This window comes from Strix uralensis, chromosome 1 (assembly GCF_047716275.1).
Source record: "Strix uralensis isolate ZFMK-TIS-50842 chromosome 1, bStrUra1, whole genome shotgun sequence".
Lineage (NCBI taxonomy): Eukaryota > Metazoa > Chordata > Aves > Strigiformes > Strigidae > Strix > Strix uralensis.
In genome coordinates, this window is record NC_133972.1 from 140,293,082 (window position 1) to 140,437,260 (window position 144,179).

Genomic DNA, 144,179 nt, shown 5'->3' on the forward strand with positions numbered 1-144,179 from the left:
TATACCTGTTAAAAAAAACCTGGCATAATCTAGTTTTATTCATAGACTAGAATGTCTTTGACAAGGAATTTGACATCCTATGCAAATTTCAAGACATTTGCAAGCTATGTTTGGTGTCTGATCTCTGTGTTTCTCCTTCTAAATGTATTCTTTCTTAAAGATAACTGGCACTGAAATACAAAGGAAGGGAGGGAGGAAGGAAGGGAGGAAGGAAGGAAGGAAGGAAGGAAGGAAGGAAGGAAGGAAGGAAGGAAGGAAGGAAGGAAGGAAGGAAGGAAGGAAGGAAGGAAGGAAGGAAGGAAGGAAGGAAGGAAGGAAGGAAGGAAGGAAGGAAGGAAGGAAGGAAGGAAGGAAAGGAGGGAGGGAGGGAGGGAGAGAGGGAGGAAGGAAGGAAGGAAGGAAGGAAAGGAGGGAGGGAGGGAGGGAGAGAGGGAGAAAGGAAGGAAGGAAGGAAGGAAGGAAGGAAGGAAGGAAGGAAGGAAGGAAGGAAGGAAGAAAGAAAGAAAGAAAGAAAGAAAGAAAGAAAGAAAGAAAGAAAGAAAGAAAGAAAGAAAGAAAGAAAGAAAGAAAGAAAAGAAAGAAAAGGAGAGAGAGAGAACAGAAAACCCATCAAGTTTCTTTTTTTAAAACTTATATGAGCGACACCCTAAATGTATTAGTACATCAAATGACTATTAGCACAGATTTCATTGTGTCTACCAGGTGTTAAGTTTTCATTTAAATGTGTCTTGATCTTCTTAGCTTCTAGTGCTTATTGTTATTAAGCTATTGCCAGTCTGCTCAGAAAACCAGTAGTACCAATACCAGTGTGAAATTCCATCACTTCATATTAAGTAGTATGAACTTCAAAGACTACCTCTGATCATTTTGATGCTAATTATTTTAAACAACCTGCACAAAATAAATACCCAGCTTAATCTATTTAAATTTAATTATAAAAGACAGCAAGATCTGTTTTTGATTTTGACTCAGAGGACCCCTGAGAGTGAAAGAAAAAACCCTTAAAACCACAAAACCAAAATAAATCTGGGCCCAACTATCTCACAGAAAATAGATAGGTACCAAAAAAAAGCATGTTTATCTGAAGTAGCTTTGCTTTTAACATTTCTTCTAGTTTTAGAAGTTCTTAACAGTGATGCACTCTTTAGACATTATATATCAAATGGAAATCTTTCCCTTTAGCAAAGCTTTTCCCTGCAGAGCAGAAAGGGATTTAAGATGGAAGATGCTGATTTTTTTTTTTTTTTAAGCCGATGCTCAGAGTTTCCACAGGACCCCATGGGATTTGAGTGCTCTTAGCTCCTGGCAAAAAGTGCCACTACTGTGTGGATGTAAGTTTCAGCTCCGCAACTTTGCTCACTTGACTGTTTTAAAAACAAAAGAGCTATACCAGCTTTCCCCATGATACCCTGGAAGTAGTAGTTGCAGTACCAAAAGGCAGTTTTCCTCACAACAAGAATCTGTTTAATTTTGTCCCTTCCATCTTGTGATTAGTTTTCACAGGAAGACCTCCAACAAAGGGTACATTAGATCTTGATAGTAGAGTGGTTCTACTTGTCAGATTTTTAAAGCTGTGTGCAATTCCTTATCTTTAATTTTTTAATTTTTTTTAACAGAAAATGATTGAATATTGGAACATTTATTTACTTACAGAAATCACGGGTAACTAAACAGCAGTTATCAGTAAGGCATTCAGAATCTGTATGTTCTGAGAAGTGCTTCTCAGATATTGCTGTGTCTGTAAGCTGCTGGATGTTGGGTTTTCCTTGTGCTGTTATCTCATGAAAATCTGTGCTTTGCAATATATTTCTCCCTTGAGGGTCTCTTCTGAGTTCTTTACTGTGTCCTTTTACTTTCAGTTTTCTTTCCTCTCAGTCTGTTTGGTGTGACTGCCTCCTGCTTTCTTTCCTTCTTGCTTTCTTTCCATCTTGATGTTTTTCATTCTGTCTAGAGAGATATATGCAGTTTGACAGATCCTTCCTCAAAGCCAAATTTACATCTTCCAACAGGTTTTTGCTTAGTTTTGAATCCCTGACTCCGATCACTTTCTGATCTCATACAATGAAACTGGCCAAAGTGTCTGATCTGTAATCAAGGATGACTCATTTAAGAGCACTTGGAAAAATTTCCTCAGTTTCTCCCAAGTCTCATAAGTGTAATGAAATCTAAACCATTCAGGTGCTATATTTTCTTTGGAATAAAATATTAATCAGACTTCTGACTGGCAACTATATAATTTATTTTCTTAACGCGGTTGGTTGTATACTTTTAAAGGCACGTTCCTGCCTTATTCAGGTGAGATCTTCCCTAAACCCAGAGGTTTGCACACAGATGTGAAATCCAAATTCTTATCCGAATCTGAATTTCCAAGAAACAATCCCAATGGATATTAGATCTCTATGAATTTTTGGTTACTTCATGTATCTTGTTGTTCTGTTTCACACTTCCTAAATTATCTGTCCTGTTTTCTGTCTTCAGAGTACTTACTCTTCTCTAAATCTAACTGATGATACTAGGGGCATGTTTAATTCTGTAACAGAAAAGATTGACGTTAACTACATATTTGGAGGGTGGAAGAAGGCTGGTGACCATGTGTCAGAACCAGGTTTCCTGGCTCAATCTCTCTCTGTCCCAGACCCACAGAGTCTGCTCCTTGCTTCCAAGCTTTTCAAGAAAGGACACTTTCTATTTTTACATCGCATTACTACTAGTCATGAAAATCTTTTCCATTATTCCATTATTCAAAGGAAATATCTATTGATCGGAGGCTACTTAAGCTATGGAAGTTCTGCTGGGGAATATCCAGTTTGGTGACAGTGAGTCATGCAATTACTGAAGGAAACACTGCCATATTTTGTAACAAACCATGAAGTTCTTTTGTGAAATCAACACTAATAACATTACCATGATATTGCTTGTCTGCTCTAGAAAAGGAGCCAAAATGCTGGGGTTTGGAGAGGACTCCAACCAAACAGAGGAGGTCTAAGTGAGCCATTCTTATACACCCAGGAGAACTGAACTTCCACAGAAATTGTGATTACCAGACTTGAAATAGGGACAGAAATGGTCTCCTCAGGATGTATTTACCTGTTAAGAAAAATGTCTTAAATACCCCTTCTCACACAAGACATTTCTGCCATTAACATTAGCAGACATTTCTCCCTGACCTTGGGGGTCAGTATTGCGCTCATTCAGTCATCAACAGCAGGTTCTGGAAGTAGAAGATGCTTTTGGGCATGTCTCTGTCTCCCTCTACCTTTTCCCACCAGTGCTGTTCAGCTCTTCTCACAAGGGTGGGGCTTATGGCTCCAACCTGGCCCGCCAGACCTGACCTGTCACCCTTCCAGGGTATCCTCTGTCTGAAGCACCCTCTCCAGAGGAGAAGGTGAGCACCTCCTTTTCCCTTCTTTGCAAGTGTCTATGCCTTTGAGTGGCACAGACATCCTCTGTATATTTAACTAACACTAGAAAGCAGGTTTATTGACCCTCTCATAATATTTATTATCTTTACTCATGTTCTGAAACTTGGGAAATAATGATTTTCCATAAAATCTCAGCTTTTTATCCACAAAGAAAAGAGCATCTCTAGGCCACATGGTTCTAAAGGGTCAAAATGAATTAATGAGTCTGACTCATGATATTCTTATAATTTTTGGTTAGGTTGGGATTTTTGGGATTATTTGGATTATTTTCACAACTAGCCAAAAAAAAGCAAACCTCACTCTATCAACAATAAAAGATTTCAGGTAATAATGTCAGTCCCAAACTGTAGAAAACACCAAAGCCCTTACAAATCAAACCCTCACACACAGTATTAACTTAAAAATTGACTATAGATGTTTTTTTCCTCTCAGCTCCTTTTGAGCATTCAGAGGGGTTTTTTTCTGATGTTTTATTGCAGCAGCTTCTAAAATATCTCAAAATGAAGATTTAGATTCTTGATGGACACTTGGCTCCATGAGTTGTGACTGCATTAAAAAAAAAAAAAAAAAAAAAAAGGCATATTTGGAGCTTCATAATAAAATACTGAAGCACCAGCAACACTGAAAATAGTGTTTGTGCCCTTTTTGCAACTGGTGTGTCAAGGCATTATTGACTGGGAGATCTGCTGAAACACAGAATTCTGGCTAGTTTTAGGTCATATCTAAGGCTAAGGGAGACCTCAGACTTGATTAGAAACAGGGCATAGCAATGTTTTACACGTCCTTGTAAAGTGATTCTCCAGTATATGTAGAGCCAAGATAAGATTCTTATCTTCTTTTCTGAAGAAGCATGTAAAAGTACTTCTGTACCTGCTTCACAACCTTCTTCACAAAAAGTGGCAGGTTCAGTTACAGCCAGGCCTTGAGAAGTTTCAGCGCATCTGTTTATTATACATGTTTAGTGATACTCTTTTCCTTATTGTAAACATTGTAGTGTAGTACTACAGAACAGATATTATTATGACATAATTCATAATTTGTATGAATTTTTAATAAGAAGTGATAAAAATAATAATCGATAGTAAACCAGATGTGTTATGACTAATTTTTAGGAATTAAAAATCGTCCTGCAATATGCAGATTTGCCAGAAGAGGGAGTACTCTACCTATGGACTCACAGTGTTTCAGCAGCCTCCTTTTTAAAAACCTTCCTATTTAACAACTGAGGAAGGAATGAGACTTCTCTTTCTTTTAGAAATCTGGCTTTTGTCACAGTTTCCTTTGTGTCTAAGAGCAGGAGCACAGAAGGAAAAGAAGCAGGAAATATTTATGCAGGTGAAGAAAACAATTTGTGAAGTAATCTTCAATTACATCCTGGAGAAGAAAAGTTTGCTGTGGCTGAAGTCTTGAAGAGCAGGAGGCCTGGCAGTGAAAGCTGAAATTAGTGGTAGCAGAGCCTTCATGGTTCTCTGTAGACAATTCTCTAACTGTTTTACAATCAATTTTGTAAGGTTATGGTAAACATAACAAAAGGGCATCTTGTTTGGGCAAGTATCTTCCACAAACTTCTTGTGTGGAGTAGAAAAACTGTCCTCATATGAATAAAGGCGTCACCATTTTAAAATTAAAGGGCAGGAGGGAAATCATGGGCATTTGAATGTGTTTCACAATATACGTGGGCTTTAAATACAAAAACATTTTAAATTTATTCGGTGTGAGATACAGACTCTGTCCTCAAACAAACAGCACTCTTCACTCGAAGACGAAATGTGTAAAAATAATAATGTAAACATAACCTGAAATCCTTTAAATATTTCTCCTTATTTGATTTTCTTGATGTTGTGAGTGATATTTGTATTTTACTGTTATAGAATATTTCTCTTTTATATGAAGAGCCTCTCAAACACACATACAAGCACATTGCCTTGAGTGACCCCCCCATCAGGTTAATATGCACAATTTTTCCACTTGTATCAAGCAAAATTCTTCCAACACTAGTCTGAAGGGTTTCATTAAGAACATTTATTGGCAGCCTAAATTATTAGTACACTTTAAAAAAGTCTTCTTTGCAGCATTAAGAATATGTCCATGTATTTATATTTTAACATTTATTTATTGATGGCTTTCCTAATGATGGACGAACTGCAATTCTTACTCATGTGAGTAGCACTCTGGAACTTTTGCTGTAAATGGCATAATTCATATGAGTAAATGCTGCCTTTTAGAGCCCTAAATGCTTTAGTAAGGTCCCAGTCTTGGCAAAGTTTACCCAGGAAAATAGCCATTACTCAGCACAGGGAATACTTTGAAAATTGAGTGTTCAGAATTTTATCCTCAAGTGGATCTGAATTAATCTTAATCAGTGCAGATGAGATAGTGGATACTTTCATAAGATAAGACCTCTGAGGTGTTGAACTATCCCTTGTAATCCCTGGGAGCTGAAGGAATTCAGCACTATTGAGAATTAGCCTTGCATTTGGAAATATTTACATATCAGATGCATTGATGCTATTAACCAGAAGTGAAAATAGATATTTTGTTGCACTGGAGAGCTGTCCCCATGGAAAAAAAAAAAAATATCCTAAGATCCAAAACAGGATAGCCATAATTTTCTTCTCCCTCATTCTACAGCCTTAGCTCAGGCTGCCACCTCAACGGCTAATTGATTTACACCTTGCAAGAAGGGTCAAGACTGTGCTAAGTGCTCAGCATGCACTGTTGCCTCCTGCCATCAGACAAACCTGCGACAGGAGGAGTTGTAGCTTCTGCCAAGTAGAAATATAGCACTGGGTGCACACCCTTCACAAGCTCTTCCTGTGCTTTTTCTGGATGCAGCAACACCAGAATATGGAGAAGGTAAAGTTAGGAACCAGAAAATGGAGTGCTAAACCAGATAATGATGGGTGAATAAAAGGTAAAGAATGCTGAGCCAAAAAAGGGAGGTACAGACCAAATAGTGTTAGTTAATGAATTAATTTGGAAATGTGTTATATGTGCTGTAGGACAGTGACTGACATTTGGAAAAAGACACTACAAAAGGGTAAATAACCTTTTCCCCTTCAGCGCACTTTGAGCTGACAAGTGTTAAAAAGAGAGGGTACCATTTGCTTCTTACTCCCTCTTCTCTTAGAAGATTTGTTATCCCCGGGAAATGCTCTCCACACCAATCCTTTTTTTTAACTTAAAAATCTAATCATGGAGATATAACTTGGGAGAGCTGATTGCTACCTGTAGCCCTTCTACATAATTTGCTTGCAAGGTTCCCGATCATTTTCTCATACTATATTATTTATTTACTTATATTAAATATTTTAAAATATATTTTATATTATAAATATATTAAGATATATTTCATAATATGTCCCTTCCAATTTGAGATATTATATGATTCTATGAATATACAAATTTATTTTACTGTTTATTTAATAAAATCAGCCATCATTTTAGAAAGGTATGTTCCTGGCTGGTCCCGGCACACCTTTTCAGGAAGTATCTGTTTGCCAACTACTTACCTTAAAGATCAGAAAGACCTTGTGATAGACTTGGAGGAATAAGGTGACCCAAAGGAATTAACAAAAGATAAGGAATGTGTAATCTCTCTTTGAACTCAGCGGGACAGGTTCAGGCAGACATAGGAAAGAGGCCCTTCTCTGGCAAGAATTACACTCACAAGCACCTTGGCTCTGATTCAGCTGGGTACTTATACACAGGTCTGACTAGAGATACCCCACAAAAGTCTCCTCCTAAAATTAGGTAAACACCTAAATTCTTTGACAAGCCAGCACATTGAGTGTTGATATTTGCCATAAAAGCCTGTATAACCAAGCCAAATACAACAGCATTCAGACATGGCATCGAAGGCAGGTTAAAATTAAGCTGTAACTGCACTCATGTAGATAAGATACCTTTTTGTCAGCCCAACTTGAATGAAAGTCTGTTATTATCCTTTCCCATTGCAATTCAGGTGGCTGGGACAAAGACTGCCACAGGAATCAGATCCACCAAGGGAATGGGCTAGGTGTCTTCTTTTTCCAATATGAAAAGCACAAGAAATAAAAATCATCAAACACTTTGAAATATTGTACAACTTTTATATAAATTAAAGGTATACATAGATCATAAAATCGTAAAATATCTCAAGTTGGAAGAAACCCACAAGGATAATAGATGAGGAGGTCTGTCTTCTGTTAGGACAAGAAAAAAAATTTTTTGGGTCCATGTGGTTTCCTATGTTTTCCATGTTTTCTTCTTGGCCCTGTGAGTTACATTACAGTGGCCCACAGACAGAACATGACATTGCTACCTGGGGACCAAGGACTGAGTACATATTTTAAGTACTCAAACTGTTCAAACTTGTGATATGTGGGCTGTTTGGGTTGTGTGGAAATGTATGTGCATGTGCATGCATGTGATTGTGCAAAGTCCTCTCTGCTATTATCTATCCATGGTCAAGAAGAACAATTTCTTTAGGATGCTACTTAGTGTTTATATAGCCTTGGGCATGTGGCAACCAGAACAGTAGAATATTCTTTCACAATATACACAGACACACAGATAAATTCATTCCTTACTACAATTTTGAATTAAAAAAACCCTACAGCAGCACCTGGGAAATCTGCACAACAACTTGCTAACTGAACTATTTCCATGCTTAATATACTTCCTTTATGGGTCTTAGTCCAATATCTTTCACATACACATTTTTCTATAAGGAGAGAAAAAGCTCACTGCTTTGAAGGAAAGATGTCCATGTATTGTCCACAGCTACACTTTGAGGCACTTGCTATAATTATTCTTTCTCTTCAAAACAGTGCTATTGTCCTCAGCCCCACAACAGTTGATCAACAGATAACTAATCATCCAAATTTCCACAATATATATACAGACAGACCTTCTGTTCTGACAGAATTTCAGTGATGACAGGATTAGCTGGTAGCTTTCACAGAACGCAATGAAGGTCAGTGATAGTTTTGCCCTTTGATTAGATAATGTCGATCTTATCTTAAAAAGAGCTGAAAGAGACCTCCAGGCTGATATACTACAAAAACCCGGAATAATGCAAGGTCATATAATTCCTGTTATAAATTGCTGAAACTCTGACTTCAAATGTTTAGGCTTTGCCCCTAGATCTTTTACTAATAACCTACTTGATAGTCTTATGTTTGTGGTTAAAAACCTTCTTCCAACTTCCAGACTCAATACTGTCATAGATAATTTATGACTTTGTCTTGTTTTACCACTGTCCTTTAGTTTAAACAGCTGTATTATCTTCCTGGTGTTGAATGAGAAAACACCTTCAAGACATTTTTATAGAGAATATCTCAACCGTTGATTTGTTAAAAAAATCCAGTTGCTGTCACTTGTTATATAAAAGACTTTTATTCTTGTGATCTTCCTAGCAGACTTTCTGTGCCTCTGTCCCATTCTGAATCCTTCCCTGGACATGGACAGCTACTGTTATACATGGAGCCCTACCAATGATTCGTATAAAGGCACTATTATTTCATTCCCTCTTAGTGGATATATCTTTCCTTGCCTTTTTCACAGACACATCACATCATCCAGGTTTCCTGTGACTGACCAGCATACACAAGTTTTCCTCCTCCTCTGTCATTCTCAACGGATGAGCTCCCAAGTTTATAGCGGAGATTCTTGTTATTAGTCTCTAAGTGCATGACCTTGCACTTTGCACTCTTGAATTCCTTCCCATTTCTATTACTTGGGTCCTCAAGGTCATTCAGCTTCTGTGCTAATCCCTTCCTTACCCAGCTCAAATACTAGTTTCCCATAAAGCACACTGTAAAACAGCAGGCTGTCCTAAAGTTTGATTATACTTTGGTTGAAGTCCTATTTGTTTCTGTGCTCTCATTTCCCATTAACCATCCCATCTTTGCCCTTATGTTCAGTATAATTACTCTCACCAAGAAGAAAAGCAAAATATTAATCTGTTCTGGGACTATATTTTGATTATCTTTAAACTGTACCTAGTCATCACAGCATGACATAGTGATTTTTTATTCCTTGACCTCTTTTCCCACACAGATACAGGTCTGGTAAATCTGCTATTGGTTTTAACTTTTTTTTTTTTTCTTTAAAGATACAGCCTAGTTCAGCTTTCAAAAATCCTCAATTTGTCTCAGTATATCTTGATTTTCTAGCCAGAGATCTCTTTACCAACCCCTCTGCTGTATGATTAATCCTAACATGCCCCACTCAGGCTTCAAGACCCGTCTTCAATTATTTGCTTACCTGCAAGCTCCAGACAGTTTTCACACAGGCAAACACAAGACTTCTAGTGCTTCTCACCAGTTTCCTTTGTTTGTCAGTTCAGCAGAGTCCCTCATTGACACAAGTCATGAGCAGCATTCATGATTGCTATGTTTAGACAGACCTTCCTGACAGTCATGAGACTCCATGTGAAGCACAAAGGGTGTTGAGATACATTTGTAGGGTGGCTTCCCATAAGACCTTGCTCTAACAATAGTTTTGGGATTTGCAGATGTAAGATTGCAGGAACAACAGAACCAGAGCAAGGGAAAAATACTGCCAGAGAAGCTCTGGAAAACACTGGTCAGGGCAACTTCAGTGAAGTTGCAGAGCTGCAAGGGAAAAACAGGCTACTGAATCACAAATGAAAGTCCTTTGCATTACACAGGGAAAGGCATTTAAGACAGTGTGCAATACAGACTTCTGTTATTCCTATTGTCTCCAGTTTTATCTGTTGTGTGAGTACTTTCAGAGTACTCATTTTATTGTTAAAACTTATTATTATATAACTATTTCAGTGTTTTTTCCCTGACTTCTTCTATTTCTAGATGGGGAAGATACAATACTTTCAAAAAATGTGCTGCTCTTGTTGTTAGTAACATAAGGACACGTTTTCATCATGCTGTCTCTTGTCTTACTCTTCAGTACTTCTTTTTCTATTGCTGCATCTCCATTCATCTGATCTTCGTCCAGCTGTGCACTAAACCTATGTGTGAATTTACACAAGTTTCTTCCAAACGTATCCTACGTCTCTGAAAGATCTTTTTATCACTAGTTCCATTCTTGGTACTAGAAGGCCCATTCTGGAAGTACTCAGATAGACAAGATTTCCTGTTCAATGAATACCTCCCACTTGTTCACCATTCCAACACCTTTCCTTACACAGAATCACAGAATAGCTGAGGTTGGATGGGACCACTGGAGGCCACCTGATCCAACCCCCCTGCTCAAGCAGGGCCACCTAGAGCCATTTGCCCATGACCGTGTCCACATGGCTTTTGAATATCTCCAATAAGCAAAACTCTAAAACCTATGCCAGTGCTCAGTCACCCTCACAGTGAAAAAGAGATTCCTGATGTTGTTTCAGCATGTGCCCATTGCCTCCAGTCCTGTCACGGGCACCACCAAAAAGAGCCTGGGTCCACCTTCTTTACACCCTCTCATCAGATATTTATACGCACTGATAAGATTCCCCCTGAGCCTTCTCTTCTCCAGGCTGAACAGTCCCACTCTCTCAGCCTTTCCTTATAGGAGAGATGCTCCAGTCCCTTAATGATCTTAGTGGCTCTTCACTGGACTCTCTGCAGTATGTCCATGTCTCTCTTGTATTGGGGAGCCCAGAACTGGGCACAGCACTCCAGGTGTGGCCTCACCAGTGCTGAGTAGAGAGGCAAGATCACCTCCCTCCACCTGCTGGCAACACTCCTCCTAGTGCAGCCCAGGATACCATTAGTATTTTTTGCTGCAAGGGCACATTGCTGGCTCGTGTATTCATCATATTATGTACTTGTCCCTAAAATTATCTGTTATTCCTGATGCATTCCTATAAATTATTTGGAATACTTTCTGAATTTTCTCAGTTGCATTCATTATTGCTTTTATAACATTCCCACTCTTTTTTTTTTTTTCCCTTTTAAATTATCTCCTCAGTGTCTATGTAATAACTATATTCCTGTCCATCTTCTTTTCTTTTCCCCAATGGATGTTTCCTCTTGCTGAATAACTTTTCTTGACGTGTGTACCACTGGTTTTGTAATTCCAGCCAAATTTTGTTAAATTAAAAAAAAAAAAATTCCTTTTTGAAACTTCAGTAGTTCTGCATTAATGCTCTTTCCACAGTTCTTAAAATCAGCATTTTAAATTTAATAGAATGACTAGGAGTCCAGCATCATCCACATTTATTTTCAATGGGTGACTCAGACAAGGTATTAGGTCTACAATGTCTTATGAATTAATTTGACTATGCTAAAAGAAGCAACAATATCTTTACTTCCTAAATATTTTCTTTGCCAGCTATTGTTTCCCAGATGGTCTTAGTCATTTTAATCCCTCATGATACATGCTTTGCTTTCTCCCAGTTTTTATTTTATGTTTTTTCAACACTATGTGTTCCCTCTTTTACCTTAATCACAACTGTTAAGCTTTCAGCATCCAAAACAGTAGTCTATCATATGACAAAGCACCAATTAAGTAATATTTGAATTGCCACATCAGATCAAACCAATGGTCTATTTCTTCCAATGTCTTTTTTTTTGAATTGAGAGAATACCAAACTTTTGAGGAAAAAAAAAAAAAGTTCAAAAATCCCCACAATGGCTTGCAATAGCTTGTTACTGAAAAGTTTTTCCCAGTGCAGGAAGTTAGGGATGGATAATGTCTTGAAGCATGAGGGTATGCATCTTTTTGTAATACATATATTTCATTGAGTCAAATTGCAGACATTCTTAACAGGTATAAAAATGCTGAATCCTTAAAGCCCTGCTCTGCTCTGTAACACATTGTGCCAGGGAGCTTCACAGCTCAGTGTGCAGATTGTGTGTCCCAAAGTATCATACACATACCACTGGGGACTGTGAGGCAAGAGACTACTGTCTGCAGCGCGTTTGCAGTCAGCCTGTGCGCTCTGACAAGTGGTTATATAGGGCTCTGGTGAGCCAGGAGAAATTCCTACATGCTTGGCTTTTGTCAGTGGTGCCAAAGTATGCCTGTAAATACATTATTATTATTATTATTATTTTTAAATGTAATTTTAAAAAAAAAATTCCTATGCCTTTTCATTGTAAAATAATTCATACGCATTTAAGCAATCTCCTCCTAAAATATTGATTACTGTAAATGCTTGTATTGTCAGATCTTGTTCTTTCATATAAAAATCATTCCAAGTCTGTGGTCATTTGAATTGCCTTCTGATGGATCTTTTCAATACCAGTGACCAAAAGTAACACACTATTATAGGTAAATAGTAAAGTTATAATACTAAATTGCAGCATTACCTGTTGATACACATTTGTAATGTATCTTGTTTATTATTTTGTACATTATGGCAAAATGAGATGTTATTTTCAGTTTTTGTCAAAGAAAATTTGTTAGTCACAGAATTTTAGACATTCTGTAGTCAGGTCCAATTAGATAGGAGAGAAATATTAATTATGGGAGAAATTGTGAGATTTAATACAGACAAGTAAAGTGTTCATAGATTATGTAGTTTGGATTCTCTGCTACAAGCTCATGAGTCACACCAAAAGCTCAGGGACAATCTTTCCCAATGCAAGACAAGTCCTAAGGTGCTGCTTCTGGATACATTAACTATCTCCATTCAGGCATGATTTATTTAAGAACTTTTCCAGATACCATATGGTCCTCTGTGGAAGACAAGTTGGAAACACTGTCTGTAAATCTAGTAACTTTTCTCAGGGAAAACAGTGAAAATGACTCAGGTGCTAAATTTATACCTATGGGTTTTGCTACACATTAACAGGCTACTCCACAGAAGGAAGGGTCTGATGAGGACCCTGAGAATGAAAGGGATATATGTATACCTTTTAACATAAAAATAGAATGGCTATTTCACTTTATCTATGTGATCTAATCAGCTATTGCCAGTGAGTATTTGGGCTGCTATGCAGTACCTGTGAAATTATCCATAAATTTCAAAAGTTCACAGTGGAAGTGCATTATTATTGGTTTGTATTCATGTTGAGCATCTGCTTAAAATGTTTGCTATCCATTTAATCAGGAAGCAAACCTCCCTCCTGATCTGTGAATTACTCACTGGTCAAATGCCAAATCACCATCAAGAGCCAACAGTAAATAATGTACATGATTAGCTTTTAGCATTTCAGGGAGTGGGTTTTGATCTCAAACAGAGAATACCATATGCCTCATTGCCTCGTTGTATGATTCCTGGAGTGCTTTCCAGAAATTAGCATTGCATTATATTTTTATGACACAATTACTTTCTCTACTTTTTCTCCTACATTTTGGGTATCTAAATACTGCATAACATGCAGAACATAAAGAACAGGGAGATATATCTACTTCGTTATTGCATCTCTGTAAATAGCCAGCACAGGTACTTTAGGAGGAACATAAGAGCAAGGCAGCCATATATACTTCTAGATATAATTTCCCATTTTTTGGCATTCTGTGGCTTATGGACTTCCTCAGGTATAAGAGATATAATTGTGCTTGATATATTTTGATATTTTTTTCCTCTGTGAATTTGTCAGCTCACTTTTTGAGCCCATAACAACTCTTGTCATCTAAACTGTCACATGATGGTGAGTTTCATAATGTAAGTATGACCCATGTTAATAGATATCTCCTTTTGGTTTGGTTTTGGGTTTTTTGAACTTTCCAGTGTTATGAGAGAGCTGCTGAGTGCTCACAGATATCAATGAGTTTATTTGCAGAAGTGCAAAAGGCACTTTTCTGAAGGCCTAAGAAATCATGAAAAGCAGAAGGGAAAAGCCTGAACTGCTGCATGTTGAGTAAAAGTTGAGTCAAGTAGAAATTCCAGGATCATGTAGAAATGATGGTTGGACTTGCAAGACATTGTATATTTTCTGAGGCTCTGTGGAAGATTTATTTTCAGGTTTGGAGGCTCCACATTTTCACCATGTGACAGATGACTCAATCAGAGCTCAAAGGAAAAAGCAAATGGAAACAACTCTAGTCATTCAGTAGATGACTGGTATACAATTAAGGGATGTATACAACTATGAAGGCTTCATGCTAGATATGTGTTATTTTAAATGCATGTTACAGATCCTTGTTTTTTTCTGGAAATTAGTAAGATATCTGACTATTTGTCCAGATACTGTAACTGCTGCTGGCTATAAAGGTCTGGTATTTTGTTTGTTGTTTGCTTTTTTTCTTTTCCTGCCTGGAGTCTGCCACTATCCTCTGACTATAAATAAACTATCTATATATGCATAAATTCTGGCTGTGTAGACACTTTAAAGTTTGAGAAAAAATCTATATAAAATCAGAGAGAAATATTTCTTTATGAACGTAAGAAAATATTAAAAATTAATAAAAAGAAATTTGTTTAAGAAATACCAGTAAATCTATTGTTTGATAGTTCTGTTAAAGGAACATTGAAAGTATTTTCAAAACTGATTTAATTTTGTATTTGTACTTGCAGTTTTATTAAGAAATTAATAAATAGAAATATTATTTTGGTGCAATGCATTTTCCCCTTGCAAAATCACAAAAGGTTGAACTGTGCTTTGTGTTTTATCAGTGACAAATGCTGATGTGAACAAGTAAAATGCAATAGCTGTACATGTATTTTTACTTCAGTGCCCTCTATATTCCCATTATACCCACACAACAGCTCTTAAAATATAGGTTAAATGCCTTGTAAATTAGCAGATTAAGTAACCAAAACACCAAAATAATATAGGAAACTGTTCTTAACAAGAAATAATTGTTATAACCACAAATTAAACCAACAAAATAACAGAAATAAGGATCAAAACTTTTACCAAGCTAGTAGGATCTTTATCAAACGCCCTTTGCTTTTTCCCTTGCTCAGGAGTTCTCTACATGGATATATATACACTAGAGAGGGAAAGAAGGCAGAAGACTCTTGTTTGTTTACTAGTATTCATGATGACTATAGAACATGGTTAGGGCATGAGAAAAAGTTACACTGAAAAATCAGTGGCTGTGCTTAAAGATGTGGCTTATATCACCTTCTTGAAAAACATACCATGCTGTGTTAATGGACAAAATAATGAACAACACTGACTACAACCGTTCGTGCAGAGCACTGTAACCTACTGCAAGGTGCAAGGGAGAAAAAAGTGAGAAAAGGGCAGTCATATGCAAATTGGTACTATTTACCAGTACCCACACATCCTAACACAAACTTGAAAACATTCTGAAACTTTAAGCAAAACTAGGAAATTCACAAATGCTGCAGTAGACAGAAAGAGAGGCTGAGGAAAGGCTCTTAAGCAACTGCAAGATTTTATGTATGAGAAACACTTATCTTTCTCATGCTTGTCTTCTGCAATGTCTGTACTGCATCGGACTCTGTACTGCCAATTCCTCTGTCATGCTCCACAATACCACATCCCAGTGTGGCTGCCTGGCTGGCTCTGTCATCTACCACTAATCCCACCCAAGAGACAGTGCCTCAGTACAAGAGACGATTTATTGCTACATCATGCGTGACATTATACACAGCCAAGGGACTTGGGGGACCCTGTGTTCACCTGATTGTACTGATACACAACCCAGCATGTGCAGTCTTATACATAGGGCCTCCGGGAAAGTGAGAGCACTACAGTATCAATAAGTAAAGTGCAGCTGCTTCTCAGATAGAGCAATTAAATGCAACATGTCTTCTCAATATTCACTTTTCTACATCAGTTTTTGAGCTGAAGCCAGTAAATTAAAAGGGTTGTCTTCTAATGCCATATGCCATAAAATGTCATATCATCACAGTATTTTAGCCTCTGACATATCACTGCTACCTCCTGTGGAACCCTGGTGAAAATGTGCTCATGCTTATATTTAACACCCCTAGCATGTGAAAAGTCTATTTTTTCAGTGTAGGCAGCTTCTTGTATGTAGTTCCTTATTTTATGAATGCTAGTTTTGTGGTTGTGCCACTGCGGGGCTGTGGCTGCAGTGGTGATTACTGTTTGTCTTCACTGCCCAGTGTGTCTTTTTTACCACTTATACAAGCAGCCTGATGTTGTGGTGGGGATAGCAGCCAAAGGCTAGCATGTAAAATCCAATATACAGAAGGCAATTCTGTGCAACTGCTTCTTAACATATTAACCTATAATTAGTCAAGAGCCAGTAAGCTATACAGAAGAGGAGAAGCTTGAAATGAAGCATTGAGTCAGATGGAAAGGGTAGTTCATAGCTCAAATAACCTCTCTGAAGAAGTTCACCTTTCCTTTCATGCCAGCATTGAAATCTTTTGTTTTGCAAATCATTTCCTCTTGTATACTCATTCACTTGCATACCTTAACAACACTCAGCATATTTTACTGGTGTGAGCTACTTTTATACTTCACTCTACAGACTGTTTTGGTTTGGATTACAACTGTAAAGCTGCTGATGATACTTGAGCTCAATCTCTGGGTGGCAAAAGTGTGTACATCTCTTCCACACATAGGTTGCAGCCTCTCTGAAAGCAAAATTATTTGCAAATTATCTTGTGTGTGATCTTTCCTTTCAGACTGATGTGCCAGCAAGTCATTGAGAACCTGGCAGCCATTGGAACCAGAGCGTATCACAGTATCAGTACATATCAGTACATATCAGTAGATATCAGTAGCTATGCAACAGGTATCAGACTGCTAAAATTTCCTATAACCTTGATCTAGGCAATATGATTCAAGTCAAAAAAAAGTAACAATCCTTTACGTGTACACTTCTGCATTATGGCGTTGTAAAGAATTAGAAGCTAAGTCTTTGTCAATACTGGAAGAAACTATGTTGCTCGAATTTCTCACTGCATACAGGAAGCTATCAGGAAACTGAAGGAAGTATGTGGAATGAGGTGCTTTTGCATTTTATTTGTTAAATATTTTCTGAAAGAAACTGTAGATGTTACAATCTACGGTTGATTATAATGGTAGGACCAAAAGTGCTAGAAATTACACTGGTAATGTAAAGAAGATGAGGAAACAAGACAAAGTACAAGAAATGCTGTCATTCACTTTAAACCATTACTGGATGAAGACAAATTTAGAAGAAATGTAGCAGTCAGGGCAAAATGTGGATGAAGGTTTTCAGGTAACTTAAGTTTGGAGGTATCACCAGGAAACTGCTCCATGGGAATGTGGCTAAAACAAGAGCTACAGTTAAAGTGTCTTTGTGAATACTTCATTTAATGAGATCTGGCTATTTGCAGAGACATAAAGAGGAGGTTATTTGCACTGCCTAACTTCAGACACTTAAACTAAGAGTCTGAGCTCCTGTATAGTCAATGTAGGCTTCTTTAGAGGGCTCACCAAGATGAGGAGGTTAACTTTGGTGTTCAAAGACATGTTCATAATGGACACCTTTGTCATAACTAATGAAATAGGGACATAATTCTTACTTAGCTACCTATCTCAAGTGTTCCCAGTTAGAAGTTGTGAATAATCTCTTTCAGATGCTGCCACATTAATAGTACATTGGCTCATGAAGCAGAAGCCACATGCCAGGTGTGACCATTTGACATGATGTTAGCAATGTGTGTTCTGAAATTGACACTTCAATTTGCATAATTAACAAATGGATTATTTGTTTTATTACTGATAACTAAGTCTAAATGAGGTTATTGAAATAAATTGACTCTGCTTTGTAAGGAGAGCGAAAACCATGCTTCCCCAATGAAAACATTAATAAGTAATGAAAGGACAGAATAAGATTTAATTAAAAAGTCATATAAAAGAAGACAGAAAGGCAGAATAAAAAGGCAGAGAAGTAGCACTAGCTAATAAATGCAAATGAGGTGTCTTATTCAGCACTCCAGGAAGGAACAGTGACAGAGACAAGAGTGTTTATCTTATTTTAAGCTACAAAGAATTATCAACTAGAGTATAGCCCTGACCTGGAGAAAACTATTCTTCTTGTAGGTATGAAAAAAAAGATGATGATGTAAAATCAGAGTTCTGTGTTAGATTGCTTAAAAACCGGCAAATTATAAATCCAGATTTTATTAATAGCTTTCTGATAACTAAAATTAATTCTCAAAAAACAAGTATCTCTCTGAAACTATAGCTGCATAGATCTAAGGTAGTAGTAGATTAAGTAAGGAGGATTATCTCTTTAATGAAATATTATTACAGATTTTCTTTTAATAGGGGAAAAAAAGCAAGGTGCATTGAAATCAGAGTTTCCTTACTAGGAGATCTTGGCTCACAAATAATGTCATTTAATGCATTATGGGTTGTTTACACCTGTGCCACATTAACATTTCTTTTAGTGGATTTAAAGGCTTACCAAAGAATTTCATTTCTATCCATCTTTTTAGAGCTTAGTAACAAATCTATGGATTTTCTTCAAAGACAAATCATCTTTGAAATGGTTATAATTAAATGGCACACCTGGAACTCAAAGCAGTAGAAATATTATTAACAAGCATACCAGCTTGTTACTATCTGTGTAAGATCACTGAAGATGCTTTCATAGAATGAACAGAAAACATCTGAAAAAAACCAAGGCAGACCACATTTTTCAGGTCCTCACAGAAATCTGAAATGGTACTTGCTGTTGTTCTTCACTCAGTGATATTCCATAGTATGTCTAATAACAAAAATCAAGAATATCAAAGACAGGATCTGTAGCCAAGTGAAAGACTGAAGAGATGGGTCTCAATCAAGGAGGCAAAGAGGACTGACATGACATCAGAAAGTGATTGCACTTGAGAGACTCAGTATTTTCTGTCAGGAAGCTCTATATCATCCCTACATGCTATGCAGCTTCTACTTCTGTTTTATTAACTATTTTGTGGCAGTGATATTAAATTGATATTGTACTGCATTGCATCTTGAAGCATAAAGATAAAAGTAGACATTTGAAAAAAGAAAATACAGGCACTTGCCATTTAACAATCAAACTTTTTGTAAAAATCTCATCTGTGTAACTGGACACAGATGTCTTCTGTCTTTGCTATATTTGGCATTTATAGCTGGAGAAGACATTTTTTCCTGAGTTTCATTCAATGGTATTAGCCTGAACTATCATATCAGGCTGGTGGAGTAAAAGGGAAAGACAGTGGAGAGAAGGTGATAAAATAAAGGCAAGGAAAGTGAAAACAATTGCAGACTGAAACAAATGTCTGCCCTGTTCCAAGAATGAAAGGAGAAGGACACTGAGCATAAGAAAGAAGAGTTCAGGTTCAAAAAAAAAAAAAAAAAAAAGGAAAAAAAAAAAGAAAAAGCTGTGAAATGAAGGAGACTGAGAAAATTCATTCTGGCAGGCAACAAATGGCTGAAACAATGATGTGGTGAGCGAATATTTTTAAAGGGCTAACTGGAGAAAAATATGGAATTGGATAAAAGATGGTTGTAAATGCATAAAGTATAGGGTACAGTATTGAATACTGCACAAACAAATTCCAATTCATTCCAGTTAAATTTAGTGGATTCCTTCTATTCCTTGTAGATGGTATGTAACTGTTCATGAGTTATTTATGCAAGCCCTCTGGAAATGCTTCAAAATGTATCAGTTCTGGTTAGACAATTTTTTAGGCTCTATCAAGAATACATGGTTGTTCACGAGATCTGAACTGCCAGCTGGCCTTCTTGAGGGTTTCCCAGGACAAATGGACACTTTCCACTTTGACAGGAGATGTGTGCAGCTTACCTTGGCTTGTGGTACCAAAAGGACCTTGAGATTAGTGAAAACATTGAATCACCAGAGGTCCAAAGTCCATTTTGAAGAGTATCTGCAGTCCAAGAAAGAATAAAGGCTTCCCAAACAGGTTTGGAGGTAGCATCTTATATGGAAGGGAAGGCTGAGAGTAGGCATGGAGATAATTCTAAGAACTGACAAAGGCACTGTACTGAAAGCATCAGCCTGGCAAGGTATGGAAGCTGGATAAACAGTTGGATATGGGCAAAATGCAACAAATATTTTCACTTGGATGTTTTAAACCACTCTTCTACACATGGAAATATATACATTATAATTAAATAGTCTTATAAGAAATCTTTAAAATTAGAGGAACTTTTACCTTTAGTTTCCTTACATCTATAGACATTACCGATGTCAAACCATCTTTCTTGCACTTAACGCTGTTTCCTTTATGTGCCTTTGTCCCTTACACTGTCTTAAATGTTGGAAGAAACTGCTTTCCTAGCATTTTTTAAGGAAACATGCTATTTATTATACATCTGGAAATAATGCATTATATAGCTCCCTCAGAGCATTTTTTTCTAATGTATGTTTTGGGAACCTTAGAAATCTCAGTTATTTTTATCATGATTAGTTAAGTATAGATGTGAGTTTTGCTGACAGGTCATTTTTCAAAACCTTATCATATGTCAGTGAATGGGTGGTCCTGATGTCAGGAAGTGATTGTGAAGGGGAAACCTGGCTGAGGGGAGAAGGCGCATAGAGTTAAAATTTGCCCAGTGTCAGGTGGGTCACCACATTAATGCTGTGTGGTTTTTTATTATGATAATATTATTTTGAGTATGCGATATGCTATCATTCATACATAGTAATTCAGTTGTAATTTCATGTGATATGAAATATTTAGGCGAAAAATGCCACAATACATAAAAAATGTCATCCACAAGTTTTCACCAAAACCACAAGGATCAGGTTTCACATTCTTCCCCAAAAACTTTTATCCTCTAAAAATTTTCTGAGAAGTATTTATCCCAGGCGTAAGCACCTTTTAATAAAACTACTATGCACCCTGACAACTTTGCACATAAGTGGCAGTGTTTTACCATTTTACTGTTTTTCAAAGTGCTATGGTGAGATTTAAACAGAAAAAATACTCTACACTTACCAGATCTATTACAGGATATATTACAGCTCCCCAAATATTCAAATATTATAACGTTACCTTCTTAATGCTAGACCAGAGACTAGAAATTATGTGCTATTCCAATATGGTGCTGACAAGCAATAGCAGAGAACACAAGCACAGCAGTATCATGATCTGCTAACTGCAAAGGACATACAGACTATCAGCTTATCCTCTTTCTAGCCGTGCACTCACATGTGGGGAAGTTACAGGTCTAGTTCATTGGTGATAATGGAAGCAGACAGAGATACCTTTCCCATGTAGCACAAGTGTCAAGCTCACTGACCATACCAGATACATGTCTCAATTGCAAAATCATACCGTGCCAGCCACAGACTGCTTGGCATCCTCTTTGATGTGTGCCAAAAACCCTGAGGAAGCCTTCTAATTCCCTGTCCTCCGCAAGATCCAGACTGTGATTCCAGCAGCCCTACTGCATTTTGAACATTTCACACCTCCTCTGTAGTCAGTGTATTTCTTGCATGGTACAAACTAATTAAAATGAAGCCACATCAAATTTCTTTTCCAAAGGAAGCAAACTTTGAGTAAACGCTGTTGCTTCCACTTGGCTGCACTGAATTTTACAGCATCCTCAGGAGGACCAGTCGCAAAAGACCATATGGTTCACAAAGTTTATCCTCAGATTGGTCAGATACTATGCAAAGATGCCAAGATCCCAAAGCTCTCATCCACATGAGGAAAAACCTGTCCTTTTTCCCCTTTTTTTCAAGGCAAGAAGAGCTGTGGTGTGAAAATATTGCAGTCCATACCCTCTGTAACTGTCTTGTTTGCATATATAAATATTGCTTCTTTAAGAAAAACAGACACTGGCACCAGTGTAAGAATGTATGTTTTAATATTTGCGCACATACAGATATCAGTCTGTTTAGAGCGAGAAGGCTGAAGAACAGGCACACACAACTGGCACAAAAGGGAAGCTGACCTTTCAGTATTTACCCTGGTGGTGTTTTCAATGGCACCTACCCGGCTGACGTTGGCGATGCCGTTTTGGAAAGTGCTAATAGATTTTGCAAATCTGAAAGCTTCTTTGCAGAGCGTTTACTATACTGCTTGCTTGAACTTCCTTTCTTGGGGCCCCACATTCTATAAGCCATTAATTATGTTTTATAACATAAGCATTCAGAGAACAGGTCAGTGTTTTGATGTGTATAACCTGCACTCCTTTAAAGGTGCTGTTCCTTCAAATCCTCACATACCCTCCGGTAGCTGTAGCTGTGTGGCTTTGCCATCCACTGCAGCTACAGCTGTGGATGCAACATATTCCCCAGTCCTTGGCAGTGCTGCTTTGTTTTAACTGTGGGTCAGAGGAAATAGAGAGTTGGGATGACTGGATGCAGAACAGCAGAGTATGGAAGACTGATGGAATGGGAGATTCCTAGGAAAAAGGAGTTCTCTAATAAACAACCCTTTATATTTTTCAGCCACCTGTATACCCATGCCCATACTGCTGCCAAATGTAGGATTTTTTAATGCATAATCCATGCTACACAAGCAAAAAGGTGATAAATAAATTGTATATCTACTTAGAAATACGTGTCCAGTTATTCTGAGATGTGAGGTAGGAATTTAAGGGAATTGTAAAGAGATTGTTCCCAAGGAAGAATCGGAGGTCCTGATATGAGGCAGGTAGGTAAATGCAATAACAAAGTTGAAAAGGCAGAAAATAAAGGGTATGTCTTGCTGTGAGAGAGAGGGAGTATGGGGTCTGGTTGCTTGTTGGTGGAAGGACACAGCACAAGTGTGGTGGAAGGTGGGAAGCATGGGATTGGGACAGAAGGAAGTAGAGAGGACAATTTGGTGCTTGGCTGAGCTCATTCAATCAACATTTGACACTGTGAAGTTTAAAGAAGAAATGAGGAAAGAATGGTTCTTCCTGCACTGCCTGCAGTGCAGGCCCAGAGCTGGGAGCTGCTGCTGGTGGTGAGGGTGGGAACCCGTCCACATTACTGCATCTTTGCAACAGTCTTACGCTTGTACAATCACATCTGTCTCTCCTTGATACAACCAAATGTGCCACATGGATCAATTCCCAAACCCATCATTGCCTCAAAAAAGATACTGCGTCACAGACCTTTTCCTGATATTGGAAAATAATTTACCCAGTGTGAGGAATGAGTATTTAGAGGTGCTAACAGTCAAGGCTATGCACTGAATTGTAAATGACTGGCAAATAAGCTATTAATTAAAATAGAAATTGATTCCATCTTGTGGGATTTAAGGAGAAATAAGATTCTCACAAGGCCTCTTCTGAGTGCTCTTTTAGTACAGCTAAAGGCAGTATTTTAATTTTCAAATAATCCAACCCTATAATTAAAGTTACATTTTTGCCACAAATTTTAAAATATTAATGAAACTTGAATAAGTCTGGCTGAAGTGCTCCGGGGCAAAATATAGAAATCTGCTAATGAGCACCTTCTTCAAAGATCTACTTATGAAAGAGCCATATTCCAACTGACAAAGTTCATTGCTTTCATTGTCCTTTGTAATTCTAATTAAATCTTCCTTATGAATCAATTTTTAAACCATTCCTTCCTTTCATGTTCTTGTGGAATAATATATTTTAGTACATTCATCTGGAAATTTACAGGAAATATAGTAATAATAAAAATTAATAATCTTAACAACTTTGTTTTAAATATTGTGTTGATTTTTACCATCTAGAATGAGTTGCTATTGAAAAATGAGGTGATATGTAGGATGACATAAATTAATTCTTAATAAGTGGATCATAACTGTCCATGCTGGTATAATTTATAAAGACCCTGTTTTGCACAGCAGGGTATGGGTAATTTATATAGAAGAAAAAAGAATTACTAACAACCTATAATAGAAGAATTAGCATGCTTAGTCATGTCAACATAAAATCGGAATTGAGTATTCTTACTGATCCTTGAACAGTACTGTTTCAGAGTGTCACAGTTGTGCTATAGGGATGTGGGTAAAGGTAATTTCACCTGACCTTTAGGCTGTGGTATCATGAGACACTAAAGGATTCCTGGCACCAACTCTGAACTGTGACAGCTAAATGATACAATTTTCCTGTCTGACCTATACATCTGTACTAGTTCAGATTTGTCCAGGAGGAAAAAAAAAAAAAGTGGGTTAACTGTACAAGAAGTTATTCTGTGTTATCTAAAACTGTCCTGTGCTCTAGATGTACTAGCTGTACCACAGTCATGATCTCCAGTACCTCCCTTGGTTTCTGGTGTTCCTGGGGGCTTCTGCTCCTCGAATTCCTTAAAAGCATCAATCCTTTCTCCAGGGGAATGCTACCTGTGATCAGTGGAATTATGATGCCTCTGTCTGATTTTGCTCACATTAAAAAGACATGTGATTCAGCCAAGGCAAAGCCTGAGACTTATAAATCATTCTGTATTTCACTGCGGGATCTGATATCAAACATCTGTACCTAGGCAGAAGTGCTGGATATAGCAGATCTCTAGAAGAAAAGTTGCTGCCAAGGAGCCACTTACTAGGGTGGCATGGATGGTGTGAGATGTTACAGATACTGATGTAGATGGTTCTGTATTGGCACCTGAACATGTTTCTCAGATGAAGATGCTCTACTGGTGTCGCTGTCAGACTTTGTTGTTCTCTTCCAGTCGTAAGAAGCTTGGCATAAGTAAGACCTGTTATTCTCCTCCACCTCTCATCCTCAGCATGGCACACAGCTTTTAAGAACCAGGATGATGAGGGAAGCTGAAGCTGAGTCCAAGATGGGGGCATGATCATGGCAGAGGCTGTCCCAGGATGAAATGGATTTCTTAGAACTAGATTGGTGCAGACCAGTCAAAACATCTGAAGTCCTCTGACTATGCTGCAGGGAACTGTGAGTAAAGAAGAAGAGCAGCCTGTGTAGAAGCAGTTCCATAGGTCCTTTTCATAACTGCTTGATTTAAAAACCAAACAAATACTTACCTCACAGGGACAAACCAGACCCAAGCATTTCTGTCAGCAGGAAAGTCAAACATTTGTGCCTTGCACCATTTCTAGCTCTGGGGTCAGGGCAGTGCTACTTCCTATACTTCTCATCCACATAACCAGACATGGGTCTCTCCCAGCTCACTTACAAGAGCTCTGAACCTGCAGGATTTGGAGCACTGCATCACTATTAGTTCAAGGTACCTCACAGCACTGGTCATACCAGTGCTATGTAACTCACAGCAGTTCTCAGCTGCTGCTTTTCTCAGAGATGGGACCTCTAGTTTTGCAGGGTGATAGTGGTGCTGAAATTTGATGATTTTGCTTGAAGTTACAGTTTGTCACCACCTCCCTTATTGCAACTGTGAAGGATAAAGCAGGCAAACATTACTAGGACATCAAGTCTGACATCAACGCGTCTCTACCTTTCAGTAAGCAAAATGCATATTTCACATACAGTTATACAATAAGGTCAGTCTGGAATTTACTGGCAATACTGGGATCCAAATTTGGTGGCTTCTAGATACCCACAGTATCTTCTTCACTGTCAGTGGGACTCCTAGTTTGTTCAGTGTCCAAAGTAGCTCAGCACAGATGTCTGTATAATTTTTCCCACCCAGTAATGATTTCTTCATTTTTGTAGAGTGATGTATTGCCACAGGTCATTAGTCTTCTTATGTATTCAAACATTTTCAATAGGAGGTAGAGATGAGATTCTGCAGACATCATCACTTGTGGAACATGTGAGGTTGATACTTGCAGACTGCATGTGCTACAACTGTGCACAGTTTTTGCTGCACAGGTCATGCTGGAAACCTACGAAGTCTACAAAACTCTCACCATCAAAATAATGACTGATCCATCCCTGTGGGCCTGGTGATATAGCAGGTGACCAGCATGGCCTCGGTAACCTGCAGCACGTAAGCATGTAGGTCTGGAGGGAAAAAGATTGCCAATATGCCAGAGGTTTCTTCAGGAGACAGAAGTAGGCTCTGCTCCCCCCACTGTGGCTAAGTTTGGCTGTAGGTTAGGGGCATGGAACCCTTGGTACCTATTATGCTAAAACAGCACAGGGGTTGGAGGATTAGGGGTAGGGATGGTGGGGTTCCATGCTGGTATCACACCCAGGTACTGTCATGACCTCCATGCTCCAGGGAAAGATGGGGCAGTGTGAAGATAGACGCCCACTGGAAAGAGTTGTCATCCCTCTGTGTCTTTTACAGAGCCCCAGCCTCCCCAAAGAGGACAAGTCTCTCCCTGGCAGAAAAGATAAATGCCTGGTAGCCACTGGGTCAGTGCCTCAGTGGTTTGTGAGGTGCTGATGACACAGTGGTGAGGGAACCTCCCCAGCTAACAGCTCCACAACTGGAGGAACAACAGAGGAGTTGCTCCCTGAAGCTCTCTGTGCCTCTGTAGCCAGCTCTACCTTCTGGGCCATCACTGGGCCATAGCCACAGGCCCACAGGTTACTTTCTCAGGTGTTTCGAGACTTTTCCCACCTTAGTGAGGAATGTGCTAGGCCCATGATTTAAACTTGTTGGTTTTGTCCCTCTTCCCAAGATAACTGTCTCAGGGATCTGGACTGAGGGTCACATGGCAATATATAAAGGAAAAGGATCAGAAGGCAGGGGAAGGAAGGAAATGGTGTACCACCTGGAAATTACCCTTTTTCCATGCCAGACACATGATTTCCTCTAGTTTGCTGTTCAAGGACCCTGTGTGGCTTTGTCATCTCCAGTCTGCTTTACTGGGTGTAATGGGAAGGGTGTAGGTAGTTGATTCTGCACCTGCATGGGTTCTTTGCATAGTGTTACAAAGGAAGGGTGATATTCAGCTGAAGTGAGTCAACAGCAATGATGTAGTCAGTGCTATCCACTGCCTGTGGCACCGGAGCTCCTCCTTGCTACACCAAAGGCCTGTCCCTCCTGAGGTACTCCCACAGCCAGCAGGAATAGCACCAAGTTGCTCTTGCAGACAGTTCACCAGGTAGAGGGATCTCTCCGTGACAAAGAAGGGTGGCAAAGAATGTTTCTATTCCTCTCAGTCACACTGTGTGCTGCCACTGGCATTTGGATGCCGTTTTGCTGGCAAAGGGAGAGCATGTGGTAGAAGGCAAAGTATTCGCACCCCAGTGGGAAAGGGCTGGGGTGGGGAACTAGCCTAGTGAGGCTAGAAAAGGGAAGGAGAAGGGCAGCACAGGGAAGGGAGAAGTGGAAAGGCAGAAGCGGGGTAAAGAATACTTATAACCATAGAGACTCAAAGGGCATGGTGATACTATACACTGAGATTTCCTTCTTCACTGCTGTCAGAGTGTTATTCCCCGATACCAAGAGGACCATCTTCTTATCCATCTTAAAGAATTACCGCCACAGCTGAGAGACCAATCCTCTCCTCAGTGTCTGTGTGGATCTCAGGTTGGGGCAAGACAACATCATCAATGAGGGTAACAATTTGCCTTAAACCGCCCCTCGCCCAAACAAACAAAAACCATCTACCTAGATACTCAGGAGGAGCAAAGGAGAAAGGTGAGGCAAGGAAGGGTCAGGACAGAAGCCAACAGGAAGGACTTTTCTCAGTCCCTTCCCTTTTGTTGGGGGGTAAACTGAGGAGTCTAGGTGTAGTGGGAGATATCATTCCTGTCAGTAGTGACAGTGGTCAGACAGTAATTGTTTGATTCTCATCCTCAGCCCCCAGTGAGGCAGTAGGGATTTCCAAGTCTGTGCTGCTGCGGCCAGCAGATCCTGCCATGAACACAGGCAGTGTGGCAGGGCTTGTCCTTCTGCCCTGGCTGGCCTCTGCTGTGCTGCAGCTCAGTCTGCAAAGAGAACAGACTACAGAAAGAGGTCAGCTCACGTACGCTCCCTGCGCAGCCTCCTCTATTGCTGGCATTGGGCATTGGGCTAGATGGACCATTGGTCTGACCCAGCAGGGCACTCCTTATGTCCTTCATTTATTCTTACTATTCAGAGGTTTCCTATGCTTAGATTTAAATGTTCAGAGGAAAAAAAATGTTTCTAACTACCTAAAATTCATAGCATCTCTGTGATACTCTTTCTGTGTCAGCCAACTCAGACAAGAAATCAGGATGCCTGTGGAGATGGAATTTATTCCTTGGGGGGAAAAAAAACACAAAATCAAACAAACCAAAAAAATCTTGAGCATTTTCATTGGAAAGGTCTTGGTCCAGGGACATACTTCTCCATAAATTCTGATTTTCAAACATTTTTCTCCCCTTTTTATTTTGACTCCTTGCTGTAATTCGTATGTTGATAAAGATGCTACTTTGACAGTGATACTGAAAAAATACTGATATTCCTACTTCACTTTAGAAAGGCTGATATGGCTAAGTCAAACCATTTCTTTTCCAGAGAGTAAACAAGGAATTAATGACTCTCACAGGGTCAGACTGGACAGGACTGCACCATTACAATTAAACTGTTAAGCCACTGCAATGTTAAATGCTCTGTTGTAACTGACAGGAAGGGATTCAAACTTTGGTTTGCTCCCTTGTACATGCAGCTCAAGTGATTCATACATATAAGCTTATAAATAAATTGTCAACCATATTTCATATAAAAAGCATAAGAAAAATACATGCAGTTTACTACTAGGTTTTGTTCAAAACTTATTATGACAAAATCCACCTATCTTGGAGTAAAAGTTGGTTTTGCGAAAATGCTCTAATTCTGTCTCTGCAGCAACACTGAGCACAAGAGCAACATTTAATTCAGTTAATTTTATGGGACAAATAGCTGGAGACAATAAAAACCACCAACAAAGTTCTCAGTCCTATTCCAAATCAATCAGCAGCAAAGGGACTTAGAACAAAGTGTTTCTGCGCTTAAGGCTTGAATTTGTTGGAGCTGTCTGGGTATATGTGTTCAGGCAGAAAAAAACAGCATGCTCATAAGTCCCCTATCCCCCACAAACAAAAAAAAGATAGAAGCATATGGTTGTGAGCTTGAGAGTGAGCAGAAACAAGAGACTAAATCAACAAGAATATATATGATATCATATACCTGCCCCAAGTAGTACTTTATTTCAAATACATTAAATGTAAATATCAGTTTTCAGTGTGATTTTATTTTACCAAGAATGCCCTCATCACTGGGTTGCAAAAGCCTTACTACGCATCTTTCTGGCTCAAAGTATACTTGATTATTTTGTGAAATAGAAGTGACAGAGAGAATGCCATCCTGACTCACTGTAATGTACAGCTTGGGGGACTTAATCAAGGACAAGCAGGCTCAAACCCTTTTAGAGAGGGGTGGAAATGGAAACTTACTCTTTCAGATGCTGACAGATTATCTCTTGTGGTACTGCATATAAGAAAAGGGAGTATGTATTGTCTGCTGTTATATTATATTTTATGAACAGCCATATTGAAATAACAATTATATGTGCTAATATCTAAATGTCAGAGACTATTTCTGTGAGGGTCCAACTGTTCTTCATTTCAGGAGTTTTTTTGTTTGGTAAACAAAATACTTTTTGATCTTTATACACTTAAGGGGCAAAGGGAGCAAATTAACCAGTTTTATAATAAACAACAGTTCAGAAATCAGAACAATTTCCTGTATCTTTCCTTTAAAATGTATCTTCAAAGTAATTTAAACCATGACATTTTTCTTTTTAATGGTAATCTGCTTTCCATTCACCCTGGTTCCCCAGTGACCTGCAGCTCTGACACTTCTCCATTGGTTAAAATCTTTCCTGGATTTCATATTAGTTACAGAATGTTGATAACTTCTGTTCATTGTTGATCTTGGACAAAATTAAACTAAAAAAATGAACTGTTTTTAATCTCAATTAGAAGCAAAGTAGAAGTTCCCCTTAGTAGAAATAATTGCTTCCAATCACTGTAAATACACAAGAATGACTTATTCAAAATAATATTATGATAATAAAACTATAATTCTGTCCTCATGCAACCATTGTTTTCTAATTTTTAAAGGAAACTTTTAAAACTTGTACCATAAAAGTAAAATCTTCATGCCATCTATTCATAACTTACATATAAAAAGTTATGTTCAACTAATTGTTCTAGAAATCATTGCATGACTTTATTTAATGTATTTCATGCATCCTTATGAAACTAATTTATGTTTGACTATTTACTTTTACAGACCTTTGTGGTTACTTTTTCAGTCACTTGTGTGAAATATCTGGTGAAGACGGTGCAGAAAAACATTTCTGCCAATTTTAGTCTTCATCATAGTGGTGGATTTTACATGATAATAGGTATGGCTCCTTTTTCCAAAGGCCATAAACAGTGGAGTGTTATGAGTATCTTTGTTAAGTCCTGTTTTTTAAGCATTTTCAAGCTTCATGGGAAACCATGATTTTTGTAAACTCTGCTGGTGAAATACCAAAAGCAGTGGATATAAAATTTTCTCTGTGGTGCTACAATGTCTGAAGACCAACACTCAAATGAACAGCATGTTGCACAAGCTGCACTACAGAATGCATAGTGCTGCCTGTTAATAAAAGAAAATGCTTGGAAATGCTACCTGGTACATGTAAAGTGTCCAGGCACTTGGATGATGATATGGGATCTTTATTCATCTTTTTACTCTGGTAAATCTAGCCATAGGAAAGCTATGTCCCATTGCTTTTTTGTTGAGTTCTGTCTCTGAATTGCCAATACAACTGTGCTCCTCGAGAATAAAACAGTTCATGAGGTCCTCAAAAATGGATGTGGCCAAGACATTTTCAGCTGAAGGAATCCATCTATCAAAAGATCTTGCAACACTGAAACAATTTTGTTTTGGATAAAGGTTTCCCACCACACCCAGAACAGCACAAATACCAATACCCATCATCTCTTTGCTTCATTTGTTGTCCTTGCCAGAAACCATTTGTGACAGGTCTGTAAATCTGAACAGGCAGAATATCAAAAAACTGCAGAGGCAGTTTGGGCAAAAGCTTAAAGCAAGGCTTTGAACACAGTTCCTCCATTTAGCCACCAACTTGCAGATGAATATATTTACCTTTTCTAGCTCTATGTATACTTAATTGTAAAATTGAACAGATTAAACAAGAGCCACCAAAAGCAAAATCAAATCAGACCACTCAGCAACATGGTGGGCATATTAGGTCTCAGCAAAGGAGCATTCAAGAGCCTGCTCCCCATCAGGAAGAGATTAAATTTGAATCACTGACATTGGTGATGAGGGGTGATGTCAGTGACTCATCAGTGATGAGTGGTGTCCCTCAGGGGTCTGTTTTGGGACCAATACTGTTTAATATCTTCATCAGTGACATAGACAGTGGGATCGAGTGCACCCTCAGCAAGTTTGCAGGTGACACCAAGTTGAATGGTGCAGCTGACACTCCTGAGGGATGGGATGCCATCCAGAGGGACCTGGACAAGCTCCAGAAGTGGGCCCATGTGAACATCATGAGGTTCAACAAGACCAAGTGCAAGGTCCTGCACTTGGGTTGTGGCAGCTCCCCATATCAATACAGGATGGGGGTGAAGGAATTGAGAGCAGCCCTAAGGAGAAGGACTTGGGGATACTGGTGGATGAAAAGCTGGACATGAGCTGGCAATGTGTGTTCACAGTCCAGAGAGCTAACAGTATCCTGAGCTGAATCAAAAGATCCTTTCCCACAGTGGCCAGCAGGTGAAGGGAGGTGATTCTCCTGCTCTACTCCACTCTCATAAGACCCCACCTGTAGTACTCGTCCAGCTCTGAGGCCCCCAACATAAGAAAGACATGCACCTGTTGGAGTGGGTCCAGAGGAGGGCCATAAAGATTATCAGAGGGATGGAACACCTCTCCTATGAGGAAAGGCTGAGACAGTTGGGGTTCTTCAGCCTGGAGAAGAGAAGGCTCTGGGGAGACCTTATTGTGGCCTTTCAGTACTTAAAGGGGGCTTATAAGAAAGATGGGGACAAACTTCTTAGTAGGGCCTGTTGCAGTAGGACAAGGGGTAATGGTTTTAAATTAAAAGATGGTAGATTCAAATTAGATATTAGGAAGAAATGTTTTAAAAACATGGCAACAGGTTGCCCAGAGTGGTGGTAGATGCCCCATCCCCGGCAACACTCAAGGTCAGGTTGGATGGGGCTCTGAACAACCTGATCTAGCTGAAGATGTCCCTGCTCATTGCAGGGAGGAATCTGACTAGATGACCTTTAAAGGTCCCTTCCAACCCAAACTGTTCTATGATTCTATGATTGAAACACCACCTTACAGAAATGTCTCCTGAAAAACAACCAGGCAACAACTAAACACTGTTTTTGTGGGTCTAATTTTTTTTGGGGAAAAAAAAAAAAAAAAAGGCATTTAGGCACCAAACTCCTGTAGTGAATCAGACTTTTTATTACTACTTTTTGGTTAATGCAGTGCTGTGATCTTGTAATATTAAGTAGCAAACCAGAAGGTATATTAACTAAAGATGTTTAAAATCAACAGAAAGATGGCCTGGATTTTTCTTCTTCCTTCTGTTTTCAATTAAAAGCCCAACTCTTACAATTTAGCAGATTTTCTAAATATGTGTTTATATGTATTAGTGTCTTTCTCTCTGTCTTTCTTAGTTGGTGGTGTTACTCTTTCTTAACCCAGTTATCCATACTTGGGGGCCCTGTGTATTATTTCTATTAGGAAAACAAATTGATGATGAAGTAAAACATCTTTCATTCAGGCCCTTGTTTATTTACAATGACTGCTGGAATTCTGTCTCCTCAAACCCAGGAAGACTCAAACAGCAGAAGATACTCTTTCCCTCAAACTTTAAATCATTATTTAGGCTAAAAATCTTCCTTTCTTGGATTTTCTCAGTGCTATATTCTCAGTGCTTGTCCAGCCATGTACCTGGTGACCCCTTACTGATTTCTTTCAAGTGTATTTTTTTGTTGCAATTGTTGTTGTTGTTGCTGCTACAGCTATTCAGAAAACAGTTACCGAATCTGTCTGTCTGCATATGCCCTGGCTGCATGTGCCTTTGGGAAGGCAGGATAGTTTTAGTTTCAGTAGATGTAATGGTGCTTAACTGTTTATTATAACAATTTTAAATTATGGATGGCAGTTATATCCTCAGTGTCAGAGGTTTAAAACAATCCAGAATAACAAAAAAGGAGAAAAGGGTCTCTCTCAAGCTGATTAAGACAACAGATCCAGGCAATTATGTTTAATTATATACTCAAAATTAGTGGATAGGTCAAAATATCATTTGTCAAAGTCACAACACATTTACGTGGTTAAATCATACAGCCATAAACCAGATACAAAGGGCACAGTCACAGACTGTAAAGGGTTTATTCACTTGCTTATAAATTAATTGATAAACAAAAAAAATCAATTTCAGTGAGGCTTATCTCTTTTTGTATTAGTATTTATTTTATTGAATCTAAAACCTGCTTTACAGTATAATAAGGTCTTCAGTCTGACAAAGACCAAGTATGATCAAGTGTTTTCTAAAAAGTATGATCAATAGTCAAAATGAAAGATGGAAGGTGATGTTTGATCTATATTCTATTTGAAACCCAGCAGACATCCAGTGCTGACAGAAAGGGGCAGCTACTGTGCTTTCCAATGATTGATGGGAACCCCATAAATATGTTCATTCCTTTAGAATTTTTCAGTTTCTTGTATGCAGCCATTAATGTAAACCTTTTCTGATGCTTTCTAATGAAATAGTACTTGTGCCTGTACAAAGAATAATTGGCTTGGTATGACACATATTCTTTCTTAGGTGATGATGGTGAAGCTGTGCCCCGATGGTATAGAGTCTACGTCTTGGCCTCCAGAAGTCTAAAGAGGATGTAAGTCCATCTAGCAAGAAAAATGGGATACGAGTATTACAGAAAATCCAGACTTAACGTGTAGACTGTATCAAGTTCTTCTAATTTTTCAGCTCCCTCCCCTCTCTTCAAACTCTTTGGATGACCAGAGTATAAGTAAGGCTCATTCTTCATATCATAAATGACAGATGTTAAGGCATCCTGGTGTATAAACCCTGAAAAAACTTGCATCTAGATTGTGTATCCAGCTGCACAGTAGCATTTTACCTCACACAGTTTTGCTAGGAAAAAAGTTTAGTGCCTGATACTTGGGTGCAGAAGTCCACTCGCCAGCATTGCAAAGAAAAAGTCAGAAAGATCAACGAATATACAGCATTACAATTGTTGCATATGGCAGTGCGTAAGTGACCGACTACCTATAGCATCCTGCAAGACAGGTTAGTTTCAAAGTCTTTTAGGGAGATTATAACTAAAATTGAGCGAGTACAATAAGAACCAGTGTGTTACTTGCACAGCATTGTTTCTCTTGGGTCCATGAAATTTGGAAGCATTTATGCAGCCGGTTGGAAGCCAGCTGGATTCCGATGAATTTTAACCTCAGCCTCTCAGTTTCTGAATATGAAAACACAGAAAAGCTTTGCAAGCTGGTACAGCAGTCCTGTGAAGACTGGAAGCTGGTCAATCCTGCTGTTAGGAAAATGTACAAAATTATACTAAATAAATGAAGCATTGTCCCGATCGGCCTGCATAGAATATTCGGGCTAGAAGGCTTTGATAAAAGTACAACGAAAAAGTACCTATCTGATGCCTAGTCTTGCCGGAAACAGAAATAAGAGGCTACAAGCTTTTGAATTCTACTTCGTCCCGCGGCCGGTCTGAATCCACAATCAAATTCCTGTTCTGAAACCCCCGGCCATATTCACACGCTCTGGACTTTTGCGGAGTCCCTGTGTGAACACCCCGCTTTTTCTCTCCGCCGTGTCTCAGCGGGCACAGGCCGGCTGAGCATCCTCCTGCCAGCTCCCAGCGGGTGGAGGCGGCAGGGGACGGGGCCCCCCTCGACATTTTCCGGGCGATGGCTTTTGCCGGACCGGGGCCAGCAGCTGGCCGGAGCCTGAGGGAGGTCCGGGCCAACCCTTGCTGCCCGCGGGACTCGAGGCACCGCCCGGGGAGCTGCTGCGGGCTCCGCCGCCCCCGGCCCTTCCCGCGCCCGCCCGGGCGAGGACGGGCGCTGCGGGCGCGGGGGCTGGGCCGGGGCCGGGGGCGGGCGCGGTGCCCGGAGCGCGGCGCGTCCCGCCCCGCGGGGTGCCGGGGAGGGGTGGCCGCCGCGCGTCACCGCCGCCCGCGATAAATGCCCGGCGGGGCGGGAGCCGGGAGGAGAAGCGCGGAGCTGCTCGGGGCGGCGGCGACCCGGAGGCCGGCGGGGGAGGTGGCAGCGGCGGCGGCGGCTGGCTCGGCGGTGGCCCCTCGCCGCGGCTCCGCTGCTGGACACGTCCGCATCCACCGCGGCTGCCCGCCGCAGCGAGCGGGGCGAGGCCGTGCCTGCGCCCCCCCGGTCCCGGCCGCGGCCCCGACGCGGGCCTGGCGAGGAGGAGGGCGGCGGAGCGAAGCTGGCTGCGGGGAGAGGAGGCAGCCGCCGCCGGAGGGGTAAGGGCGTTGGTGGGGGGCGCCCGGAGGCTCTCCGCAGCATCCTCCGGGGGGCGGGGAGCGGCGGCAGCCAGGCCCCGGCGGCCGCGGGACGCCCCGGCTGGGGAGCGGCTCCTCGGGGCCGGGTGCCCCACGGGGAGCGGGACCGGGACCGGGCCGCCGGCGGTGGGCAGTGGCGGCGTGCCGGGGAGAGCCCGGTTCTGCTCCCTCCGCCTCTTTTTGTTTCCTCCCCGCGGCGGGGTCCGGCGCGGTAGGTATGGCGGGATTCACCACCCGGGGTGAGGGAGTGACCGTGGCTTTCCTACCTAAAGCACTCAGTCCACCTAACAGGCGGTATTGGAATACTGTGTTCTTGGAAGTGGAGCTACTTGCTCTGAGAGTTATCTGTGCTTTCCTTTGTTTGGTGAAGAGAATCACCCCGTCTCCCCCCATTTTCTTGTCCAAGTTGACTTGTCCAAGTTTTACTAGGTTTTTGGAAATCATAAAACAAAAACCTTAATCGAAGTCACATTTTGAAATGCACCAGGAGAGGCTATTTCATAGCTGCTTTATTGTTTTTCGGTTCACATTTTGGCAAGGAATGCACGTCTTTTAACTTTTTTTGTTCTTGAATTCCACTACTGGAAGACCTTATCTACAGTCTAATCTTCACTGATGTCTGGCTCCTTTTAAGTAGATATGAAAAGCATGCTTTCTTGCATGCAGGCAGTGAAATGCACATGCCAGGGCACTATACAAAACCACTTCAACAAACTGAAGGTCATAAGGCTGAAGATAAGCTCTCTTCCCAAATCAACAGTATATACCTATTAGAGTAAAAAAAAAAACCTAACAGCATCCTGGTTTCTCCCGCTAAAACAACAGTGGCAAACTATACAGACCACAGTTTTTGTTGCTTAGTAAGTTCATACAGGCCAGTACTTCAGCCTCCAAATTACATCACTCTCTCTTATGCATTTACAGCCAACAGACCTGGAAGAAAGACTTTGTCTTGGAGCTAACTCCTGAGCATTTTGAGATCATTCATCATGAAGTATGTAGTACAGGAATGGCTCAGAGTAACTACCTTGCTATTCATAGCTCAAGCAGTTTCTGCAATGGTTCTTCCCAATGCCACGCTCTTAGAGGAACTTTTGGAAAAGTACATGGATGAAGATGGTGAGTGGTGGATCGCCAAGCAGAGAGGGAAAAGGGCTATCACAGACAGTGATATGCAAAGTATCTTGGATCTTCATAATAAATTACGGGGTCAGGTGTATCCACCAGCTTCCAATATGGAATATATGGTAAGGAAAAACTGATAGCAACGTGCAGAAAGAAATGTTCTTAGAATAGTTACTGTCACTTTATAAAACAGCATACTTTCAGTCTTTGCTTGTTTTCTCATTTAAAGCACTTGTTAGTCGTTTGTCTTTTTTTTTTTTTGTACAGGGGTGAACTGTGAGATAAAAATGCCTCTCTGTGGATCAAGTGTCATGTTCTACTGATGCTAATGGATTTAATCTCTCATAGCTCTCCTGAATTTAAGTGGCAATTCCTCAGTGTTAGAGGCCAATTTCCAAAATTGTATTACTCAAAACAGTTGATTGTGGCCTAAGAAGTTACCATCTAAGAGTACTGAACTATGAAGTTTCAAAATAACATGGATTCTCTCCCATGCTTCTAGGTTGGATGGAATTTCTGAGCAAAATGAGGCTCCTGTGACAAGAAAGTCTTCTATTTAAGTTGGCATGTGTTCCTGGACTGGAGTCCTGTATGTTTCTGTGTTTAACAGATTAATAATGTAATACATAATTTCTGTCTGTATTTTTCCTTTAAGAAGCCTCTATATTTTGTTTGTTATTAGTAGACTTAATTCTCCCATGTTTTCGAACTTTGATTTTATGCCATAGTTCAAGGCAAACTATCTCTCCTTGCTAATTAGATCAAATCAGGGCATTAGAGCTTTTTAGAAGTCCAGAGGTCTAAAAAGAATGGGTAACTTTTCTTCTGTATTCTTGTTTCTGCAGAAAAGCTCAAATCTGTTTCCTGTGTCCACACTGTGTATTACTTGTTTATCAGGCACCACAGAAATAGCATTACTATAGGTTGGGTTGTTTATACCAAATATTACACAGGTTTCCTGACACTTTTCATTACAAGGCTGTGACAGAGGAATGTATTAACACATTTCAGAATCTAGGGATCTTTCCCAGCTTGGAGTGATGTCTTTCAGCTTGGGGATATGATTGAACTGAGCATATATGTGTCCTGGAGAAACCATGCTTGCTTAAACCACCAATAAAAGTGGTTTAAGTTTACATATGTGAGTTTTACTACATTAGTCTAAGAGCCATCAGACAATTAGGTGCCACATTTCATCTCGAGTCAAAGGGATGATAATAGCTGAAACCCTTTTAACCCTTTCAGTTACAACTGCCTGCACATATCCTTAAACTTTGTCTTCTGTTTATAATATAGGTTACCTTTTTGTTCCAAATAACTCAGGTTCTGGAAAACTTAAGAAAAAGCTGTTCAGCCTTTTTGGAAGATGAGAATAGGGAAGACACTGTTGTTTTCCCATGTTAAAATACTGCAGAACGTTTTCCTGAGATTCTATGGAAGGGTAGCTTTGATTTTTAGTTATATGCCTTTTTCCATTCCTAATGCCATTCTACGTTTGCCTGTGTTATATATCTTGAAAAGAATTTGAATGTACTCATTGGAGTTAGATTTTTGACAGCTGTATTCTTCAAAGATTCCTCCTGCACTGCACACACTTTGGCCTAGACTTTGTGTTAGGTCTACATCTGGAAAAAGCTTTTCTGGTTTTGTTGTTATTTTTTTCTGTGTTCCCCAATGACCTCTCACCCAGAGTACAAGTAGCATGGGAAAGAGATTACCCAATTTTAATGTTGAGGAGATATTCTTACACCCTGTTATTCAGAACACGACAGCATCTTTCAAGAGAGTGAGATTCAATTATGGCATAACATCCAATGGAATTGAGGATTGGGATGGGCAACATTTTGGGATTTGTGAATGCAAAGGGTCTGTGTAAAGAGTCTGGTGAAAAGGATGGATACATGTTCAAGGGACAGGGACCCGTGAGAAGGGCATGGAGAGAGGCTGTGAATTGGGTCAAGAAGGTGTTGAGAAGTCAGTGGTATGGAGGGAAAGAGAATTTGATGAAAAGATGTGGCTATCTAGGGGAAGAACTATGACTCTCTGGGCAGAAAAAAATTGGGAGCGGAGGTTAAGAGCACAGAAATTTGCTAAGAGGCTATTTAAAAAGAGTAAGCCTGGGAGTGAGTGGCAAGGGAAATTCCACCTGGAGGAAGCAGGTGGGAGTACTGGGAACCAAGAGAGGATGGTTTAGGAGACAGCGGGGGGGGAACCGTCAGCTGCTTGAGCAGAAGGAGGAAGGGATGAGATTTTTGATTGTTTGCACATATATTTTTATGATACAGTTTGTGATTGTGTGATTGTCCACCTTTTCTATATGAGGTGTCATAAAGGAATCGGGGCTGTTTTCTTGTTTAGTAAGAGCAAAATTTGAGTACAAAGTTGTAAATGTGGTGTGGAGCCACAGCAGCAAAGAAGGAGCAATAAATGGTAGGTTGTTAAAGAAGCATGATTGTTTTGTTCAAAGAGATTCCTTTGGAAAAGCTAATATCTGGTCATTATCATAATGCATATATGCAAGAAATAAATTACAGAGGCAAACTGCGTTCTATCATTTCATAACTTCTGATGAATATAGCTGTATAGCTGTTGCTGCTAGTTTTTTGTCCATAATTAAAACAAATGCCTGTTTTGATGCTTTATAGTCACTTTATTTTTCTAGATGCATATTGATAGTAGTATGGACAAGTTCCACTTTTCCAGATAAAGACATAAGAACTTTCAGATCTGGTTTGCCAAGGGTGTGCGGCCTCTGGATCAGTTTTGTGAATGACAGAAAGTTCAAACACCCAAATATTGATAGCATTAAAACTGTACTTGGCTGGTTTTTGTAAAGTAAAGGATGGGGATAAATGGGGATATTTAATTTTAAAAAAGTTTCAGCAGATAGACCCATACCACTAAAAAAAAAATCCTTGCAATGTGATGCTTTGGGTCTTACCAAAGGTGAGTTCCAGTGCTCCAGAGTAGAGAAACAATCCCTCTAAATGTTTGCCTGATGTTTAGTGAGCTAGATCAGTACAGCTGAAATACTTTTGTCTACTTTTGGGGTGCTTTATTAGTATAGACATGCTGGCAAAAAAATTTTCTGCTATGGGCACAGTCATGTCGCTGTTGCTCCTTGTACTAGCAAAACCTATCCTTGTAAATAGAAGTAGCTCTGCTTGTGGAAGGGAAGTTTTATGTCTTACAGAATCCAACTGGAGGTGATCAAGGTCCAGGTGCCTCACTGGTACACCTGTCTCTCTAGAAGTCTGTTATATAGTTGAGAAGTTTAAGATCTCCGAAGTCCCTGGAGCTGGGAGGAGGTATATGAAGGCTGCATGCTCTCATTGCACTGTTAGTGTGGAACAACTAAGCTAACCTAACAAGCGGCTCTGGCTGAAATGCCTCTGTCCTGCTCCTGCCACTGGCATGTATCTGAGTTGATGATGAGTCTCATCCAAGTACTGAAAGAATCAGATTTTATTTTTTTAATTTAATTTTTAATTTCTTTTCAGTCTGAGTCATGAAACTGGGTCCCTACATGGCTGAATCAGGTAGGGTACCAGTGCTGATAAAAAGGGAATGCATAGCTAAGGAATGGGAGGGATGAACAACCACACTTTGAGTAGGAACTATTGGTTCTATGCCTCAATTGCAAAGCCTAGCCTTACCTTTGAGAGCACTGCAGTGCTAATGCCACATTTTGGCTTAAGTTGTGCAGGGGGGAAAAGCTTTTGAGGATGGTCTCCAGCATATAAGACCTTGATTTGGTTAAAAAAAAAAAAAAGGAAAACAAAACAGTTGAATTACTGATTTTCTGTACAGCTGTACATTCTCCTCCTTATGCCTTGAAAAAGAAGATGGGTAGCGAGCTATCATAGTTCAGAGACCTAAAGTTATTAGCTGCAGTAGATATGTCTAATGAACAGAACATTCTCATGGTTGTCTGGCTGAACTTACCAGATGGAAAGTTCATCTTCCCAAGTACTGTGGCTCTGGTGGTGAGCAGTAATGGATTCCTAGGGTAAGAGGATAAGAATAGAGCATGTGAACAGAGAAATTTCCGCAGTGAAATCCCCCAGCTTCCAGCAAGAGCAGCTTAGGGACTTCCTAAATCTGCTGATGCACTTTTTGTGTCCAATAGTCTTAGATGGAATTTTCTTTTATGAATCTGAATGCTTTTGAGTCCATTTATATTCTTTGAATCCATGGCATCAAGTTGCAGAGCTCTATAAATTTAATTATACATTGTGTGAAAAAGTACTTCTTTTGCTTTAAACGTGTTCTTTTATTTGATGCCTTTTTTTTTTCTTTGTGATGAGAAATAAAAATTTCCTCAGTGGTCACATCTTTTTCAGCTGAAGAGTTCTACTCCTCTTACTTGAAAACTTCTATCACTGTTGATGGTTATGGCATACTGCAAATTGATAGAGTTGTATTTCTTTTTTATTTTTTTTCACTTCCTAAAAATTTTTACATTCTTTTACTTTTTGACTGTCGCTAAACTAAAGCCAACATTTTCATAGATCTATTTACAATGACTCCAAGATCTTTCCAATGTGCTGAGATGTCATTTACTACCCTACAGTGTATGTATAGTTGGCTGTAATCTCCAGCAATGTCCTCATTATTTTGCATGTGTTCACATTGAATGGTATCTATCATTTTGTCTTCCAGTCACTTAGTATTAGTGAGCCTCCCATCTCTATCTTTTATTTTCCTATCTTGTTTTTAAATACCTTAAGTAGTTAATACCATCTTACATTCCCTTTTCTTGGGCTATTGTGAAGAAGGTATATAGCAGAGGATCACGGACATGTCTTGCAGGGAATTTGAAAAACAATTTCATATTTTTAAATCTCTTTTCTGTCTCTTATCACTTTTTTCTTTATCTCATGATAGCTTAATTTTTTTCATTTATTAATTTATAAAAAACTTAGGAACTTTGTAGAGAGTTTAACTGCACTTAACCCTTTTCCACATGTTGACACCTTCAAAGTCTAAAATGTATGGGAGGAATTAATATTTTTGATATATTTAATATGTTTTTTAACTTGTCCTATGAAATCATCCCAGTGGAAGTCAGTTTTTAATCTACTGGAATCTTTTTTAATGTAACATCCACGTGCTTTTTTGTTGTTACTGTGGTAATGAGGCCATTTTAAGAGAGGTGTACCACAGTGATTCAGAAGTTTAATGATCAAGTTCTTCCAGATTCTTGAAGGATACTGTCTGGTCCTGGCAATTTGATACTGTTAATAGTTTCATCTAATGTTTCTTAAGTCTGATACGGATCCTCCTGCTTTCTGTCTCTTTCTCCATATAGAAGGATTCTGGTGTGAGAATCTGCATAAGCTCCTCTGTAGGGAACAGCGGTCCAGCAAGTTCAGTTAACCCCTCTGCAGTGGCCTTATATGACCTTATGACTGCATGTTAGATCATTCTTTCCTAGACCTTTTCCTTCAACGCTGAGAGAGTTTTTGAACTGTCAACATTATGACTTCAAGAGGGAAAAAAAAAAAATCTTGAAGCTGTGATGAACAGTTTGTTCTGAAAACGTATGACAGATGCATGCTGTACATATGTTTATCCTGCCATATGCTGTACACAGTTGTTTCCTAGTAAATAAAGGAGTAAAGAACCTTTTCATTTTGGTTCACACAAGAATTTAACAGCACTGGACAGAGAGCAGAGAGGGATGATGTTTCCCTGCTGCCCTTCCAAAGCACCTGAACAATGCTTATCAGAGCATTGTATAAAATATCATGCTTTCAACATTTCCCACCCTGGGCCATTGACTCCAGTGTGGCTGTCACACTGTGTACACGCTTGGGATACATCTGTATGGAACAGATATCTGAGCTAGTACTGAAAACTGAAGCCACCTGCTGCTAGCAGTAGTCAGTGTGACCAGAGCAGTGTGCTGTTGTGGCTCTGCTGCTCTGCAGCGTCTCTGGTGTCCCTGCCTATTCCTCTACTGTGCTGCAGCTGTCTGTGCCTGCCCAGCCTCCCTTGGCAAAGACCTAACCTTTAAGAAAAAAGTGGGAACCATTGTGTTTTGTCATATACTTGTCAATATATGTAGTAATCTTGGAATATATAAGGCAATACATTCTTTCTGTGGTTAAAATTGCTGTTTGGCGGTTTGACTTTAGACAATCTTATGCATTCTTCTGCCATCAATCCCACCCTTAAATAAGTATCATGCAAAAGACTGTGACCAAATCAGTAAATTGGTTTGTTGTGGATTGATGTGGAAGGCCTTATTATATGTTACTCAGTTAGAAAAGGTTTTAGTACACTATTAGTAAATACTTACTAGATTGTAAAGTATTAATAAAACTTGAAAAACTTGTTTTAGGCACCATAACCCTACAACTTCCTAACCTCTTGATCTTTTTTTTGTAAGCATTATTTCTGTATCATGGACTGAATTTGCAAAAACTATTTTCACCCAATAATTTTATTTGCAACATTGCACCTTAATAAATCTGAACATATTAATGAAAACTGAGATTTTTTCATTGTTATCGTGTTCAACACTTTAAAAATAGTCATTATTATTTGGATAGTGGAAGTTGTTAGGTCTTTTATATTCCAAACAGTTGTACTCTGCAAAATAAAAGGACCTACCAAGGATAAAATTTACAAAAGCAATTTTGATTAATGAATTTATAATGCATTCTATTTTAAACCATTCTTTAGTATTCATTCCTTGATTTCATACATATTTTCCCAAACAAATGAGTAAGTCAGTTAGCTCATGTGAGATCCTCATTCCATGCAGGTGCCTTTGCTGTACTGAAGAGTGTTTAGGTTCCCAGCTTGATAGATAGCAATGCATTTCAACCTGGTATTTCTTGGCACCTAGCCACACACTGCACTTTGTAATTACTGTAATTGGAGAACATCAGTGTCCTCTACGGCAAGGAAGTCTTTACTTACGTAATTATTTTTAGTCTTCTTTTGGCCAGATCCTGCTGATAAATTCTAGGGATGTCATTGAAAAGCCTGCGCCTTGCTTCTGTAAAGTTTTATTTTGCAAACCTTGTGAAGAAAATAAAATCTTCTAGAAGTACTTTTTTTAAAAAGTTTGTGTTAGAATAATATATTTATAGCTGCGTGGTTCTTAGGGACAATTATGGATGTGTATCTGGCAGCAGTATTGGATCCATATTTTGTTCACAGGGGAAAAAAAGAATATTTATTCTTACTTTGTCTTGGTATAATACCTCTGAAGGTCTTAGTTTGAAAACCTGGATAGTGATGTGTTGAAAGTGCTGATGATACCATGCAATTCCTTTCAAAACCATGACTGCCTCGACATCTGTGGGGCCTTATATTTTGGGAGGTGTGAAGGTTTGCCTCTCCATTTCAGTAACTTCATGAAGACTTCAGAAGAAGAAAATTAAGAATGACTGTAAATATTTCTCATTTAGATTTTTCTTAATTTTTCCCCAGGCAAATTCCTGCTGTATTTAAATCATTGGACTTCAGATCATATGAACCCACTAGCAGATAGAACCCTTGCATGGGTAATAGTAAAACATTGTTTGTGTCATCATAGTGAGTGAGTAGGGATTGAAACAAATTTTTGGCTATTTTGAGATGTTTTTAGATCCTATGAGCTGCATAAGTCTGGATGTGGCAGTTTCTCTTTTGTGTATCAGTCAGCTCCCAGCTGAGATTTTTTTTGTCTATAGTATACTTGAGGAGAATTGAAACAGCATTAAGAAACATAAAGGAAGGCCTCTTTGTGGACTTGCACATTTCGGTGATTTTTTCTGTGCTGAATAGAAGTGTCCCGTTAAATTTCCTAGACCTTTCTGACAAAACTTTTTCATGTCTCTTGTTTAGTGTATCTATCGTGCCCGTTTTGCCAAAACTCTTCAGGGATGCTTAGTTAAAAACAATTCCAATTCCTTTTGAGCAGAGGACTTTGGTTTGTGGCTGGAGAGCACTTTAGGTGCCAAGAACAGAGCAGCTTTTTTCAGATTGAACCTGCCTGCTTTCCCTCTGGTTTTCCACTTTTCTGCTCTACTTCAAAGATTGGTGGAAGTGCCTCAGCTCATTTGCCTGTGCTCAAAGGCTACTGACACTGCATCAAAGAACACAGTGACGTTGACTTACCCTCTCGTTCTCTCTGGCACTTTTAGCAAAGGATTATGCAATGTGAAGTGGCCAAGAAAGCAAGTGGATAAGTCCACGGTATGACTTTTATTGATGTAATGCCAACAACAACTAAGCAACTCCAAGTAAAGAAACTGAAAGTGGAAAGTAGCAGAAAGGCTCACTGTCTCAAAGTTTAAGGGAGCCTTCCCAAAATAAAATAATTAATAAGACAGACACTGTTCATCTTTTATTTTTCTGTCAGAGAACTTCTTCATCCTCCATATTAAAAAAAAAGATAAAAATTAATTAGTAGTAGCAGAATTGGAACTTAAATACAAAATACAAACTGAACACAGAAAGAATCAATGAGATTTATAATAACTCCATGTAGCCTGGCCTGGGAATCTTCTTTAATTTAAGATATTTTTTTTTAATTGAGAAAAAAATATTTCTTAACATAATTTCATTGAAATGCTAGATATGAATTTATCCTATTATCTATAAATACACTCCTCAACCTTAGATTTGGCATAATTAGAAAAGCATGAGTCATTAAGTAGACTTATCTTCTGTCCCTATAGAGAAGGACAATTTTTACTTTTTTATGAAGGAAGATAACAGTTCCTTGAAATGAGGCTGTTCATTAAATCCAGAATTTTGCCTGCCTGATACATATCACAGTATATTTGCCCTGAATTCCCTGTTGGATCTCCAAGTGGTCAAGAACTCCTTCAATACATTTTCCAACTCTTTTTTTTAGATTCTATGTAAACATATTTCTAACATTAGTGCCAAGTCATATATGATCAATGGGTGCTTTCTGGCAGCAAGTTCAATTCACTTATGTCAGATCACAGTGGTCATCTTTTAAATTCATTCACTGTGGCACATACATGAGATACTGTGGCTAATTCCTGTTCTAAGTCCAGGAAATTCTGTAGCATCTTTAAAATTTCTGTATGAAAGCAATCAGTTACAGCTAATTTATGGTGGTAATCACTACTAGGATTTGAGGTATGGACCTGTGCTCTAGTCAATTTGTGATTAGCTATAAATATTTATGAATATTATTTGTAATGAATGTGTGTAATTCATACTTGGACAATGGACAAAATGCAAAAATCAAGATCAGCCTTTACACTGTTGCTTCTCTTCCATTCATGTCAGCATATAGAGGTGAATAGATGATTTTTAGTTATGTTCGAATAGAAAGTCTTTATGTACTGCTTTTAAAAAGTAGCAAAGTAAACGTACTGTTTCAGAACACCTTGGAAAGCTGAATATTCCAGCAAGTTTTTTTTAATGTGCTTAGAGTACACACAGAATTAAATGTGATTAGTCATGTCTGCTGGTTCCTATTCCTGGTTTTACTTTTTGAACACAAAAAGCTCAAACACATGAAACTGTAATAGGGAGATACTTCTAAATATTGGTGCAATTTATTCAGTGTTCAGGAACAATATTTTTGGCCTCATACTGCTTTCCTGTTTCCAGGCAAAAGCCACAGTTTTCCTGCTTTTTACCCTTTTCCAAAAGAGTAGCTGAAACCTCAAGGTCTATTCAGGGATCTTTGCCCAGTTTAAGCTCTATAAACTCCAGTCTACCACATGGTAGCATGTGAGGTCCTTACCATTTTGTTTCTAGTCAGGTAGTAGTTCTCCAATGGAAAATGGGTGCCTAACTTTTCTTGGTAGTGGAAAGTTTAACAATTTCAGCTATCCTCTTTTTTTGTGCTTAAAGAATATATCAGGACTAGTTAGTATGGTTGGTTTTGTATTTTCAGGGAGAGTTGTGTTTCAGTACACTTGTGGTCACTGCTGTATACTGTAAGGGACCTCGGGCTAGTACAGAGACCACATTTTTTTCAAACTCAAATGACTGAAGATAATCATCTCAGTTGCGTGCAAGTTATTGACTTTTCAGATGTGCTAATTATCATTAGTTTCCATGGACTTCCTTCAGCAGCCTTGGTATGGATGAAAATGCCTCACCTAAGTGTAACTGAAAGCCAAGCCATTGAAAACTGCCAATGTCTGTTCATCAAGAAGAGATCATGTCAAACCAATCTATTTTACTTTTTTTGTGACCCAGTAATTAACCAGCATAGTGTATCAGAGGGAAGTAGTAGGTGTCATATTTTTGACTCTGGAAAGTTCTTGACACTCTCCACCCCAATATTTTTGTGAAAGAAAATTGACAGAAGCTCCCTTTTAAACTGGCAAAGGATTGAAGGTGTTGACACTGTTGGAGCCAGCCCCTTTATGGTTAAGCACTTAGGTTATGACTTGTGTGGGCAACGAATATACTTGAGAACTGCAGAATACATTAACATGGGCAGAAGTTGGGGTTGTTTTAGAGAACACAATCAAAATTAGAAGAATTTGACAAGTGGAAGTAATGGCCTGGAATCAACATGATGATATTTAGCTGCAAGGTATGGAATAAGGAAGAAATCAAACAGGTAAAATACAAGGAATAAAATGTAGAGGTAACACTGCAATAAAAAGATGGAGGAGTTGCAATGGATTAAAAAATAATATGAGGCAAGCAGTCTTTCAAAGGAGACTTCCCTGTGTGAAACTGGGGAGACCTTGTCTGAAATGCAATGTCCAGTTTTGATAATTTTTAAAGAATGGTCTAGCCGATATACAGAGAATAAAAGAGATTAATGGCACTTACTGTAAATACAGAATGTATGATTTATGAGGAAGATAGAAAGAATGAAGCAGCTGAATTTGTTTAATGTGGGAAATAAATAAAGGTTGTTACAGGAAAGCGTGATTTCTTTTTTCTTGGCAATAATAACATCAGCTAGCATTGCGGGGCAGGAGGTTTAGGTTGCATACCAAGGAAATCCTCTTTACGCTTACAGGCATAAAACTCCCGAAGAAAATGACCATAAATATTATTCTGAAACTACTGTTATTAGTTTTAACTTAAAAAATGTGGATAATATGCATATATTTGATTCTGGCTCAGTGGAAGAGGCTAGATAGCCTACATGCGAGATCAGTCACTTGAAGTTATTTTCAGCTGTACCTTTCTGTCATTCTGTGCTGGTGCCATGCAGCTGGTTTCTAGTTCTTCACTGTATTTCTGGCTTATTTGCTCATGGCATTTCTCATTCTACATTTCATCTTTCCTTTTTTTCCTTCTCAGTGTCATTAGTCTTAAAGAATACAGTGGATTCTATTAAAAAGTAAATAAATACCCATACTGTACTGTGGTATTTACTTTACCACTCTCTCCCTATATTTAGAATGTATACAGCAATGAGGTATTTATACTATGCCATGGTAAATGTTTACTTTCAGTGGTGCCCACTGTACTTACTTTTCCATCTTTACTGAGCTTAAATTTTAGCTCTTTTTTCCTTTCCATATAGTCCCATTCCATATGATTTTTTTCTGCCTTCCTATGTATGTGAAAGTCTCTCCAATTAAAATTTTATCGCTCTATTTTTTTTTTTATTTATTTTACTGGAAAACACTTTTTGAACTACTGGGCTTGCCAGTTCTGTTGCAGTATTGGTTGGTATAATTGGTGAACTCACTTGTGCTGGTCTGCCTTGGGTGAGAATGTACTCTTGATTTAACACTCACACAACACAAATGGTGGGATTCATCTCACCGAGCATTTGAAGTCTGTGGTGTGGATGTCTGCATTTGAGCCAGTCTCCTTTATAATTAGTAGAGAAAAATGAGAATTTGCAACACACAGTTTATCTCAATTAAAGGTGGGTACCTAAAATTATCTCCCTCTATAGATGCTTATTTGTCTATGTAACTGCAGAGGTAATTTAGATAATTAGCTCAGATGTAGGTATCTACTTTGAGGCTGTTTAAATTCAGGGGATGTTAGTCCCACCCCATGTGATTAGTTTGGCTGTTGATGAATTGTAATTTAAGCTGTGGTATCCTCACTGAAACATCAGCTCTTCCATAAGCAGAACACTGGTTTCCATCTACACACTACTTGAGTCCTATGTTGACAGAGGTTAAATACCACAATTTGTAGTCCAGTCTGTAAAGTTAAACTGGTATTAGTTGTGGTTTATTTTAATGTGATATACTGTAAACCAGAAGTATTCAGATCCATATTACATGCAACATCCCTGCTGCAAAACTTGTAACCTTCTAGGGTAGAAGAAGAGTTGGCAACTGGAGTCAGTAACTCCTACTACCGTTCCATTTAATCTGCCACTGGAGTTTTAGCTTCAACTAGTCTAGTTTATGTGCAACATTTGTAAAAAGCTGATAGTGCCATATCTGTGTGAATGTCTTTGATGGTGCACTAGGTTTTAACAGGATACTGATGAAGGCAATGCCTGTGTTGGCAAATGTGGTGCAATAGGAGCAGGTTTGTAGAGCAAAAGAATTGGTGCTGAGGACCTGACATTCATGCTGTCTGCATTTCAGGGGTTTTTACTTTAAACTAGGTCTAATCTATGAGGACTGAATACCCATAAACAACTGCAAAGTGTTAGATGCACTCCTGGAGCACAAATCCTGGCATTTGTCTGGAAAGGATCCAATTTGTACGCCAGGAGTACCCTGTGATATGCAGTAAGTGGGAGTGATCAGGACTTTAATTCCAAAAGCACATTCCTGATCTAAATTTAAAAAAAAACTAATCCACTTTGAGTTCAGTTATGGTGGTATTGCAACCCAGTGTAAAAGATTAGCGTTGTTTCCTGACTGCTGGCTTCATGAAAGGGAATGTTTTAGTAGTAGATCTGTGTGAACTCTAAGAAATGCAGGAGAAATAGCATAAATAATCATGATACTCAGATGATATGCAAGTTGTTTTCCAGAGCTGAAACAGGAAGACACTTAGATCAAGTATACAACCCTACTGAGACTATAAGGCTGAAGTATGTAGAGCTAAATGTTTTCTTCTCTTACTGTAAAGTAGATTCTTGCAGGGGCTGGAAGTTTAACTAATGCTCCTGCTGTATATAGTGCCTCAAATAAAAGTTTGAAATAGCAGTTTTACTCTGTGTGTATATTGTTTTGGACAGCAGAAGCATCTGAGCTAGACCATGCCAACTTGCCAGTGGTACACTATTCAGAGTAGATGATTAAATCAAGTCTAGAGCAGTACTGAGCTTTGAACTAAGGGTTTTTGTGTGTGGATAAATTATACCATGGGAGGAACATGCTTCACGGCAATGGTACATAAAAAATTCATGTAGACCGTTTCTGTCACACAGGAGGATGCAAGAGTAAAAGGGAAGTGGTTATGCCGGTAACTTTCTACAGAGAAAGACAAGTCTTCTTGGGTGGCTACAGAGAAAGATATGTACATGTTTCATGAAAAGAAAAGATTGTCACAGAGAGGAGTATTACTTGAGAACTCAGTTGTGTTTGCATGACCTAGGGATTTTAGGAAGAGTACTTTTGGCAAGGTTAAAAGCTTAATCAAGATAGTATCTTGATTAAATATTGTATAAGCACTTGCTTGAGGAAGTCTGCCTTGCAGGATGTTGATCTTGAGTATCAGTAAACTCAATATTACCTATGCCTGTTTTTTTGCTTTTTGATCCTCTCCTTCTGAATTTGGAAATTTTTGTATCAAAAACTGAAGCACAATGAGCATCTCTAAAGTTAGGATCAACATCACTACCCTACCTTTCAGTAATCTCTGCCCAATATTTCAGTTTTTCATTTTATTTGACAAAGACAGACAAGCTCTTGTGAATGCCACCAAAAAAATGAAAATCGTTAGAATAATGAAAACATGATCTGTTTCTATAGAGGAAGGTTTGGGTTAATGAATCTGTTCATCACTTGGAACTAGGCCAGTAGGCAATAATAGGGGAGGGAGGGACGTCATTTTTGCCTTCATAAGAACCTAGATGTCCAAAGTCACTTGTCTTCAGGAGTATATGTGTACTCAACAATCCAGCCAATGGCTATCAACATAACAGTACCCAAACCCCTTTCACTGTTAGCACTGTTTAATGTACCAGATGTCTAAATTAGCTGAATCAGAACATGTATACCTGTATGCTCACAAAGCAAATGTAGACTTGTGATAGCATCATCTGTAGCTTAATTAAAATAGTATTTTTTTAAATTATATAGTCCATCCTGAAAGCAGATTTGGAGAAAAATCTAAGAAAAAGAGGTGAAACATCAGATACAGACTGGAATATAAGAGAATACTGTCTTTCTAGTTATGGCTGGGTCCATAAACTTGTAAAACTAGTGCATGACTTGTAAAAGCCTTGTACATGACCTTTAAGATAAAGCCTGCAGACTGTAGCTGTAAAGAATTTAATTTGTTACATACAGTTATATGTGAAAGCCGAAATTAGGAGGGATTCAATGCCTAAGTATAATATAGAAAAGAGGTAAGATAATGGGATCAAGTTTTCACAAACTTAAATTTCAAATTTCAAAGGGTGGTCACTCATTGTTTCCTGTAGCTTTGGTGCACAATTATTTATGTATGCAGAAAGTTAGAAAATACTGAACCAAAGGCCATCTTGAAAATTTGTCTTCCCTTATGTCCAAAGCAGAAAAGTACAGTGTGCATTTCTGAAGCCAGGTGCAGATGCGGACTTGCTCTACATGAGAGGGAGGGAAAGAGAGGTACATAACTTGGTAGATACAAGCACTTTAACATCATGAGTACTGATGGACGAGAGGGCAGAAAACCTCTTTAGTTTCTCCCATCTCTGCAGTAGCACTGTGTCTTCCCATTTCTAGGTAACATCTTTTGGTCTTTCTAAATAGCATCACTGAGTGATCTCTTGGAAGTAAAACAATGCAAGATTTGGAAAGTAGAAGGACACTTTTCAATTTAAGATGTGCTAGCAACTCCTTTTACACTTGTTGCTACTCTAACAGCTGTGTGAAACAAAAGGAATGGCTTCAAGTAGATTTGTGTTGCTGACTAGGTGATGATACATTCAGTGTCTATCTCTATCTCAATGTAGAAAGCCAACCCTGATGATGATCCCTTATCCAAAAGGTAGACCGCATGTAGTTTTCCAAATGTGAGCAATACTTTTTCTTGATAAACAGGTTGAGTTACCTTGCATGTAGTACCAAATGCTTGTCAGACCTGGGAATCATCTGCCTAGTTGCAATTCCATCTTCCTGTGCTCCCATCAGTACCCTGTGTTTACCAAAGAAATTTGATAGTGCTAAGTCATTGAAACCTGGTCGTGTCAGAGAATGAATGAGGGAACTTGCGGATGAGGAATCAGGTGCCACACACACCTACATTTCCAAAGTCACCCTTTCTATGAAAAGAAACAACTTCCTGTATTTTTAAGTGTAATGGTGTTTGAAGGGCTTATTCAGCCTTCATCAAGCAAAAGGATCCTTGTCTATAGTTATGCAGAGATTTCTTTTAAACTTTTTCAGTATCAGTTGTTTTAGAAGTGTTCTTAGTTTAAATATGTAAAATACCAGCTGATGATGATGAATGTTGTGGAAGAACTTTTTGAATTAGGTTTAAAGCATCAGAACTATGTCAGCTCAGTATATATTTCAGTAGCCAGATTTTAATATCACTGATGACATTGTGGTTAAAATATGAGAAATGCCTGCTTCTGGTAGGATGTAAAATACCTATGTTCCTGTGACTCTTCATATTCTTCCATTTTTATTCTGGCTTTTTTTTTAAATGCCAAGCACCTTGGCATTTAAAGATTCGCTAATGAGTTCTATATTTGTTTGAAGCTCTTCATTGAGTAAATTGCTCTGAATGGACATTTTTATGTGTTTTTGGAAACCTTTCCTTATACATCTGCTTTCCTGCCTTCATCTTTTTTCTTCATTGCTTTGAGGAGGAAGGGAACACTAGGAGAACAAAAGCCTTTTGAATTTTATGAAATGAAGCATGAAAACATACGTGTATATCTTTCTTTGTATATGGAGATGCTCTCATTGTTTGAAGCTAAAAGCTTGCTATCCTGTAAGTGAAACAAGGGAATGGTATTAAGAACAGGAATAAAACTCCTATTCCAGTAAGGAGGTAGGTTTTATATGCTTACACAGATTATTTTACATGTTTGTTTCATTTAGCCTGCTTACTGAGCAACCACAGAACAAATACAATGAAATGCCTTATATTTAGAGCTAATCTGACTGGGTTGGTATGAAAATACTTGAATAGTCTTTAACCCTTAGAATTAACATACATAATTTTCTTCATATAGCTTCCATTAGAATAATTGATTTAGGAAGGAAAGTTGGATCTCCTATTTTATGAGACAGTTGGATGATAAATACTGCAATTAAAGAGATTGTTTCCTATGTGCCATTTACGCTTGACAGATTTTTTACATCTGAATATGTAATGCTTTTGATACTCCATCACACTCCAAAACAATACTTAAATAATTGAAATGAAGAAGAAATTAAGCTATATCCTAATGATCTACGAGTACCTCCATACTGTGGACTGCAATTTGGCACTGAGATACCTGAAGTAGCTTTGAAATAACTGTCTCCATTAGCAACAATAGTCATTGTATATTTGAGCACATTTGAACTCAAACATAGTCTTGATGAAGAAGCAGCAATGTGAAGTTGTACTGTAGGTTGATATTTTTTCATGACCTCTTCTCATCCAAAAAAACCCTGGATCAAACTAAACATTGTCTGACAGGATAATAGGCAGCGTTTTCTGACAACAAACTATGTTAGGTATATGTGCATGATATCCATGCCAGGTACTTTTTATATATGGCTTTAAAAATAAGGGGTTTAGATGTTAAAGGTTGAGGAACAAATGAATGAGTCCTTTCTTCTATGGCACATAGAGATAATTTCCTGAACAGCTGACTGTTCTGAAGTGACTTCATTGTGTGGTACATGCACTGGGCAGAAAAGCAAGACATGTCACATCATTTGCTGCAAACCCAAAATACATATATATGCAGGTTTTTTGATATCTGATACATGTCTCACAACATGTTGAAGTTGCGGTTATCTGTTGATTGATCAGCCTATCGTGTGTCTGGGTTACGCAGTATGATTGGGTGAATTCAACCCTTACATAGCAGCAACTATTTACTTTAGGATTTCTGATTGTTTTTGTCATAAAACTTTCACCATTCACCACTTTTCATCAGAATTTTAGTGATTAAACTTAAAATTAGATTGTATGAAATGTATGCTGCGAAATTTTGTAGTGTATTTTTTATAAAAAGATACCTGTCTTTTAATGGTTGTATTTAAATTCTGATATATGAGAAATTCCCATGAGATAGTACCTCATTTTACAAAGGTACTGAAGTACGAATTACTCAAGTTTGAAAAATCATATTCTTTCTCTAGTGTTATGAAGATTAGATTGCTAAAGCTGGTTTTAGAGAACAGTTGATAAATGAATAAATGATGCAAAAATATTTATATATAAAAATTTACCGTGCTAATTAAAACATGTGTCTCATTAGGCTAAATAATGACTTTCTTAGTACATTTTAAAGATTTCTTATTTTTTTGACACACTAATAAATGACAATTGTCTAACCTGTTAGTGCTAGCTAGAATACTTTTAAATTCAGACTAGAGAAAGGAAAATTAAAAAATTTCAGTTAAAACAAATTTGGTTTTAATCCTCTATTGGAGAATTATATTTATTGGCTTTCAATTAAAACTGCCAAAAATCGTTATTAGTTGAGCTCTACCATCCCTGTTACTTCATTCCTTCCTGTTCCTCTTTCACATGTGTCATAAACTGATGACTCTATGGAGTTTCTGCCATTAGACCTATCATTATGATTGACATGGAAGGGCAGTAACCAAGGAAGACTGATGGTACCACAGTCTTAGAGGATTCCAGAGCAGAATCATAAATGAAGCTGCTCCAAGGAAAGTGCACTGTGATGAGTCTCACTTCACCATAAACAGTAATAAGTACTGTAAGTAAACAGTAGTAACCCTGGAAAGCACCAATGGGACAGATGTAATCTCTATAACATAAAAAGAAATAGGGTGAGGTAATCCTCATGATGAGCCTTAAGATAGGACCTTTTTTCCTTAATTAATTGTACTGATTCCTACCTGAGATAATCTCGCACACATAAACCCATTCTTAAAGGGAGTGGAGTTGGCTCCCTGGCTCGTACACCCACCTTTTCTGGAGTCAGGAATGACTGTGCAATGGGCAAAAGTATCCCTACACCCCAAGCTCCTCATTGCTGATACTGTCTTCTGTGCTATGCTTCCTGCAAAGAGCTTTACTGCATCCCTTCTGCACAGCCATGAAGATTATTTCTTTGCTGCAGCTAAGGTTGTGGCCTAGAAATTGAGAAGTGTGCTTATCTCTGGCTAGGCAAGCAGGGGGGAGTAAAAACAATATTTTATACCGTGGATGAAGGCAGAGAAACATTTAAAGAAGAAGGAATTTTTTTTAAGACCATATCCAATCTCAACAGTACTTTGGAGTGTGGGTGTTCATCTGTCAGGATGATTAACGATGAATTTAAGTTTTTCATCAAAAAGCTATTCTTGCAGACTTCTGGATGGCTCTGTCATGCATAGCTATCATCACTCTTTAAAAGAAAATTTTGTTAAAGATAACTACTTCACAAGCTTGAGGAATTGATTCAAGCAGCTAATATTGACTGAATAGCTCTGATCTTAAAAAAAAATCATTATTTCAGTTAAAATAGCTGCATAAAATATTTTGAAACTTCTGTGAAGAAAAAAACACTACAACAGTACTATTCCTTTAACTGTGCTGTTTTAAGAGTCAGAAATGTGGGGGAATGCTTTACAAGAGAATATATTGGGGCATTCTGAGGTTCATGAGAGCTATGAGATTTATCTGGCTTTGGACGTGGAAAGTTCTAAAAGTGAGCAGGTGCCCACATTTTGGTCTAGCGAAAGTCTAATTTACTCTAAATCTGTATTTCAGAATCTGGTTGGTAAAGCCATTCTTAACAGCAATTATTTGAGAAATATGTTAACTTTATGACTTGTTCATATTCAGAGTTACTATTAAAAGATTTTGAGCTGACTTAATGTTGTACAATATATGCAACAAAGACAACTGTAGTGGCTTTTATTTTAAAATGTTACGGTCTCATGATTGAATTGTAGAATGATGAGGCAATTGTACTACAATTTATAAGAACAAAATATATGTGTGTAAGAATTGTGTTGATCTTTGTTTTCTACAATGGGTACAATAGAAAGAACTGTTTATGATGGTGTGACAAGGAAGGGGAAGAGGAAGCGATTTATGCAAACTGTCATGTAAAACCTAATTTAAGATTTGAATATTTTCTTATGGAGAGTAAAGAAAGCTATAGCTTATGACATTGAAATACTGGCTCAGTAGGGTGAAAGTTCCTACTGTTTCTTAAATTCAGTAGGTTTTGTATCCATATGTAGGTTAAAAGCTTTATTCTGTCATTATTGTACCATTAGACTAATTCTGTCAAAATAAATGTTGCATTTTGGGAGTCAGAATGTACCCTGCAAATTTCTAACTTGCTGATGGTATTAATAATAACAGACAAAATGGAATTTAATGCATTAGAGACTTCTGAAGAGGAGAATCAAGAACAGAGATCCTAGGATTAAACTGAGTTGATATTAAAGTCTTTACATAATTATGGTCTTGCATAACCAAGGACATATTTGTTTTTAATGAGTAATCTGATTAATAAGGTGAAAACTGCATGTCAAAATCAATAGAAAAAGAAATTCTAGCACATGGAATTTGTCTGTTATATTTGTGTATTCTTTGGCTGTATTAAATAGCTTTTTACCTTTAATCTGTGCCAAAAATTTGTAGACATGATCTCCAGTGTCTGCATGGGAATTTGGGTTTGGAAATACTGAATTACTGTTACTTAGATAACACAGTCTCACTCTAAGAAACTTAGTCTGAACTTACGATGAAATAATTGAGGTTTTATTAAGAAATGTGTTTCCTTCCTGGAAATATTTCCATTTCCTAGCCTGAGCAATGGCATCAGAGAGTAAGGTATTTGGAAATTATTTCTGGAACTGTCAGAAGATTTAAAGAGTCAAGCAGCAGTATGGATACTTTGCACAAGATGGACCACTTTGAGCAAACCCCAGATTAGCACCTAAAAGCTATGCATACACAGTATGGTATAATTTCCTTCAAGATGAGTAGGTTTTAGAATGCTTTTGAAAGAAAGAAACTTGCATTTGCCTTTCAGCTGCAAGCCTATTTTTCTGTGTCCCTTAAAGAATAAAAAATAAGGATGAACAATTGTGATGAACAGTAATTCATAATCTTTTTCTTTAACTTACCCTAAATATGCCTCTTACTAACATGAATGCCTCCTTTTTTTGCCAACCTCGCCATAAAATCAATGAATGACACCTTACTCTAGTTTTTGTATTTTGTGTTTGCACTGTGTATTATTTCAGCAAAAGCTGATTATAGAAGAGGGAGAGAAAATCACTTTCATTTCAGATAAACTATTGGTTTAGAGGAAATAAAGCCTTATGTTGAAAGTGTGTTGGATAATACCCTTTTGGCTAAGAAAAGTGCCTATTACTAAAAAATCTCACAAGACAGAAAATGCACTTAATTTAGCTTGGAAAGTTGAACTAAGCCTTTCAGTTTCATATTTGTGCTTTATTCACTGAGCATGGCCGCACATGCTTTCTAAAGGGAATGCTATGAAGGGATTAATTTTTTTTTCTCTGGGTGAAAACATTTTTTTTCTTACGTAATACAAATGGGGTGTACAATTGTCAAGTCTCACTTTTTTCTGCAGTCTTCTGTCCCCTGGTAACAGAAGCTTTAAAAATGGACTTTTTTTTTTTTTTTTTTTTTTTAAGTATGAGATACAAAATATTTCTAAGAAGATGTCCCTTTCTTTTCTCTCAAATTTCAGACGTGGGACACAGAACTGGAGAGATCTGCAGAGTCATGGGCTGAAACCTGTCTATGGGAGCATGGGCCTGCAAGCCTTCTTCCATCAATTGGACAGAATTTGGGGGCCCACTGGGGAAGGTACTGTTTTATACTATATGTGGGTTTTTTTTAAAATCTAACCAAATTTGCTTAAAGGAAGAATGATAGAAGCTACAACTTGTGAATGATCTAATAGACTACTACTGGCTTTCATAGGTACAGACCTCCAACATTTCATGTCCAAGCATGGTATGATGAAGTGAGAGATTTCACGTATCCCCATCCTCATGAATGCAACCCATATTGTCCTTACAAATGCTCTGGTCCTGTTTGTACACATTACACACAGGTATGTAGGTGGATTTGTTTTTTGTCAGCTATGGGAAAGAGTGGTCAAGACCTCCAGTTAGGTTGCTGTATGACATATAGAACATATTAATCTTGCAGTATACTCATAGCACTAAAACACAAAAGGGGCTTGTTGTTATTAGACTCCATAGTTACAAGCATTGGGTATTGGTGACATAGAGTAGGGTTGTCACACAAATCTTTAGGTTTCATCCTCATAAATAGCACTTCCTTAACAGGTTTAAGGAAGAAGCTCACAAACCGCAGTGTTAAACTGAGTGTTACTGCTCAGTGCACTTTGCGTTACCTATTCTCTGTGCTGGTATGCTGGTAGTCCTTTCTATAAGATGCTGAAGAAACAGCAGGTTTTCTCAGGTGAATTCCTCAGATCAAAAACCAAGTTTTTAACATGTTGCTTTAACTTCAGCAAGATTTTGAAATTGTGTAAGAACTATTTTATTTGGTATTTCTGAAATCTGTATACCTAGCCTGAATTTTTGCAGAGGGGAACCAATCATGTTTTTGGTGAATCAGATTATACTAAAATCCTCATGTAATTTTCAATATAACATCAGAAAACTTCAAACTGATTAATTTTTAAACATGTATTTTCTGTTTACTAACACAATTTACAATTGTATCTAATTTAAAGACAGAATTACCTCCATATTCTTACTTACTGTTTCTGTAAAAACACACCCATTACATGTGAGATCTACAATGCGTATATATTGTTCTTTATGGTGCTAATTCTTCACAGTACCTATCTTTAACTCCTAAATCCTGCTGGAACTGCACAGTTGGCTTATCTTGAATTAATACAAATTTAGCACCTATCATATTTAGCTAATTTGATGTTCCAGACTTTGATTTTCAGATTATTTTGAGATCTGCAATGAAAATTGTTTCAACAGATGAGTAAAGGAACACAGCCACCTTAGACTGCAGTGACGTTGAAGCATATTCATTTAAAATCCATGACCTAAGTCTTTCTGGTGTATGAGTTTTTCTGTGAATAGTTTTATCATTTATGTTTCTTCCTTTCACTGCTGATAAGTATCTGTTCTCTCAGTCTAACCAATCTAAACCCCTCTGCATCCTTAGGTTGTGCTGAGAACTCCAGGGCACAGGAACCTAACTTCTAACTCACGACTATCTATTAATTGTGACTCCAAGAATTAGTTCTTCAGATCATATTTTGTAAATATTTTGCTACACTTTCAAAAACATGCTAAGACCATTTATATAAAATGAGAGCTGTATACTTCTGTATCAAGTATTCTAGTAAGGATATTTCTATCTCTTATTTCTAGTAAGGATATAACCAAATGGCCTGTAATTAGGTCACTTCAACCCATTTATAACAGAGTGGAATATAACATCACTTTTGTGATCTGAGTTTTATATGTTGAAGTTTGGAGACAATTTTTATTTTACATTGATCATCTTTGGTTTTCACGTGTCTTTCTCTTTCCTTTTCCATAGGTTGTTTGGGCTACAAGTAGCAGAATTGGTTGTGCAATTAATTTGTGTCATAACATGAACATCTGGGGGCAGATTTGGCCAAAAGCAGTCTATCTTGTATGCAATTATTCTCCTAAGTAAGTAGGCTGACACCCAAAAATATCTTGAGGGGGAAAGATACTTTATAATAATCCAAGAAATAATCTGAAAGGAAATCAGTCTGAGTTTACTATTTTTTGTACTGTTACAAAGTAGAGCATTGTTCCAAAGGCAGCCTTTGGCTGCACAAATACTCTTGGGATTTTCTAGAGCTTCAGTTTTCTGACTTGTTTTTTAGCATACAACATCAGAGATCTTTGTGGTAGTGTGATATTTATCTGAAAAATAAATGTATCTCCCCATTGTGGCTGTAAGGAATGTGTAACATGAAGCCCATGGTTAAGATCAAATTCTATAGGATATTCCATTTAGGAGAGCAGAGCCTGTTCTCATGTAATTGAGGAATTTAGTCTTACAGTGCTATGCCAATCTTAAAAGATTTTACAGCAGTTTATGTCAGTACTTCACTTTTTTCTTCATGGACTTCCTGTGCATTTGGTATAGAATCATAGAATCATTTAGGTTGGAAAAGACCTTTACGATCATCGAATCCAACTGTGTACCTAACAGTGCCAAGTCCACCACTAAACCATGGCCCTAAGCACCACATCTACATGTCTTTTAAATACCTCTAGGAATGGTGACTCAACTGCTTCCCTGGACAGCCTGTTCCAATGCTTGATAACCCTTTCGGTGAAGAAATTTTTCCTAATATCCAGTCTAAACCTCCCCTGGCACAACTTGAGGCCATTTTCTCTCATCTTATCACTTGTTACTTGGGAATACCGAAACAATGTTATGGTCTAAGTGTCTGCTGGTTTTCGTCATTTATTTGTCCACATGTTAAATGCTGTTTAATGTTAATATGTTCATTTAATAAGGCATATTTTGCTAATTTTTTTTTTTTTTTAATGTGAAGGGGTAACTGGTGGGGTCATGCTCCTTATAAACCTGGCCGCCCTTGTTCCGCATGTCCTCCTAGTTTTGGAGGAGGTTGTAGAGAAAATCTTTGTTACAGAGGTATGTACTATTTCAACAGTACAACTGTAAATTGGAAATGTAACCTTTCTTTTGCTTTCTTTCCTCACTGTGCTTTAACATAGTGGAATAGAATATATTATGCATGTACCCAGAGACCTGGTAGGGTCCTACTTTACTATGATGAATGAGATCACATACTTACGATACGTGAGGTCAAGTGTCATCCGAGGGGGTGAAGTTACTGAACTCATGCTGATTTAAGTGCTGATTAAGGGCTTTAGTACACAAAGATGTAGACTGTTGCTGTGTGCTATTTGTATGCCTTTCTGTAATTATAGTGGAAGTCTATGCAGTCATTTGTTTATAGGGAAACATCTCTCACATAACCATGTGCATTACAGTAAGAAAAATCAAGAACAAGACTAGAAGACATTAGTAATTAAACAAAATGTTAGCTAGGATGATTATTAATGTCTTACAATTTTCATAATGGTATTCATACTTTATTGCATTGAAACACAGCATATTATGAAGCTGCTTTTTCTTTTTGTTTTACTCTGTGTACAAGTAATTTAGTAATTTTTGTTAATAACTTTTGAAAGTTCACATGGACCATAAAAGCTGCATGAGTGTACCCAAATACCTTTCTTACAGTTCTTGCTTAAGTGAGAAAAGTAGATTCAGTGATGGGTATTTCAAAAATATTTTCATTATGTATGAATAGAAGGGCCTCATTTTCAGGTGTATGTTTTTATGAAATTAGCTTCTTCAATTACAAGTTATCTATGAGCTTGGTAAAACCCTTCCAATGTATAATAGAAATATCATATTTGTTCTATTTGTTTTCTGATAGCATAAAGATAGTAAAACAGGAGTATTAAGAGCATTTGCATACCTCAGTTGCGCTGCCTGTGCTAGAAAAAGTCTACCTTTTGTCAACATCAGAAACATGCTTGACATGTATTATTAATCTTGAGGTCTTTGTCTTACAAAGCAATGGAAAATTTTCCTTGCTTTCTTGCTTGTATTCATCCACCATTTTATGAGAACAAAGCCATGTTATGGAAACATGATAAGGGATTTATGTTCCACAAACACTGATTATTTTTTTTTCCTGAGAGATGTTTTTTTTTGCCCATTTTCTGAAACAGAGGATTCAGAAAGGCCTTATTCTCCCCACGAGCCAGAAGAGGAAACCAATGAGATTGAACGGCAGCGATCCAAAGCCCAGGATGCAACAGCGCAAAGCCGGCCAAGAACTCACTCACCGTCAAGCTCCACAGGCACTGATGACAGTGAGAAAAATGAAGTAATAAGCACACAGCAAATGTGTAAGGAATTTACCTGATTTGCAAGTGGTCAACAAATTTGAATTGTATAGTATCAAATTCATTGAAGTGAAATTGCTTTTTGCTTGTTTTAGCTCAGATTGTTTCATGTGAAGTAAGGCTAAGAGATCAGTGCAAAGGAACAACTTGCAATAGGTATGGTAAATTTTACAGTTGTCATTTTGAGATTATTCTAAAAGACTATGTTTGTATGTGAGGTGGAATATTTTCCCTTTTTGTAATCCCAGGATTTAAGACCAAATTGTATTTTATTTTCTTAGGTATGAATGTCCTGCTGGCTGTTTGGATAGCAAAGCCAAAGTTATTGGAAGTGTACATTATGAAATGGTAAATATTTTAAATTAGCTTTTGTACCACTAGAATGTTTAATGAAATGTCTTTTCTGTTGGAATACTAGTTAAAATCCTATTAGGAATGGATTTTGAAGAGATCAATATTCACCAAAAATAAAAGCCTACACCAAGTGTTTAAGATATCATCAGATGATCTGAGTTTTGTATCTGCTATTCTGCACATACTGTCCAAATGTACTTCATACTTCTTATACATGCACAGAAATAGAATTTTTGTGTCCGTGTATTTGTGTGTAAATATGCGAAGGTGCGATTTAAGGAAAAATACACTTACCCAAATAGTTTCAGTAAGGTAGGCCTACTTGTGTAAACTTAATGCTAACTGAAAATATATAATTTACTCTGTAAAACTGAAAAACAGTGTAGGAAATAACAGCTACTGTGAACAGGTATCCTGCAAATGAGTATAGTTTATCTCTGAGTAAGGTGTTTTCTTCGTTTGAAATAATACCTACATAGACCACATCAAAATTAATAGACTACCAAGTTTTTAATGACACATTGTAATTAAAACCTGTTTCTTTCACATTACAAAAATTACAATGTGAAATAGTGGCTTTGTCTGACATGGAACTGCTTTTCCTGCTCTGTTTTTCAGCAATCCAGTATTTGTAAAGCTGCCATACATTATGGCATCCTAGACAATGAAGGTGGTTGGGTTGATGTCACTAGGCAAGGAAGGAAAAATTACTTTATCAAGTCTTATAGAAATGGCATTCAGTCAATTGGGTAAGTTTTCTTAAAATTAAAATGTATGGAAAGTTTTTCACCCATTTCTTTTTATTTCATACAACATATATCACAGTAATAACATTTTGTTCATACTTCTTGTCATAAGGAATATGAAAATGCTATAAAAAGGCATGTGGATATACAGGTATTGAATCCATTCCGAAACTTTAGCCAGTCTTTAATGGTAGACAGAAAAGTGACTCAATAATGAGGTGAAAGAAGGTGAAATAATTTACAAAATCACTTGGGCAGTAAGTTAGTATTTGTGGTTAAATAATCTCAGTATTTGGAGTATTCAATTAATTCATTTGCAAGTGTATGTATTTATTGTAGAAAACTAGTACAAAGTAGAAAACCAGAAAAACCAGAAAAACAGTGCATAAAAGTGGAGAATACTTGGCTGTTTCCATATGTAATTATCCAGTGATAGGGCATCATCAGTATTAGTATGTTTGAATCTAAGATAGTATTTGCAAATTACACTTCATTATATCTTAATGTATTCTGCAGAGCTGTCCTTATTTCTGTCTATAGTTAGTATGTGTGTAACAGTTAATGTAGGAGTAATACCGGACTGAAAGAAAACAGAATTTTGCTGAGTGATACATTTGGCTCAGGTATGAACCCAAGGGTAAGGAGACAGGTCATCATGAGAGGCTGTACTCTCACTCTGTGCTGTGCAAACGAACACCACATGCTATGACACCTGTCATAATTTCTCTTTTCAGCAGATTTACCTAATGCAAGATAGAGAGAAACACTGACCAGGTAGACTAAATTCAATGGCCTGTAATTTGGGCTACCTGGGTAACACTTAAGACACTGATATCAAGCTTTTCTTTGGATCATCCAATGAACTGACTGTGGTTTAAGTTACCCCCCATAAAAATGGAGATATAGAGAAATATCTCTTTTTTAAAATGCTTTGAGACAAAGAGAGAAGTAAATCTTGATTATATCAATAATACCATATTAGGAGTCAGCTTTCTCACAAATGCAGGAGTAGTTAAACTGTAGAAAATCTTCAGAATGAAGGAATTGCTTTCCCATCACTTGAAATCTCTGTGTTTCTGCGCCATATGAGACAAAACTCTGTGAGTGTCCAGTCTACAGAGTGTGTTTAGCACCTATCCTCTGGGCAAGGTATTAACACTTTGTTTTGTTTGCTGTGGGCATCGCTGAACAGTAATGGCCATTTTGGTTTTGCTTTTGTGATTCAGATATTGTATAAAAAATGTAGATGCCTTATAGGTAAAAGAGTGTTAAATGACCAGATCTCTACCTTCCTATCTGCAAGTGTATTTCAGGAAACTTCTGCTGCTGTGTGTGTGCACAGATGACATAATTCTTCATTAATGTCCTATAGTATTTAGGAGATCACTTTTTAAAATGAATTTACAACATACTGTGATCAGGCAACACCTTTATAAGTCAGTCTATAAATCAAAGTCTTTGGGATAAATAAAGATGATTTACCAAAGTTTCAACCTTCAAAAGTCCCATCAAAAAGGCCGTGGATACCTTGCAGCTTCTTCTCACCAGTAATCTCTAGATGGAGCCTTGCATAAACTACATATTTATTCAATGAACAGACAAAATGAAGTGGATCTCACCTCTAGTGCATATTGCAAAACAGAAAGACAGGAAAGGGAATGTCAGTGCAACATACAGCAAACTTCCTAATCTTCAGCTCTTTTGATTTATAATCAGGATTGCTAATACAGATGTTTTTTCAACTGTTGCATTTTTATAGTATAGGATACAATTTTTAACAATATCTCAACAAGCTAATCAACAGAAGAATACAGTTAACTATTCCTACATCAGTATTTGACAATGCTAGGGCAACAGAAGTATGAGCTAACTCAGTGAAAGCAAATTGGAATCCAATAAATGAGCAAATGTGAAATTGGTGGGCCATACAACTAAATAAACCAATGCAAGTGAACAGTTTCTGAATACAAATTGCAGTGCTGTGGAGCATACAGGAGTAATTTGCCCTGAAGGTGAATAGGGAATAATTTCCTTGGGGTTTTTTTTAAAGGCATAAATAACTTTATGGGTGCCAAAAGCATCATCAGTTTCTTTCTTATAGATGAAAAATACTAGAATCGGAAGCATATTCAATGAGTTAAAAGAGGAGGAAAATAAGAGATAAAAAGGAGTAAAATAGAAGTGTTCATCAATTGTAATGTAAACAACAGAATGTATATACCTGACTTTTTATAACAGAAATGGATACATCTGGGTACTACATAGTTACTAAGAAAAACAGACTGTTACATGTTATACAGGGTTTTTAGTGATACTGGTGGTAATTTAACATAGTCACAAGATCCAAAAGTAAAATTTAATGAAATTTTTCAAAAAGGCTGCCAGGAAAAACTCTTTTCAGTGTTAGAGCTGTTTGTAGGAAGGAACCTTTAGGGGGAAGTGAATGATCTCTTCTGGTAGATAGATGCTTCTGAGCAACCACAGATTTTGGTTGCTACATTTTGAGGGACAAATAGATTGCATAATTTGTTTCTAGCACACTTATTCTTTTAACAAATTAGATTACTGAAAGAGTTCAACATGCATTCCTGGTTTTCAAACAGATTCAAACAAAAGTAAATGTGTCATTGCAATAAATAGATTCACAGCTGGGGAGAGGGGTGCAGTGAGTAAAAATTGATTGGGGACAATGTCTCAAGCTTATTTCTAGATTCTCTAATAAAAATTCTACTAGCTAAAAGAAATCACTGAGATATGTTATTTACTGACTATTTCTATTATTTCTTCTTCAGAAAATACCAGTCTGCTAACTCCTTCACTGTCTCTAAAGTAGCAGGTTAGCATTTATTTCTTACAAACTCAGTACTACTTTGAATCATGTTTTTTCTAAATAGCACACATTTATTTGTTTCTGTTTTACTTTTTTTCAGTTCAAGCTATCACCTGTGAAACAACAGTGGAACAACTGTGCCCATTTCAAAAACCAGCCTCACACTGTCCAAGGTAAAATTGATTTTTATTAATTTAAAGTGCTGTCATATCTTCTGTCAGTGACTAATTATGTGTAGTTGTCATTGATAGAGGTGACAACAGTAGCTGTAAAAGTGAAGCCAGAAAGGTTTTAGTGGTATTTTAGTCTTTGGTGTAAGTCAGAAGGCCAGGTAAGTAAAGATGATCTACAGGCTTTTTCATTAGGAGACTCTCACTTTCTTTTGCCCATAAAGATCTTTTTTCGTCCCTTGGCAAATCGTAGCGAAATCGTCATAGGTTAGACTGCGAAGAAAATTGCATTTTTATTTTTTATTGTCCACTATTATGTCTATGCACCTTGGGCAAAATACACTTTATTTCAATTTATTTGCCTGTAAAAAAGCTACAATAAAAGGATATGATACAGATGTTTATCATAGAATTTATCAACTTGTTTGAGAGTTCTGGAGGATAGAGTGAGCAAATAAGTTTGCAAAAAAATTGAAATATATACAGTTAAGGTAAGTTGTGGTCTGCAGGTCAGTTAACAGCTTTATATATATGTGCCATTTCTTTGAAGCCTATGTTTTAACTCTTTGAAAGGAGCCTGTGCCACAGTATTTTGAGGAAGGAAATCGGTAACAGTTCTTAAAACCATAGATGAGTCAAAGGTAAATACACTGTAGCATGATTTACCGCAAGCTAAGCTTGAGATATCCACAGGATTACTTTCATAGCAATCCTACAGCCAATACAGGAAGCAAGTACAAAGCCAGAACTGCTAGGAAAACATCCCTTCATGTAGCACTTGGGTCTGTGGACTTGTTTGGTGTTTGGCTATGACTCCTGGCTTTCTAGCTGGAAGATGTGGAGAAGTAAGTGAAGGAGTGGAGTGCAGGAATGGATGGGTACAAACACATACTTCTATCTTTTTCTTTCTTTCTTCATTATTAAAAACTAAAACTAGCTTCTTTAAGAGAAAAAGAGGGTCTGTCTTTAAGAAAATTTAAAAATAAGGTTAAAAATTACTGATTAATTCTGATGCATCAATGTAAGGAACTTCATAACAGCAGTAATTCATTCAAGGTTCTGTGCATGCTCTTAACTTAATTCTGAAAAAGTGGTCTGAGGAGTTACAAGCAGTGATCAGCTATGGCATTGATTGCACAACCTCGTTTTTCCCTCTCATGCCCTAATCATAAATCAGCAGGTCTACAAAAGATGACTTTGACATCTTGCTTCCTTCACACAAAAACCTCTTTCCTAGCTGCATCAGCCTGTTTGGATTACCCATCTGGTAAGATTGTGGCATGTCCAAGTGGTATGACATGCCGAATATCGATTGGAGTGGGGGTAGCGTACCGGAGAAGAATGCTTGCCCAGGGCTGCCCCATGTAGGGTGGCTCTTAAGCCATTAGGGCATGACCCATTTTTTAAATGAAACAGCTCAGAGTAGACCTAGAGCTGACTGACACTTCTTCCTTGTAGTGTATCGCAATTACCAAATAAGATGCTTGACACCTTCTATACTACTGTTAGCTTCCCACATGGTTCTCCTGTGCATTTTGGAGTTATAGCAGGCATGAATCATAGAGTTTTTCGCAAAGATTAACAAAATGCAGTTGAATAAAGACAGTCTTTGTTTCAGTAGCTTTCTGATCTCGAATTAGCTAGGAATCTCATTACTTTCCAAAGTTTTTCACTTTAGCCACAGATGCCAAGCGCTCACCCTCATTATAAGTTGCTGAATTGGCTTACATCACTAGGTCATCAGCATCATAGCAGGTCCTCATTCAGATCTGCCTCTCCTGAGAAGATACTCAAATGTACAGTTTGTATAGGATGCTGTAGAAACAGATAGTAATATAAGAGTGAACAGCCTCTCTTCTCACTGGCTTTTCTACTGGCCTCACATATGTTAAACAAGAATACTATCTGTTTTTCCAAAGGAAAGAACACCAGACCTGTTGCAATATGTTTTCAAGCACTTTATTATGAACCACAACTTACAGCAGCAATGCTTTCATCCATATTGTCAAAAGCTCAAAACCTGACACTTTTAGTATCAGTATAGACACATAGGTATGCATCATCAAATTGATTAATACTCAATAATGCTGATGTTGAATATGATATAGTAATACTCATACCATTCTTAACTGTGTGTGGCTTATTTTTGATATTTCAGGGTGTATTGTCCGCGCAACTGTATGCAGGCAAATCCACACTATGCTCGTGTAATTGGAACACGAATTTATTCTGATGTAAGTATACTGATTTACATTGCATTATATAATGAAAAGTAAAATCCTATGAAAAGCTATAATGTAAAGATAATAAGATATAATATAAATATCCAGTTTTCCTCCATATGCTGATTTTTTACACAGTCTTTTCAAAAGTTCTTTTTCAGAGGCTCCCATCTAAGATAGTAGTACTCAGCTGCTGAGGATACAGAAAGTTATTTGAAAACTCAGTGTAGACTTCAGTAGTCTCTGGACCTGTATTTTCAACTTTTAATCAAAATTCCCACTGATTTATTCACTATTGATGGTGTATACCCATTTAAACTCTTCCTCTTTAGACCCTGATGCAACCATAACTTCTGTCAGATTAAACTAAACAAAAAAAATTATTCTGAAAATAAATGTCCACAGTCTCATTGTTTTGGATATATCTTATCTTTGTAGATAGGTAAATATTTGCAGCAGGATTTTGATATATTTGTGTAAAGTATCTCACGTTGTCATATTATTTTAACAGACTAATACTGGATTTTTTTGGTTGTTCTGTTTCCTAGTCAACCTTTTTTACCTGTCTTTCCTACATCACGTTTATTTCTGAAGTGGGTAGAAAGAATGTAAAGAGAGTTCTTTTTTATGCACTTCCTTTGTCATCTCTCTATGGAGAAGCCAGGATGTAGGGGCAGAGAGAGAAGTTCACATTTCTGACAGTAAACTGCATGTTTTAATGGTCTTTTAGCTGTCATAAGGAATAGTATGGCAATCAGCTGGGTCAGATGATGATTTTCACTACTTTCCAGTGCTTTGAATTGTGTGACAATAATATGCAAATATTTATTTGTCATTATTTTGCAACTAACTAATGTCCGTTAGATTACCTGAGTAACTTGTGCTGAAAACACTCTTGTCCATAAGTAGTACTTAAAGGGGGCCTACAGGAAAGGTGGGGAGGAGCTCTTTATCAGGGAGTGTAGTGACAGGATGAGGGGTAATGGTTTTAAACTGAAAGAGGGTAGATTTACATTAGATATAAGGAAGAAGTTCTTCTCTGTGAGGGTGATGAGGCACTGGAACAGGTTGCCCAGAGAGGTTGTGGCTGCCCCCTCCCTGGAAGTGTTCAAGGCCAGGTTGGATGGGGATTTGAGCAGCCTGGTCTAGTGGAAGGTGTCCCTGACTATGGCAGAGGGGTTGGAGATAGATGATCTTTAAGGTCCCTTCTAATTCAAACCATTCTAGGATTCTACTGTTACATGTGTAAGAAGTACTTCCAGTTCAGGAATATAATTGATTTGTGCATGTGGAACTGGGTCCTTAATGTGTATAAGAGGGGCAGTGAAAATAGATTCAATGAAAATCCATTTTGTGGAAGACGATTTTCTTTCAGTTCTGCAGTTGCAATCAAAGGCTACAGCCAAAGTTTCCCAGTGAGTTAGAATAGACTTTGTTGTAGGGGAAAGAAGATCCATTTCTGTTTAACTTACTCAGGAGAACATCTCAGAATATGTATTTGCTTTGGTTGGAGAAGTCACAGCTGACTTTAATAAGTATTATAGAGTTATGCTTTAAAATTATTTCAGATGTACTATCTCATTATTCATCTCCATTGTATAGAAATGTGTGGATCCATACTGCTTTTAGGAAAAAATGGATGTAAATACAGGTAAGAAACCAGGGATAGGAGTCATCTCTACCAACTTCAGATGCTGTCAGTGTAGATATCTACACTGAAGGTGATATTCTAGGTTATTTTTATAGTAGTTTGTAGTACATACACTATAGTGGTAAAGGAGATAAATAGGCATCTACAGAACAGAATTCGTTTGACCTTTTCAGAGTATCTACCTCAGTATGAGATGAATTGCCTAACAGAGGTGTCTATTCCTCTCCATTTCCTACAGAATAGTCCTAGAACATCTAGCTCTGATTTAGACAGATGTGTCCTACCTACATTTGTACAGATGTTCCAATCGATGGCATTAGCATTCGGTGATTTTCAACGATGTTCCTTTGTTGCTAACATTTAAATTATTTTAAAACTAAGATACTTTTTATTGAGATTTTCACTAAATAATCTGGTTGGGGATTTTGTACATTATAATATATTACTGAACTAATTTCAGATGAAGTATTTATAGAGAATAATCTATTTAATAAGTGTGTCCTCTTTTGAAGTTTTTCACATATTCACAGACAGATTTGTTCATAGATACAGAGAATTCATTTACCCACTTGTCATAGCAAACGTATTTGAAATTGCAGTCCACGATCTATTTAGTTGATTCCACAAAACAGATTTTTGTGACATTCCTGCAAATTGTTTTGTTTCAAAAATGCATATATATGTATGTGGATGTATGCATATATGCACATGGCTATTTTATCTGCACTGCTTCTTAGGCCACTTGCATTCAGAAAGCGAAGAAGGTTTTGCAGAGTTACTAATTTAAAAAAGCAAATAACATTAATAGATGTAACAAATACAAAAAGATATGTTTACAAAACCATTTTTGTAGTATACATGAGAATCTAGTTAAACCTCGCCTTTTCTGGCTTTGGTCTGATCAGACATTCATTCTTAAACTAATTTTATATTTTACGGTGACTTCTTTTCCTCCCTGTTCCTGAGAAGGGTTGTTCTCTGGTTTATCAGTAGTGCCCCACAGAATTTTTACTCTTTTTACCTCCCATTCTTTTTTCCCTTTGACATTGCAATAGTTGTCCATAACTCAATTGAAACAAAACCCCCCATTATTTCATCCTCCTTTCTTCCAGTCTGCTAGCTATTTTCTTGTCTGTGGCAGATAAATCATAGCCATAGTTCATGTAGTCAGCATCTATAAACTTCTGTTTGTGGGGAATTTTCACATAATACCCATCCCTCTGTGCTCTATACCTTCTATTTTTCAGTTATCTCCTTTTGTTTCACTTGTCTTGAGGTAGATCGCAAGCTTTTTAAAACAAAAGTACCTCTTATCCTGAATTTATGTTACAATTAGTTTCTTTTCTGAATAGAGCTATTATGGTATGAATATGTGTGTCATTCTCAGCAGACAGAAACACAAATTACTCATTCTTCATATGGCCCAAACATATCGCCACCTTAGTGCTTTGTGTCCCTGCTGGACTTGTAGCTAAGAGTTTCCACATGGCAATGCTTTGTCTTGTTGGGAAACCAGGAAAAAAGAGAGTTTCCTCCTGTCTTGTGCTGAAGAGGTGGCTCCACGTTTCAACTTTGGTTAATTCATTTTGTCTAAAACCTTTTGAGTCTTATTTCAGGAATTTCAGAATTGTGTCATGTTGACAAGCATTTTATCAATATCTGCGCTTTTAAAGCACTTTTCAATATGACCTCATTTGTGAAATAAAATAAAAACTTTCTCAAGAACTGAATCGTGTCAGGCCTAATGTGATTGCCTGAACTCTGTTGGAGACGATCTTGCAGCACCTGCCTGTATAGAGATTATCCTGTGTTGTTGCTGTTAGTCCCTGGATTATCAAGGTACCAAAATACCAAACATTTTCATAGAGAGAAGGAGAGCCTACAATAGTTCAGTTGAAAATTCTTTCACTTGCAGATTTTTTTGGTAAAATTACATTTTAATGGGCATGCCTTAGATGTGTATATGATAGAAGTTCTTAACCACATTCCAGTTGCCTTATAAGAATTTCTAAAGAGATTAAGGTTTATATTTACCCTGTTGTTTCCACAGTAGACAACATTTTCCCAAAGACGGTCTCTTACCAGTAGTGACTCTACATCATGGGTGTTGATTGAGCAGTTCTACAAAAAAAATTAGCTTCCTTTTGGGTCCTAGAGAACAAAGGTCTTTTATCTAAAGAATTTGGTGCAGTTGTATAATTTCATACCATCTGAGGACTTTGGCCATATTAATTTTTGTTTCACTAACCATATATGGAAATATTTAATACTTGTGCAAAAGTATTCATAAGTCTCTGCTATGGTAAAATATAAACAACATGATGTAAAAAAGCAATTAAATAGTTCTATAGTCCTGTGATGGTAAGGGAGAGACGCTTGTGGTTAAAATGCCTCTGCAGAGTACTGCTATGCTGTGGTAGATATTTGGTATTTTGCTGAGTAGCTGGAGAAGGAAAATAATTAAGCAGCTTGGTATTCAGATTCTATGACCTGTTAAATACTAACGAATTTCAGAGGGTTCACAGCACAGCAATAAAGCAGGGTCATATAATGCTGTATGAAATGTTTATGTTAACTTAAAAATAACGCCTTATATATCCTTTGGAGTGAGTTCATCAAAATTAAAGAAACAAACCCAGATCGATGATGAAGACTTCCAGAAAGTGGCATCAGGCTGCTAATGTAAAATACCAATAATATGCTGAAATTTGTGACAAACCGAAGTGTGGAATCCTGTTCTGCTTAAATTAACAGGAGGTTCATCTTAACAGTTCAATGAAGTGTGATCAGGATGACATAATATTATTAAGTGTAGGAAATATTATGGCATCAGTACTGGAATCTGATTCCATTTAGATGAAGATTCCCAAGCCAATGAGAAGTTCTTGAAAGCTCAAATCAGATAATATCTCAAAAACATCATATTCTGTAGATATTCTTAAAACTATATATATTTATTCATCTCTATTCTTATAAGCTAGTTCATAATTATGAATTTGTACTCGTGTAATTGTTCATATATTCAAATACCATGCACATTTGTTCTCCAGTCTCATCTGGAAAGCAGCATCAGAATATCAGTTTATTTTTTATCTGAAAGTTGCCCATGGGTTGACCTCATCAATTCCATTCTTCTGACCTCTCCTTTTTCATATATCCCATATAGGCATCTTGCCTTTGGCTTTAAAATGCTGTGCATTAGCCTAGCCATACTTCACTGATCCAGTAACCAGTTGTGGTACCAACCCTAACAATGACCCCATCCTTTACTGGACATAGTTTCCAAAAGTCATCAGCCTCTTCTGTAAAAATCTCCTTCCCTTGACTTTTTCTTTCATTTTTACTTGACAAGAAACTTCCAAATAACATTGGAACACCCAGTATCTTAGCTACCCTCAAATGCAATTATGAGAGTATCAACCTATTTAATGACATACACAAAGTGTAGCCTTTTGGCTACTATTACAGAGGTGGCAAACTTTGATCTTTATTTTCTCTGATTGTACCTCTAGCTTTTTTTATATCTCCAATGTGAACAGAAAACAAAGTTGCTACTATATTATATTACTAGTAATTAATAGCGTTCTTCTAGTTCTTTGCTGTAGTTAATTGCTTGTAAACCTCATCTTTTGTTTCTTTAGACTGTAATCCTGTATTGAAGAGGCCATTTTTTCCCCTGTATATCTGAAATTGCACATGATCAGTTTGATCTTTAGTTGCTCTCATAGTATGAGTACATAAAGGATGCTATAATCCCAAAAATAAGGCAACTACTGGTGTCCAGAATATAACAAAGGTCTTGCAGCCTTGGGAGGAGAGGAAGTACAGAAGAGCGTAAGTGGCATCTCTTCTGGCATGTTCAAAAACTGCAGCCAGCACCATGAAGAGAAAAACTCAAGTGTCTTTGCAAAAGATTCTTTGCATAAACAATTTCAAATCTTTACTCCTAGAAAAATTGTAACATTAAAAGACAAACTATGTAACAGTGAAACTGGCAAGTTCTGTGCTTGGAATGAGAGTAGGAAAATCATTGCTATTTTAAATTCCTGATTTTATGTAGCATTGAAATTACAAAATAGCTACGGTAACAGATATAAATTATTTCAATTATATCTGGAAGAAATGTAATTCTTGTTTAAATAGTGGTCTGTGTGACCAGCTATTGATATTGGCTAAGTTTTTAAGGCTGGTTGTGGAGAGACCTATTGCAGTGAAGACTTTTTCCACAAAACAACTTGGCTTTAAGTGGAAATTCACTGTAGCTGGAACTACACTTTGCTGTGCATTGAAGATTGGGACCTACATTCTGGAGTGTCTAAGGAGTTCCATTCTTCTGGTGATTAATTATTAAAATGCTGAAAGAGTAGTAGAGGACTGCAAGTTTAAATCAATTATTTAAATGAACATTATCAAGATTGTCACTGAGCAATCCTTCTGTGGATATTATTTATGCTACATAGGTTCATGAAAGGAATTAGTGGCCAGAGAATGTAGGTTTCACTCAGATGAAACTGCTGTTAACTTCATAGAAAACTTTAGTAGCATTATAGAATCATAGAATGCTAGGTTGGAAGGGATCTCAAGGATCATCCGGTCCAACCTTTCTTAGCAAAAGCACAGTCCAGACAAGATAGCCCAGCACCTTGTCCAGCCGAGTCTTAAACATGTCCAATGTTAGGGAATCTGCCACTTCTCTAGGGAGATTATTGCAATGGCTGATTGTTCTCATTGTGAAAAATTTTCCTCGTGTCCAGTCAGGATCTCCCGAGTAAGTTGTACCTATTACCACTTGTCTTTTCCATATGACTTATAAAAAGGGAGTCTCCGTCTTCTTTGTAGCCACCTTTTAAAGACTGGAACATGGTGATAAGGCCTCCCCTAAGCCTTCTTTTCTCAAGGCTGAACAAACCCAACTCTCTTAGCCTTTCCTCATGTGTCAGGCTTCTCAGTCCTTTGATCATCTTTGTGGCCCTTCTCTGGACCCTCTCCAGCCTGTCTACATCATTTTTGTGTAGTAGGGACCAAAACTGAACACAGTATTCCAGGGATTGCCTGACAAGCAATGAGCAGAGTGGGATAATGTCTTCTTTATCTCTTCTGGTGGTGCCCTTGTTGATGCAGCCCGGCATTCTCTTGGTTTTCTTTTCTGCTGCTGCACACTGTTCACTCATATTGAACTTGTCCACCAAGACCCCCAGGTCCCTTTCCACAGAGCTACTCCCCAGCTGGGTAGATCCCAGCCTGTGCTGCACTCCTGGATTATGTTTTCCCAGGTACAAGATGTTGTACTTGTCCTTGTTGAACTTCATAATGTTCTTGTTAGCCCACTCTTCCAGCCTATCCAGGTGGCTGCAGGGTGTCTCTCCCTTCCAGAGTGTCCACTTCCCCACTCAGTTTGGTATCATTGGCAAGCTTCGTCAGGGTACACTTGATCCCATCATCCAGACCATAAAGATATTAAACAGCACTGGGCCCAATATCAATCCCTGGGGCACCCCACTTGTGACAGGCTGCCAGTTTGAAAAGGAGCTATTTAGCACCATCCTCTGGGTGCAGCCCGTCAGCCAGTTCCCCACCCACCACACAGACCACTTGTCTAGACAGTAACGCATCAGTTTCTCTAGGAGGAGGCTGTGGGGAACCCTATCGAAAGCCTTTGAGAAATCCAGGTAGACAATGTCCACCGCTCACTCCACATCAACTGAGCGGGTTACTTTGTTGTAGAAGGTGATCAGGTTTTTTAAGCACGATTCACCCTGGGTGAATCCATGCTGGCTTTTCCCAATCAGGTGTTTCATTTGACTTGTGATAGCCCCCAGGAGGATTCGTTCCATAACTTTCCCAGGGACTAAAGTAAGACTGATGGGCCTATAATTTCCTGGATCCTCCTTTAATCTCTTCTTGTAGATGGGGGTGACACTGGCCTTCTTCCCATTTTCTGGGATGTTCCCCAGTCTCCATGACTTCTCAAAGATTAGGGACAGTGGCCTTGCAACAATGCCAGTCAGCTCTCTTAACACCCTCAGGTGTATAACATCAGGGCCCATCGATTTGTAGGGCTCAAGCTCCTGTAATAGTTCGCATACCAACTCTGCCTTCACTGGCGGTGGGTTTCTGTTTGCATCGACCTGGATTGTTGTTCCCAAGGCCTGGGGCCCAACAGTGCTGCGTAATTTTGCCTGCATAGTCTATGGAATTAGACACTGTTTTAAAAATTACTCATTTGAAGCAATTGGAGTCTTCACCTCCTGATTCTATTTCCTCACTCAGGCTTGAGGAGCTAAAGCTGTTAGTCTGGCATTAATTGACTGTCATAGCTAAGGAATGATTTTAGACCTCTATATGTTTGATGCTCACATTATACTGCTAACCTAATTAGCTTTTAGTATTTGTCCATGCCTGGATAGGAGATTGTGAGGTTCCCTTTGAATATGTATCATTTCACTGCTGTTTGAGGTTTTGCACTTAGAGATGGAATTATTGCGGTCTATCCCTCACCTTTCAGGTAGGACATCCTCCTAGAAACATATGACTGCAGTATGCCTTTGCTGTTGTACAGTTCCCCTGTTTGGCTCTGGCTGGGGATTAAACCGAATCTCCTGATCTATAATAATTGACTAAGGTTTGGGTTTTACCACCTCTGTGCTCTTGAAGTGAAGGCTGATTTGAGCCTTTCATTTTGAAAGGCTCAAGAATTCAAACATGTTCCTGATCTTTGAACTGAAATAGCCTGAAATAAATGATTTTGGGGTCATGCTGCAGGAGATCTTTGAAGAGGCAGTTTCTATATTCCTATAAACTGGCCTAATTCCTGTAAAATTCATTAAATACTGTAAGATTAATAAAATTAATTATGCAATAAATATAATTATTTTATGTTTCCTAGAACTTGTTTTAAATGCCTGTATTAGTTTTCTTCTAAACAATTTTGAAATAAAAAGATGAATGAAAACTAATCTTTTCCTCATTTTTTCTTAGATGTCCAGTATCTGCCGGGCAGCAGTACATGCTGGTGTAGTCCGCAACCAGGGCGGTTATGTTGATGTTATGCCAGTAGACAAAAGAAAGGTGTACGTTGCTTCCTTTCAAAATGGAATATATTCGGAAAGGTACAGAGCCCAGTTTCAAAGATTACACTTTACCCTTCACCTCGATAAGATTTACAAAGTCTTGCATTGTGTCTGTTTGTACCCAGGGCAGTGCTAGAAACCAAATAGGCCAACATGGGTGATTTACAGAGCTTGTGTAACAGCTGTGGTGACTTTGGAGAAGCTGTGGTACCAGTGCTGCCTGCCCCCTCTAAGCTTATAAATCATTACTCTAAAAAGCTGCTTATGAAATAAAATAACCCTCTTGTTTACTTTGCTGGTTCTCTTGCAACTAACACAATATTTGATAAGAAAATTGCCTTTTTTTTCTTTGGGATTTTTTTAAAACTAACATTAGTGATTTATTCAGTCCAAGTTAGAAGATCTGCAAGAGATGTGTACTAGTAGCTGATGTAGGTTCACTGTTCATGATGAAATGTTCATTACTGATTTACATGGTGTTGAACCAGTGAGCCTGGATTATAAATAATATTCACAAACATTAAAATTCACAATCATTAAAACATATTTTTTAATTTCTTTTGTTTTAATGGTTTGGCTGTTTTTTAACAGTGTTTTTCTGAAAGACATGGAGATGCTGTGAAACTTCCTTTATTTGTATTCAGTGTATTCATGCGTTTTATGATGGTAACGCATGGGTGCATGTTGAAGATTAAATTTAATCCCTGAAAGAGTTCTCGAGGTTCTAAAGGAAGAAAGAGAAATTACCTAAAAAAAAGTCTTGTACCAGTCTTTTAGTCCTGTAAAGCTAAGAATGATTGCTACCTTTAAAAGTATAGGTTTTCCATGAAATTTGTGGGGGTAAAAGCTTCCAAAAGTTTCTGTAGAGAACTTGGAAGTAGGAAAAGATAGAGTATTTCTTTCTCATTTTTAATTGTAAAGAGGTCTTGTCTCTTCCTCAAACCTTGCAAGAAACCTGGAAACTTGTAAAATACAGATTTCCTTTGCTCAGTGGATGACTCAATTTACATATTCTTTGGCCTCTCCCCATGACCATCCAGTTCCTTCAGAAAGAGTGCTTCCTTACTGACACTTTTGTTCTCCATATAAATCTCCTCATTGAGTAGAGATGTAGCCAGGAGAAGTGTTGCAGATTCAATCATTACTTGTAGTTTACTGTCTTGGTAAAGTTTGGAAGGTCAGTGATTTGGAAAATGGTCCCATGCAAGTTTTCTGTGAAGCAGAAGATGATGGATTGTAATGCCATTGCAGGCAACCTGTTTCATTGTGCCCTTCCTTACTTTCACCTCCATTTCCCTTTCCTTCCCAGATATTCCTCAGACAGGGTTTGAAAAAGAGAAAACATTGTCACCACTAAATATGACATGCTAGTTCAGTTTATAAGACAGAAATATTTATTCTAACAACATTTCATTTTAGTTGGATATTTTTGTTTCATTTCTTTTGAAGCCAGATATTTATCCATTCAGAAGCCATTTCCTTTGTTTTTGTGAAATATTAATTCTCTTTAGAAATCTATTCTTCAGCAATAAGCAACTAACAAACAAGTGATCTCCTAGGTCTGCAAGTTCTTTCCGAATATAGTTATTAGAATAGTGAGCATAAGATGCATGCTTTCTCTTTTTCCTAAAAACATTTTATAGTATTTTGCTTCAGTAGAGCTTTATTCTTTAAACCAGAATCCCTCATCACAAAGGATTACTTGAATTTTTTTATGTTATGATTTGTTCCTAATAAGCTGTTTGGAAGAATTAATCTGAAATTTATGTTATTTTATTTGTGACATTTAAAAAAAAAATTCTTCGATAGCTAAAGTTATGAGTAGTCACAAGAGAAGTCGCAGGATCCTAGAACTGTATTTAACAATTCAAAAAAGTCATTGGAGTGTTGCAGTCTTTAAAAATAACATCAGGAATGTTTTTATGTTTCAGTTTACAGAATCCTCCAGGAAGCAAGGCATTCAGAGTATTTGCTGTTGTTTGAGTCTAGCAAGGAAAATGTAAAACAGGCAAGTGAAACCAGAGCACTTGGAAGAGTGCGATAAAGGCCATTTATTATGATTCCTAAAATTTGTATAAAGCTGTAACATTATTGTACAGAAGATGTATACTGCTTTCCACCAAAAAGTTTAAATTACATATATATCTTAATGAAAAAATCTGTAAAAGTAAACATGGGAGAAAAATTCATTTGAAAATCTATAATGATATATAACAATATGTTGAATCCTGTGTTAAATATTGCTATATTTTCTTAGCAGTTACTCCTATACAGTTAATTCAAAGCTCATAAATGTTCTTTGTTTTTTTCATCTGAATATGTTATTGTATGGTGCTTTATATATGCCACTAACATTAACCTTAAAACTATACCATAGGGAGGCCTGAGTTTTTATTTCCAATGTACATAAAAGAAGCCATCCCAATAATGCAATATAATAAATCATGCCTTAAAGTAAAATAAATATATATATAACTTTTTGATGATTTACAATAGCATTAGCAGTGCAAGCATAAATTAAGAGCTAGACTGTTTTCAATTTCACACTAATCATAACAAGTACAAATACCTATTTTGAAATAAAATGGAAAATATAAAAACCAGAGAAGTCCTGGGTCATATTAGTATGTTTTCCTCTAAAGAAATGTTTTTAAGACACTGGGCCATTCATGTTATTTCTTAAATATTTTAATAAAATGTTTATTGGATGCTGCTAAGCTCTTTAGTTCGAATAACCAATTCTTTATGGCCCAGTCCTTCACAGATATTCAACTATCTTGGGATGGGTGAGAGATAGACTTATATAATCTTGAAGGATATGAGAAAATTTTCATACTGAGAAGTGGTGTAACCTGAAATTAAGGAATAAGCCATCAGTTCTGCAATGCAGTTCTGCACATATACATGCTTTATTTTAGTCATGTGACTCCTTCAATTTACCTAAATTGGGTTTCAGCAAAAACGTAGAATTATACACATACATAAAAATTTGCAAGCTTGAGGCCATAAGCTGTACATGGTATCCATATACTATACGTTGATATGAGGGTAAATGTTCAAAAAAACCTTAAAGAAAATGGTAACAAAGGCTAACCTTGCTCCTCATGACCTGGCAAATACTCCTGCAGGCCAGGAAGTATAGTGGTACGGAGCCCAGTGACAATTATATCATTTGCTGTGTCACGATTTTTAAAAATTCATTTATGTTGAACAGCCTTGTGCATTAATTTTACCATATTATGGTATATGAAGAACATGTAGTGGTGATACTATGTTTCTTTCTATGAAAAGTGTATTGGTGCTTTAAGACTGAAAAGCTGTTAAACTTTATTTTTGGTATGTTTTGTTTCTGTTGTTGAATTTATTTCCTTCCAACTTGTGAACTTACTCATATCTCATATTTCAGAATACTATATTCTGCCTCCTGTTTTGCTACATGTACTACCTCATGTAGTTAGGCAAGCTTTGTTAGTTTTTTTAATCTGTTTTGAATAAAATTAATTTACATAGTAAGAGTACATTTGACAGCCTTTATTTTTGAATTGTTTGTCCTGCCTCAACATGAAAAAAATAACAGCCACTCAAAATTTACTTTTTCTTTTTCTGATCTAAACATTACAAAAGTAGGACCAAGCAGAAGACATAGCCTGAGGTTCTGAAAGCTGTAAAGGCAATTTAGGCACACAACTTCCATTAATTGCATTGGACATTTATAATAATAAGCGGATAAATCTAGTCATTTTTTCAAGTTTTGACCAGGGTCTTTGGGAACAGATTGCTATCTCATTCTAATGGGGTACTCTGTGTCAGGAAGTGATTATAAAAAAGCCACCACCTTTTATTCAGTCTAACTCCTTGCTGTTGTGGTATATGTTACTAGTGCGAATGTTCCTACCTACATTTGTTGGGAACAAGCACGTTTTTGTATTACATATTCCTTTTTTGCCTGACTAATGGTCAACTTGGGAGTTCCATTTGGGAAATCTATTTAATTGATGAGGGAGACAAAGAATCTTTGATATATAATCCCTTTTTTTGCAGGTGGTGGCGGGGGGCATTTAAAGAAGCTTTATATAGATTTTGCAATAATGACATTACCCATTTTTCAGAAATGAAACCAAAGTGCAAGTAGACTTTGACTGTGATAGGACTCCAGTCACTCAAAGGCTTGAGATAGACTTGCACAACCGTTCCTTAAAATCACTAAAGCAGTAACACAGAAAGGCCTTGCAATACCTACAGTTGGGGTTATCAGAACATAAAATGAAGTAAGGCCACTTCTGAAATCAAGGACACGCAGAACCGCTGAGGGAGACATTTGAAAAAAACCCTGTGAATGCAACAGTAACTTCCCTTTCCACACAGGCTGGACGCTTTCTTGCAGCCTGGCCTTGCCATCCAGCAGATCTCCATGTCCCCTGCCTGGTCCATGGTCCCCAGCCATTGCCTCAGGAGCCCATGGGAAGCCTGTTGGGTGCTGCAGAGCCTGAGCAGTGAGCTAGCTCCACTCTCTGCTGACGAGGCAGTAGGGTGGACCCCTTTGGGCAGTGCAGAGCCTGGAGCGAGGGAAAGAACAAGACAGTCACATCTTCAGTCATAACCACAACTTCCTCAGTTTGGGTAGACAGGTGATTGGAGTCCCATGTGGAAACACAGTTGCCACATCAAATTTCTGCCTTTTTCCTCCATTTGTTCCTGATGTCTTTTTTGTTCTTCTGCACATCTTTGCTTCCCCTCTGTTCTTCTGCATATCGTTGCTTCCTCTCCTCTCTCATCTGTAAAGTCCAACTTACATTTGCTGGGAGTTCCTGTGCAAGGGGGCAGGGGTGGACCCGTGCTGCCATACAATAAAGATAGTGCTTGGTGGGAGGAGAAGTGGGGGCTACCTCCAACGTGTGTGAATGGTTGCTGTGAGCATCTCTACTAACCACCACAGCAACAAGAAGAAAGGGACATGAGTAACTCTTTCTCCACCACATCTTCTGTTGCACAAATGTTAGAGTCCTGTCACTTTTCCACATGCAATGATTCTATCCTGTTATAATATAAATGTTCCAGTTAACATGGGCTTTTTGGGAAATTCTGCTCTGTATTTACTGTAATGCGTCAATGGGTAGACATTTCCAAGCAGTTGTAGAGTGGGAGCTACACATTGGTATTTTTAGCTGCACCAGAAGCAACTGTTTGCCAGATGGTCACAACTAATTCACAGAAAGCCCAAATGAGTAACTGGCAGTATCAGAAAACTTGTAGATTAATGAAAAAATGTAGAAGGAAGTCAACTTCTAAATGCCGAAGAATTTAACCAAGCAGTTACAAAATTATTTTCTCAACTTGAAATAAAAAAAGGATAATCGATAAGAAAATAAAGCTGAATTCATGCTATTCATAGATTTAGCTTGCCTCCCAGGAAAGACCTATAAGTAGCCAACAAGAATTACTATAGCTGATACATAACAATCCTCTGCCAAAAAAAAAAAAAATATGTTTTAGTACATTGGTATCTGCCATTTATAATTTTGAAAGAGCTAAAATATCAAGAAATGTAAACCCTGTAAATACAGTAGGCCCTTAAAAGCATATGAGAAGCAGAGAAGAGTACATATGAACCTTTTCCCATGATCCTGTAGTATTTCCCATTACAACTTGCTCCATGAGGAATATTTTCAAAAGAAGCATAGGAATCATTTGGAGAGGAGTCAAGTATTTGTCAAGCATAGTTTATTTGCCTGGTAAGCTTTTCAGTAAGGATCAATTGAGGCATTTCTTTGCTGTGCTGCATCCTTTACAGCTGGATTAGCTAATTTCATAACTAAACAAGAGTTAGTATGAAAGAAAGTGGTCAGACCTAAACAGATAATTCTTTAACAGTCTCTCAGCATTTTCATAGCTATATGAGGATACTTTAGTTTTAGAGAACTTGGGACCCATACTCATGTCACCAGACAGCTCATAGTACTAGCTGGACATAAACTAAGGAAAGTAAGAAACATTTCCTAAACTTTGTGAATACTGAGGAATTTTAGAGAGTTTACAGACTTCCATGTGTCTGATTTCTTCTGATCTAGAAATTATATATAAAGTATTTTTGGAACCAAGCCTGAAACACAGGTTGGGATAAGGTGTAAGTTTACAGCTTTTTAACTGATGAAGTACTCAGTTTCAAGTTTTGTGTAAATGTCAGACTGTCAGCTGTCTATGGATTCTCAGCAGGTTTAAAAGAAGGAAAGTAACATCAGCTTCTTCCTGTGTATTGATACATATGGTCAGGGCTTTACTTCATATGGCAGAGATGTAACTAAGTTACTCATATAAACAGTGTCTGCTGTGTGGCAATTGCTTTTGAAGTGTTTTGAATTTGGTTTAAAACTCAGATAACCCAGCTTCCTGTGAATACACAAGGGAAAGTTTATTTCCTGAAATTTCTATAGTCATACAAAGGGTCAGATTTAGAAATGTAAATATTTGGAAGTTACAAAGATTATTCATATAGTGCAATATTCTGTTTGGAAATTTATATAAATACTGTATGAAATACTATACTGTCATGCTTCTGTCTTAAGGCTTTTTATAGCATTTGTGGAACTCTAGGGAATTATACAAGGAATGAAAAGCCTGAAGAGTTTTGTTTCATTCAGTGTATAATCTGCATTTTACAGAGCTTTAGATACAAATGATAGCATACTTCAGTATTCAGAAAATTGCATATGATTTTATAAAGACATACCCCAGTGCATATGGGAAAAGAAGCCATGCTGTCAGTCTTAGCTTTAGCCTGTCTTTGCTGTCAGGAATAACTGATGCTAGTAGTATTTTATATATGGTCACTATTGATATTATTGATATTATTGTTATTGAATGAGAAGTACTTGTTGTGTACTAGAGGGCTGTGAAAGTGCAATAAAATGTGATTCCTGCTCCATGTTAACATAGGATGATAATGTGACACCTGAAATTTGCCATCAGCTCTTCAATGATGTGTGTTAAATGTCTTGTTCATCTTAGCCTGTTTGCTAGGAGACAGATGCCTACATCATTAAGCTGTCATAGCACTTTGCTCAAAGTACTAACGAGTCTTAAGTTTTCAGAAGCTAGCAAAAGCCCCCAGTCAGACCAGCTCAATATAAGGCAGCACAGGAAAATATGAGAGATCAGAGGAAAGTAAAGAACATGCAACCAAAACAGCCAGTTGTGATGCTTCATGTCTTACTATCCACATTGATTTCTGCAATAATTACCCTAGTTATTTAATTCAATATCTGCCCCCAGTGCTGTATCCAGTACCGGTTTTCTCTTTACTAACAGTGGGGTCAGTGTCTGAAGGCTAGCAGCAAAGATGTTGGTTAAGAACTGAGATACGTTGGCCAAACAACATGAACAAGTTTGCAATACTATCTGTTTTAATGGGCACACAAGACTTCAGCTGCCAATAGCAATAACTCTTGGGCTTTTAAATTCACTAATTTCATTTAAAGCATAAGCATTATAACAAAATAAAACTGTCAGCACATGCTAACTGTTTAGTAAGAAATTAAGTTGTTCAAAGAATTCCCATTTGTTTCAGCTGAACAGAAATTGCTGTAGCTAATACAAGCAATATTAGCAATACTCCCCTTGAAATGCTATTTAATATAAAGACTGCTTATGCAGTTTAACAAACTTTCTTCGCTGTTTTTGCAGTTATTTCTGAATGAATGTTGTTTATGAAGACAATATCCTTATTAGGAATATCATCTTAGAATAAATAACAAGAAATTGCATTAGATTTGCTTGCATATCTTTCTGGAATTACTTCCAAAAGCTGAGAGACTCCTAAGAATTTGTAGTAATACTAATTATTTTTAGGATGCTCACAAAGCAAAAAGTGCTAGTTCCAAACTTAGCCTACAGTTTGAAAAACAAGTACTTCAGTTACTTAATTATTCACTTAGGCTTGTTTATATGCAACATAAATAGCAAGCTGGCTTTGACTTCTTATAAATTGCTGCTACTGTACATCTCAAAGATGAATTAGAAACAGTTGCTAAATAAATCTCCCTGTAGTCTTTATTCCTTATTTATCTGTTGAAATCCATCTGTTTATTGGTGGTGGTGGGATATTTTTTTCCCACTGAAAGATCATGTCTTCTGAATAAACGTTTCTTTTATTGTGTCAGAACAACTCCAAGGCCTTTGGGGCTGCAGGCTGCACTAAGCACAGAAACAGAGGAATCATTTTATGCAGAAGGACTTAGTCTCAGATTTTGGATTTAGCCCAGTTCAGTACACAAAGAAGTACATTGTATGAATTGATTTAGTGCTTGCTATACTGGAGGTGATAGTCCTACTCCGGCACAGCTATAACTGAGCCAAGGAATAGTTTTGTGAAATGCTCTGGGACCCTCTCTCTTACCCAGTAAGAATTATGGAGTAAATTAGATCAGTTTGCATTTTTAAATAAAAGGAATAACTAGACAGATAGTTTTGGTGGCTTGCTGATAAAGACTTGCCCTTCTGCCACTGACTGAGGGTTTAAGCATGTTATATCAAACATGTTCAATGATGTGCAGATCATGCAGATGCAGTGATTTTTTTGCTTGGCAATAATGTTAAAACAATTTATATTTGGAAGCTTCTGCTCCAGCAGCTTCAAAGCCCACATAATTTTAAAGCAATTTTCTAAAAGTTACAAGGCAATTATTTTGTAATTTGTTATTATTTTGTAATATGTAAAGATTTGTCCTAGAAATAAGGAAGTCACACCTTGAATGAAATGCACTGTTGCATCTGCTACACAATAAAAATACCGTTCTTTGATTTAGGGCTTTTCTGCTAATGCTTCAGTTCATTTTGTAGTCTTCATTACAATTCCTGGACAAGTACAGTCCAATCAAAAGACCTAAAATATACTTAAGGAAAACCACCATCTCTACCATGGTCTCTCAGAAGGCATTCAGCTCTTATTAATTCACATCAGTACAGCACATAGACAACACCTCAGAACCACTCATATAAAAATTTCAGTCTGACTCCCCAGAAGGCTGACTTTCCAGCCCAGCTTCTTATTTAGCACTAGTCAAAAGTGTAGGCCAAGGACTGCATATCTCTTGTAATATACTGAATAACTTAATATCCGTAGTCTGTCAGAGAATCAGCCTTTAACAAGAAAGGTGAGACTAATTTGCAACTGAAGGCTGGAGTAGCTGAGGTCTCATACAGGAAAGCAGGGCACATTGATGTATTAGGAGACAAACTTACATGCCTGTATCACATGATCCATGAGTAGAACTGGTAGATGCTGCTACAATACAAAGAATAAATCTTAATAAAGATTGATCTCTGTGCTTTAAAACTGTTTGGTTACTATTCCAAACCAAATAACCTTCAAATAACATTTCAAAGGTCATTGTTTTTCTTTGGTGTGTAAAAATAAGCAAATACCGAGGGCAGTGGGTCTGAGAGGAGAATTTGTCTGTACCATTTGATTGGTAGGTGGATAAGAGCTTGCTGATGTATACCAATGCATGAAAATCTGATGCAAATGTTAAGGTTCATTCACAAGCACCCAAACTCCCTGTAAACAGTTTTCCAGTAAGCTTTGTTCTTTGTGAAAAAAAAAAAAAAAAATCACTTAAATGGGTGTCCATTTGAGTTACATTTACCTGTTTTGTAGGACTGGCAGAGGAAACTGATTTGCAGTGAGTTTTTACAAATATGGTTATAAAGTTATTTAGTGATAACTGTAAGGTGAAATAAGAAATATTGCTCATTGTATTTCAGAAGTACATCTTTATGCCTTGAAACTTCTTATAATACAGAGCTACACCTCTCAGTGTCCTCTAATGAAGTAAAACTATTGGGTAACTGATACATTTTAGAACTGCTCTAAGAGTCTGGAGGTGATGGATCATGAAGGTCAAATTCTTCAGAAAAGTATCCACTAAGCAGAAGACAGGATAAAGGGTGGTTTATTTTATAGTTTTGCCATAAAATGTTTCACAGATTGCTTAGATTAGTTAGCAAGTACTTCTTATGATGTCTTCTAAACTGAATGATCAAGTTTCTCTTAATTTATAGAGCTAGGTATTTAATTATTTAAATTTGTAGGTATAAAGGTGCCAACCCATAAATTTATTTTGAATGAATTACCAAGAACTTAAAAATGAACTTAAATTCCAGTAGTCTGTTCAACTTAAAACTCTTCCCTTTGCTTGTTCCTTCCAATCTGTGGTTCGCTGTGTATCTCTACCAGTTCATTGATCAGCAATATTCTCCAGACATACAAATTCCTAGACAGCAATGTGTTAGAAGTGAAAATCCAGAGAATATGCATTGGTAAAAAGTTGTAAAAGATGCAATAATTTGTCAGTTATCTTCACAGTACAAAGGAGATAATCTGCTCATGAGGAACGCAGTTTCTGTCCCCAAAAATCCAATGTAAAGGAAAGAGTTTCAACCTACTGACTAAATGTGTGTTAGCTGAAAGACTTAGTACAACTTCTGGGTTTGACCCTGGAGTTACTAAAAGTGTCTGCACAGTTGAAGTTGCTACCCAACTCTCACTCTCATAACTCATGCCTAGTGACAGAAGTGACTGTAAAATAGTGTCTCTCCTCCCACCTAACCCAGCTGCTTTGAGTCTCAGCAAGAGCATAAATGCCTCTTTTCCTTCCTAGTCAAAGGTGGGAGTCACAAAGAAAAAGAAAATCTTGAGAGGATATCTGTGGTGATACTGCACTGCACAGCAGGGCTAGAGGGATGGCAGACTCCTTGCAGGGCTCTGTCACTGGAAATGTTCATGTGAAATCACAGAGAGGAGAGGGAGGGAGGGAGTCCTGCCGTACCATCAGCATCTACAAGGAAGTGTGATAACAAAGGCATCTTCAGCACAGTAACAATACTGACAACAGACATATTTTGTGCAGTAGGAAATTTAGCAAACTGCATTACAAAACAGTCAAACTGTTTATTGCTAGCTATAATGCTGCAAATTTGATAAATGAAAAGTTGAGTTATCTTTTCAGTTAAACTGGTGTAAGTCATTTAACAGAACAATCCCACTGATATCTGTGACACTCCTCAAAAACTGGGGTAAAGATGGCTTTGCTTTTCCTAATTATAAGCATACTTTTGAAAGAAGCATGTTCACTAAATTATGGCGTCATCAAAAAATTTTACCTGTGTCAGTGCTTCAGATGTTTTTAGCGGAGGAAGGATCAGCATTGCCTGTTCTGAATAATGTCTTATGTTGGTACTAGGTGCTTTAATAAGAAGACACCTTTATAAAAAAGTAGATAATCCATTTCACTGGGACATTCAAGTGTAGGGTGATAACAGAATCACAAAATGGCTGAGGTTGGAAGGAACGTCTGAAGGTCATCTGGTCTAACACCCCTGCTCAAGCAGGGCCATCTACAGCAGGCTGCTCAGGACCAAGTCCAGACAGTTTTTGAATATCTCCAAGGATGGAGGCTCCACAACCTCTCTGGGCAACTTGTGCCGGTGTTCGGTCACCCTCACAGTGAAAACATGTTTCCTGATGTTCAGAGAGATCATCCCATGTTTCAGTTTGTGCCCATTGCCTCTGGTCCTGTCACTGGGCACCACTGAGAAGAGCCTGGCCCTGTCCTCTTTGCACCCTCCCTTCAGGTATTTATAGACATTAATAAGATTCCCCTGAGCCTTCTCTTCTCCAGGTTCAACAGTCCCAGCTCTCCCAGCCTTTCCTCATTGGAGGGATGCTCCTGTGCCTTAGTCATCTTTGTGGCCCTTTGTTTGGACTCTATTCAGTATGTCCATGTCTCTCTTATACAGGGGAGCCCAGAACTGGACACCCAGCACTCCAGGTGTGGCCTCACCAGTGCTGAGTAGCAGGAAGGATCACTTCCCTCAACATGTTGTCAATACTTTGTCTAATGCAGCCCAGGATACCATTAGCTGCCTTTGCCACAACTGCACATTGCTGGCTCATGTCCAACTTGACGTCCACCAGGACCCCCAGCTCCTTTTCTTCAAAGTTGCTTTCCGGTTGGGTGGCCCCCAGCATGTACTGGTGCATGGAGTTGTTCCTCTGCAGTTGCAGGACTTTGCACTTCTCCTTGTTGAAATTCATGGGATTCCCGTCTGCCCATTTCTTCAGCCTGTCTGGATGGAAGCATGACCTTCTGGTATCTCAGCCATTCCTCCCAGTTTTGTCATTAGCAAACTTGCTGAGGGTACATTCTCGCCCTTCATCCAGGTCATTAATGAAAATCTTAAGCAGGCTTGGACCCACTATAGACCCCAGTGTACACCGCTAGTTACTGGCCTCCAGTTAGACTTTGTGCCACTGATCATCACTCTCTGGGTGCAGCCATTCAGCCAGTTTTTAATCTACCTCACTGTCTGCTCATCAGAGCCATAATTCATTAGCTTCTCTGTGAGGTTCTTAAGGGAGACCATGTTGACATATTGACAGAAAGTATCCTCTTTATGCCTTGCCTCTAATGCTTCCCACTAGTCTGCAAATAATCTGCTCAAAAAGTGGCTGCAGGATCAGGAAGTTTAATGCAGGGATTAGAAGGGATTAGTTGATATTTCTCATTCTTTAGGTGGGGGCAGTCTCCAGACACTGACAAACACTATTCTTGATGTTATACTACAGTCATTTTCATAGTCTCCATAAAAAAACCCTCATCATACAACTCTTCAAGCTGGGTATATGCCTGTGACCTTCATCTACCTCTAAACAATATCCCAAATTTCCACTGCCAGGACCCCCCAAAACCCATCTGAGAACATGTCCTTTACAAAATGGGACAGTCTGCTGAAAATTATAACCATTTTTGCTATTTCAGATGGGTGCTATTCAGTCTTGCAATTACTGGCAGACCTCTTCAGATCTAAAGAATTGTGTGAGTCTATTCATGTCTATTTACATCAGCTAAAGGCTCAACTCAGAAGATTTTATGTAAAAGTGGGAAGCTTTGCAATACCACAAGATAAGATAATACTCTGCAAAAATCAAATCTTTCTACATTAGCTCCATGAACAAAACAGATATTTGAGTGTGATGAATGAACTGATCTAAGAAAATGTTCTTTGCCTGATTTCACTGGAACAGCTCTGTGTGGAACAGAGGAAGTGAAGCATTCAGGGTTAGAAATGTTTGAGGAAGTTTAATGAATTATAGAACATTCAAAACAATGGGAGATTATTTCAGAGAAAAACATACTAACAAAGAGGTATACAGATTATTCAAAATACTTCTCTTAGAGGCAGATCATTTGCTTCTCTATCACATAAGAATCACTGGCTCTCATTTTACTTCAAACAGCCTGAGTAGGACTGTTTATAATTCCATGAGTAGGCATAGTCTTCTCATTTCTTGCTCCTTTCCCTCCACTACACACATTTTCTCAACAGTCTTACTCCCATAGGTCATTTTGGGGTGCTATGCTATGATCCAGTTGGGTATATCCCTCTGGATGCCAGTTTTTCACACAGCAAGCTGACTAATCTTGGTTATCTCCTACTTCTGTGAATCACATTAGTACACCAAGACACAGGAAGATCTTCCATGCAGCATAGAATTTATTTTACCCAAAGGAATGGAGCAGACATGGGAATGGTCTCATTGCAAGAGGCCTCTCTGCCCAAGATACATCTTGAACTTGGCATGCCCTGCCTTCACTTATGTGGGCTGGTCTCAAACTTGGCATGCCTGAGTCTTCTGGGGATTAAGTTACTTTGGCTTTCAGACAAGCTCTGTGCTTGACACAGCTGACAGCTCCCTTGAGCTCTTTCTGCCAGGGCATTTATGGCCTGGCATAATGAAAAGGGTTTATTGGTTTAAGGGACACAACTTTAGTAAAACAAAATCTGCTAAATTTACTGTCATGTGGAAGAAGCAACTCCCTGTAATGGCCCATTGTCCCAGCTGCCTTCGAGATGCATAGCTGAAACTTTTCTATCCCTGAAGCTTTTGCTTAATTTTCCACTTTGGCAAACAATATTACTCAAGAAAAATAACACCAACATTTAATCACAGTGATTTTTAAAAGCTCAAGCCAGATTTTCAGATGGTGTCAATCAGGCCAGCTATCTTGACTTCAAGGGAAATTTGCTAATTTACATAAACTGATGGTATAGCCTACATTCTTCAAAAACAAACAGAAGATGTTCTTAAAGGACATCTAATTTGGATTCATAATCTGTCACCTCCACAAACTTAAACAACTGAGCATGCATGATTTCCTGTTTCCAGACTGATTTCCTGGTCAACAACACAAAATGGTAATTCAGGAAGCAAATAAGACTCTCTTTAAATTGACAGTATTTTAAAAAAATTATTACTATCGAAATAAATGTTTCATAAATACTTGGTTATACAATGGAGCATATCTCTTCCAGCATGAAGATTTCAGGAAACAAAGTGGGAGAGAATTGTATTTGCTGCATGGATGGGACAGAAACTCTAGCCTGCACCACAAAGCAATTTTACTGTCATTAATTTTCTTTGACCATGAGAGAGGAGTTCTTTTGGCAACCCCTGCAGAGCCCCCAACACACAGCCTATTTATGCAATCTGAACACAAAGCCAGAATTTAACCTAGGCACAGTAAAAATAATGGATAATGTAAAAAGCCAGCTTTTTAGAGCAGTCTCGTAGAAACTAACAGATATTTGTTTTTCTAGACATAGGGGACTCATGTTGAGTCAGTTCTAGATGATATTTTACCTGGCCCCAAAAGTGTCCCAAATCCCATGGGAGTGCTCTGATTTTTTTCTCTGCTTCTAGTGAATATTTATGGGGACTGAACAAGGACCTCTTTAAATTAGTTGTATGGATTTATTCTCTGCTATTATTAGGTGGAATATACATTACATCCTATGATTATGTATGGCATTGCAAAACCTAAACCTCTCATCATTAGCACTGCTTCAGGAACACTCAGAGGGCAAAATATACACCTCTTGTTTTCTATTAATCAGGACAAAAATCCAAGGATGCAGAGGTTCCTGAGTAAACCTTAGTGAAGAAACAATGGTGGGGTTTTTATTAAATAGGTACTCATATGAGTTTGTTGGTATATCACAACCTATACGTTTAAGGACAACTTTTCTGAAAAGTCTGTTTTCTAGACTACAGTGTTAGAAACTACAGGTGAGGTCATAGTACCAGAATGAAACAACACCTAATACACCTAGTCCTTTGGAAAATCTGTCCCTTGTAGAAGGCATTGGTGAGATCAGAGGTTTTTTGAAAACCTAGTCATTATAATACATCCTTCTGGGAAAAAAATAGCTACATCAGCTCATGAAAACATTTGACCTGCAGTAATGAAACTAACAATGTGATAGTCTTTTTTTTTTTTTTTTTCCTATTTATTCCCATCAGCTTTTCATGTTTGTACAATTTTTACTGGTAATAGTAAACCAGTATATGTATATCTATGCAGAAAATATTTAGGGGTGGGGAAAGAAGGAGGATAAGAGAAAAAGAGAAAAAAGGAAATATATCTTTTATGTTCTGGAAGCATTATTTCTATATTAAAGGATGTGTGACAATTGTTGCAGTTTATATTTTTGTGAATTGCCCACAAGCTAATCATGATTTTCTGTAACTGTGGTTTGTTATTCTCAAGAATTCTCCCAGTATTTTGTGAACAAATTTTAGTCCTTCTGTTTTTTTCCAACCCTTCACTGTATCTTTACTCCTCAACTACCTTTCAAAGAGACAACGGAAAAGAATAGTGAGAAGTCCTGAATACTGCTGTATATACATGAATAAACTTCACAGAAGGTTGACCTGATACTTGAGGTGAATTTTTATTTCTCAGAGTTACAAAGGTCAGGAAAATGCAGCATGCCAGTGAAACTCAGGTTAACACTTACCATCAGGAGTTATCTCACACTGCATTATAACATCTGACATGTGTGGCTTAGAAGAAAAGAGCACTCCACATCTCCCTAAGAACTGGTGTGTGGGACAAGGCTAGGTAGCCAGTAGGCCAATTTCATAGGACTCTTCTCAGTCAAGAACAGCATGTCTGTGGTTATGCCAGTCACCCTTAACATCAGGCAGAGATGATGGTACAAGGAAATATGAATGCTACAATCCAAAGATGAACAAGGTAGTTGACGTTAAGAGACAGATATGCAAAAATGGAAAGAAAAATAAAAAATAATTTATTGTTCTCTATACGTTTGTGTCGGAGTCACCATTAGCCGGGGTCCTTATTTCTCCGTGCGGGAACAGAAACGACGCAACACCAATGTGATGATCAGGTCGTCCATCTTTTATTATAGTTATTGTTCTAGTTTTTTTTTTATTCCTTTTCTGGTTACATTTATACTCTACTAAGTTCCGTACACGCACTCATCTATCTTCTAATAGGCTACAGGTCATCTACACGCGCTGTTCACGCGCCTCTACAAGCATTTGCATTGGTTAATTGCAATTAGCACGTAAAGCCCAAAACTTGCCAAAACTCCCTTATCTCATACCCTGTTTTGCTCAGACTTGTGTGCTTTTGCTGACCACAGGTGTTTCTCACTTATCTGCTATCTTGTGTGTTTTTGCCAGCCTTATTTTGCTGGCCTTGTCTTCGTCCTTGCATTCTTCTGTCTGCACTAACTTTCTCCCAGCACGGCCCAGACTCCTACACGTTTGATCAGTTCCACAGGAGGCTGTCCATTAATTTCATGAAGCTGAAAGACTGTCAGCCTTTTCCTGTGGCTCTCACAGATGGGTTTTGTGCGAAATTTTACCTCTGAGCATTGCTTTTCCAGAGTGCAGCCTGCAGCTGGGAACCTGCCTCCTCTTTCTCTTTGGCTTTTGATTTTTTCTTCTTGCTTTCCTTCTGTCGCAGAGATTCATGCAACCTAACAGGTTGAGGTAACTTAACACTTCTCTTCAGGAGTCCCTTCCCACCTCAACCATTTTTTGATTCTGTGAAATGTAATGGTTAATAGTGGTTATCTGAATTATAGTATTTCATGTACAAAGTTATTACTGAGATTTGAAAACCAGCTCAGCAGATTTTTTTTTTTTTTTTTACAGGGGTAAAAGGGTTTGATTTCAAAGAAGTAAATGCCAGGCCAATTGTTAACATATTTTATTTACTGTCTGATTAGAAAACGGTTCTCCTCATCCATTCCCAAGAAACAGCAAAATTTCTGAAGTCAGGTGAGGAAAATCAATAGTCCTGAAGAGAAGTGCTAAATTACCTCAACCTGTTAGGTTGCAGGCTGCACTCTGGAAAAGCAATGCTCAGAGGTAAAATGGAAGCCTTATGGAACACTAGCTGGAGAAAAACTGTAGTGCACTCTACACCTTTTGTGCAATAAGAAAACCCACAGGAAGCTCACAATCTAGCATTTAAAAATAAAGTAGCCATATAAAAAAAGAAAGAGATATGGAGCTTTCTAATAGCTCTTAGGATCCCTTTCAAGAATCACTTTCAATTTGCCTTTAATGTAGTGCTATGTGAATAATTCCAACATGCAAGTATATATTTGAATAATTGTTTATCTCTTACAGACAAAAATTGCCGTACTTGAGAAAAAAGTAGGAGCTCATGATCAGTTTTGAAATAAATTTACTTTTTCTTTCCATTACTGACTATACTCCCATGCCAACATTTGGTTTTTCTAAAATATCATTACCCATAGTGTCTTTTGTCCACCTCTTATTGTTTAGCACCCTCAATATTTAGAGGCTCATGAAGGTGTAGTTTAAATTGCTTATGATTATTTCCATCCCCATAGGCAGTGTTTCTTTTTTATTTGTATGTATAAGCAATCCGTTTAATTTTGATTTTGCTGTTGCCAAGCTCAGTGAACATAGAATCAAAACTACAAATTTTGTATACACAGCAAAAATAGACTTATTAATATGAAAGGTGAAAACAAATAGGCATATTTGAAAGAAGGCAAAATCATCTGTCAATACAGCAAGATGAATCTCTAGTAATGTCTGAGGAAAAAAAATAGTATGGTTGTCTTTATAATAAACTGTGTAAAAATCTTAAATTTTATACAGGAGAAAAAGAAATCTGCAGTTGTTATATAAACTATTGGTTGCTATTAAAAAAAAAAAAAGTTATTGAAGTCAAACCAGCAGTTTGATTGGAACTGGTCTGAGCAAAGTTTTATGGGCTACAACAATACATTTATACTGATGAAGCTGAAATAGTAATAATATCTCAATATAATTCTCCCACCCTTATCCTGGAAAAAGATTCATGTTTTTGGCATAATTCAAATTACCTTCAATAACTTTAAAAGTAATACCTTTAAAGATGTTTCAACAGGAATAAGTATGTCCATCAGGTGTGTCACTTGAAGACACACCTTCTCTTATATTAGCATAACTCCCCCAGTTAAAAAAGACATCCTACACTGGTGGCGGATAAAAAGGCTGTCACTAGTATTCACCAGTCTTTTCTATCAAATTAGTTGGAGTTTATCTGGACTTTTAGACTGTTGGGTACCCTCCAGGCCAGGAGGTCCCTCAGCCCAGGGGACTGGGGACAGCAGAGGTGGGGGTCCCTGAAGTGGCAGGGCAGGGCCTGGACACCCAGCCAAGAGCAAGGCAGCCCCAGCCCCAGCCATCAGGCACCTCCCTGGGGATGGGAATGGGTCGAGGCTGGGCTGGGACATGGGCCTGTGGGTGGGCCTGGCTCAGCAGAGCTCATGGCCGGGCAGGTCAGGGCTGTAGAGAGATGGAGAGTGGCCCTACTGTGGGACTTCTCCTCGTGCGTTATCAGGTTGGGCAGTGTGGTTACAAAGCTTCTTGCCCCATGCCAGCTTTCATCCTGTGTGATCAGAACAGAGGTGCAATGATCACAAAGCTGTCTACAAAAAGGTCACATCTGTGTGATGGTGCCCTGAAGGCTGCAGTAAGATGGAGGACCACAAAAAGACAACAAGCTGATGGGTAGCTACAGTAGTTTCAGAATACATCAGCTGAATTTTTTTTTCTGCCACAAGAAAGTTTTTAATAAAGATTACTCAGTGAGAAGGAGTGCAGTGCCTTTGAAGATTAACTTTTCCCATTCTGTCTGCTCTGGCTTCTACAGAATGTCATTTTACAACAAAGTCTCTGGTAAACTCTTTTTGTTCTGAAACTGAACCAAGTATGTTATTAAAATTTACATATACTTCATGTAAGACTAAGAAAATCATTCCACATATAAAGCTACACTTCCTTCCTTCCTTTCTCTCTTCTTCATTCTATCTATGCTCTAGCCTTATATGACTTATGACAGTAAAAACAGAGAGGATACATATCATGACAAAAATTCAGTAGTCCTGTTTTGCAGAATGCATTATTCCATGAGAAATGCAATTACTTATTTGAATTTAAAAATGTTAAGTTTTTACCTGTGTAATACGGTTGTTCTTCAGGAGAACCAATTACCGTCAATGTCATGTTCAGCTAGCAGAAGAGGTTTTATTTTTAAATACTCATTGAGTTCTCCCTCTATGTAAAGTTTTTCGACTTAGTAAAGTTACTCAAAAGGTGATTTTATCCTTTATGTTCTTGTCTTTAAAACAAAATAAACTAAACTCCTCTCGTCCTGATGAAAATTCCATAAAAGGAACTATCAAAGGACACTGAAGTAAATGGGAAACGAATTAGACAACTAATAGTTTTTCTTTTCCCCTCTTTGGAACTTTATCTATAACAAACCCTATATAGATCTAAGGTTGGAGAGTGTCCATTAAGCAGGCATCCAATTGTGTTCAGCTCTATTGCTCTGCACTTCCTAACAAGTCAGCTACTGAAAAATCATTGAAATTCTTGTCAGATCCATAGCCCTCTACAGACATGGGGCTGTACACTAGGCATTTAACATGATCTTATGGAAAGAAGAGTCAATAATATTGTCACATACATTAATTTTGTTATAGTAGGTTTGGCTATCACCCATGAAACACATAATTAGTAACCATTTTTCATGAGTAAATCTCCTTGCAGTCTAGCAAATAAGAAGCATGCTTAGTGATTACTGTGTTCAGTGCCTGTTCCAGAGAACTTTTAGAGACAAATGCGAAGCATGCAATACCTGTTAGTAAGCCTTGTTGGAGATACAAATCTATTTAGAAGTATAGACCTCTTATTTAATGGATAAGTACAGCAGTGACTGCTTTTAGTTCAAATATTTTTGAGTGGTCCAGGGTGGCAGTCGCATTGCTGAATTTGCCCTTTAAACTGTGACGTGAATGCTTGGGGTGGGGGCAGTTGTAGGGAGTTCGTTCCCCTGAGAGGCTTTAGTGGTGAGCTAGTTAATGGAAATGCACCAGCTGAGCAGCTGATCCTTGCTTTTGATCAAGACACTGACACCAATTTAAACTCTTAAGGAAAGATACAGAATCTCACATTTTCTAAAGGAAATGTCTAAAATGAGGTATTTGAATCCATACTTGGGCAACTATGTGATTAACCCAACATTTGCAGATGTTGAGCACTGGTGGTTCTTTGTGAATTTTAATTTTGATGAGAACATGAATAAAGAGTAAGCAAATCTAAATAAACATTTATTTTTCTTTGATTTTTGTAATTTAGTTTTGTTTTGTATTTGTCGTTGTTTAACTCCTGTCTGCAGCTAAGCACCACACAGCCACTTGCTTACTCCCTTCCAGTGGGATGGGAAGGGTAAAAGTGAGACAGCTCGTGGGCTGAGATAAAGACAGTTTAACAGGTAAAGTTAAAGTTGCATGTGGAAGCAAAGCAAAACAAGGAATTCATTCACTGCTTTCCATCGTCAGGCAGGTGTGTTCAGCCATCTCCAGGAAAGCAGTGCTCCATCATGCGTAGCAGTTACTTGTGAACACAAATGCCATCACTCCGAACGTGCTCCCCTTCCTCCTTCTTGCCTCAGCTTTATATGTTGAGCGTGATGTCCTATGGGATGGGATGTCCCTTTGGTCAGTTAGGATCAGCTGTCCAAACTGTGTCCCCTCCCAACTTTTTGTGCACCCCCAGCCTACTCACAGAGAAGCAGTCTGAAAAGCAGAAAAGACCTTGATGCTGTGTAAGTGCTATTCAACCATAACTGAAACACCCCTGTGCTATCAACACTGTTTTAATCACAAATCCAAAGTGTAAGCCCATAGAAGCTACTATAAAGAAAATTATCTCATCTGAAACCAGTACATTCTCCACCCTTTATTCCATACCATTTACATCATGCTCCGGTCCCATGCTAGCCAATACATCCTCATTAACCACCATCCCCCTTCCCGTCCTTTAATATATACACATCCCCCTTAGTCTATGGACAGTCACTGTGAAATGTCCATAAATGTTCTTAATGTCCACTGAGGGTTTTTTCAGTCCATGACTTTGGGCTCCATCTGTTATGATTGTCACCCAGGACAGAAGAGGTGGTGTGTTGTGTGGAGTTATTGGGCACCAAAGCTAGCTCAGGTCAGATCACTGCTACACTTGCACTGCTTCTTGTGAGGCTCATCCTCCACTGGTCCCTGTTGTGTTCTGGCCACCCAACTAGTAGGTACTACATTAAAACTTCACAAAACCAAAATTCCTCCCCAGGAATTGACCACAACAGATATCTTCTCTATCCATGCTAAAAGGACAAATATTTATTCTTAATCTCTCAGACCTCTTTTTCACACTTGATTATAGAAGAATGCTGGCTCTCCAGAATGAATTATTTAGACAATGTGTTGTGATAATTTGAGTTTTTATAAAAGGAATGTGCACAAAGATCATATCTACATTAGTCATAGAGTGCAGAAAAACGTTATTTTTGGTATGAGTTTGCCTTATAGCTACACTTGGAGTCTTCCTGTATACACTGAAGTGCATTACTGGTGCTTTGAAAGATGATCTGATGGAACAAAGGTTGAAGCCATGCACCTAAGTGCTACTTAGAATGCACTGCTTGCAACATGTACATAAAGTTTTTCAGGAATTTTCTCATTATTAACATGTGGTGTGAACATAGAACTGGCAAATGACATAAACTTCCTTGCTGGTAAAAATGTGATGTAGACATTTGGTCCTGCAACCACAACAGATCACAGGAAATCAAATCTGCTGTCCTGCACCATTTGGAAAGGGAGACATACCGGACTACCAACGGGGAATTTGTTCTGTTATTCATCACTTCATATACATCCATTTCCTCCCTTGAAGACTTTTAAATAAAGTTATATGTCCAATGTTCAATTGATCATGTGCTACTGGTAAAAAGCTCCATCATATTGGATTACTATACTACAACCAAATGCCCGCTTGCAAAGATAAAGTCAATCCTGGCATGAAATTAGCAACTGACACCGATCCCAAGCAAGACAAAAGTAAGGAATCAAAGGGATCAAGATCAAAGGGAAGTATGCTCAAATTACTTGAGTCTGAGTGGGTGATTCTTTCTAACCTGATAGAAGAGGACTAGGCCTCAGTTTTCCATTTCCGCATCTTTGCAAAAGATTACAGAAATCCAGGAAAATCAACTTCAGGTATAAAGGCTTTAGGATTTGGAAAACAGCTATAGTGAATGCCCCTACATGCGAAGCAATGAAGAATACAGCATACTCATCCTCTGCTTCCTATACTAGTTGCAGTATTTTTAATCAGGTTTATAGAAACTCTTATGTATATGTTTGTCTATAAATCCAAGACAACTTTCCTCTGGAAAGGCACTTCCAAAGGACACCAAAAAAAAAATGCTGCTCTAACAAGAAACTCCACTTCTCTCTTTGGGAAAATGAAAGGACAAATGACACAAAACAGATGTTGATCATAGCAGATGCTGATTGTATCACCTAATGCACAACCAGAAGATACTCAGATGCAATGGGCAGGGCATCATTATAGAACCTGTTTGAAACAGAACAAAAATAAAAGAATTACTCAGGTAGAATTCACATTTCTTAGATGCACACAGAAGATGACTGAGGAGAATTGTTCGTTTTGTGGGTTTTGTGCAATTTTGTTCAGAAACCACCCTTGAACACTAACCATCATTGTTTATGACTCACAGTTTGCCATGTAATTTTTAATAGCCTCTGCTCTTGTTTTGTCAACAGCTTCATTTACTAGCTGCCTCATTACTTTTCAAATTACAGGAGAAAGTAATTCAATTTAATGAAAGCTACTAGCACTTTGAAGTCAATATTGATGTAAAGCTGCAGGGGAAAAGTAGCTAAATTTAATAAAAGCAACAGTTTCTAAATTAAGCTCTGTGGCATCTATGCTTTTAAATTGTGTTATGCTTATTGTAGATGTAAAATCAAAGATGTTTTTTAAGTACACACCTGGATGCCAGCTCTGGAGTAGAAATATTCTGAACAAGGCACAGCAGTGTTGGTTTTTCTGGGTAAAGATTCTAGATGGGATTCAGTTCATCTGTAAAACTCATATTTTAGAATAGTATAATTGCTAGTACAAAAGGCTAAAGTTGCCTCCAGGTGAAATTCACCCCTGTTTAGACACCAAGCATAAAGACTGTATTGCTTGCACTACTGGGCTTAATAAGCAGTACAATCATCTGTAGTCCTTTCATTGTCCCTTGAACAAAGGTGAGCAGCATTAGCAGAATTCATTTCATTGCTGTTATTGAACATTTTGATTGGAGAGGACAATCAAACCGTGAAACTTTGCCTTTGCCTCTTGCCCTTTTTATAATAATGAAATATGTACTAAAACATCATTGAAATATTATTCATTCCATAAGAGGAATGAAAGGACTCTTACACAAAACTCCCTTCATGAATCTACTCTGCCCCTTCACATGCTGTGGCTAAGGTTAAAAGATATAACAAATATTATGATTCAATGCTCAACACTGACAATTTTACAAAAGCAATCTTCCACTCCATTTTATATATTTCTTTGACTATGAGCAAACAGATTCTAGGGTAGGAAAGAAAAGTTATAAGAAATATATTTTTAAAACCCTATTTATTTAAGTGCCCTCTGTGAGACTTATATTACTCTGCATATATCTCAGCATAAATCCTTACCTAGTGACTTCTTGCGTGACTGTTTATATGATTTTATATAAACAACAACAAAAAAAGTGCTAAGCCAATTTTTTATTCCAAAACATTTTGTCTTATTTGTGGATGGGAGACAGAAGAAGGAATCCTTCAGCTTCTGCCATTATTTCATCTATCTGTTTCTGACATTTTTATACCATCTACTCCTTGGGAGAGTGCCTTTGCCTCTTATTTTGTACTGCTAGTAAAGACTGATAAGTTCTATTCTTAAACCACAGAAGTTGTTTTCTTTTCTGTATTCTCTTAAGGAAGATTTATTTTATATTTTAAATGAGTGTGTTGCAAAATCAATTTAGATTTGTGCATGAAATGCACCGTTATCTACAAGGGTGTGAGTGTCCAAAGCTACTTACATTTTATTATCTCTTCTTAGGTGCAGTTTAAGTGTTTTTTCGGTCTTAGACTAAGTTGGAACAGTGATGAATATTGACACAATTCTAAGCAACCAATTCCTTTTGTATATCTATACCTTCATAAAAATTGTCTCTGCAGATGGATAGCAATATTGACTTAAATTTCAACCTTAACTAATTTTATGTGAGGAATATTTATTTTACAAGCTGTTCACAGTTTTGTCAATGTAAGAAAAAATATTATGGTATGTACAGCAATTAAAAAGAATGTGTTTAAAAATCTGATGTATGATGTGGGTATTATTTTAATATTAGAACTCTCTTCACATACATGTAATGGAGAAATAATTTGGAGAACTGCAATTCATTCTGAAATTTTTTTACAAGTTCTGTTTTCACACATAATATGAAATGTATGGAGGTTGGAACTAGATGATCTTTAAGGTCCTTCCAACCCAAACCAGTCTATGATATAAGTATTGGGTTTTAAAAATTATTTTATGCCCAAAATAGCCAACAACTATTTTCATAGAATAATAGGATGGTTTGAGTTGGAAAGGACCTAAAGATCATCTAGTTCCAGCCCCTCTTCCATGGGCAGAGACACTTTCCACTAGATCAGGTTTCTCAAATCCCTGTCCAACCTGGCCTTGAACACTTCCAGGGAGGGGACATCCACAACTTCTCTGGGCAACCTGTTCCAGTGTTTCACCACCCTCACAGTAAAGAATTTCCTCTCTACCCTTTTTCAGTGTAAAGCCATTACCCCTCATCCTATCATTACATCCCTGGTAAGAAGTCCCTCTCCAGCTTTCCTGTAGGCCCCCTTTAAGTATTAGAAGGCCACAATAAGGTCTCCCCAGGGCCTTCTCTTCTCCAGTCTGAACAACCCCAACTCTCTCAGCCTGTCTTCACAAGTGAGGTGCTCCAGCCCCCTGATCATCTTCGTGGCCTCCTCTGGATTCACTCCAAGAGATCCATGTCTTTCCTATGTTGGGGGCCCCAGAGCTGAACACAGCACTCCAGGTGGGGTGTCACCAGAGCAGAGTAGAGGGGGAGAATCACATCCCTCAATATGTTTGTCATGCTTCTTTTGATGCACCACAGGATACTGTTGGCTTTCTGGGCTGCAAACATACATTGTTGGGTTGTGTTGAGCTTCTCACCAACTAATATCCCCAAGTCCTTCTCCTCATGGCTGATGACAATCTATTCTCCACCCAGACTGTATTTGTGCTTAGGATTTCCCTGACCCATGTGCAGGACCTTGAACTTGGCCTTGTTGAACTTCATGAGGTTTGCATGGGCCCACCTCTCAAGCCCGTCCAGGTCTCCCTGAATGGCATCCCTTCCCTCCAGCATGTTGACCTCACCACACAGCTGGGTGTCGTCAGTGAACTTGCTGAGGGTGCACTCAATCCCACTGTCCATCTTTCTGACAAAGATGTTAAAGAGCGCTGGTCCCAATACCAACCCCTGACAAATGTCACTTGTCACTGCTCTCCACTTGGACTTTGAGCTGTTGACCACAACTCTTTGAGTGCGACCATCCAGCCAATTCCCTATCCACTGAGTGGTCCATCTGTTAAATCCATGTATCTCCAATTTAGAGACAAGGATGTCAGGTGGGACAGTGTCAGATGCTTTGCACAAATCCAGGGAGTTAATGTCACTTGCTCTTCCCATATCCATCAATGCTCATTGTAGAAGGCCACCAAATTTGTCAGGCGCAATTTGCCCTTAGTGAAGCCATATTGGCTGACACCAATCACCTCCTTATTTTTTATGTGTCTTAGCATAGTTTCCAGGAGAATTTTCTCCATGATCTTGCTGGGCACAGAGGTGAGACTGACTTACCTGTAGTTCCCTGGGTCTTCCTTTTTCTCTTTTTAAAAATGGGAGTTATGTTTCCCTTTTTCCAGTCAGTGGGAACTTCACTGAACTGTCATGACTTCTCAAATATGATGGATAGTGGCTTAACCACTTGACCTGCCAGTTGCCTTGGGAGTCACCAATGCATCTCATCAGGTCCCATGGACTTGTGCACCTTCAGATTCCTTAGATGGTCTCAAACCTGATTTTTCCCTACAGTAGGAGGTTCTTCATTCTCCCAGTCCCTGCCTTTACCTTCTGTGACTTGGGCAGTGTGGCTGGAGCACTTGCTGGTGAAGACTGAGGCAAAAAAGTCATTGAGTAACTCAGCCTTCTCCATGTCACAGGTAACTAGGTCTCCTGTTTTCTTCTAGAGAGGGCCCACATTTTCCCTAGTCTTCCTTTCATCACTGACGTACCCATAGAAGCTTTTCTTGTTGCCCTTGACATCCCTGGCTAGATTTCATTCTATCAGGTCTTTAGCTTTCTTAACTTGATCCCTGGCTGCTTGAACAATTTTTCTGTATTCTTCCCAGGCTACCTGTCTTGTAGGAAGCTGTAGGCTTCCTTTTCATGTTTGAGCTTGTTCAGAAGCCCCTTGTTCATCCATGAAGGCTTCCCGGTGTTTTTGCCTGACTTCCTCATTGTCAGAATGCATTGCTCCTGAGCTTGGATGAGGTGGTCCTTAAATATCAGCCAGCTTTCTTGGACGCCTTTTTTCTTCAGGGCTTTATCCCATGGTGCTGTACCAAGCAGATCCCTGAAGAGGCCAAAGTCTGCTCTCCTGAAGTCGAGGGTGGTGAGCTTGCTGTGTGCCCTCCTCACTGCCCTAAGGATCTTGAACTCCATTGTTTCACAGTCACTGAAGCCAAGGCTTCCCTTGAGCTTCACACTCCCACCAGGCCCTTCTTGTTGGTGAGAACAAGGTCCAGCATAGCATCTCTCCTTGTTGTGTCCTCTATCACTTGGAGAAGGAACTTATCATCAACGCCTACAGATGGAATCCAGCCTCCTGAGCCAGAAGATATGTCGAAGCTTTGCTGCAATCCCAGGGCTGTGCAGGGCTGACAGGCTGATGTTGACTTGCTTATTTCCCACATCAAGACAAAGACTGGGAGAACAACCCCCCCACAATCCAGGAGGAGATAGTCAGTGACCTGCTGCATCACATAGACACATACAAGTCTATGGGACTGGATGGGATACACCTGAGAGTGCTGAAGGAGCTGGCTGGGGTGCTCGCCAAGCCGCTTTCCATCATTTACCAGCAGTCCTGGCTGACTGGGGAGGTCCCGACAGATTGAAAATTGGCCAATGTGATGCCCATATATAAGAAGGGTCAGAAGGATGATCCAGGAACCTACAGGCCTGTCAGCTTGACGTCGGTGCCCAGGAAGCTGATGGAGCAGCTCATCCTGAGTACCATCACACAACACATGCGGGACAACCAGATGATCAGGCCCAGTCAGCATGGGTTTATGAAAGGCAGGTCCTGCTTGACAAACCTGATCTCCTTCTATGACAGGGCGACCCGCTTATTGGATGAGGGAAAGCTGTGGATGTTGTTTACCTTGATTTTAGTAAGGCCTTTGACATCGTTTCCCACAGCATTCTCCAGGCAAAACTGGTTGCTTGCGGGTTGGATGGGCACACGCTTCGCTGGGTAAAAAACTGGCTGGATGTCTGAGCCCAAAGAGTTGTGGTGAAATGGAGTTAAATCCAGTTGGTGGCCGGTCACGAGTGGGGTCCCCCAGGGCTCGGTTTTGGGGCCACTCTTGTTTAACATCTTTATTGATGATCTAGAAAAGGGGATCGAGAGCACCCTCAGTAAGTTTGCAGATGACACCAAGTTGGGTGGGAGTGTTGATCTGCTTCAGAGTAGGAAGGCTCTACAGAGAGATCTGGACAGGCTGGAGCGATGGGCTAAGGCCAACTGTAGGAGTTTCAATAAGGCCAAATGCCGGGGGCTGCACTTGGGCCACAACAACCCCCACAGCGCTACAGGCTTGGGGAGGAGTGGCTGGAGAGCTGCCAGTCAGAGAGGGACCTGGGGGGGTTGATTGACAGCCAGCTGAACATGAGCCAGCAGTGTGCCCAGGTGGCCAAGAAGGCCAATGGTATCCTGGCTTGCATCAGAAATGGAGTGGCCAGCAGGAACAAGGAAGTGATCTTACCCCTGTACTCGGCACTGGTGAGGCCGCCCCTCAATTACTGTGTTCAGTTTTGGGCCCCTCACTACAAAAAGGACATTGAATTACTCGAGCGTGTCCAGAGAAGGGCAACAAAGCTGGTGAAGGGTCTGGAGCACATGTCGTACGAGGAGCGGCTGAGGGAACTGGGGTTGTTTAGTCTGGAGAAGAGGAGGCTGAGGGGAGACGTCATCACCCTCTACAACTACCTGAAAGGAGGTTGCAGAGAGCTGGGGATGAGTCTCTTCACCAAGTAACAAGCGATAGGACAAGAGGGAATGGCCTCAAGTTGCACCAGGGAAGGTTTAGACTGGGTATTAGGAAGCATTTCTTTACAGAACGGGTTGTTAGGCGTTGGAATGGGCTGCCCAGGGAGGTGGTGGAGTCCCCATCCCTGGAGGTGTTCAAGAGTCGGTTTGACATAGCGCTTAGGGATATGGTGTAGTTGGGAACTGTCAATGTTAGGTTAATGGTTGGACTAGATGATCTTCAACGTCTTTTCCAACCTAGATGATTCTGTGATTCTGTATTCTAGCTGCCTGGTTGCTGGGTTACGTGTGTTTCAAGACTCTCCACTTGACTAGTGGAATGTCCCTCCTTTGAAGAGGTGCCTTCCCTACTCGCCGCGCCATGCCCTGGTTGATGTTCCATGCCCTCTTTTCCTGCTCTGTTTGTAGTGCTCCTAGTCGCTGGTGCTCCCTTGGGCTGCCTTCTCTGTGTGTGTGGGGGTGGCCACTGTTACTCCTGGCCTCCTCCACACCTTGTCAGCTGCTCTTGCTCGTGAGAGTTGCTGGCTCCTGGTGGGTCTCTGTGCTCTCCTGGAGTTTCCCTGGCTGAGGAAATACCCCCCTGTATGCTGTGGTCCTCCATGCCTGCACCAGAGCCAATCACCTCAGTGAGTGATTATTGATGGCAGTTACACTGTGTTTAAAGCTGCTGCCATTACTCCAATCTCAGCCACTTGTATATGTTTTCTAGTAACTTAGCTCATACCTTTAACAGCCTCCTTTAGAAGAAGAACTCTTTGTTTGGGTATTTTTCCTCTTATTCTTTCTTTTTTTCTTCAGCTGGCAGAACAAAATGCCCATGTACTGCTCCTCATATATACAGGAAACATACCACATAGAATCAAGAACTTCAAAACTTTAAAAACCCAAATACATTCCTTTTTTTTTTTTATTAAATGGGACTTAGGTTTAGGAGTTGATTTAGCTGTCTGTTCATGCTTAGGGTAGAAAGACAGGAAGCAAAAAGAAGGAACTGATCAGTGACTTGCTTCACATGTGAAAAATTGCTTGATGTTCCTAAATCTGAATTTCCTCAAAATGTCCCACATATTACTTTGTGTGTAATACTTTTAAAAATATTTAGCAAGTATGCTTCACTAAAGTATTTTAATAATCATACCTGAGATTATCAGTAATACTATCTATCTTTTTTTGTATGACAACTTTGAGATTAAGAGACCTCAAAATATTCTGCAAATTAGATTATTAGCAAAGTGTTCATATTAATGTGTGACACAGGAGCGAAGTAGTCCAATTAAGACTAGAACCACCTTTCCTGAGTCCCAGCCTATTATGTTATTGTTCAAACTTGGCTAGTTTTACATGCTGGTATGAGGCTTGATACCTCTTGCTAGTCACATTTGAATGTCATATCACCTACCTAGCAATTTCAAGGACCAGAAAAGTGGCACAGTAGTGAAAAGTTTCTTTTCAACCCATCCTTTTTCTGTATTTAATCTATCTGAAAATACATTAAATTATTTTTAATTCTTTATTTTTAGCTAATAATGCTGGAACATTTTGTTAATATTTTTTAAAGAATTTTTTCAATTTATTATTTTAAAAATTATGTTTTCAAGCATAAATAACCTTCTTTCACTTTTTTAATAACTTAGATGCTATAGAGATAAAGCAACATAGCTGATTATTTTCATATGGATTTGCTTATTTAATCCCCTATGGAAGGTATGGCAAAGGTACATGATTGAGAGAGACACAAATTCCTCCCATTTCCTTGCTCGATCCAACAGCAGAATAATCAGGCAGAAATTTTCCTGGATGGGTGATCTGCCAAATGTTTCCCCTCTTCAGAAGAATGTGTTGGCAAATCTTGGCTTACTCTATACAAATATCTTCCCGCTTGTTTAACTTCATGGAAATAGCTCCCATTTTTCATGAAAAGGGGTTTGGCGTGTCCTCTAAGACAGTTTGTTACTGATAAGATTTCTTTCTAGATTTTACACATAAACATAGTAGTTGGAGTTTGTTCTCCACTCTGCTTTCAGAGAATAGTTATATACTACATTTTCTTCAGTCTGCCTTCCAGCTCCCTTCCCCCAGAGTACCGTTTTTTTTTATATCTAGCTCATTAGAGAGATTCCGTTTATGCCCCAGTCCCACAGACAGGCTTTTCTGGCATAAAGGAGAGTTGCATTTATTTCTGGTGGAAGGAACTGGAATCAAACAGATTTGAGAGGCAGGTAGGACAGGATAAAAATTTCCCAAAGCTGCCATGCCACTGTCAAAGACTTAGCATGTAATTCCACCTGGAATTACTCAGGAATGTTAAGGTATAAACCTGAACCTTGTGCATTTATTCTCATACTAACAGAGGTGTCAGTTACTAGGCCACGCTAGGAAGCACCCTGTATGAGAATTCAGTACATTTCAGGACTAGAATACTCAGTATTATTTCCTGAATTTCAAAAACAAAATAGGTCTCTTTGTTGGTTCTTTCTTAGCCTTTTCATAAGCAACAGCAGAATCAAAAGCCAATAAAACGGAAAAGTGCTTCATCAGTGAATCAAGCAGCACTGACATACAGTGGAGCATTTAAAATCTGTCCTTTGACCCTTCTATTCAGTAAGGCCTTCACTGATAGAAGGAGAGTTAGTCTGGATGATATTTAAAATAATTAAAACTTTTACTATTTTCAGAAGGGTTTTACTGGCAGCTGATCAGGTTTGGGGATTAGCCAATTTAAAACAACTGCAAGCTGCCTCTGCTTTTCACATCTGTATATGCAAGGAGAATAAATGGTTGTGCCATTTGAAGCTGCTGTTTGTCTTCTTCAGCCATCTGGCAAAACTCCTTCTAAACTGAGTTGATACGGTGGTTTCAGTTTATCCCATTGTCTGTGTTTTTCCATTCAAGATCTCCTCTAATTTATGACACCATTTAATAATCAGTCACTATTATGAACAATAATCTTACTGTGTGCTGCCAACTGTACACAGGGTCTTACACAAGCGGTGTGCTGTTATCTCTACACAACTAGATGCCTTCCATTAGTCATCCTATTCCCATTCAGGAAATAATCATCAATAGTAAAAACTTGCATTTTTAGACCAGAAGACTATCAAAGGCTTTAACTGCTTAATTTCTTGATCACTTTATCCAGCCAGATATGAAATATATGAAAGCATTTAACAGTACACAAAAATGCTGGATTAAAACAGTGTACTCCATCAGGTTTAGGTGGGCATGATGCATTACGCCACCAAGGATTTTGTGCTTACACTTAAAGTGTTTAGTATCTCCAACTCAGTAAAAGAGGGTCTTTTAATTTATTTAAATTAATTTAAAGAAATTGCAATAGGTAATAATGTTATGATAGTTTACACCCTCTGAATATGTTGCCTTATTTGTCTCATTAGAAGCATCAGGGCACATCTAGATCAGTGTTGCTTCCTGCCATATTGGGTCCCTAGTTTTACTAATGTGGGATCAAAATATTGTACAAGATGCTGGACTCATGTTTCAAATAATTTTCAAGCAAATACTAATCAAAAAACCCCAAAGTTAGGAACCAATTAGGACAAAGTTAGGAACAGAATGATAGTTGTTGAAAAAAATACAGATGTTTTCATGAGAAGAACTTTTTTAGCATTTGATGATTGCAGATTTTTTTTCATACCAAGACCTGTCCAGCTAGATGAGGAGCTGGAAGAAGCAGAGCATTCACTATATTCCTTAGCAAAGCCATGAAACAGCAATTGGAGTCTACATCATTCTGTTTGTCCTTATGTTGTGAAGAACTACCTCATGTCTGATGTCTTAGACACAAACCAGATAATCCTTATAATAATTATGTATTGGATAAAATTAAACTGACCCAAACTTAGGTGCCTATATGCAGACTTCTACATAAATGCCAGGTCCCATTACAAGTCCATACAGAACTCATCAATATGTTTAATAGAGCCACAAAAGCAATTTAGTTCACCCCAAGTGTACACCTACTGGTCTGTTCCCAAGGAGTCTAATCATTCACTTTTTGTGACACTTATGATACCTTGGGCTTCCTGGGCATCCAGCTGAGAAGGTAGAGGGTCTCCTATAACTCCTGTGTCTAATCTACCACTATGACCACTATTATATTGTTACATACTTTGTAAACTATAAAAGTATCATGTGCTATTATATACCAAATAGTATATGCTACTAAAAGTATATACCATTTTTACTGGTGTAGGTACTGTGGGGCCAGGTCATGGGCTCTAGCACTGTTGTTCCTAACAGTTAGTAAGACTTTTCTAGATGCTGTCTTGGCAAAATTTTGGGAATAGCATTGTCTAGAGATTATTCCCAATTAGCAGTGAAAATAAGTCTGCTCTATCTTTTGAGAGGAAAGACATACAGATTTAGAAGTATATTAAAATATTTGTACTCAGTCTGTGTTGTGCAATACACCCTCAGTGCTAGAGAATTCACCCTGGGTCCGTGTTTAATTTACTAATAAAAATGTTGCATTTGTGTCTCATGTCTTTGAAGTCATATTTAGATGTTCATTGGGGATGGTCTAATCTTATGTCATCCTCTTCTAGCTGTTCCAGGTTATTAAATGAAAAGCATTGAATTGTCATGGAGGAAAAACATGTTTTTAAGGGCAGGATCTTTGTAATGTCTCAGCATATCTATATTGCTGCTCAGAGGAAGGATCATGCACCTACTAGAGGGTTTTAGAATAAAAATTTAGTCATGTGTAACAAAACCCATTAATGACCTCAGCTGGTGAGTGAGCCGACCAGGGAGGTGCCCTCCTGGACCTGCTTTTTGTGAACAGGGAAAAGCTTGTGGGGGAAGTAAGGGTTGGAGGCTGTCTAGGGTGCAGTGATCATGAGATGATCGAATTTTTGATCCTTCAAGAAACAAAGAGAGGGGTTAGTAAAACTGCCACCTTAGACTTCCGGAGAGCTAACTTTGACCTGTTCAAAAGACTGATTAACAATATCCCTTGGGAGGCTGCCTTGAAGGATATGGGAGTCCAGGAAGGCTGGACATACTTCAAGAATGAAGTTTTAAAGGCACAGGAACAGGCTGTTCCTGTGTGCCAAAAAATAAGCAGGTGGGGAAGGAGACCAGCCTGGCTAAACAGGGACCTTTGGCTGGATCTCAAGAACAAAAGGAGAATCTATTGCCTTTGGAAGAGGGGCCAGGTCTGTCATGAAGACTATAAAGATGTAGTGAAGTTATGCAGGGAGAGCATTAGGAGAGCCAAAGCACAGCTAGAGCTCAAATTGGCTACAGCTGTTAAGGATAACAAAAAATGTTTCTATAAATTCGTTAACAGCAAAAGGAGGATTAGGGAAAATCTCCCTCCTTTACTGGATGCGGAGGGAAACATGGTAACTAAGGATGAGGAAAAGGCTGAGGTGCTTAATGCCTACTTTGCCTCAGTCTTTAGCAGTGGAACTTGCTGTTCCCTGGACACCCAGCCTCATGAGCTGGGAGATGGGGAGGGGAAGCAGACTGAGGTCAGCACAGTTGAAGAGGAGGTGGTCAGAGACCTGCTACACCACTTGGATGCACACAAGTCTGTGGGACCAGATGGGTTACACCCAAGGGTGCTGAAAGAGTTGGCAGATGTGCTCACCAAGCTGCTTTCCATGATCTACCTGAAATCATGGCTAACTGGGGAGGTCCCATTGGACTAGAGGGTGGCAAATGTGACACCCATCTACAAGAAAGGCAGGAAAGAGGATCCAGGAAACTATAGACCTGTCAGTCTGACCTCGGTGCCAGGGAAGGTCATGGAGCAGATCATCTTGAGTGCCATTAAGAGTCATATAATGGACAACCAGGGGATCAGGTCTAGTCAGCATGGGTTTAAGAAAGGCAGGTCTGCCTGACAAACCTGATCTCCTTCTACGACAGGGCGACCCGCTTATTGGATGAGGGAAAGGCTGTGGATGTTGTTTACCTTGACTTCAGTAAGGCCTTTGACACCATTTCCCATAGCATTCTCCTGGCAAAACTGGCTGCTTGCGGGTTGGATGGGCACATGCTTCACTGGGTAAAAAACTGGCTGGATGTCTGGGCCCAAAGAGTTGTGGTGAAATGGAGTTAAATCCAGCTGGTGGCCGGTCACGAGTGGGGTCCCCCAGGGCTCGGTTTTGGGGCCACTCTTGTTTAACATCTTTATTGATGATCTAGACAAGGGGATCGAGTGCACCCTCAGTAAGTTTGCAGATGACACCAAGTTGGGTGGGAGTGTTGATCTGCTTCAGAGTAGGAAGGCTCTGCAGAGAGATCTGGACAGGCTGGAGCGATGGGCTAAGGCCAACTGTAGGAGTTTCAATAAGGCCAAATGCTGGGGGCTGCACTTCGGCCACAACAACCCCCAACAGCGCTACAGGCTTGGGGAGGAGTGGCTGGAGAGCTGCCAGTCAGAGAGGGACCTGGGGGTGTTGATTGACAGCCGTCTGAACATGAGCCAGCAGTGTGCCCAGGTGGCCAAGAAGGCCAATGGTATCCTGGCTTGCATCAGAAATAGTGTGGCCAGCAGGGACAGGGAAGTGATCTTACCCCTGTACTCGGCACTGGTGAGGCCGCCCCTCGATTACTGTGTTCAGTTTTGGGCCCCTCACTATAAAAAGGACATTGAATTACTCAAGCGTGTCCAGAGAAGGGCAACAAAGCTGGTGAAGGGTCTGGAGCACATGTCGTACGAGGAGCGGCTGAGGGAACTGGGGTTGTTTAGTCTGGAGAAGAGGAGGCTGAGGGGAGACGCCATCACCCTCTACAACTACCTGAAAGGAGGTTGCAGAGAGCTGGGGATGAGTCTCTTTAACCAAATAACAAGCAATAGGACAAGAGGGAATGGCCTCAAATTGCGCCAGGGAAGGTTTAGACTAGATATTAGGAGGTATTTCTTTACAGAACAGGTTGTTAGGCGTTGGAACGGGCTGTCCAGGGAGGTGGTGGAGTCCCCATCCCTGGAGGTGTTCAAGAGGTGGGTTGACATAGCACTTAGGGATATGGTGTAGTTGGGAACTGTCAATGTTAGGTTAATGGTTGGACTAGATGATATTCAAGGTCTTTCCCAACCTAGACATTATAAAAAGAAAATACTGTACTCTTCTGTACTACTGTCAGCTTCCATAATAAAATCCACCAGGAGCTTTTAGGTGTTTTAGGTTTTCTGAACTGGCCTAAACAAATAATAGGGTAAGTTCCTAGCTTTATGTACCTGGAGATTATTTTTTTTTTTAATATCAGAAAAATGGTATGTTGATATCACAATTTGGTGTCTTCTAGTTTTGAGAGATTGAACATAAGCAAATTTTATCTAAGCCTTCCTTATGTTTTCTTTCACTGACTGAGTCATTACTATACATAACAAAGAATTTAGCTGGTGCTTTTGCCAGGATATAAGTCTACACAGTCCTTGTTGAATTTGCATTTAGCATATTATCCTGACAGCAACGTAGTTAAGACATGATGCAAGGACATGTGCGCTTTATTTCGGATATTCTGCCACTTAACTATTTCTCTGAAGACTGGACCTATTGCTAATGCACCTAGGGCCCTCTGAAGACAGTCTAGAATTAATGTTAACAAAAAACCCCACTGGATTGTAATTTTCCTAAACAAGAAATCTAACTAGGAACACTAGCATACTTTTTCCCTGAAATCACTTTAGTCTTACTGTTTGTAAACAGTTAAGACATTCAAGCATTTTGACCAAGGACTTCTGGCAATTCCTGCTCCACCCTTCACACTCTATTTCTCATGAGTTACCATGCAATCAAAATTTTAACTAAAAATGAGATAAATATAACATGGGTTGTTTATTAGTCATTTATTAGTTGACTTGTATAGTATTGCCTTATATTAACCTTCACATACTTCATAAATTAACCATATAGATTAACCACAAGAAGCAGCTTCTCTGTTACCATTTTATGGGCATGGTCTTCAGGATGTTGTGCTATACTCCCAGCAGAAAATCCAGTTGGCATTTGGGAATATTTCATAGCTTTTTCAGAGAAGGTGGCTTTCAGCAAACCTACAATAATCTTTTTTAGGGAACATTATCTTTATTCCAATAAACTGAAGTGGATATTAGCCAATCACATTTAAGCAGTTGTAGTGAAATATTACAATTCCTAGTAATTAGTTGAAATGTGTCCTGAGTCTAGGTAATTTTGCAAGACAATAGGAATTCAGCTGCAACAGATACAGTTTTAACCAGTTCCTCCAAGCTCTCCAAAAAGAGGTAGACATGCTGAATGAAATTCCAGTGTTACAAATAGATCATATCTAATTATTAATTCAGTGACTGAGGTATATTACTGTCTGGAACTGATCTGTGAAAAAAGTTTGTCTGTTTGCTGGAAGATTTGTTTTGCAACCTGTGATGTAGTGCCAGGCCTTGGCACGGAAGTGTGATCCTGATGCAGGCATTCTGATGTGTTTATATACCTATGAGAGCAGATAGTCCCAGGCAGAGACAGCTCTAACTCTGTGAATACATTTTAATAAGGCTTTATTTCATATTAACGCTGTTCAGTGACTTCAGCAATGAGAAGTATGTGTGTAACTCTCTGTTCATTTTTGATTGCTTTGCCTTTATTCAAAAAAAGAAAAATCTTCCTGAAATTTATAAACCTTCTACCTAAAGCAGGCAGATATAAATATACTTGTCTCTGGTTTGTAAATAAGAAGGTAAACTATATAAGAGAAACACACAAATGGTTTAACACTGAGCATCATGGTTTGTTTTACATCACTTCAGAGAATAATCATTGTCTTTGGAAGGCAATAAGAGACTATTAATACACATTATATATTCTATTTCCAGTTCCTTTCCTCTAAATATTAATTTTCAATACATATCAGGAAACATCACTAAGCAATTAAGTATTACTACTGCAAGGAGTTGCTAAGGACTAGTTTCTTGAAAATATTTGTATGACTAGTTCTTAGATAAGTGTTTAATTTCTATTGCTTCAGTTGGAAACAGGCACTGTGTGTAAGAATTGGACCTCTAAACACCACTGAGGTTGAAGGCCTTTTCCAATTTACCTAACAGGTTCATTGCAGACCCTGGACATGTATTTTGTTCTTAACATATGAGTAAATCACTAGCACTGCTTTACACATCAAATACTGAAAAACAGCTGCATGTAAAAAAATTGTGTGCATCCCTAGAGCATATGATGTGTACATCATCCTTCCTCACAGATATTTTGAGAGCATCATTCTCAAATAGCTTTTCCATTCTAATTAAAAAAATTCTTACAGTCCAGGTCCTGTCCCAGAAAAGTACTGCCAGAATGATTTTCTAGTGTCAATAAATTAACAATAATTTGCCAAGACACACAAGAAATCACATTTTGCTAGAATCATTTAGGAGCATTTTCAATGTGCTGTGTATGTATCAATTAAGAGCCTTGAGGCAATTGAAGTGGAAAAAAAAAAAAAAGAAAAGAAAAAAAGACTTGTTTAGAGAGGACTTTGTGACACTGTAAGAACAGAGGGAGCTGAAGCAGAAACATTTCCTAAACTGCAGAGACCAACTCTGAGTAGCTTGACACTCAACCAAAGCTCTTTCAGCATGGTATTAATTAGCAACCCACTTAAGTAACAATGTACATGCTAGAAGCATTACATCATCTGAACTTGTCACTGACTGTTGAGCAAATAGCTGTGAGGACCGGATATTATTGCACTACAATTTCTTTGAGTCCTTTTATAAAATCCCAGGCATGGATTTAACAGTGAAACTAACGGGTTTTAGCCCCTTCTCCCCCTCCATTCTACCTCCTCTCCTCATTAAGAAATCTGTTCCAGCATACATTGAGTGTCAGGTGATGAGGGAAGTGACGGCATCTAACTGCATACAAATACCAAATGCTTTCCCATTTTCCTTGAAGCTAAGACTCGCACTGAAGTAAATGGGAGTTACATAAGAATCTTACACTCTGAAAGAGCAATTATTCTAGACAATGAGCAATCATAAAATTATCAGTTCAGCAGTGTTTATGCACATACTTGCCTTTAAGCAAGGGCATAAATACATTTCATTTTGTAATCCGTTTAAACATGTACTTTACTTTTAAGACACTGGACTTCAGCATAGCCTTTAGGCTCAAAGGTACTTTGCTGACTGGGTGCCACAAAGAGCATTAATGAGTTTTTCTTCTGCTGATTTTCAAAAAAAACATCCTGCTTCAGAGAAGATCTATTGAAATAAAAATGTAAATATAAAGCCTTTAGAATAACTTTGTTCACTCAGTTAAAGTGTTCATGGCATGAATATGATCTACAAGGTTTGATAGGAAGATGAAGATGATCTTAGGGTGATATAGAACATCTCTTTATTTTCTTAATTTTTTTGTCCCCCACATGGAACTATCCTTACATTTGTTCTACCAATAGAAAAGTTTGCAACTTCTTATTGAGAAATCCAGAAAGCTCATCTAGCCAACAACGATGCAACTAGGAGTACTTTCTTTGGAAAGTACTATTTCAGAACACTGCAAGAGAAAAAACACCACACCTGATGACTGTGAAATGTAAAGTGCTATGACAGAGTTACCCAGGATTCCAGAAGGGGGACTAATTTTCTGGAAAGTCTATAGTATAATGATGATGATGTGAGGAGGCTTTGGGCATGCTTATGCTTTCTTTCTTAAGTAAAGAGCACTTGTGTTCAGAATTCCTGTCTGTGTCTGTACTCAGTTAAGAAGTAAAATTTAACTCTGCAAAGAGATTCAGGTGAGTGGGCAAAAATAGCGGGGAAGACAATAACAAACAGACTCCAGTTTAGAGTTATGAACGTTTCAGTGTAGACCTTCCTCCTAATAATAGAGCTTCCTCATGATAAAAGAGGTTTGAAGTATGAGGTCTGCATTGCCAGAGATCTAAAGCTAAGATCAGACCTGTAAAGAAAACTGCATACATTTGACATAAACTTGAAGTCAGTCTTATAATTATCTTTTAGGACTTTACTCTGGACTAACATCTCTGTCAAGATCAATGCAGTGAAGAAAAGACCTTGGAAAGTAACATCTTCCATCAATTCTGAAATTTTTTTCAAGAAATTTACAACTTAATTTCTTGAACTTCCAAGCTATTTCAAATAACTTCCCCAAAACTGTTTTAGAGTTTCAGAATTTTTGTTTGCTTTTTAAATTCATTTTCTCAAACTATAAAAAGCTTAATAATTTATTGTTTAAAAAGCACTCAAAGCAAGTCTTTTCTTTGTAGGCCTTGACTGATCTGAAAAAACTCAGAGACTTTAGATGAACTAGTTTATTGTTATGGTTCAGGAGGTATATTCTTTACAAACAGCATTTTCCAAGCTCTTATAACTTTCTGGAAATGTTATTCTTTGAGCTGAAATTCATCATGTTTATTTCAGTGTGCAGCCATTTCAGAAAGCATTTGGCAGAATGTCAGGTGGATGCACATTATCACATTTGAGTCTCATATTGCACATTGAAACAAATGACTCTGTGCATTTATATCAATTTGCAATCAAGCAACTTTTTTTCCTTTTTTACTTTGCTGGATTTATCTCTTTTTTAACATTTTAATATTGAACACACTCAAAAGAGACACAGAATGCTTTTCCATTTTATGTGCAATTACCACAGTTTTTAAGAGCAAGAGAATTTTGTGCAAATAATACGTTAATGCAAGTCATGAGATGTGTTGAGAACTTAAACAGCGCAAGTCAGAAACTTATTAACCAAGTTATGGTTCCCACAGCAACATTAAGGTAGTGTATTATGCATATATGTAAGATATAAATAAAAGAAGGTAGATTTTATAGAGATATAGAGTGCTATGTATTGTGGCAACTGAGGCACACACTCTCCATTGAAGTGCTGAAGGAAAATCCTTGGTTATTACAATGGTACATACTTATGCTCTTGCTACCTTAGCTCTTACTTCATGATAAGCAAATCAACAACTAGACAGTCATCAATCCTCTCTCCCAGAAACACTTCCATACTTTCTCCAAGCTGACTTATCTTTCTTCCAAGGTCTGCTTCTCCTCAAAGTCTTACTGCTTCTCCAGGCTGGCGCAGAGTACAGCTGGTGCTTCTCCAGGCCAGCACAGGACAGAGGTCCTGGCTGGCTTACCAAGCAGAGTTCTCCTGGGTAGAGCTCTCCACCTTTACCAAGCTCCCCAAACAGAGCTCTCCAGGTGAGCTGATTGGCTGATGTCTATTTGGCTCTTAAGTATTGAATCTCCCACAGCTGTGCAGGGCTGACAGGCCAATGCCAACTTGCCTCTTAATCATTGACTAGTAACACATGATTTGACTCTTAACATACTGAATCTCCCACAGCTGCGCAGAGCTGACACTCCCACAATATATAAGCAAGATGATGACTTATTTAAAACTAGAGGTCCTGAAGCATCTGTAATTTATCTTGGATTAGTTACAAGCTGCTCTGGGAACCATAAGATTGAAATTTGTGACTTCTGTCTGATTACTTTCTCATGATAGTACACATAATGCAGAATTTCCCCATGCTCTTACATATTCCAAACTTTTCTGAAAATACTTTTTGATGAATTTATCAACTGAGGGATGATAAATAATAATTTACTCTGGAAAAATATTCTGCTTAATTTTTATGGACATTTTAAAATAATTGAAAATACTGCAAGATTCAGAGAAGTTTAAACCTCCAGTTATTCATCATGTAAAATAGCACCTGAAATGAAGCAAGATTTAAATGCCTTATTAGAGAAAACTGAGAATATTTAAGATAATGTTTTAGAGTAATCCACCCTTTATTCATAGACTATCTGTTCCCACATATGCTTGCTCACTGGCTTTGACCAAAAGCATGGTAACAGCAGTTACTAGGTTGGGAAGAAATGCACAATGCAAAGAAAAGTAAACTCACAAATTTTCTGAGATTCTAATCTATTTATGTCTCTATATGTCATTCAAATGAGCCTGTGATTAACTCTCACTTAGGTGGAGCAGTCTCCATTTAGGAACTATCTTTCCCTAAGAGCATTGTCAGTTTCTAGCTCAGTAAGGGCCACATCGCTATGATGATGTCAGGATTTTAGTACTAAATATATTTTAACTAGTAATGGTAAAAATTACAGATCCTCCAAATATTTTCTTATTGTGAGCAGTTAATGAAAACAACCAAAAAAGCTAAAAAGATAGTCAGAGGCTTTTTATTTTGCTTCTTTATATACTATCTTACTTTTGAAATATTATTAAATTAATTTATTTCATAACCTTGGTTTCATAGTTCTTTATTTCTTGTGTAAGCAACTCATAGTCGCAGAACTGAAAAGAGATGAGACCCATAATGGAGAGGATAATTTGTGCCAAAAACTAGCAGTAATTTTTTGCTTTAAAAAGGTCTATAAATGCAGTGATTTTCAGGGAATAATAAGGACGTTCTGTTTATCCAAGTGATACTTACTTGCTAAGGACAATGTAGTAATAACATATAAAAGATGATCACTCTTTATTATTTCTTTCTTAGGGGGATTATTTGAGTGGCACTGAATAGGATTCCTGCCTGTTGTTATTGCTGGTTTTTATTTTCATCTTTCAGTTTAGCAGCAAAAACAGTCCTGAAGGAAAAATTGTTTAACCCGTCCAGTTTCTGTGGTTTAAATATTTACCAAGTGTCCAACCAACACTTCTTGGCTTGTTCCAGTAGCACTCAGCATTCCCTGGAGCTTTTGATCCATTTACTAGCTAATTCTGGGTTTGACTGCTTAGCCACCATGGTTAGACAAAACACTTTAATTGTGTGACCATAGACTATTTTGAATGTGACTTCCGTATAGAAAGTAAGTGGGACTCTGACTGTGAAAGCTTTAAACTATCAAATCATAATGGAAAAAAATACTTAAAGTTAGAACTTCTTATGGAAATTTGTATTAAAGTAAACACTAGTAAGGTTTAGCAAAAATCAAATAAATAGTAATTTAAGACAGGACATTTTCAGTATATGTTTCTCTTCACCGTTTTCTCAACCATTGTGTGCGTGAGAAGATTTATTAAATTATAGATGGGGCTAAAATATGTTAGCTATGGATTTACAATTTGGTGACACAAAATTTTGAAGAGAAAGTGAAAACACACATAACTAGTCTGTTAATGAAGAGAAATGGAAAAGACACTGTTATAAAAAAAACAGTATCAAGGGTATATTTCTTCTGGTTTTGAAATCATGTAAATGCTGACACATTTTGATAAAAGCATTTAATTTATGTATCTCTGCATATGATGTGTCCATTAATTCTTGTTTACAGATGTATTTCAAATCTGTAGTATGACTTTCTTTTTCCCAGTTTTGATCTAATATTTGTTGGTGTCCAGTTACAAATAAAGTTAATTATTTGAGTTAGACCTTTCAAGACCATTGAAGAATTGCAAAGTAATCCCCCTCTGTTTTAAACATAGCTGATCTAGGTAGAAGATAGAATTCAGATGCTGTCTGATGTATAGTCAGGCTCAGATGCAACCATCAAGGGCTTGAAGAAATTAATTCTACACAGTGCACTTGGATTTTTTTTTTCAAAACTCTATTATGCTTATGGTAGGGAATTGCTACTGATCCCCTAACCATCTTTCACTTGTACAGCAAATGCACCAGCAGTCTTGGTTAGACTAAAATTCAGACTGAATTTTTTTACCTGTAAAAAACTTGAAAGATATTTTTGTTAGATTTTGGCCCACAGTAAGGCAATTGTAAGATTGCCTGTAGTGTCTTATTTCTACCATTTTGAATATGATATTCTCAATACAACATTATTCACAAGATTTCAGCAAATCTGTGGTAAGCATTTTGAAAATGGACACAAATCCCTAATCATAGCATGAGTCCTTGTCTAGTCCATATTCCCTCCCTAGAGTAGGATAGATTATATCTAAACCATAAGCAAACACAATTTTATGATGGAGATATTGCCATAATCCTGAACTGTCTTTGCTTGTGCTCAGCTTTCACCATCTCTTTGATGTTTTTTTTTTGGTGTTGTCCAATCTCTCCTGTTAGTTTAAATGTATTACCTTTTACTTCCAACGGACATGGAAAATAAATAATTTCTTTCCTTTCAGTGGTTACCACATTTTTATTTGAAGATATTTCTCATCTCCCTCCTGTGCCTTTTGCTCTTGTACTGGGTCTGGCTGAGCCAGAATTGGTTTTTCCCCTGTAGCAGCCCTCATGGTGCTGTGTTTTATGTTGGGAGCTGGCAGGGTGTTGATAGCACACTGGTGTTGTGGCTACTGCTGAGTAGTGCTTACACAGCACCAAGGCTCTTTCCGACATTTCCTCCCCCAGTGGGACGGGGTGGGCAAGATCTTGGGAGGGGACACAACCAGGACAGCTGACCCGAACTGACCAAAGGGATATTCCATACCATATGACGTCTGCTCAGTATAAAGCTGGGAGAAAGGAGGAAGGGGGTGGGGTCACCCTTGGTCCTCCGAGGCAACCACTACGCGTATCGGAGCCCTGCTTCCTGAGAAGGCCCGACATCGCCTGTTCATGGGAAGTAGAGAATAAATCTGTGTTCTTTTTTTTGCTTCCGCGCACGGACCTTTGCTTCGCTTTGCTTATATTAAAACTGCTTTTGTTTTACCCACAAGGGTTGTTTTGATTTCCTATCTTATTTTCATTCCCCTCTTTGCCCTGTTGAGAAAAAAAGGGGAAAGGGGGGGAAGTGATAGAGCGACTTGGTGGGTACCTGGCATTTAGCCAAGGTCAAACCACCACAGCTCTTCAGCTATATGTTTGTTGATTTACCGTATTTTCTAGGCAATTAATCATTACTCTAGAGCTTTTTTGTTGGTGCTCCAGACTGAATTCCACTTTGAGGGTCTTCTCTCTGGTGACTACTTCTTAAACTTAATGATGTAGATTTAATGTCTAAAATATATTATTCTTTACAGAATTTAGATAATAATTTTTTTCACAATGGATATAGTAGTGATGTCTCACATTCAGTGTGTAGTCCTCTAAACCCCCTCCTGATCATTGTCTACCTACATGTCTCTCATTGTATGTTTATTCAGCTGATTATTCCAGCATAGAGTAGCATTTTGTTCTCTCACTAAACCTAATCCTGTTTTTATCAAGCCAGTTCTGTTGAGATGACTTTGAGTTCTAATCCTGCCTTGCCAAATGCTTGTGGGTTGTCCCTGCATGGCATTTTTTGTAAATGGAACAAATATGCTCTCTATTTCATCATCTATGTCCCTAATGAAAAATAGGCAGCACGCAGGACATTCAGCTATGAATGATACTGAATATATCCCTCTAGTTTGATAATAATCTATCAATAAATTTCTTCAAATGAGTTGTTTACATTCATGCTCATGTTGTACTCATGTAAAACTCATTCTTAGCTGTTAGACCTAATTTTAATTTTGTAGGACTCGTTGAGTTTCGGTTCCTGGAAGAATGCTTCTTTCTATTTAGTATTCGCTTTCTTTATTTGCTGTTCTAACTATTGTTCAGAATGTCCCAAAATGGAAAAATTTCTGTCTGGTAGATGTAAGGTAGATGCATTCATTATTGCCACAAAAGACCTGTGCTTTAGATGTCTCTGCTATATAAATGGGTGTTGCTTATTTTACTTTTTTGATTTCATGAACAGTAGTGGACTGTCCATCACCTCTACAGTGCCTTTGATCTTTCTGTCATGTTGTTGTTTCATGGAAGAAAATAATTCCGATATACGTTTTGAATACATGTGGAAAATTTTTATATGGGTTGGAATTTTCTTTAGAAAACAGATTTTTCAGTGTTCATTGATGATATATTCAGACAGGCCACTGGTAACTCAGCTGGTTTCATTTAACATAGCTAGTGGAGGAAAGAAGCAAATGCTGAAGAATCTTTAAACAAAGGTTGAGGATTATTTGGTAAAAGCAGAAATAACTGGGTCCCAGTTGTGGACTTCAAGTCAAGACTTAAAATTCTGAAGTGAATATTTAACTTTCAGGTTTTTGTGGTATACTACAGATCTTTGTGATTATGTCTGGAAATTTATCCTTTCTTACTGGCTGCATAATCACAAAGGTCAGTTTTATACCTGTTTAAAATTTTGAAAATAATAGAGTATTAAAAAGGCAGCTTGAGAAGTTATGAAATGAGAGAGTAGATTTTCTGTTGAGATCTTCCAAACTGTGACAAAATTGAGAAACTCCAAATATAGCACTATTTGCTGACTTATAAGTAAGTTATAAAAAAAAAAAAGATTTAGTTAAGTTTGAATTTGAACTTAACATGTTGGTACCTCTCAAGAAAGCACTATAATAGAGCATTGTATTTCACTTTAACAATTGATTTGTACTTTAAGGAGAAAAAGGTTGCAAATCTAGAAATCTAGTTGCAGATCTAGTAATCCAAGTAATGTATCTGCTTTGCACAAAGTACATGCATATTACTATCAAAGTAGCATTTTATAGCCATTTTGCAATGAAGTAAATGAGTGTCCAAAAGTACTATCCTGCAGGAAGAGAAGTCTACAGAAAAGAAGAGAGGGAATGTGCTAAGGCTAGCCAATTTTGTTTATGCTGGCAAGCTTGCATGTAAACTCAAAATATTTTTGTTTATTTTTAGGGTCTTAGAGCAAATTTTATGTTCTTAAATTACTTTATGCATATTTGCAAAATTTGCTCATGAAGTCTGAAAGGGCTAGGTGTGTTTACAGTAAGGTAATTTTGTAGGTAAACATAACAAGTAGAATAGTAAGTAGATGTCCCTGATCTTAATCTCAGGTGTGCCAAAAATTTGTTATATTACACTTTTATATACCTAGGTTGTCTTCTTCCATGTATGGTGTCTTTATAATAGACCTTTGAACATTCTTTCAGTTCTAAGTATGGGAAATTTATTTTAGCATTGAAGGAAAATTAGGGCATGTAGTCGGACATAACAAAGCCTCTTATTACTTCACTTTTGGGCTATTTCTGCCATGTCTATCTGAAAATATTCACAGCATTATTTCAAGTTGTCATTTAAGCCATGTACAAAACACTGAATGGTGAATTTTTAAGAGGTTGTAAGGCTTCTTCTCTTTTCTCGATCACTTATTTATAGGTTGAGAAATTTCTTGCCTACTTTAGATTCGTATAATTGATTTTTCATTTGTAGTAGTGCATAGTTATTATTACGGGATTAGCTGTATAGCTGACTTTAATTTCTCTATTCTGTATTAAAGTGTCTGTCTTCCATGATTTTAGCTGAACTGTGAATATTTCCGTACCTAGCATTCAATGAACAAATCAGCACATTGTTAAAATCCTTCTGATGATACTAACAGTCAATACTACTGACTGAACTCAAAAGAATGTGATATTTTTACGCCAAGTTATTTGGTTTTGAGCCAGAAACATTTTGGAAACATTCCAAGAAATCAGAAATACCAGAACTTAAAATTCCTGTATCTCAAATAGGAAAAAAGTAACAGCTGATCATATTTAAAAACACCTCAAAACCTGCTGTTCCCTTGGAAAAGCTAGAAGATTTTGGATACCAGAATCAGATATATAATGGGTTGGTAGTATTAAATGTAGCCAGGAAGAGATCAATACCCTTCCATATTTAGATACGCAGGAGTAAGCCCCCCGCATTCATACAACATATACATATTTTTTCCTTCTTAACTCCACACCCTGAGCTTAACTGGCCAAAAGTGCCACTGAAATCAGAACTGGATCCAAGACCTTTCTTTTTAATATAAAGACATTTGTGTCTTTTTGGCAAAAACATACAAACATGCATATTCACAGTTATGTATATATGCCTATATTATATGTATAAGAATTCCCTATTCTCTTAAGCATGGTGTCTTACTGATGTAATGTGGCCTACTTGACATAAATAGATGGGACATGTCACCACATGATGCGTCACTGTGGACATAGGAACAGATGTGCTGTTCAGAAATCTGTGGTTAAAATGTCTGTAATATGTGATTAAAGAAATATTTATTTTTCAAAAGTAAAAGATTTGTTCCCCACAAAAATGTTTCTCTGGTAAAGTTCATGTCTTTCAGTACTTTATGCTTTTAATAACTATGGTGAATATTGTACCATAAAGTTCCAGTTGGTTAAACTGTATTGGAATCATGTTACTATCTTTCAAAAAATTAAAGCCACCAAAATATATTTCAGAAACCTGTGTAATCATATGAGCCTAGTAGCAGCCTTTCCTTAGGAAAATATTCCTTCAAAGATAAGGCAAACTTTGAGCAAACACTGTGGAATGGAGTGTATTTGGTATATTTACATTTCTAAGGAAATTTTAGTCCATTGTTTTCTAAAAAGAAAAGAAAAAATTGCTGTGTTTTCAGAAAGTAAATCTTTTTGCAAGATCTAAACAACATAAAACAAAGGGGGTTTCACACTGATTTTCTTTAATACTCCAAAGTAATATTATTTGATCCATTGACTTTTAAATTGAAAAAAACATTCACTGTTGAAGTCAGGATAGTAAAATTTAAGTGCTAGAGTCTAAACCTTTGAGTTATTGATAATAAATGGATGACTGCCATGTATTTTATAAGTAAACTCATGCTTATTGAGAAAAAATGCAATCCTTGCTTACCAGTATGTATTTTATTTATTACTCATAAGTAAATTGTTACTTAAATGTGGTTAACAGTGGAGAAAATAGTGGCTTATCTAATTATGGTTACTTTTGGAAGTAGGTGAAAGAACAAAATTAGAAGGGGAAAAAAGATGAAAAACAGAGATTTCATATCTGTTGGAGGAAAAATATTGAGCAGGCCCTAAGCTCCCCAAGTGATTATAAAGACAATTATTATTGGTTTTTATTTGAGGTTATTAATACCTTACTCTCTGTTCTCTTTGCTGTTTTGCACAGAAATACCAAAATAGAGATACAGGGTTTGTGACAATGGGAGTGAAGAGATCATGATGGCAAATATTAAGTTCCAAGTTTGACAAGACTTAATATGAAATAGTTATAGAGATTTGTGATTTAGAGTGCTGTGCCCTAACATTACTGGAAACAAAAAGTTTTCATGTCCTTTGCCACAATGCCTGTTAAGTCCTGAACAATGGGACTGTCTTGCTTGGCAGGCAGAATAGACAATCTGAGCTATCTTCACTCAGGAATGAAATTGAATGCTTCTCGCTGTGAAGAGTTTTCCATTTACTCCATTGTTCAGACTGCATTGATTCAGACAAATTGATTGTCTCTGTGGTAACAGATCCATGCCAAGGGATGACAAAAGTTAAGTCATCTGTGATTAAGATTCAGCCAGTTTTGAACACTGAGTTTCTGGAGGCACTTAGATGAACTTCTGGAGGCATCATAACTACTGAAATACAGAGGGTAGACAGTAGACTTCTTAATAGTACTGGTTATGAAATGGCATTAATTTTCCTTTTGTAATTTAGAATTTTTGTCATGTGGCTTTAATTTATGAAACCATATGCAGATTAATTCCTGGATATGGATTCTTTCTTCCAGATCCAATCTTTTCATTTACGCACAGCCAGATATTGGTCAAATGACCTTAAGCTTTGCACTTAGACAAGCTACCCTCTAAAGACCATTTTAGAATTCATTACCTCCATAGTTCAGCATTATAAGCACTGGCCTGTGAGGCTCATTCTACTTTTAACCAAAAGTTTAATGTATTTTTCCTTCACAGTCTGTTTAGTTTGTTCTAATATGTGTGTTTTCTTGCTAAGCATGTACTTTAAATAATGATAGTTACATGAGAACATTGTAAAATCAACAATAAATGTAAACATTTCATGTAATAAGTTTGTTTACAAACAAATTAGGTTGCCTAGATGTGGGGTTTGATGTTTACAAGCACACCCTTGTTTTTTTTCCATTGAGTCAGCAGGTCTGGGGATAGTGAATGTAAGGTTTCAGCAGGCATATTTTTCTTACTTACCTTCTGTGGACCACCTGTGGTCCAGAGGATTTCCCCAGAGACCCTAGGCTATAGTTTGAAAACCACTTATTTTAGAAGTGGAGAGGCCGTGCCACCCAAGAACTTTAAAAGGACGGTATTAGTTTTCTGGTGAAAGAACATCATACGTTCCTTAAGAAGAAAGAGGAAGATGGATAGCAGTGTCGGGACTTATTCTCTGTTATGCACAAAAATATTTAACATCAACATTAAATTTTTATTATATGTCCAAGATTGACCACTGATGATTTATCTTTAGAAAATTTTTTTGTTGTTTTATTTTTTAGCCTATAGAATAATTCTGCCTTCTTTACCAGACAAAAAGAAAATGTAGCTCAAAATACAGAAAAAAATGGAAATGGTGTAAAAACTTGGAATCTTAAAAGTAGAAAACAACTGGAGTTCCAGGAAAAAACATAGAAATGGGAGAAAATCACACATCTAGACCTCAGGCCAATAATTTAATATCTCCTTTTCATGGTTCATCTGACTTTTATTGGGTGTAATCATTACAGTTGTTAGAAAAATAGAGGACAGCATGGAACAGAAAATCTGAGTTCTGTTTTTTCATTATTTAATGAAAACATTTCATCAAAGTTTCCTGGAAATAGAATTGCAAAATCTTACTAGCTCTAAAAGAGTTAACTCACAGAGATTTTTGAAACCTGAAGTATTACTGCAAAATTCTGTGAACCCTGTGGATGAATGACTTTTCCTCAGGAAAATTCAGAGAGCTTTGCAAAGGGAAAAAAAACATTTGGAAGGTAACTGAATGTCTTCAGCAGGTTCAGTGAGTTAGTCTAGGGAAAAGTCTGAATGATTTCTTCTCATCCTCAGTGTATCCCAGAGCAGGGTTTTTTAAACCTTTTTGTCTGAACAATTGCCTAACCTTTCCAGAAAACCCTACATGTCATCTTTTGCAGAGTTGCCAGTTTTTTCTTATATGGCTAAAAATGAAGTTAAATTTTGAGTGTTTTTTTACTTCTTTACATCATTCTGTTTGTTGATTTGCTTGCCTCCTGTGTGTAAATGTGTGATTTTTTTGCCATTTTCCAGACAACCTTCTGAAATATTGGGAACCAGAAGCTGTTCACAGATCATATTTTGAGAAAGAGTATCCTGGAAGAAGTGAAAAACAAAAAGTTATCTGTTCCAATAACCCTCTTTCTGTGTTGACACACATCTAAACAAAGAAACAAACAACACAGCATACCAAGGCAGTATCTCCTTTTCCAAGTTTGTTCTCACTCCTGGAGAGGCTGAGCAGTTGATTTTGGGGAAGACAGGAATACAGGCTAATTAAAGAATTTTTCTGAATTGTTGTTAAGTAAAATTATGTATGTGCTGAAAGTTGAGTGTGTTAAGGATTAAATTGTTACTGATGTAAAGGAGACTTCAGTCATAAGCTTAAAAACAACTATGAAAGGGAAAGGTTCAGAAGTTTAGACTTTTTTAATTAACAATGAAAGAGTTAATTAAAAGTTAGTATTTTCAGACAGTCTATGGTAGAAAAGGCATTGCATACAATAATAATAAGAAATTGAAAGGGTTTTTTTCTCTGCTAAACATTGAACAAGAGCACCTGCCAATATGACTACTATTCTAAAAGTGCCTAGTAAAGGATGGGGTTGAGCATGTTGTCACTTTTGGATGTTTTTTTAGTCCTGAACTTTATAGGTTACTAAAATGTTTATAACAGGTACAGAAAACAGTAGAAGCTACCACATGATAATTTTGGTTACCCTCTCAAGGTTCTGAACATCCTGTTTGTCTTTCAGAAAAAGAGATAACCTATTTGAAACCCCCCCCTTCGAGTACAGCTGCAAGTAAAATTTTTTTACTGTATAATTGTAATCAAGTTATATAAAAGTTATCACATGTAATTCAGACGTTAAGTTTCTAAGTTAAACAATCAAAAGATATGAAATCAGGAAACTAAATTGTTTTATAACCTTGACTCTGTGATATAATATTTCAAAACAGCCTTATACAGTTATTTGCTTTGCTTCAGTGAGAAATTTGACCCTGTTCAGCAAAAAAAATTGTGTTCTTTAGGCCATCTGTTTCGAAACCTATAGATATTACAATGTGACCTGGTGCGTAAGTGATTTTTTTCCTTCAGGGTGTCAGAACGAAACAGATCTGCCTCGTCCCACATGGACCTTTAAGATAGTGCTGTCAGCATCCTGAGGATGCAGTTTTTATCTTTAACTGCTCATTAAATGGATGCCTGTTCCTGGGAAACTCAAACTCTACTGACCTCTTTAAGCCTTTGTTCAGATTATAATCACTAAATTCATTCATTCAGGAAAAATAGCATGCGACATATGAGAATAATTACAATTAACCAACACAGCTTTAATTTGGATTATTTAAGACTGAAATACTGAATGAATGATCAATCCCTGGTGGGGAAATTCTCATCAAATAAATATGAAGTATAGTTGAATAATGAATAAATCAAGGAAATTACACTTAACTAATGAATACTAGCTGAACAGAAAAATACGTTCAGTATGTGAGACAGTAAATAATTAATTTGGGAAAAGTGTTATTTAAGGATGTCTGAAAATTTCTAAACACAAACACTATCCTGCTTGGGCCTTGTTAGAAGACTCCATCTCTAAAGCAATAATTTATCTCATCCTTTCTTTAAAATAATTTTCAGTACATTTATACTCTATTCTATCTGATAAAGTTTATTGTCTTTATTTAGTCTGAATCAATTGTGGAGAGGAAATTTGCCATGTGGACAACTTTAATTTTGATAATTTGAGACTGAAATACTCTTTTCCTGATAGAAGATTTGGTACAACAGATACAAGATATTCTTGTGTGTGGAGAGTTGTCAACTGTGGCATAGCAAGTTAGTATTTTCAGACAGTCTATGGTAGAAAAGGCATTGCATACAATAATAATACTTCGTCCTTTTGTATATATTGAGTTCCTTACATTTCTTTCTGTGTAAATGCTCTCCCATCAAGATCACAACAAAAAAGTGAACCTCAGCTTCTCTCAGAAGTTCATATGGTTCCCACAATCAAAAGTAGTCCACTTTGGCTTTAGGTCACTCCCCTGGCCCGCAACTGTTTATTTTACTTCTGAGTTCATAACACTAAGAACTCATAATGGAAGAGAAATTTTGCTCCTGTCATTATCACCAGTTTGTGAACATAATTAGTACTGGCTCCTGCTAACTATGTTCTGCTTATTTACACTTATAAACTGCTTATAAGTAATCTTAGCAGTCTCTTGAGTTACAAAAAATAATTAAATCAAGTAGCCTGAAGCTGCTACCCAAAAGTTGTACTTAAAAGTAAGATTCATCTCTTCTCAAGCAAAGACAGCATCACCACTGGTGCAGTTGTTGGACAGTCATTGTGGGTGTAGACAGACATATATTTTTTCTGAGGCATGGAGAGCTGCCCTCTGGGACTATGTTTTGTGACAGAAAAGGACAGACATGGTGAATGAGTGGGAGGGATCATCAGTTGTTGTCCCCATGGAAGTGTAGCTACTAAAGTATATATTTACAAGGCATCCAAGTACTACTTGAATTATCTGTGTTCCAAGTCATATGTCCAGGGCATGGTGAAGACCACACTGTGAAACATTCATGTCTTGTGACTCAGTCTGTGGAAGAAAACAAATGCATAAAGAATTTGCATGAGACAGAATACTGTTCTATACATCTGCATCCAGGCAAATCACTTAGACTTACTTAGCAGCCTAGTACCCAAAAGCAGCACATTTGGAATTAAATAACATGAGAGAAACTACATGAGATTGACTACTCAAGAAATAATTTTCAAATTAAAGGTCCAAATACATTTAGAGTATGCAAACACTTGCAAAGGAGATTTGCTTGAATCTGACTCTTGAATGCTGCCAGGGCCTTGTTTCTGAAGTCGTTGTCCTGACTCCTTGTGGTATGCAAGGAAGGGCAGCACTTTCAGGAAAAAAGAAAAAAATTACCATTGCTTGATTACAGGTATCCATCTGGCACAGGTTATGTGCCCTCAACACTCATTCTCTGCTTTTTTATGCTTTACTGTGCACCAAGTTCTCACCAGAGCCATTGCTATTCCTTCACAGGAGTACAATGCTGAGGAAGCTGGAGAATGCAGCCAATCTTTAGACTGTCATCATAGGAGAGGATCTCTTACTTTCAAAGCTGAATTATTTTAAATGTAATGACAGTAGGTAAAAATAAGATTATATCAGTCCTTGAAAGTAGTGCTTATTGATAACTCAGTTGAAGACAGCATACATTCTGTACAGAGGACCTCTTCAGTGCTGAATCATCTTTTATCAGTGTTGGTTAAAAAAAACAGAGGTGGTGCCAGTTACTTGAGACAGACGTCACTGGGGTCTTTAGTTTAGTAGGGTACAAATATACCCTAAAATTAAAAGCCAGTGCTCTGTTTATTTCTGCTGTTCAAGAAGCTGTCAATAAACTCACAACAACATGGTCTCTCTAGTAACGTTCCAATGTCAGCTGCCTCTGTGGCCAACTTTAACCTACTGTGAATGGGTTTCATTTAGTTTCCCCATCCTCTGTATACAGTAGGCTGACTATCCAGGAACCATATTTTATTTTCAGCTTCAGTTTCTTTTCCACTGAAAATAAAAAACAAAAATGTATTCATCCCTCTGGGTTCCAGTGTTAGCATGCTTTAAAATAATATAATATTTTGCATTTATATGATATCAGCCAGAAGGCTTTGCAGAATCTAATACAGAGGTACCTCTTTACACTTCTCTGAAGAACAGCCAGCAAGCTGAAAACCAAGAACTGTTTAACTGGGCACAGTAATCCTATACAATAGTCCCACTCATTGCATTCCACACTAATGGGGGGAGTATAAAGTCTTAAAACAAATGAGTCTTATGAAAAAATACTGTATCCTCTGGGGGGTGCTAAATCTACAGGGCTCTGAATAAAGGGCAAGGTGCTGTGGTAATAACACATACGACATACTTCAGGCTCATACCTCAGAGTCGTCCTCTGTGACCCCTATTTCTGTTGGCTTCCTCCTTTCTCTGTGCATTGTTTAGACATTTCTTGCCTTTCTTTTTCTGGACTGGTTCTTTCAACTTTACACAGCCTGGTCTCTAGAGCTGGTTTTATGTAGGGCTGGTTCCTGCCCCTAACTCCTAATCCTTTGAGCTAGTAAGAATTAATATTTACATAAAACATTCCCTTCCTTATAGGTTTATGAGAGGTATGTTCTCATAGCAGGTCTGACTCTTGCCTCAGATTATGAAAAATAAATACAGAAATTAGAACAATAGCTTGATGGAACTGAGGTGGGAAACCATATAAACTTTCTCTATAAATCCTGTCTCAAGTGACAGCTAGAAATAGCAGGCTCTGATGTGTAAAGATAGATCATACATGGAAAATAAGATCACATCTCTAGTATAGATGTGCACAATTTCCATGTTTTGTTGTGGGTTTTGCCTCAGTTCTATCATGACTATTGTATCTTTTCAACAAACAACTGTACTTCAGACTGTGCCCACCCCTTGCACCATGGACTAAACAGCAGAAGGTCTTCTTAGTGTTGATGGGAGGAGTTTTACAAATCAAAAAACAGTAAGTACTCTGTGGTCTATGGTGTTTACAGAAAGATACTTGACAGACTTGGTGTGGGCAGACACATAAGCTGTGAGAGCTCGCATAAGGAGGGGTGCATGGGGTTATGCTAGGGTGTGAGGGGCTGAGACCTGGGGTGACTGGTGAAAATGGTTTGCTGTGTAGGGTTGTCTGTAAAGTTGCAAGGGCAGAGGAAGCTTTCTGAGGATGATTTCTGCTAACACTGACTGCTCATCACCATCCATACCCTTCTGTGGCCCAACAGACAGAGGAGGGAAAGGAGAGACAGAGGAACAGACACCACGGCTGCCAGGCCAAATGCTGTTGCAGTCTTTCATGGCTATAAGGTGCAGTGGCAGGACAAGTAGGATGTAAGAATAAGGAGGGGCTGTTAGATTGCTGCTGTCATGTAAGCACTTGACAGCCCTGCACACGTTACAGAGGCAAGGCATGGTTTAGGAAGAGGACCTGTTCCTGATACTGGAACAGTGCTTCTGACAGGGATAGTGAAGTATGGCCATGGCAACAAATCCAGTGTCAGGGAAGTACAAGCAACTCCTTCTTAGTCTTCTTAGTGATTAACGTGTGTACCTGAAAGATAAGACACTTCTATATTGATCCTTAATAACCATTTTCCCCTGGCTATGACAAAAAACACTCTCACCTGCAGAAACACAGCCATAGAAAGCCACAGCTTCTTTACTGATTCAGAGAACACAACGTTGCCTGCAGTCACTTATACCACTTTATGCAGCCCCCTCCTACACTCAAATGTATCTAAATGTGGCATGTTCTCCATGTGCCTCTGACACACATCACCTCCTGGCTGAGAAACCTTGTTCTCTGTATTTATACTCAGTTTCATCCTCGCCTAAGAAAGCCTATTGCTTTATACCTTAGCATTAACAGTCACAGATCTGAATGATCTCTGATCCCACTGCCCATTGAGAAATCTACTGAAAGAAGGAGTAAACTCAGGCAATCAGCAGGCATACTTGGTAAAACACTGAGAAATATAAAACCACATGACTGATTATGCAAGCTGTATCAGAAGTAATACTTTTATTGCCAAGATGAGAGTGGTGATGAAGATGGGTGCCTCTGAATCTCACAAACATTTATTTAAGCACAATTTCTCCCTACACACTGTAGTAAACTAACATCAATATGCTGACTGACTTTGTCAGCTTTTAAACAAATAGCTTCAGGCTTTTTTTACCTATCAGAGAGTAGTACAACAGGTATTTGTTGACCTAAGTTCACCAAGTTAAATGCACAGTGCTGTGTGTTATCATTTGTATTTTTTATATTTTGATCATTAATACAGTGGCTAAGGATGACAGCAAGATCCTAGAAAAAACAATCCTTATCTCTCATTGATATGAAATAGATGGGAACAGTAGTATGTGTTTCAATAGAATAATCAAAGTCTGGCAGAAAGGACACAATTCAAAATTGCTTTCATTGCATTAAAAAGTCCCATCTGCAGATTTTATTCAAAACAAATTTGACGTGCTTTACATAGAAGTAAAGATTAAGGATTCATCTTAAGGATGCAGCAGTTTGGAGTTATATTCTTGGGTTCCTTCTGTTCAGTAACATCATCTATTAATACTGGTTTTTATGAGAGAGAAAGGGGAGAAAAATGCAGTGTGCTTGGATGCAACCTAAAACTTAAGCTGAGAAAAAGTTCTAGCAAAATCTCTGATGGAAACTGATAAATCAAAACAGTAAAACATTTTCCCAAAAAATTTTCATTAAAACTTGTATATATAACTTTCAAAATTAGATTTATATGGTAAAAATATTGGAAATTTGATTTTCTAACCTTTGATTTCAGACAGAAATCGAAGTTTATTCTACTATACCACTGTGAAAAAGATAACTCATCACCTGTTCCTTCAACAATGGCATACCACGGTGACAAGTGTTTATCAAGTCAGCTTGCAGCTATGCTTAGGAATGGCCATGGTTAAGAATACAGCTGGAACATAAGTATCCTGGGAAGACAACATCAGGAATGGCTCTGAGTTCTTGCAGACATTTCTTTTTCTTTTTGCATTTTTCCAAGTGACTTACCAAAAAAATTTTATATGTAGAAATATTCTACATTTGGCAGCTGAATTTCCTCTCTCCTTTTTCTTCCATCACATAATATATTGTCCTACATAACTGATAGGAAATTTGTATCTTAATTCTTAGTGTTAACTTAATTCCTTACATCAGAGGCTATTAAATCAGTTTTGATTGCCTTTTTTTGTTTGTTCATTTTGAATGATTTTAGAAAAATGGCCTAGTAAGAATAAATGCCAGTTCTTTGGTGCATTTTTATTTTGAAATGATTCATTCTTCTTCATTTTTTATTCATCTACTTCTATTTCTTTTATGAAAAAAAAATAGGAAAATGCAATGAAGCTTGGTGATGTATTTATTTATCTATATTTTAATTTTAAAAAAAAACTTTTAGAAAATATCTCAGTTATGAAAAGATCAGATCATTATGGAAAACTCCTTTATTTTGAACTGCATTTCCATCATTTGTAATAAGAAATTCTTAGGTAGAATGGCATTGAGAGAACTTCTGCTAAGTCTTTGGAAATATATCTAGTTACTTCAGATTTGATTCTTTACAGAATGTCTAATGGCTGTTGTTGGAGATAAAGTGAAAAAAAAAATTATTTCTCATACTTACCAATATTCAGTGTGACTTCAGGAGACACAAATATTTTCTTTTCTATGGGACAAAAATTTTAATACCTTGAAGATTAATGCTAAAGTTCTGTTAAATTCTCTTCTGTGTTTCCTATTGGTGTATCTGAGATTAAATTTTCATGGATAGAGGGATAATGAAAATTGCAGTAGGAACATTGGGTTGGACATGTAATATGGGGATAGCAAAAACTTACGCAGAGTTCTGGAGTGTAGAGGAATTGAAAGACCAATGAAACTTTAAATTAGATTTTTTTTATTTTTCCTTTTTATTTTTTATATTTTTTTAGGATACATGTAAGATGTTGGCTAACCTGAAATCCCGAGTATTTTAACTACATCTATAAATGTAATCCTCACAAAGGTTGCCTACCCTGAAATTCTGGTGATTGGTTAAAATTCAGTACAATTGCTTGGAAGAAGAAATGGGACTCCAGTGTCTTACTTCTCAAATGAATGCCCCACTTACTATGTAAATCACTCCTCTCTTTCTTAAATCCTTTCCTGAGGCAGTATAATTCTGACAAGAGTAGAGCATCAGACAAGCCTTGAACAGCCTACAGATGGACAGTGACAGGAGTGTTTCGCTGGGCGTTGGTGATGCGACTCGATTTTCCTCACAAGAACTAAATATTACTATTTCACACACGTATGGAGGTAGACCTTATGTGAAGGAGGCCAATAATCCAATAATATTGATAGTATTTCTTCTACTTGTGTTTTAAAGAAAGTGGGTGGAAGCATTTCACTAGGCAAGGAAACCAGTTTTATTCCTGAATTTAATTGTATCCAGAGGACACACAAACCATTCAGGGTAGTCAGATTGGAGAAAGTCCCATTTTTGGGCCCCAGCTAGTCTTAGCCTTCTGGGCAAAATGCAGAACTGCACTACACTCTTCAGAGTGGGTGTTTCTAGATGTTCACAGATATAAGCACACAGAAAAGTCTATTGCTAAAGAAAAAAGAAAAAACATTTCTGCAGGTTCAGGTAGAGACCTTTGTTTGGACCAAGTCCTTAACCACTAGCACCAAGTCTCCCAGAGTGTGGCTGAGGAGGGAAATGAGTGCTGCCCTCGGGCTGGCGTCTTCAGCCAGTACCCAAATGACATCTACACAGTAAGTACAAGCTGCAGCGGGATAAGAGGATATGGAATGTAAAAAATCTGTGATTTGAATTTAAGATCTCAGGGCAAATGTTCAAGGATTTAGCTGTACAAATATGTCTCTCATGTAAAATTATCCCAGTGAGTAGCATGGTTCTGGGACTTGAACTGGGTTACCAGAATTTTAACATGTCCACATACAAAATACAAACTAGATGGGCTTGCCTTCCTAAGCCAATGAGTACCAGAACAATTCAGTCATTTATTTTAATGCCTGCATGTTTTGAAAAGGTAATTTCTCTAAAGAGGGAAAGGGTAGGAAACTAATGCAAAGTATAGAATGAAACCTATGTAGCAGTTCCATCTGTATCCATTTGCACAGTGTTAGGGTTAATTTTTTTCTTATTAGAGTTGGCAGTAAGTATAGATTGGCAGGCTAACTTACCAAGGTTGGTGTAACTTTGATTGTTTACAGTAGTTAATATTGAATGATGGCATATATAGCCTTTTTCTGTCAAATGTTTTCAACGATAAATAATTTCTGAGTTGTTCTGATCCAGCAACTGGGAAACACTCCCAGCAAAGAGATTAGATATACCTGGTTTACATGAGTCTCTTAGAATTATTTGAATACTCACATAAGAGTGAAAACATCAGAACATCATGTTCTGTAAATATTTTGTTTAGGCTTCTGCTGCAAACTACAAACTGCAAATAGTGCCATGTATCTTTTATACTGAAGTTTAATTCCATCTCTTTTAAAGGTAAAGCCACTCCATCATTCTGCTAAAACATTCTGTTTTCTTTGATGTCATATCATCATTATCCTACAGGAAAACTTTCCATTGTCAGATGCCAATACAATACTAATCTGTGCTACGTATCACTGTGTAGGGACCTCAGTGCAGAAGGCTTTGCTCTCTGTAAAACCCCCTTGGTAGTCTTAATTCTGTTCTCATGAATAAATTGAAAATTCTTTGAAAGGGTGAATGTTGCGGTACTGCATAATCACCATGGCTTTGATTTTTCAATATTATATTGCTCTACCTAGATTTTAGCCTACCTGTGCAACAGCAGAAGACTAGTCAAATGACCCTAACTGTGATAAAAGTCAACAATACTGAAAATGTCGAAAGAGAAATCTGAAAAATAAAAATAAGAAAAACATATACAATAACATATAACAGCCAGCTTTTTCTTTGTTTTCCAAATTCTATTTTCCACTTCATTTTAGTGCTGTATTTTTCAATGCTGTAGCAAAAATTATGGCTTCTGAATGTTGTGGTGGGGAGAACAGAAAAGGAAAAGATGGTACAAGAATAATCATGGGCCCTGGAACTTGGAAAAAGATGTGGAAATGAATTCAGGAAAATTACATCTCTTCCCTTCCCTTTGCTTCCCATCCCTTCCTTTCCCTGGAAATCATTTGTGCTTCTCTTCTGCCACTTAATGTCTTTTTTCCCCCAGCATTTCCTTTTATTTTTTTTTCCCCCTACTCTAAAAGCTTCGTATAGAAGGACAAAGACATTTCAACAAAGGAAAGGATTTCATGCTATAAGAAATCACTCTTCTGTGATATGTATATTTTTTAATCAACATTCAGCATTTTCTTTAGCCTCTACCTGCCAGGTGGTCTTTCTTTTCTAACCTGTTTAATCATGTATGACAGTTTATTGGTTGAATGCTTTTGCCTTTCCAATGAAGTGCTCTGACTTCATATTTCAATCTTCATATCTCTTGTAAGCTCTCTCCAGTGATTGATTAAAACAGATATATATTTATGGCCTACATAAATGATAACTTATTATAACATTCTAAAGTATCTCAAGCATGCAAAACCAAGGGTGAAATTCTGGCCTCACAACAGCAAAACTCTTATAATTTCTGAGGGGCTGAGATTTCATCCCAAGGATGAAGAGAAATTATTTATGGTGGCACAGGGGAATATAACTATGAATAATTTGATGAAATTAAGATGGAATAAATTCCTATCAGTGAGATATATTATGCCAGGGATCAGTATATCAAGGGAAGTAATGCAAGATCTATAGATTCAGACATTTTAAACTAGCTTTGAAGAAGGACTAGATAGTAATGCAGTGAGAAACTTACTTAATGGATTGCTTAATAGATTCTAATTCTCTTCAGTTGTTATAGTTCAAAAGAGCTCTCATTGCTGCCTGCTTATCCCATTTCAGTTAATTTTCCTAATAAAATAAAACTCATAGTCTGCCTGATGCATTTTTGTATGTGTCTGGAATTAAGTGATCAGATTGAATCCTATTGAGAGACCGTTAGGAGTTTAGAAGCTTAAGACTTACTATAGGCATTGTGAAAAGCAGCAGCTAGATAGAAGACGACAGGCACAATTAATGGCCTTGATGAAAAACTAATAAAACATCAGAGAATCCATATGGCAGAGAAATTCTGGTAGCCAAGTTTCGTTCATTCCATCATTCACAGAATTTTTTTAAAAATTTCCTTGTGTTGCTAAATGCCTTAAGGACTTACATAATAAAAAAAAAGAAATAAATTCAATAATACAAATTCAGAGTCATGCATTTAAGCTTGCTAACAGGAATTTATGCTGTAAAGTGGTATCTTCTTCATTAGAAACAATAGAAGGAAGGCCTAGATGCATCAGCTGATATGGCTGAGAGATCAGAGTGGTATAGAAGGGAAATGTAATTCTGGAATATATTATTTAACTTGTTTTTAGTAGAAAAACTTCTACCCTTCTCTTGTCATAAAATGTCAAAAAGCTATCAAACTTTTGTGGAGTCTGTGAAGGTGAGATTTCACTCAGACCTGCCAGAACAGAACAGCTCTTATGAATTATCAAAACCTATGTCCAGTCTGGCATTGTTTCCCAATGCTAGTCCTATATTAGCTATTCAGAGCAAATAAAAACTAAATCTGTATTTTGCCATTGCATTTTTAATGATTTCATATCATATTGGATGTGCTTTCTTTGTAGTCTAAGACACTTTTGTTCAGTAGACTTAGCAATGAAAAGAAATAATTTCCTGTTCCGGATTAAATGCGTTATTCTACTGAAAACACTTCAGAAGAGTGAGTTCTGTCTATACATAGCTCACAAACACTTTCGGCCTTCAGAAATTTAGGTTTGTTATGTACTGGCCAATATGTCTTAATGTAATGCTATCAGAGGAGTGTGGGGGTAGAAATCAATGAAATCAATGAAAATGTAGAAAAATCTGCTAGAAACAAGATGTTTTATTATTCATAGCAAACAGTGTGACTTGGAACAACTCAGGAAGACAGTGCATTGATTCTCTGTGACATAAATGTCTCTTATCATGGATAGAGGCCACTAGCTGAAATCATCTCTTTCTTTTCCTGATTTCCCAAGAAGTGGAATTCAGACATCTTTTCCATATATTTACAGCCACTGATGTGACACAGCCATGAAAAAATAAATCTTGGATTATTGGGTGTACTGCCATAAGAGATAAGTGTACCACTGAAGTTCCTTCAGTGGGTTTTGGATCTGGCTCCTAATGAATAATAAAAGAAATGTTTACCATTGCCTCTTTTTGATTCTCATGAATCAGTGCTATTACTAGAAAAGGGCAGCTGTTTACCAGCCTTTCTAAAGGCTGTGACTCATGAATTACTATCACTGTAGATTTCTTCTAGTTCTCCAGTTCTACTCACCATTAAACTACACAGTGAATACAAATGTTTGATGTCTGACATTCCTTATTAGTCCTGTTTCCTCTCTGATAAACAAAGAAAGGGAGTTAAAAAGAGAGGTTTGTAATGTATTATGTAGAATGTAAGGGCAAGTTTATGAACACGTTTAATTTGTATGGGTTCCTCTGATTTATATTAATTTCCAGCTGAAGTCACTTTTGCCTGGGATAGATTTAACCCTGATGAAAGAAACAATTTGAGTCCTACTCTTTCATTGTTTTCCAGAAAGTTTCTGGGCATTTCAGTACAGGTTAGGGAAGTCTACACTTTGATCACACTGTCCCTCATCTCAACTCCAAACCAAAGAAAACACGTCCAAATACAGAGAGCTGAGGATTTTTTTCCAACAATGGTCCAGAAGTGTAAAATTAAAATACAGTTATTATTCTACAGAAACATTTATCTGCGTCATTTGTGAAGAAAGACATGACAGGAATAAGTGTGATGTTTATTATGGTCTAAATACGAAGAAAGGATACAATCTATAGTACAACCTTGCTTTGTGGACTAAGGGGTCACCCATGCTGGATTAGGCAGAGAGCACTAAAAAGAAAGCTTTTTTATTCTTGACCTAATCCGCACTATCCTCAGGCATAATTTTTTCTTTAGCTGTAAAAACCCACCATCTTTATGGTTTTCCTCTTATAATTACATGTTCCATCCAAATGCTTTTCCTGTTAACTCAGAGCATTTTAGATCTTTCTGATGGTATTTCCTCACTCAGAAAACAATGCCATAACTTAGCTTTTTTATACAGTTAAGACAATAATTCTTTGGGTCTGTGCAGTAAAGACTTTGCAGTTTCTGTAGCCCATGGCACAAATAATGTAGAAGCAAAGTATCCAGATTCCTTGATTTTCCAGATTGAAAGATCAAGTACTTAATACACTTATGGAGGGTAAACAGGTTTCTGACTGGCATATATCCAAAACAGAGACTTGCATTAGCAGCTTTCCATTCTAAGTCAGGTTGCTAAAATGTTGTAATGTTTCCTTAGCTGGAAGGTATCATCTTTCTTATCCCCCTCAAAATTTCAGCAGAGTTAGGCAGTTTTTTACAGGTAAATAATACATAATAAAGAGACCAAAATATTTCTGTAGCCAAGAGAGGAGAAAAGGGAAAAAATGTTAAAAAGAATCAAAATACCATGCATTAAATTATGACTTTTCCAAAACAAAGTTGTGCAAAATATTTTTTGTTTATTTGTTTGTTTTTTGCTTGAGCACCAGAAGGAATAGAAATGTTTTAGTCTTAGGGCTGTTCTCTGCCTTACCTAATAGAATAGGCTCATCAGCAGGAAATGAAAGCAGAAAATGGAAGCGTCTGAACAAACAAGAAGAAATAATTTTTCACATCTGTGGAACACCTTACAACAGGACACTGCTTATAGATTTGTAAAGCAACTAGACAAATGTGTGGAAAAGAAATCTGTTGATTTCTACTACATACCAAGATAACACTTTTCTTCAAAAAAATCACATTTAAAGGTCAGCAACATTCTGTGGAACCACCAGCAAGTCCTTGCCCTGCTCATACTCTCCCCTGGGCTTCTGCTACTGCCCTGTATTAGAGACAGGATGCTGATCTCGGTGTATGCATCAGACTTCTAACAATTCTTGCAAATGCTTTTATGTTCTTCCTTTCCTCCCTTGTCATGTCCCCAATATGCTGCTGAAGTTGTGCTTTAAAATTATCTTAACATAGTCTCACCACACAAACACAAAATAAAACATTTTCCAAGAACACTGTGAGATCTCTTCAGGGAAAATTAAATAAATAAATAAAATAATATAAATCAAACTTCAATCAGGAACTGGCAATTTAAGTTTGCCTGACGCCCAGAATTTCATATATTGATCCTTAGACCAGTATCAGAAACTAAGGGACAAGTAATTGTTCAGTATTCTCATTCTTCAAGGAATGATAAGGGAGGGAAAAGTGCACAGTGGTTTAATGCACCTTATACAGTATTTTTCTGCTATAAAGATAAGAGCAGGGGATTTCTGATTTCCAGATAATAAGGACTATATAATTGTTTCATACCAAATTAAAGTTGAAATTTTGTTTCTCTAAGAACATTTTTAGTAAAAAAAAAAAAAAATTAAAAGATCAAACAATTAAAATTGTGCAGGAAACTATCAAGGTCAGATTTAATTCATCATGCTAGCACTATAAAACCCTCATCAATCATCAAAACTTAATTTCAAGCAAAGACAGTTTCCAAACTCTGATCCTAGGCCAGCAAACTACAAATAATTCAGCCTTTTGTCATTTCATTTTAATATGGACTTCTGATACGAAACATGAACATATGCTTCTTTTGCAGTCTTTGATAATTTTATGTAGCAGACTTGGCATTTTAAAAACCGGAAAAAAAATCCTGTTTTTCATTCATTGTGTTATGACACAAGAAACAATTGTGAGTGTTGGTCAGGTCCCACTTGTACACATGTCCCACAAGGAGCCTTTCAGCCTCCATAAATTCCCCAGAGCCCAGATTGCACAGTCTATTATGCATCAATACCAGGAAGATCACTGGAGAATCTGAGTCATTGAAGACAAAGCAAGCTATGAAGATAAGGTTTTTATACTCCTTAGAGTAACTGTGTTTTAAAATGAGTGTCAATAGGACCCTATCTTAAAATACTTTAAGAAAAAATAAAATGAACAAATGAAAAAAGAGTGATCCTCAGCAAATCCATACTGATGTAAACATGACCTTTTATAAGCAGTAGAGACATCAGTATTTCTTTTCACATCTTTCTCTCTGTTTTCACAGAGTTAATGTTCACTCCTCCTTCTCCTTTTACATCCCAAAAGAAAGGTGTTCCTTTCATATAGCCTAACTTCCATGGTTCTCAAGGGAAGTCAGACTAAGTCTCATAGCCCAAGAACAATGAAAAATTGTCTAGGACAGTACATGATTTGATGTCAGAAAGAATTAGGCCCTTTATCTTTATTTTAGTTCAGACATTAGTCTTTTCTGATGGCCAGGATTTGTCAAGTTCTTCTGACAATGAACTACTGAAATTTCTTCCATGTTCCTTCTTTGTTCCACTTTCAAACATCACACAACTGTTCTAATTTGGGTTGGTTTCTTGCATCTTGTAGTTTTTCAGGGTTGACTTTTTTACATGCATGGTTTCATAGTCCTAACACAAAAAGTGAATGGTGTAGGTTCTACTTCCAATCTGCAGCATGTCTGTTCTCCCTAATGACTCCTACCGTTTGAGCATATCTTTGAAGTGTAAGGCTTGCACTACAGAATTTGCAGACTCAACATCAAGAACATACTGTGGAATATTTCCTATTTCAATATTTCTTTGTTGAAAATTATGTCTGGCATGCATACAATCTAGACAAGGGCTGGAAATGGAAAAGAAGGAAGGAAACTATAAAGTAACCAATGCTTGAAAAATCTGCAGAAGTCTGGATTTTTTTACACCACACATAGAAAATATGAGATATGTGTTCCTTCACTTCACTGCTGTATTGGTACCTCTGACAACAATAACCACAGAAACCTCAGAAAATAAATGACAAGTCTAGAATTTCTATGAATAAACTCTGGAAAAAAACCAACCCTGTAGAGATACAACTGTGTGTGCATGCATATAGTTAAGATACTTTGATCTTAAAGTAGGTCGATTTTTACTAGACTATGTGTCCCTTACCATACTGGTATGTAAGTAAAACTTTAATTGAAAGACAATCTTGGTGAAAACTGATATTTCCCTTACAGAGTGACTCCACTGGGACCTGGGACTTATTCAAGAGTTTTAAATTCTAGATGAGGAATACTTTACTTTGACCTACTAGAGCAGTGCGTTGAGAATAATTTTCTTCTATTACTATACTTCACATAAAACAGGCAGTGCTGTCAGTTTTTTAACTTTGCAGCACTGATTTCAGAATTTGTGTTTTAATAAAATATCAATACACTAAACCATTATTATTATTACTACTACTACACTAGTGACAGTTGCCTTTGTTTGACTTCACCGACTAAAACTTATGTGGGGAAGATAGATTTCTGCCTGTTTAGGGATTGAAGGATTTTGCTTCTGTTAATAAAAAGTCATTTATAGAGATCTGTAAATGTACACATCATTTTACAAATGTGGTGTAAGATACATTCCTTGCCCTGAAGTGCTTATAGTCTAAGTTAGGAAAAAGATAAATGAAGACCAGACTCAGGAAACAATTTATACAGAGTGTGGTGTGAGGCATAAGAATGAGGTGGATAGGAAGGGAAGAGTGTTAGAAGAATGGCTCCTTGTTGAAGTCCAGATCTTATGGAAGATGAAGACGGTGATAAGGATTTGGAGTCCAACTAAGTACACAATCTGACCAGTGACATATACTTCTATCTGAGTAAAAGTGAGACTAAGAGTGGAAACAGGAGAAGGAGACAGGAGGAGTATAAAGTAAAAAGCCTTGGAGAAACACAGGCAGTGAGGAAGAATGGTAGACCTTGGGATTTTGGTCAGGGTCATTTTACATTGCCTTGTGCCCATGATAACATCACATAGG

General features: G+C 37.9%; 1 protein-coding gene across 2 annotated transcripts; it reads left to right on the forward strand.

Annotated features, from left to right (window-relative positions):
* Positions 1-35,273: 35,273 nt before the first annotated feature.
* On the forward strand, positions 35,274-80,425 carry CRISPLD1 (cysteine rich secretory protein LCCL domain containing 1). Of its 2 annotated transcripts, XM_074883118.1 has the most exons (15): positions 35,274-35,521; positions 36,485-36,807; positions 57,630-57,748; positions 57,866-57,998; positions 59,483-59,598; positions 60,480-60,580; positions 61,693-61,872; positions 61,965-62,025; positions 62,151-62,217; positions 62,842-62,972; positions 65,762-65,805; positions 65,900-65,972; positions 68,128-68,203; positions 76,821-76,951; positions 78,844-80,425. In XM_074883118.1, exons 2-15 carry the CDS (start codon positions 36,550-36,552, stop codon positions 78,893-78,895), a joined length of 1,542 nt encoding a protein of 513 aa, XP_074739219.1. In that variant the 5' UTR covers positions 35,274-35,521; positions 36,485-36,549; the 3' UTR covers positions 78,896-80,425. The 2 variants fall into 2 exon arrangements, with proteins under 2 accessions (XP_074739219.1, XP_074739226.1); XM_074883125.1 differs by lacking the exon at positions 35,274-35,521 and having other exon boundaries at positions 36,675-36,679.
* The last annotated feature ends 63,754 nt before the right edge of the window (positions 80,426-144,179 follow it).

Bases quoted from the DNA above. Each gene is read 5' to 3' on its own strand.
- CRISPLD1 (XM_074883118.1), top strand. From the start codon at position 36,550: ATGAAGTATGTAGTACAGGAATGGCTCAGAGTAACTACCTTGCTATTC. The intron at 61,873-61,964 runs GTAAGGAATTTA...TGCTTGTTTTAG, and splicing joins AATAAGCACACAGCAAATGT to CTCAGATTGTTTCATGTGAA. The intron at 62,026-62,150 runs GTATGGTAAATT...TTATTTTCTTAG, and splicing joins AAAGGAACAACTTGCAATAG to GTATGAATGTCCTGCTGGCT.